The sequence below is a fragment of the Arvicola amphibius genome, chromosome 5 (assembly GCF_903992535.2).
Source record: "Arvicola amphibius chromosome 5, mArvAmp1.2, whole genome shotgun sequence".
In the NCBI taxonomy this organism is placed as follows: Eukaryota; Metazoa; Chordata; class Mammalia; order Rodentia; family Cricetidae; genus Arvicola; species Arvicola amphibius.
This window is the reverse complement of record NC_052051.1, coordinates 951,050-1,091,059: the sequence shown is the minus strand read 5'-3', so window position 1 is coordinate 1,091,059 and position 140,010 is coordinate 951,050. Positions and strand designations below refer to the sequence as shown.

Genomic DNA, 140,010 nt, shown 5'->3' with positions numbered 1-140,010 from the left:
CGCAACATAGTTACCAGAACCACAGAAAAGCCAGGCTGGGCATTATGCCCCAGAACTCTACCTTTAAGGGCTTTGAGTAGACCTTCGTGACATGGCCCAGGCTCAGGGTGCCTGTGTCTGTGCAGTGGCCCTGGATGATGTGGCAGTCTCCCAGGTCTTGGTTGTTTAGGTGATGACCTCCAGGATGGACATCATTTGAACCACGTGGTTCACATTGCTTGAATATGGTCTATTTTACATAATTGTATCTCAATAGAGTCAATAAGAAAAAGAAATTTCAGGGGCTGGAGAGATGGCTTGGAGGTTGAGAGCACTGGCTGCTCTTCCAGAGGTCCTGAGTTCAATTCCCAGCAACCACATGGTGGCTCACAGCCATCTATAATGAGATCTGGTGCCCTCTTCTGGCCTGTGGACACACATGCACGCGGAACACTGTATACATAAAAAAAAAAAAATAAATAAACCTTAAAAAAAATAAAGAAAAAGGAGCCGGGCGGTGGTGGCACACGCCTTTAATCCCAGCACTTGGGAGGCAGAGGCAGGCGGATCTCTGTGAGTTCGAGGCCAGCCTGGTCTACAAGAGCTAGTTCCAGGACAGGCACCAAAGCCACAGAGAAACCCTGTCTCGAAAAACCAAAAAATAAATAAATAAATAAATAAATAAATAAATAAATAAATAGGAAAAGAAATTTCTCTGAAGTAAGGCCCTTATTGTCACCAGTCTCTGTCATTAATGTCCTCTTTGTCAGTCTTTGGGGGAGTAAAATACAGCCACGGGCTCCAGAGAAGACACAGGACTCACCTGCCCCTGATTCCCGCCATGACACCACTGTGTTAGTTTCTCCTATGACAAAATGTTTCACCAAGCAACCTGAGGGAGGAAAGATTTGCTTTAGCTCCCGGTTTCAGAGGATTCAGTCCATGTCACTTGGTTCCATTGCATGGCAGCAGGAACATGTGGCAGAGGCTGCTCATTTCATGACACACAGGGAAGTAGACTCCTCTCCCATGGTCTACTTCCTCCAGTCCCCCACCTCCTACAGTCTTCAGCTCCTCCCAACAAAACACCACTAAGTGGGGGCTAAGTCCCTAACATGTGAGATACTGTATATTGAAGCTATAGCACACAATGTATACCATACACGTGTACACGTATGTACACGAGTCAGAACTCTCATGGCTCCCAGGCTGAGCATGGGACCTATGTGTGGGCAGTGAGCCCAAGGGCAGCCCTGACACCATTGCCACCGTCTCCTGTGCTCTTTGGTTGGGATTGTCCTGCCAGTGCTGTCTATTCATACTCCCAAAGGAAGACTTGGGGTACACTACATGTCTGCTTCCTTTCCCACAGGATTTGGCGCTCACACCAAGCACCCCACTGTTCAAACTACAACCTCAAGAGAGGACTCAGCTCCCCAAATCCCTGGGCAGCAAACTTAGCCCAGGCCCATTTTGGGGTGCTTTCCTATCCCAGGTAGGCTTAGAGGGACTTAGCTACCTCCCATAGCCTGCCCAGGAGCGGTGTGAACTTACCTATTCCCATCACTGGGAATTTTCCGCAATCTAGTGGAAAGTCCTACCACCTTCCTGAAGGGATCCGTATCTGCTCAGGACGCTTCAAGACCAAGTTCTCAGCCCAAAGGAGATTTATTTGTCCTAGTGAGACGAAGGGCAGGAAATAAGAGGCAAAGGCAGGAGACAGAAGACCAGGGGAAGGGAATAAGGGAGAGGGAAAAGGGATACCTGTCTCCCGCTGGAGGTGACATGACAAAGGACTGCCTCGTGATAGAAAGGAGACGGATATGGCCCGCAGGAAAATGGTGGTTAATAAAGGTAAAGGAGAAACCCTGTTTTAGGATGAGGGGTTTAACTTTTATTGGGTATGTTAACTAGTTGAGTCAAAGGGGACTTTTGATTGCTGGATTTCCATAGCTGGACCTTGGTAGTCAGCCTCAGGAAGAGGAAGTAGCCAAATAAGGGAACAGACCTTGGTGGTTACTTTTAGGAAAGTAACGGTTTTTAGCAAGGCAGAGGGGATGGGGGAGAAGGGCAAGGCCTGCCAGAGCCATGCTTGCCATGCTCAGGCTGGCTAGAGTCCCTTCTGACACGATGCCTTATGCTTAGGTACCTGGATAGAGTCTACAGGAGTCCTGGGAGTAGACTCGTGAGTGTCTAGGCTCCCCAGAGGACAGAGCTCCCTGTCTCCTGTATCAGTGCCAGGTCAAGCACTCTGGCAGCAGCTGCCTTCATGGCTCTGTTACTGCCTTTGTTTCTTTGGGGATACGCCACCACCACAAGTCCTCATACACTCTAAATCCCGTCGACCGTGGACTCCACGCAAGAATTACCAGCTCTTCCCTGGTTCAGACACACCAGAAGCCACATAGGTGGACGCCAGTCCCTGAGATTCTGAGGTTAGGAGACTATCATTCTTACTCCTTCCTCAAAGGCTGGCCACCCGTTTCTCTAGGACTAGCTGGCCCTTACCTACTGCCCAAATGGAGCAGAGACCCTGACCACCAGTGGGGAGGGAGATTCTGGAATGAACGGATTCAAGGCCTATGCTGCACCCAAAGGACCTCCACATTAATCAAACCTTGACTCGGTTTTCAATTAGCATGGAGGAAGCAGGGTTTATCAATTCCCTCTCTATCTCCATTTATATTTAATGCCTCTATCGCCCACATTCCATATCAAGAACAACTGCCTATCAGGCAGCATGGGCCCTAGGGAGCAGGGTTTTATTTTCCTTTCTTTGCAATCAATTGAAGATTAAGTTGCTGTGTAGCTTTTTATTGGAGACGCACGTTTGGTGTGTTTAACAGGGAAACCAGAGCCGGCTCAGCAGGGAGCCCAAGTAGTGTTGCTTCTACCGGTCAAGAATAAAGTGTCTTTATCGGTTGTTGTCTCTCAGCACACGTAAACATAATCTGTGCACACTTATGCAGATTCATGCACACAAGCACATCCATGTATAGGCACGCTTTCACACATAAATATGCATGCACAAGCATGCACACACATTTGTGCATGTATGTGTACATATTCAACATGAAAATATATGCACATGCACCTGTGTACACACACACACATCCATACATATGCAAATGTTCATACATTGGCGTGTATGCATAGGCATACGCACATCCATATATGTTTGCATATCCACACTGGAAAAGGCATGCAATGTCATGCACCCATATTTGCATGCGCATTCACATAGGCACACATATTATCTGAGGCAAAGCCTAAGCATGCACACCCCTCATAGTGGCATCTGCTGCTGTGCATGTATATGCGGTTCTCTCTAACTTGGGGTGTAAAGGGGAGCAATTGGCTTATTGGCTTGGCCTCAATCCACTGCTTTCTTTTTTTTTTTTTTTTTTTTTTTTGGTTTTTCGAGACAGGGTTTCTCTGTGGCTTTGGAGCCTGTCCTGGAACTAGCTCTTGTAGACCAGGCTGGTCTCGAACTCACAGAGATCCGCCTGCCTCTGCCTCCCGAGTGCTGGGATTAAAGGCGCGCGCCACCACCGCCCGGCTTCCACTGCTTTCTTGATCGTGACACGCTGCTGATATCAAACAGGACTTGGTGCTTTGATATCTTGTGATCACAGGATAAAGCATTGTCCCTTGGGCATTTATTGTCATTTCTCACCTATCTTCCTTCATAATGACACTTATTTTTCTCCTACATCTTTCTGGGAATTATACCAGGCCTCTCTGCAGCATCTCCAGTGGTCAGAATGCCTTGCTGTAGGACCAGAGTTGTGCTTCTCAGGCCTTACTGTCTACCCTGCCTCAGATGGGCCTAACAGAACTCTGCACCTTGGAAGCCCCCACATCCTCCCCGCAGGCATCCTATCCACAGACACTAAAAGCCAAGCCTGGATCCACCAGCACCACTGCTTGTCAACACAGAGCAAGTAACGGGGGCCCTGTATCTCAGTCTAGGCAACCTCCCTGCCTCCCTAGTGTGATACCTCCATAAATCTTCCATCTTGGCAAAAAACAAAACCAATGCCAGTCAGGAATGTCCTCTACTTTCCTCCCGAGGTCCTTGATGCCCGTGGGAAGGGCCTCCTGAAGGTAGGTCCAGGACTGAGCACAGCATATCTTCCAGGACCTATGCAGAGGATGCTAAAGACCCAGGTAAGAGTGTTCATGATGCTCCTGGCTAATACTCAGTCCACACAGTCTCCCGGCAGCTACTCTAATGCATGTACACCAAGAACATTCACCCGAAAACCCACATGGCCTGCAAGGGGGCATTTACCATCTCAGACAGCAAATCCCTAAAATGGGTCACTTAGACATCTGTACCCAGACTATGTGTAGAGCAACAGAAGCTCAGCCTCACCTTTCATGCTGGGCAGTAACTTCAGCTGAGGGCACCTTTGCCTCTCCACTAAAAGAGTCCAAGTACTGAAGATAAGCCCAGTTCTCCATGATATCTGGGCAGTGGTAGATAGATTCCCTGCGGACCCGGGTCAGAGGATCTGGCTTTGGGTGCTGGGGTGAGCATCCCAAGATGACCTGCCTAGCCGGGAGTCTATGCTTCATATCTCTCATCTGTGGCAGCAGAGCCAGCACAGTGATGGGAAGGGAAGACCCCCTCAGCCCCTTCATCTTGCACACCTACACACCCCCACATACACATGCATATATGTGTGTGCACACGTTCACCAAGACATGAAGATACTTCCACCCTAAGCCTATGGATTACTGGTTTGAGTTTTAGGAAGGAAAAAAAGGAAAGAGAAGGAAGGATTGCTAGGCAACCAGCCAGGGGTTGCTATGGCATTTTCAAGAGTGCAGCTGAGCCAATCAGGGACAACTGTGGGCTGGAAGAGGCTGGCGCAGGATGTCATGTCCGCTCTGAGGAAGAGGAGCAGCAGCGACAACAGCCCCTGAGGAGGACCAGCCACCTCATGAATATTCATCGAGCTGATTGAGGAAAAGTCAATTAACTACTTGACAGCTTGGTTTCCCTGATTCTTTTCTTTTAACCATTTAGCCACCGCAGGGCAGGGCAAGGCAAGGCAGGATAGGATAGGGCAGGGCTCCCCGACTGTCCTGTTTTCCAGAGAAGCTCTCCAACCTACCCAGTTGCATTTGGCCAGTCCTGGCATTGCCGTGGGTTCTGGCACTGCTTGGTCCTGTTTCAGTAGAAACTGTCCCTGGCTTGTACTTGGAACAGACCAGTGGTCCCTCACTGTCCCTTTGGATCCCATGCAATCCAACTCCCATTTGGCTTAGTACAGGGGAAGGCCCCTGCAGATGGTGTAGCCATCTTCCCTCTCTCAATGACCTGGACAAACACCCAAGCAATGACTTCAGACCTTGAAAGGTGAGGCAGCTCTGGAGACGATGTTCCAGAAACAGCCCAGGGCCACTCTCCACCACTGAGACCACAGTCCTACTTCCTTCTAACTAGGTTATGTCTTGGTCAGGTTGGCAAGGGAATAGGTCCAAGAAGCAACTGGTTCTACACGAGATACTGGCTATGAAATCTGGGTCCTGGCGCACAAACAGAATCCACAACACGGGACAAGTAGGGGAAGGGTTGGCTTGGTCTGCATTGTTCTTTTGTTTCATCCTTTTCTGGTGATCTCTGATGGTCTTATTTGCCCTGAACCCTGTACAGCTTCAAAAATGAATCTGCCACTGACCCCAGTATCTGAAGCAGCAGAGAAAAGAGTCTTAGAGACCTCAAGCCCGGGATTCTCCAGGACTTCCCCAGGGAGTGAGTGAAGGCCTTTTCCACTCACAGAAGTGTGCACAGGCCTGACAGGAGGTCCCTTCAAGAAGGGAGACCAGACTGAGCCCTGATAGCTTCTTAGGAACTTGCTTGGCCACAGCCCAGATCCTAAGTGGATGTACAAAAGAGGCCACAGGGCTGAGCTGGTATCACAATACAGATTTGAGGCAGAGATGTGGCATTAGGGAGGCTGGAGGGGTGGAAGGGAACAGGTGACCCTCTGGGAAGAATGCAGATGTGGCCAGCTCACTTCTCAGGTTGATGCGGAGATGAGTGAGTTAAGGTCCCACCAAGACAGTCAGCCTGGGACCTTTCTTTCCCACTGCTCCCCGTAGTCCATGCCCTGCTCAATGGGAGCAGTGAGGCCTGAGTGTCCACTGGCCAGAGATGAGCTCAGGTAAGCTGCCTGAGAACACAGGGAAGAGAAGCACACCCATGGCTGTCTCCGAACACCGGGGCCACCTATAACAATCATCAGGCGACTCACATTGTCCCCATTCTGGCCAGTACCTCTTGTCTATGTCTCATGAGGAAGAAGCCCCCTCACCTGCACTCTGGATCATAGGGCCAACCTGAGTCATCCCCAGGGTCCCCCACCTGCCCAGGCTGTACATAGAGATACTCAGAAGATGCTGGCTAGGGACCCATTTCAAGGGCCAGAGCCTTCCCATTCCTGGGGATGTGTAAAGAAGGTCATTTGGCCTTTGTCATATGCCTCCAAGGATACTTTCAGGGCCCTTTGGGAGCAAGTCTCTGACAACCACCAGCAGGTATGTTTCATGAATTTCCAGCCAGTCCTCCTGGAGACTTCTGGGTTGTCCATGACGAGGACATCTGTGAAGTTGCTGCAGCCTGGAGTGGTCCAGAAAATATAATAACTGTTGTGGGAAACTGAGGAAGCCTGAGATGATTTGGGGTTAATAATAATTTTTCCATATTGCTCATCAAAGGTGACAACTGAAAGATGAAGCAGGGGTCCCCTCCCCTCCGTGTGCTGTGATTACCATTAATGAATAAAGAAACTGCCTTGACCTGTTGATAGGGCAGAACTTAGGTAGGTGGGAAAGACAGAACTGAATGCTGGGAGAAAGAAAGGTGGAGTCAGACACCATGGAGCCGCCACCACCGGAGATAGATATGCTGAAGCTTTGCTGGTAAGCCACAACCTCGTGGTGATGCACAGTTTAATAGAAATGGGTTAAACTGAGATGTAAGAGTTAATACAGCTTCTGTGTGGTTATTTCAGTTCTGGGCGGCCGGGATGAACAAGCGGCTCCTCCAACAGAAAGGTTGTGCTAAATGACCACAACAATTTCAAACAGTAGTAATGAGGAAGCCCACTGACATCTGACCTGCAGGGGGGAGAGGGACAGAAGTAGTCCTGACCACACGGCGTGAGAAGCTGTTATGGCAGCCACAAGAAGGCAGCGTGGTACGGCACTGTGACCTAGGTGAGGAGGCTACCCATGGATCCTGCCATGGAGACTAGACCAGGAAGTGAGAGCAGCAGAGTCATCGCAGGTCAGAGTTCAGAAGGATCAGGGGTCCTCACTTCCAGCTGCCATTCACAGATGACACAACCTAGGTCTGGGTGGACTCCTAGACCCAGGAAACTGCCCATGTACAGCGTGGTTGTGGACCTGAAGCCAGGTGTCCAGCTGACAATGGGGACCTCCTAAAGTTAGTATCGAAAGGAGAAGGGACATGGAACAAGTCTGGTGACAAGGCCTGAATGGACATCAAGAAGAGATGGCAGAAAACAGCCTGGTGTTTTCTCAAAAGGCTGAACCAATTCTGTTTCTGGGGTAGACCCATGAGAACTAAAGCTGTTTTCAGACACATTCCTGTCCAAACATGTGCTCAGCAGCACTGTCCCACAAATAAAATGCTGAAGCAACCCAGGGGCAAAATGTGACCCATTAACGTGGCCATCAGTGGGCAGTGGAGGGGACAGGAAACTCGCTACAGCAGGGATGACAGCACACTAGTCCTACACACCCACTCTCGTGAGATCCCTGGAGTTTTCCAATTCAGAGGCAGTGAATGACAGAGGTCTGGATGTTAAGGGTGGATGCTGATTACTTATTAGGGTCCTTTTCTGGGGCGACAAAAACTTTTTAAACCAGTCAGCTAGTGCTGGTGGTTACAGGATATTGAGACTACAGCAAATATCACTGAATCATACCATTTGTCAGGTTAATTACATGTTATGTGGTTTTCATATCAATAAAACAAGGGGGATAAGTAATAATACCGTTTTTGCCCCGCCCAAGAGCACAGCTTCCCACCATAAAATGTGCTAGCCAGGCACAGCAGAGTCCACAGGCTTTTCCTAGTGGAAAGTGTATTTAACACCAGGCCTGTGGGCCACAGCCCCTTTAACCTATCATGGTGACCTCTGCTCAGAGCTGGCCTGGCAGAGTGTCAGGACTGATGGCCAGGGACAGTGACAGCTCACTCACAGGGGGCAGGAAGGTCAGGAAAGAAAATTCCTCCTAGTGTGCTGTGGCTTTGCTGGGTTGCAGGGAGCACCCTTCCCTGGATGAGTGCCTGTTGATGAACCGGAGGGAGGGGTCCAGGCGTGTAGCACCTTGCAGAAAGTGTGTGACTGGGAGACTCGGACAAACTGAAACAGAACAGGGAAGAAAAGAAGGGGTCTTATCTCCTCCAAGGAGCGCCTCCCTGGGTGTCGTCTCTGAACAGACAAAACCTAGCTAGTCTCTGCACAGGCCACAAGGGGGCCTCAACCACACCCCTCGCCAGGCAGGCGGGCAGTCAGTTGGCTGATCCTGCAGCATCAGTTTCCCCATCTGTGAAATGGAGACAAAGGGACCGGCTTGTAGCCAGAGCTCAGTCTTGATTCAGTCATAGCCTTGCTGCTGAGATAGGCACCCAGGGATCCAGTCGTCATGTCTGATGTATTGGGTTTGCTGGCTAGGCTCAGGCCACAGGAGGTCAGGGCTCACACTCAGGATACTTTCTGGATTCTGAATCCTGTTTTTCTTCTCAGTTCACTGTCCAGTGAGTAAAGCACTATGTGTCAAAGCCTGCCCTGGCCCCATGGAAACCAGAGGAGGCAATGGTCATTCCTAAGATGCCAGAGCAATATCTCGTTGCCCAAGCTGCCCCTCCTCACCAGCCATCCAAGTCCCACCCACAGCCTGGCAGGGTGGCGAATAGGTTCCCAGCAGTAGAGGTTGTGTGCAGCCAGCATGCTCCTCCTGATTCTTTCCAACTCAGCCCCTTGCAGTGAGCCACACGAGGGGTGGGTACACTGGATGTAGGCAGGAGCATGACCTACATGGTGAAGGAAAGCAAAGGGCAAAAGAAAAACTCAAGTACTGGTCACTCAGCCTCGGTCCTGATACCCTGGAGAGACACAGCCTTTGAAGTTGACTGCCGTCTCTGGGCCTCAGTTTCTACAGTCAGGGTTTCCTCGTGGTGCAGTAAGGCAGGAATCCTGCCTTGTACTAGCAAAGAACAGCAAAAGGTGGGGGGAAATGCAGCATGCTTAGTAGCACGGGCCTCTCATCTCAACGACTTCAGAATTTGAGATGGGATGATTGCAAGTTCAAGACCAGCCTGAGCAGATTAGTGAGATTCTACCTCAGAATAAAAGGCAAAAAGAAGACAGGGGGATGTTCCACAGTGGTAAAGCAGCTGCTTCATGTTTTCAAGACCCTGAATTCGACTCCTGTTACTGGAGGGAAGAAGGGGGAAAGCAAGGTAGAGAAGGAGAGAGAAAGAGAGAGAGACAATGGTTGTCACAAATGTCTGAGCCTCTCCTGACTTTCTAGAGTCTTTACTGTATCCTCAGAAGCCTCACCTGAGACCCAGAAGCCCAACTTGAGATACTAGAGACTCAGAAGACCCACCTGAGTCCCAACCTTGGAGGATTCCTCTCTCTACTCCTGTTGTAACCCCTGATCTTTGATAAAGATTTGATCTGTGCCTCCCTGCCCTGATTCCTGCCCTGCCTTCCATCTCTGGCAAGGGTAGCTCCAAGGGAAATGGGAATTACTACAAGACCAACAAGTATGGGCCAGGAGGAGGCCTGGGCCCCAACCAGGCCTTAGGGTGGAAGGGTTGACACCAGTGAGAAGAGCCCTGGAGATCTTGTCCTTCCCTTGTCCTATAGTTTCTCTGCCACCCAGAGAAGAGCCAAGGATTATGAAAACACCATGACTGAGTCAGGGATTGGAGAGGGACTTCCAGTCACTGCCCCACACCAAGGCCCCTCTCTGTCCATTATAGGCCCTGGTTATAGGGCTGGTGTAAGAACAATCCAAGGAGGTGCCTCTCAGGAGTTCAGAGCTGGGTCAGGAGACCTTGTAAATGTTATATCTACGCTTTGTGACTGGTCCTTGGTGTGCTGGGGCTCCTTTCAAATTATCTGCCTTGCCTGAGAACTACCTACCATCCCCAGACAGGTACAGGAGCCTCTGGCTCAGATAGTACCTTGGACAGCGCCCTGGGCACCACCCATCCAGCCAACTGGCGGGGGAGGAGTCAGAGTCAGTTAGCATCCTCAGGAGTGGCTGAGACGCTGCCCGTTACTGTTACTCAACTTTCACTGCCTTGGCCCCTTCTCCTGGAACTGTGGGGCCTCTGGCATTTAGATTCGATGATCAGCCACCAGCCCACTTTAAAGTCTCCTCTTCCAAGTCTGGTGGAAGCCAGTGTTCTCAGGGAGGCCTAGCCCCTCAATATGGGAGAGATGGTTTCTCAGAAAGCCAAGCTCCTTGGTACCGACATTGTCATAAGCATGTGCTCCTGTTAAGATCTCCTTTTCCTCATCCTCATCCTCATCCTCCCTTATGCAGGCTCTGTCTTTGTGCCTCCTAAATTCACTAGAAAGCCCAGGAGGCAGGCTTCACTGTCTCCACTTCTCAGAGGAGCACACTGTGGGTCAGAACAGCCAATGATAAGGTGGAAACATTCCCAGCCTGCCTGACATTATGGCAGGGGACAATCAGCAGGATGCTGACCTACCTGGGGGAACAAACATATCCCTCCAAGAGGCCGAGGAGGATACTGGAGACCAATGTCCAGTTCCTGTGGCTTGGACCTTTGAGTAGTAATGGGTGTTGGTAAGAGTAGAGTCCCTGGGGCAGAAGGGGCAGAGAGGAACAGGGGAGACAAAGGGGTCAGGGAACACATGTAGGGGTAGAGAGGGGGCTAGAGGAAGGTTTAAGAGTCTGGAAAGAGTCCTTGCAGGCCAGGTTTACATGAGTCTCCTGAAATAAGAAGGAGGGTGTCCTTTCACTCACAAAGCTATGTGCAGAAAACCGACCTCTATAAGACAAGACTTCCAGGGGAAGCCCAAGATACTGTGAGACCACATAGTGGCAGGAAGGGGCTACATCAACTCCGAGGTAACACTTCCTGTTCCAGCCTCATGAGACTCACAGTCCCCAGAGAGAGCCTCCCATCTGTGAATGTCTGGAGCCCATAGCCATTTGCCCATGGAGATGGCTGGGGTCTGACAGGGAGAGCGGGAAGCCATCAGGGAAAACAGGAGGCTGCTGCCCTCCCCACCACAGATCTAAGCAGACTCTAGCAGGGGACTCAGGGACAATGTGCACCAAATGTGTGGCAGAGGTCTGGCACACTCATGGCATGTGGCACCTCCTTCCCCTGCTCTAAGTTCTGCACCCTGCAGTAACCATGGACACTCCTCTTTAGAGCCAGTGACATGCACTCCTGAGAAGGGTGACCAGTACCTGCCACCCGCAGAAGGCAAAGTCCTACTGTTTCCACCTTCAGAGCCTCCAGATTCTGGCTGCAGTGCCCAGCACTAAAGCTGCCCCGGTACAAGGTGATTCTCCAGAGCTCAAGAGTGGTGGCCTGGAGGCAGAGATGGGACTAAGAATCCCCGTATTCCAAGCTGAACAGCGCAAAACCCTTTTGTAAATAGGCCTGCTCACCATGTGGAGTCACATTATGTTCCCGTGGTTAGAGAGAGCCGATCCCAAGCACAGAAAGGACAGGTGGATTTGTTCCTTTCTAGGCCTCAGAGGACCTAAGCAGATACTCAAAAAGAGCAAAGGGAAGAAGGACCCCTGGGCTTCCGGCAAGGACCTGGCCAGGCCTCATCCACTCTCTTGAAGTATCCCTCTTTCAGGGATTGCAGAGCTCACCCTTCTCTGGCTAGTCCCTATAAGCTCCTACGTGTTATAAGGCACACTAAATTATATCTCTCAGTCTATAGAGATCTGCCCAACTCACCTGCCTCCCTGTATCAGAATAGGTCCCATAAAGCTCCAGGGTTGCCAGACAATGGTGGTGCATGTCTTTAATCCCAGCACTCAGGAGGCAGAGGCAGGCGGATCTCTGTGAGTTTGAGACCAGCCTGGTCTACAGAGCGAGTTCCAGGACAGGCTCCAAAGCTACAGAGAAACGCTGTCTCGAACCATCCCTCCAAAAGCTCCAGGGTCAGGGTCTGCTTTCAGTATACCCTATGAATTGAGCGGCTGCACAATTGTCAAACGTCCACCTACCTAGTCTTCTCAGGACAATCCCTCCACCTCCCGGAACAGCATCCTCTGTGCACCCTCCCCTGTCCAGCCTGAGGAGCCTCCAATAACAAGGCCAGTACCCTGAGGAACTCCAGGCTCAGTCCCCACTCCTCTACCCCTATTTCAGAAGTACCAAAGCCAACTCCAGTAGAGCCTTCGGGGGTGGAGTGGGGAGGGCGCGGTAGATTTTCAAAAGCCACCAATCAGAATATGAGATACTCCAGCTGCCGGGAGACTTTGTGTAGAGAGACCCTGGCTCCAGGGACACAGATGCAAGCTGTTCCCCAACCACTGGGTCCCTGACCCGCAGACACCCACCTCCTCCTGCTCTTCCACTCACTTTTTATTTAAGTACCTGTGTTTAAAGAGAGTTTTCTTCTGCCGTTAGTGAACTACCACTACTATTTTGCCCTAAATGAACAATACCTTAAAATGAACACAATTATGAACAAAAAGGCCAATTTGTTCTACCTCTACCCACATTCCAGCCTGATCATAGGATTTCAAAGTGTGTCCGTGAGTGTCAGACATGATGAAAGCCTTTCTCTGCACACATCTGCCCAGGGTATAGTCTTTATGCAACCCTGCCTATACTAGGCAAGACTGTCCTTTCCAGACTCCCTCCGTAAGAGGACTAATCCCAGACTAGTTCCACCACCTTCTTTGCAGTCAAGGATTATAACAGGCGGCCCATACCTCTGTATTGCCGGCCAAGGCCCTTGAACCCCCTCCTCATAATCGGAGTAAGCAGGACCAAGGCATTTTTTTCTCTTCACAGCCAATCCTGCTACCCAGGGTTTTCCTTTCCATTCCTTTCTCTCTCATTCCAAAGGCCTAGCCCAGAGTAACACAGAGAGCTGTGGCAACCCAGCATGGGCAACCTGAGGTAGGTGATTCACAGGGTTGGCATACCCAAAGAGAGGGACCAGAGGACTACTGCCCTCCTGGCGGACAGCTATCCCTGGACCTCTGCAGAGAGGACAGCAGCACAGCACAGCTAGCTGAGCCTGTGCAGGTACACGGGGACCCACGGGGACAGGCCTCTTTTGGGAGGCGAGCAGGCTGTCTGGGAGGGAGAATGTGGCTGCATGTGTCACAGAGGCACGAGCTGGAGGAAGCCCTTTCACGGCACACCTTGACAAGACAGCCCTGTAGCCCACGCAAGGGCTTCTTACTGCTGTCTCCCCACTACCCCTGAGCCAGACACTGCTCAGAAACCTCAGTCTGAGACTCCAGGTCAAGCCAGATCAGTATAGCAGGGAAGGGGAGGAGAACCAAGGGCCCAGCACCGTGCAGAACAGGAGCTCTACCTCCGGGGAGGGTGTTTTTCTGGGGAGGCTGCACAGGGTCCAGGGGGAGCCCCTGAAAGTCAGACACTCCCTACTCTCTATCCACAGGTCAGGCTATAAACTGTGTGGGCAGGAGGGACAGCGTGGAGCACCCTGCCCTGTGCATATTCAGCAAGGGGGAAGGTGATAGAGGACCCTGGGCCTAGGATGTCTTCATTCCTTCTTTCCTCTGCCTGATTTTAGGATGAGCAGTCAGATGGGGGTAGGGCCCATCCCATTGGAGAAGACTCCTTGGGCCCCAGGAATCTTTGCCTTTGCTCTTCGGGGACCTGTTCTGGCTGTTCTGAGGTCTAAGTTCTAAAAGAAGGAGCCTTTAATGGCGTAACCCTGCCAGGAATTTTCCATGCCCTGAAGTGGGCCTATGAAGCCCATGTAGCTTATGAGAACTCTGTAGACCTTGGAGGAACTCCAAGGAGACCAGAAAGCTTCCCCCCAAGTTCCTGCTCTGATATTTAACCCACTCTTCTGGTTCATAATGGAGAAGTGCTGGATCCTAGCTTCCAGGTGATTTTCTCTCTCAACATCAGGGTTCGTAGGTGGGAATGAGATGGCTCACTAGATAAGGACTTGCTACCAAGCCTGAGTCTGATGCTACATAATAGAAGAGAATGGACCCCACAAGTTCCACTGTGATCTCTACTCCCCCAATACATGCACACAATAAATAATAAATAAATGCAACTTTTACTAAGCAATCAAGAGACCCCTAGAGTACAGCCAGCCTCCCATAGCATTCTGCCTGGGGTCTCAGACTTGCCCTAGAGATAAAAATAAATTTCTTCATAAGAGCCAAGACCCAGAAAGGGACAGAGTTGAATGGGGCAGATTTTGCCATCTCTGTCTTGATGGGTGTCTAGGGAGTCACCTGGAAACACAGGATTCACAGGAGCATCAGAGCATAGCCAAGGATATTCCACTAACCCAAAGACTGGACCCTGAGGAACAAAAGGCCTGTTCCCGCCACCACCACAGGCCAGAAGATCAGCCTGGATCCCTCATCCTTTGTCCTGCCCTGGTCAGCCCTGTTCGTGCTCCTCCCCCACTCCATCCCAGCCTGCTGTTACCTGTCTTTTCCAAGTCTAAGGAGTATTGAAGGCCTTGGTGGAGTTTCTGAGGGACCCTGGACCAAGCAGAAGTTCACTTCCAGGGGTTTCCTTTGAGCTCTGTCCACGGTGCTCTCTAAGGCCAAGGAGGAGGAGGAGGAAGCCGGGCTGAGGAGGCAGAAAAAGAGGCTTTGGCCTCATTTCCATGTGGAGGGCCCAGCCCCATTGTGCACCAGGCCTCACTCACAATTGAAGTCTTTGTGGTGGCTGGCTCCGCCCTCAGTACTCAGTCATGGTGGGGGTCCCGCCCCCCACCTTTACAAAGGGCCAGGAGAAGCAAGGCCAGAAGACCTTTCCTTCCCCCATTGACCCCACCCAGTCCATAGCCTAGGGGCAGCCAGGGTTAGGAATCTCCAGGTGGTAAGCAGAACCTCTGAGTGTTGTATGGGGACCACTCACATTTATCCATGGGATAAAGCAAGCACCTGGGAGGTAGGGGGTGCCTTCAGGCCGTCTCCCCTTGGGCATCAAGTATACGTCCTGCCTTGAGAGCTTCAGTCTCAACCCCAGATGCATCAGGAGACCAGCTACCCTCAGAGAGAGAAGTTTAAGCCCTCCCCTTACTGGATATGAAGGGGCTGAGGTCTGTGACAATCCTGGGTGAAGGCTTTCAAGCTACCTTGACCATCCAGCTATATGTGAGAAGCTATGAACCATTTAAAGACTGCAAAAGGGCTTATAAAGCTGATCCCTTCTTCCCTCTGCTGGCCACATCTGTACTGAGGGCCCTACATCCGTCCTACCACTCCCTCCCCAGGCCATGCCTGCCAAGCTGCCTATGGGTGCTGAGGCAGTCTGAACGCCTTCTTCCCCCACTTGTCCTCCCCCTCGAAGCCAGGGTGGGATCAAGGGTCAAGAGACTGTGGGCCAGCTGTTCCCAGATGTGGATCAAGGCCCCTCCCCTTTCTGGAGGAATGACAAGCTTTCTGCGGAGGAGGGGGGCGGTGGTGTGACGAAGAAGAAAGGGCGGAAAGGGAGGGGGTTCTCCCCGGGTTTCTGTTGATCTGTTTAATCCCACGCTATTGCAGGCTTTCGCAGATGGAGGGCAGAGGGAAAAGGAGGGGGGTCTAGCCTGCATCCTTCCCTTCCTTCTACCGCCCCCACCCCGCCTTAGCCACCTGACCCGTCTCAAAGTTGCCGGGCTGCGGTGCGCATGGCCTTTGTGCGCGTGGAGCAGCGGCCTGGAACCTGGAGCCTGAGCCAACTGGACTATGTCGCCCCACCTTCGTGCCCCATCCTCTTCCCCAAGTACCCAGGAGCTAGCCAATAAACAAATCTACAAACACAAATTCGCAGTGTGCTGGGGAGAGGCGGCTGCGCCGGAAAGAAGGAGCATGGAGAGGTGAGGCTGGGCCACACGGAGTCCAGGGGAGAACAGACCTGAGCCAAGGCCCAGTATCAGTAAGTTGACTCTTACGGAACCTCTGAAGGTTCCAGGATCACCAAAAAGGTCCCTACCGGGAGGACTCAAAAAAACAGAGAGCGGAATGCTTGGGGTGGGCTCCCTTCTCTCAGCGCACAGGCAGCTCCACCCCCACGCCCAGGACAGCCCTTCCCCCAGCCCACCAGGCCCGGCGGCAGGACGCAGGAAATTGGAAAAATGGAACCAGGGATCCTAACCGGTGCTCCGGACTGAACGCGTGCATGCAAGCAAATGTGCAGGCCTGTTTCGGCGGAGATGCGAAAAAAATAAACTTGATCTGACCCCTGGAAGGGGTAAAGCCCCAGACTCTCCAAGAACCACGCTCTGGTCTGGTGTAAATATCTCCCACAAATAGTAAGGGGAGGCCAAAGGGAGGTCTTTGGCCTGGGAAGGGAACTGGTCTTTTAGGAGTCACGGTGCGGAGTCGGCCCGGTAGCAAGCGCGCTCCTAAACCTGAGGCTCTTGGGAGTGCCACCTCCATTCTCCGCGCGCCCTCCAAATAGAAACAAGCTCTGGGCAGGTTATAAGCAGAGATGTCTTAGACCATTGCAAAAAAAAAGAAAGAAAGAAAGAAAGAAAAGAAAACGGAGGGTGGGGCTGAGGAAAGGTAAGGGGTCTGCTGTCCTGGGATTGCCAGAGTGGGAGAGGACCGAGGTTCCGCGGATGGGATGCGGTTCCTGCAGGCTATGCCTTCAACACCATGGACAGCAGATCCTGTAGCTTTGGAGTACTGGACTGCGTTGTGGAGTCTTGAACCGTCCTGGGGACCTGCCCCCTACTCTCTAGGGTTAGAGACCGCTGGCCAGGCAGAGAGAAGCTGGCGCTAAGGAAAAGAAGCAGCCTCTGCTCGGAGTCTAGATCCTTCACTATCGAGTCCCCAGTCAGTGTCCCTGGGGCTGTCTGTGCTGGCAGGTCGTGGGTAGTTTCCTTGATTTGGGGTTGGGCATAAGCAAAGGTGGGCTCACGCAGGCTGTGTAAGTGGGGATTCTCCAGCGTCAGTTGCGATGGACACCTGCAAGGGAAAGGATTGTGAAGAGGAAAAGGAGAGGTGTCCTGGCCCTCTGAGGATTTTCCAGGAGTGGCATAAGATCTCTGGAGATCGCCTCCTTCCCAGCAGAATGTCTTCAGGACTCTCATAGGGCTGGATAAGGTTGGAAAGGAAGGAGGCATAATTTGTACTCTGGGTCATCTAGCTTCTGCTAGAGGGCAAATTGGCCCAGGGAGGAAAAAATAGGGGGCCAGAGGCCTGCCTGCTTCTGTGCGGTTCCTCCAGTCTGCACCAGGAACAAAGGCCCGCTGGGGAGGCCTGGAGTGGCGTTTTGGGAAAGCCGCCGATTCCTAGCCCTAAAGGACCTGATCTAAAGGACCTGATCAGGATAGCCACCCTTCAGTAGGCTGCAAGGAGTAGATCCAATTGCAGTCAGCTGTGAAGTGTGGGCTGTGCTCCCATCCCTGTAGGCAAGGACTAGCTACCCATCTAGGAAAGAGTGAAAAGGGGGAGCAGTCTCTGGTGGGGGTTGAGACATCTAACTCTCTCCTCCATATAAAGCCGGTCAGCAGGAGGCTGGGACCCCTTTCTTTCCCCCCAGGAGAGAGGGTCGCAGGAGCCACTGTATTGAGTGGTTGGTTGTTCTGGAAGGACCCGCTGCTGGTGTGAGGCAGGCATAGTGTGTTCGCTGCACAGCGGGGTGTGGCTGGTGGGTGTCGAGGAGCTGCGGTGGGCTGCGGGAGAAGCTTTTGCGTGGGAGGTGCCACAGGACAGTACGAGCGGTTCGAGAGTATCAGAGAGGCTATTTCTCCGCATACGAGTGACCGCGGGGCGCCGGGCACAATCGAAGGCGTTCGAGGGCTGCGTCCGTGTGAGTCGAGGAGTGCGCGGAGCAGGACGCCGAGCGTGTGCGCGGGAGGCACCAGTCGCGCGGTGCGTGAGTGCGCGTGTACGCGGTGCGCGTGCCCCTCAGTTCTCAAGGACACCTCCGGGAGGAGGCGGCGGAGCCGGTGTCCGGGTGACGTCACCGCGCGCCCCAGTGATAATCGCCCGGTGCCGGAGCAGAGCGCGGATACGAGCGGAGGCAGCGGCGGCGGCGAGCGCGGGGACGGTGGCACACGGGTTGGGCAAGGAGAGTGGGAGTCGGACTCCCGCAGTGCCGACCTCGTGGACGCTGGGCTCTCAGCCGGTCCTCGGGAATTTGCCTGGCTTCCTTGGCGATGTCCCTGCGCTTTTCTCCACCCGGGACCGTGGCGTGCGGGTCCTGCGGGCGCCAAGGAGGAGGCGGAGGCGGAGGCGGGAGCGGGAGACAGCGCGGGTGGTGCTGCGGAGCGGAGGCGACAGCAGCCGAGGAGCAGCAGGCGGCGGCGGCTCGCGCCCGGACGGGTAACTGCACTGGCGGCCCCGGCCCGAGCGAGCCGGCAAGCGGCCTCTCAGGTCACCCCGTCTTTCTCTCCTCGAGCAGCTTCTCGCCGGTCTGAGGCGCAAAGGGAAGAGAGCTCAGCGGGTTGTAAAAAAGAGACTGCTTTTCATCTCCGAACATCGAGGTTCTTTATTTTCACCGCATTCACGCGCTCCTGGTGGGGCCGGGAAGATGAGCCGGGGAAGGGCAACTGCAGAGAGGCTTGTGCCGCCGGGGTGGAGCGGGCTCTGCACCCCTCAGAAGATCGCGGCAAGCCGGAGCACGCGTGCGCTCACCCGGGCCGGCTCCTGCGTCTCTCTCGCCACGGTTCCGAGGGGTCCCTGCTGCAGGGACGCCCCGAGGGGTTTGCCTAGGCCCTTCTCTACCTCGGGGAGGGGTAGGAGAGCGGGCTCCTCGGAGTTGGGGGCGGACCAGGGCTGCATTGCCAGCTTAGCGCAGAGCCCCGCCCCGCCCGCCCCGCCGCGAAGAAGCTGGAGCATTCGCGCCCCTCAGGCTAGGACCCCACGCAAGCCGCAGCCCCGGCCCCGACCCGGCCCAGCCGCTTGCCGCCCGCCGCAGCCCTGAGGGCCCCTCTGCGTGTTCACAGCGGACCTTGATTTAATGTCTATACAATTAAGGCACGCGGTGAATGCCAAGAGAGGCGCCTCCGCCGCTCCTTTCTCATGGAAATGGCCCGCGAGCCCGGCCGGCGCGGCGCCCCTCCCGCGGGAAAAAAGGCGAGCCCCGGCCCCCGGCGGCCCCTCGCTCCGCGGACAAATCCGGCGAACAATGCGCCCGCCCAGAGGGCGGCCCAGCTGCCGGGCCGGGGATCTGGCCGCGGGACACAAAGGGGCCCGCATGCCTAGGACGTCACGGGGAGGGTGGGGGCGACCGCGGGGGAGACTGTGGCCACCCGGCCCCTGACCACGTGTGTCCGCAGCTCTGAGTGCTCGAGATCCCGAAGAGGGGGACGAGGGCCAGGAGACAAAGGGAGGGGCCGGGGAAGCGGCGGGCTAAGGGGCTCGGGAGGGAAGCGTGCAGTCTCTCGGGTTGAGTTGGCGCGCCCGGCTACCCACGGGCAGTCCTGGGCGCTGTCCGCGGTGCTGGCGGTGGAGCCACCCAAAGAAGTAGGGCGCTGAAGCGCGTGGGGTGAAGGGATGTCCTGAGAGCCTCTGTTCCCACCCAGGGGCCCTGGACAGTTGCCGCGGTAACCCGGGAAAAGTGGGGTAGGGTCTGAGGTCACTGCAGTCTGTCCCTTAGCCACTCCGGTTGGGGGGCGCAGGGTGGAGGCTATGCCCCCTGAGATTCTAAAGCAACCTCCGCACCTTGGGCTGAGGTTCGCGCTGTAGAAGTGGGGGATCTGCATTTGCACCAAGGTCTAAATCTGGGTGGATACACTGGACTGCAGCCCGCCCCCAAACCTCTCTCCAGCTATGCGGGACGCGAGGCACGTGAGGCTCTGCAGCCTAGGGAGAAAATGACAAATCCTCCTCCTCCCTCCCCCACCACCATCTGCAGCCGCAGTGACACCCACTCAGGTCTGCTGCAGGCATTTTTTTTCCGTCCTCGGAAGCCAGCGCCACCTGCTGGCGTCCTAGTATGAGACTGCTCCAGCACGTCTCGTCTCCTCCCAGCACGGTTCCCATTCCCAAGGTTACAGACCCTATTACCTAGGGCAGTGGCTCTCAACCTTCTTAATGCTGTGACCCCTTAATACAGTTCCTCATGTTGTGGATACCCCAGTCACAAAATTATTTTTGTTGCTACTTCATAACTTTAATTTTATCAGTGTTATGAATTGTAAATATTTTTGGAGATAGAGGTTTGCTGAAGGGGTCGCAATGCTCAGGTTGAGAACTGCTGACCTAGGGTGACATTCAGGTCACAACCTCTGCATCCACATCCCCTCAGGCAATCTCCAGACCTGCTTTTAATCTTTGCAGGGTGAGTATGAGCCCCTGACCCTGAGCCAGCGTTGGTCACCACAAATTCTCCTAGCCCCAAGTCCTATATAGGTGGCAGGAGAGCACCACAAAGGGATGCCACAGAGAACCTGCCTCCATGCTCTCTGGAGAGTTGCGTACCGCCACACAGTCACAGACCACTAGCGCTTTTGCATCCCACCCCAAAGCAGAGCCTCTGCAGATCCTCTGCGCTTCGGAGGGTGGGGAAAGGCTTCATCAAGCTTTGGTCTGGCCACAGCACTGACCTTGGACTTGGTATCTCTTTTCCCTCTCTCCCTCAAAAGTGGGTGGAGACTGGTCACCTATGGCCCCAGAGGAGTAGGGTCCCAAGGTGAATGAACCCAAGGCAGTACTGACAGAATCGGTAGAAGCAGCAGTTCCCTGGCGTAGGGTTCCTGGTGGGCACACACACACACACACACACACACAAAATGTGTCCCTTGTCCAGTTTGAGCGCTGTTGATCTAAATCCTGACATATGACTATTTTCTCAGAGAGAAGATTTCCCATGCCTCCCCTCTAAGCTGGAGCTTCATTCTTGTTCACTGCCCTTCCTGGAGACTGGGCTCCTGAACACAGTGACCTTCTGGGCTGTGAGCAGAGATTGGGGTGGGGAGGGGTGACAGAGGAAGGCTGGAAAACAAATGGATGGCAAAGCCGGTGGCAAGCTGCTCTGGGCACGGACTGAAGCTTGAGGAGTATCCCTCCTTTGCATCCCATTCCGTGGAGGCCAGGGGTTCCAGTTCAGGGGCGCAGAACTGAGCTGGGCCTGGAGAGCAGATATAGGACATTCAGTAGGAAGGTCACCTTTCAGTCTTCACTGTGCCTAGGATGCAGCGCTGTCCCCACACAAGTGAGTTAGGAACCAGCTCGGTTCTATCCGTGGGGGCTGAGTGCCAGCATCACTCTGAGACTCACAGGGCCAGTAGCTTATTCCCACTGTGTTTTGCACCCCTTCTTTTGTGGCCAAGCTTGGATGTCCAACCCCCTGCTCATCCCAGAACACATTCATCCCTACACACAGACTGACTGGTCCACTCAGAAGCTAGGATTCAGCATATATCTTGGGTGCCAACCTGGTCAACGGCAAGCTTGGACAGAGAGCTAACATTCTCCCATCATTCCCCATGAGTCCCGAGCCCTCTTCAGTATAGGGACTAGATAAAGGGGATACATGGCTGAAGCATCCAGTGTGAGCACATCTCCAAGGGGACCCCAGCAGAGCTGCTGTGCTGAGGCAGCCACCCCATAGCTTCTTTGAAAAACCCTAATTCTCCCCAGAGGTCACCATGTCACTTCTAGACGTTTTGGCCGATCGAGATTTGAGATGCTTCGGAATACAGCTTCCTCTCGCCATACCTCCATCCTCCGGGCTCTTCCTGATCTCCTCTCCTAGGCATGGCACCTCGTGGAGCAGTCTCCAGGAGCCCAACGCGTCTCTTCCTGTCTGTATGCAATGCTGAGAGAAAGCCAGGCTCCAGCCTCTCTGTCCGTTAGCATCCCAACCTTCACTCCCGGTGCGGGGCATGGGGGGTGGGGTGCAGGGTGGGCAGAGGTGCCTCAGAAGGAAAACTGAGATAGCAAAGCGCTATTGCCGTAGCTTGTTAGGGAGATGAAAGATGGTAAGAACTTCAGTTGGCATGAAGGAGAAAAAAGGGTTGATTTAGCATGGTGACCCCATCCAAGAGGAAGCAAGACTGCGGTAGGATCTTCTCAAGTGCACACACACGCATGTACCCTCCCAGTCTCGGGATGCTTCCCAGCCCCAGGCTATGCCCAGTTCACATGGCACACAAAGCCAACTTCCATAATGGAGCTTCATCTGCAGGAGCTCCCATGGGTGCAATCAAAGAGTCATGGGAGCCCAGGATGCAAGAGCCTCTACCCAGCCCAGGCCTGCCTACTCCTACGACCTCAACCTCATTTGGATTCTGTCTCCACCTGACAGAGGTTCCTGTACCTGTCACCAGCAGAGGCTTAGGCTCCTCATTAGCATCAGACCACTTGACAGCTGTTCTTCCCTCAGCTTCACCAGAAGGATAAACCAGTGTCCCCACGGCTACCTGAGACTTCCTGGTGGGTCAAATGAGTGGACTCAGACTTCCCTGGAAGCTGAGCCGTGGTAGTGCTGCCCAGGCAGGGCTTGTCTCAAAGGGAGGATGAAAAAAATCTATTTGCACAGCCAGGCACCTCTCTTCCCACCTACCCCCTTACAGCTGGCCCCACTCCTTCAGAGCTTAGGCACATACCTTCCTAGCTCTTTTTAGGGACACAGCATCAGCCAAAAATGTGATAGCAACATAAGTTACTATTATTATTATTATTATTATTATTACTAATAATAGCAACACACCTGCCCTTCCAAGCTCTACACTCCCAACATGTCTGCCACAGCCTGATCTCAAGTTAGTCCCCACCACCCAGAATATATCAACCAGAGATATCAGAGTTATCATCCATGCTGGAAACAGGAGTAAGACATGGCTTAGATGTGACCCTTCCATACACATACTTACCCTTTCCACTGAGGCCCTGGTGGAAGGGATAGGCCTTTCCAGCACAGAACAGCAGGACAGGAGTACTCTGCACACTGACAGACAGTGCTCTCCCAGGACCTAGGGAGAACTCATCTTTGGTTCTAAGCCACTTTACGTGGGTCTTGTCAGGCTGTCCCAGAGATGTCCGTGGGCCCTATGTAGTCCTTCCTTTCTTTGATTTGCCACCCAAATTACCACTGATTATGGGCAGAGGTTGTATGCATCCTAGAATCTGGTGCAATGGGCATCCCAGCCTGTTTGTTCCCTGGGTCATGCCACCATGAGTTTATACCAGGAGCTCCAGATACGCAGTAAGAGACCCGGGCGATTTTCAGTGCATGGCCTCTCCAGATAGGCAGAACCAAAATCCTTGAACTGCCCCTAATAAAACCAGCTCTGCAATCACAGTGTGAGCCCACATGGATGGATGGACAATTAGAGCAGGTTTGGGAAGCTTCTCAGTCCCAGGCTGTACCTGGTCCACATGGCACTGAGAGCCAATACTCCCCAGTGGGCACCATCTCTGCTGGCACAGAATGGGACGAGGTACAAAGCACACAGACCGGCTCAGGCCGTCTGAAGTACAATGAGGCAGTGCAAAGCCTTGTTTGAGGCACACAGAATACCCCAGCACACCCCTCTGGCCGTGAGTGTATGTGTATGTGGGGGGGGGCAGGGGCCACGTGTGTGTGTATGTGTGTGTGTGTGTGACAGGGGCCACATGTGTGTGTGTCAGGGGCCCACATGTGTGTGTGTGTATGTGTGTGACAGGGGCCACATGTGTGTGTGTGGCAGGGGCCACGTGTGTGTGTGTGTGTGTGGCAGGGGCCACATGTGTGTGTGTGTGTGTGTCAGGGTCCTCTGCAGGTGCCTATGCTCACCACAGGTGGAACCCAGAGATGCTTCAGGATTCTGCACCTGGACAGGGATGGTGAATGAGGCCATGGAGAACCAGGCCCCAGAATGACCTTGAGCATTGTCCAGACAGCAGAGGTTACAATCAATCACCATGAACAATGACAGTGGGGACCGAGGCATCTTCATCCAGAGACTGGTCCTACCTCAGCACATACCATGGGAGGAGCCCATAGGATGAGGTCCTTGCCCTTCTGCTTGCCCACTGTCCTTCCACTGATTGAAGAATTCCTGAGTCTCTTCTAGGGACCAGGCCATAAGTGCCGCCAAGGTCTAGACAGGTCTGCAGGGGACAGGACCCTAATGAGCAAGCACCATATATTCCACCTGGCACCTGCTCGAACCAAGACAAGAAAAGCAGGGTGACAGTAGGCAGGAAGGGGGTTCACTTGGCCACAAAACCCAGGGACTTGTAGAGCCAGTTTCTTCACCCCACTGGGCTTCAGTTTCCCGTCTGTGGCTGGGTGGTAAGTTCAGGCATCTCCAGTGGGTAAACATGTAAATTTATCATGACTGTAATCAACACCATCATTACCATCCTCATCACCTCCATTATTACTAGTCTCAACCATCATCACTATCACTGCTACCCAACCACCATGACTTCCATCATCATCATCGTCACCACCATCATTATCATCACCACCATCATCACCACCATCACCACCATCATCACCATCACCACCATCATCATCATCATCACCACCACCACCATCACCACCATCATCACCATCGTCACCACCATCACCACCATCATCACCACCATCATCATCATCATCATCACCATCATCATGATGTCATAATCAACATCACCTCTACCACCACCATCTCCATCACCATCTTTATCAGTCACGGCCATCATCATCTCTAAACTTTAGGTTGAGGCCTTTTAATACTCTGTCTGGTCCTGTTTTCAGTTCTCCAGAGCAGCAGAATAAAGACGTGGCACTGGAACCGTGGCCACCAAAGGTTACTCTGGAGGCCTCTAAACCTCCTGGAAAGGTGCCATGTTTCAGATAACTATCTCATAGAAGCTAAAATCTTTGTCTGCAGGGCGGTATCGCTGGGAGGTGGGGAACCTTTAGGAGGTAGACCCAGGCATTGGAGATGTATTCATGAAGGGGGTGGTGGCTCCTTGGACCCTTCCTGCTTCTACTTTTTGCTTCCTGGTCATGATGGGAGTAGTTTTGCTCCATCAAGCACTGTCTGCCATGGCTGTTCACACCCCTATAAGAACCCTAAAATTCTGGAGTCCACCCGATCATGAACTGTAACTCCTCAAACTGTGAGCCAAATAAATGTTTGTTCTTTGAAATTATCTCAGGCGTTTTGTTACGGTAACTGAAAGCTGATTAACCTAGACCAGACAACATAGTAAGGACAAAAGGCACGGTGACAGTACAGCTAACGACATGGAATTGAGCAGTGAGGAGGGCTCATGGTACAGGCCTAAGCCCACATCAGCAGAGATCTCTTCACACCAGGAGACCCTGGGCCAGTACCCAGGTAACTTTTGCCTTCCTTCCATATCCTTCCCTTCAGTCTTTCAAAAGGTCAGGTGAGACCTTCAAGGGCATTTCCCAATAACTCCACCCCAGAGAATTAAGAGTACCTGGGGCAGTTTTCTTCCTAACTTAGAATGGACAATGGTACTGCCACTCATGGCCCTCCTGCCTAAGTATGGGAGCTAAGAGCTCAAGGAACTGACAGCCCATGGAAAGGCCCACTTCCAGGTTTTTCCTAGACGGGTGTGCATCTGTATGTGGTGCACAGGGAGGTTAAGACCTTCCATCCCCTAGTGTAGTAGACTGGGATACTCGGCAACATTCCCATCTGGCAGCCTTTGCCCACATTGACATTCTTGTTTGTTTGGTTTGGTTTTAGAAACAGGGTTTTACTGTGTAACCTTGGCTGTCTTGGAACTCACATATCTGCGTGCATCTGCTTCCCAAGTGCTGGGATTAAAGGCACATGCCACCACCCCGGGGCTCCAAATTGACATTCTAACCAAAGGTTCTCCTTTGAGCTTCTTCACTCCCAAGTTCTCACTCCTCAAACATGTCCATCAAGAGTGGTGACCAGGGGGCTGGAGCACAGCTGCTCTTCTAGAGGTCCTGAGTTCAATTCCCAGCACCCACATGGTGGCTCGCAATCTGTAGTGAGATCTGGTGCCCTCTTCTGGTGGGCAGGCATACATGGAGACGGAACATTGTATGTATAATAAGGAAATAAATTTTAAAAAAAAAAGGAGTGGTGACCAGGAGGAAGAAGCTTCTCTAGGATCCTTATCTAGAGGCTCTGGTGATCTAACCTTCCTCCAGCTATTTTACACTTCCAGGGTACTTAGGATCTCTTCTTGCCATCCCTCGCTAGGGGACAGAGAAACATGGAGAGAAACCAAAGCAAGCTGACTCCACACAACTCACCCAGAGTTCCCATCCATTAATGGGCAAACTGCTGCTCTGGATAACCGAGAAGCTCAGAGTAGCCAGCAGCTAAGGCCGTTCCCCATGCTACCCTGGAGCAAGTCCCCAACAGACTAATCCAGGAAGGCTGGTGGGGCAGTTTGTTTTGTAGGCAACTCTCTCAGGTCTGTGCAGTGTCAGGAACTCCCCCCAGACAGCTGGATTGTCCACCTCTAGCTCCCAGAGAGGTGAGGAAGAGACAGTTTGGGATAGGGATGAGGCCAACAGAGGAACTAGCCCAAGGATGTCCCCACTGAGCAGGGATGAGGGCTTCATGCACCTCAGGGCTATGTTTAAGGCCCACTATGTTCTAGCCTCCTTGCAGACTGTAGAGTCCCATCCAGATCTCATGCCCTTACTCTTCCTTAAATCTAGACACAAATGGCCAGCCTTGCACTGTCCCCAACCTTTTGCACCTCAAGACCTCCAGACAACCTGCCACACAGCAGAGTTCACAAGGCTCAACCTCCCCTAGGCCTTGGAGCTGTAAAGGATGGGGTGTGACCAAAACATAGCTCATCCACAGCACACCTGGCATCAGAGTCCCACTCCAGTGTTGGTAGTTGTTGATCATTTTTTGATCAGGGTGGCCTGGACACTTGGGAAGGGAGAATGCTAACCATAAACAAATATTGAGGTTACACCATAGGAAGCAAGCAGGTCCAGTGAGCTCACTTCAAGCTGCTCTTTAGTGTGGCCACTGGAAGCCTGGATTCAATACTTCTTCCGTGAAGATGGGAAGACAGGTGAGTTGGCAATCCTGCTCCTTCAGGTTCTAGATACAACATAGAAAATAAGCTTATCAGTGTTCCCAACTCAGGCACCTAGTCCCAAGCCCCACAGCTAGGGAGAGAATGGAGACTGCTATACCCCCTCTGAGAGAAAAGCTGCAGGCCTGTGCACCTCTTCCATGCCCCCTCCTGGTTCTTCTTGGTAATACTCTTCAGCAGGTGACTGCGCTGAAGACCCATAGCGAAAGGAAGCCTAGTTAGTGGCTTTGAAGAAACTTTGAATTGGGTATTCATTTAGCTTAATTACTTACTGTTCAAATTCCTTTTCTAAAAGCTATAGAAACAAACAGTCATGGGGCCACACAGTGAGAGAGTAAATCCCACTATTTATTTGCATATATTGCTGCAGAGGCTTTCACACTCATATCCTTTCTTTAGTCACAAGGCAAGGTCTAGTGACCTATGAAGTCACGGCAGTGTGACAACTAATTCCTTTCTTGTGTGTTTTGGGCCAGAGAGATTTTTGTCCTAAGTGAAGGAAGAGTTCACCGATTCTGGATGAATCCAAGGGGGACAAGAGATGGACAACTAAGAGTCTGGGGTCCAAAAATGCGCTCACGTCAAGCATGTCCATCATGTGCCCTCTAGTACCCAGTGAAGGGCAGCAGACGCGTGGCAGGGAGAGCTGCAGCACCGCTCTGGGTGGCACTGAACAATCACTGTGAGTTCGAGGTCAGCCTGGTCTACAAGAGCTAGTTCCAGGACAGGGTCCAAAGCTACAAAGAAGCGCTACCTCAAAAAAAAAAAAAAAAAAAAAAAAAAAAAAAAAAAAAAAAAAAAAAAAAAAGCTTCTAGGTGGTGGTGACACATGCTGTTAATCCCAGCATTGGGGAGGCATAGGCAGGCAGATCTCTGTGAGTTTGAAGCCAGCCTGGTCTACAGAGTGAGCTCCAGGACAATCAGGACTACATAGAAAAACTGATGTGAAATACGAAACAAAAAAGAAAAGTGTAAGAATGAAGATGGTACAGTAGAGATCAGGGTGTTGAATCACCCTGGGGACAGCTATGCACGCTAGGGAGTATGGCCAGTAGGCAGTTTCTTCACCTTTGCTAGCATCTGCTGTTGCAGGAGCTCCTTCCTCTCCTTCAGCCAATAGCCGCTGAGATACCAGCCGGCGACTAGGCTCCCTTCCTGAGAGGTACAGCAGTCTGACTAACTTCCCAGCATTCTGTTCTGTCTACTCCACCCACCTAAGGGCCAGCCTATCAAATGAACCAGGCAGTTTCATTAACCAATGAAATCAACTCAAACAGAAGACCCTCCCACATCAATCTGCAAATTCTCAGGTTGGGCAACTGAATTTTCCATAGATCTGCAGCTCTAACAGAAACAAGCACAGGCAGCAGGGAAGACAAGAACACACACAAACTTGCTCAACAGGTGTTTATTAAGGCTTGTATTCTCCTAGAGGACAGGTATCCGATGTTGTCCACGACTCCGTACAGGCAGTAACAGCTCGAGGAAGTGACACGTTCTAAATACAAGTCTAAATAATACAGCTTAAATGGTAACTGAGAGGGTCTTTTGGAGTAAATAGTTTCAGAAGGTATCTGCTCTCTAAGACAGTAAGGATCCTCTACATTGGGCGCGTGCAGATTCAGTATGCGAGGGCGTCGGGCATTGAGCACCACTTTCATGCTAACTCCAACTCCAGGTGGCAGTGAGCTCCTCCACGGCTCCTCATTCCACAAAACATGATAGCAAATTTGTTTTCTAAAGAAATTTTTGTTTTTTGCTTTTTTCACCCATTCAACAGGAAAAAAAAAGAGACACACAGTGAAATTTACAATTGGCAGCAGCATCCATCACACTGCCTGTACTATCAGATCCTACATTTAAAGCTTAGCGTTACTGGTATAAAACTTAAGACAGCATCAGGATTCTCAAGTGAAGAAAGAGGACGACTAAAAATGATCTGCGAACAACTAAGAATGTCGCAATGCTGAACCAGGCTTAAAACACCTTCTAGCTCCTGGCCACACAGCCCCAACCTCATGCAGCAGCAGACGGTGGCAGGGAGAGCTGCAGCACCGCTCTGGGTGGCACTGAATTGCGGACAGCCTCTCCAGACAGCTGCGGGCACACTTGGAAAGTACGTTATCTGTCTAGTAGGGAACTCAAAAGGGTGGTTAGCATTCTGATGGACACCACAGGTAGTAAATGGCAAGCTGCTTCAGTACTGTGAGGAGACGCCAACAGCACATGCTGAATGGGCTCTTGGTTCACTGTAAAGCAGTAGAGGGCAAGAAACATGAAGTGTCCTATAGGGTATTAAATGGCGGGATATAAGAGTAAGAACATAATTTCTGCCAAAATAAAAGTATCTTTGGGATGTATTAGGTGTTTTGTTTTGAAGAATATTTATATTTTGCATTAGGTCAATCTGACTGATAAGCTGACAAACAAAATACTCCTTTATTAGTGAGTTCTACAATATTATAATACATAGAAAAATACAAATGAATGCAGATCCATCTGGCAAAAATGAACTACAAAGATAAAGATGCAACAATCAACCCCGCACGAGGACGACACTGGAGCTGACTCGGAGACAGCACCAAGCATACAGCTTAAAACTCTGTTTTCAAAGTCAACCATTAACCAAAAACAAACGGTTTGTCCTTATTGTTTGTTTCGATTCTGCCTTTCCTGTAAAAAGAAGAGGAGAAGAGGTTAGCTCATGATTTGCGGGTGAAGGCACACAAAGGTAAGGCCTGAGGCCACGTCATGGGCTGCAGCCAAAGATGGGGATGTGTGCTTGTCTGGGAATCCCTGAGGACCTGGTTCTGAACTACCAAGGAGCCCAGTCCCACTGACCAGGGTAGGGGCCACCATCTATGGTCAAGCACCATTGTCCTAACCTTACTCAAGAAGGCCCTCTGCACGGAGGGCATGAGGTTGCATCCAATCCTGTGTCCCATACCCATGAAACGCAAGCTTCCCCTCCCCCAACCTAGCCAGCTCTCCCCCGTGTCAGTCACATTACTAAAGAAACACACTAGAACGATGAAAGCACCAGCATGCCTGGTGCACAAGAACAATTTTCCTCAATTTTCACTCATTTTAACAAACCAGTGACTCAGAAAACACCAAAATCTATCCAATAGGCTAAAAAGTAAGCTCCAAGTTAGGGCTAAGTAGAAGGACAGGAAGACAAGCTAGATCCATCTAGTTAAAGCCCTTTCCAACCGGATCAAGTTTTCTGTGGCCTTCAGCAGTACTGACCAAATCAGGATAGAATTTCTCAACTGGGCTAACCCCTACTTCTACAGACAGCACCCCACCCCCAGCATGCATGACACACCAATCTGAGACTTATATCCAACTCTTTCCTGCTGTTTGCCTGCCTGGTTTCTGATCAGTGGGTCAAGAAGCCATCTGTCTTTTCTAACAATGCAGCATCTAATAAATTCAGACCATGACAGATAGTGGCGCATGCACTACCACCCACATACCAAGCACCACGTTCTGTCCTAATCCGTAGTACCCCCTCTACAGCACTCCCATGTCTGCTTGCCTGTCTTCCTGCCTCCCCACCTCATTCCCATTCTCTTATGTGTCACTGTTAAGATATTGGAGAAAAAGCATAAATACTAATCTAGAGGTTAAAGGTTGGGTCCCTAACATGGTCATCCTAGGTGTGAACTAAGAAAAAACTGCTAGCAAAGCACCTACAGTTTGCTCAGTCTGGATTTTGTTTGAGACAAGGGGTCAAGGTTGGCCCTGAGCTACTCCTGATCCTCCAAGCCACACCTCCTAAGCATTGAAATCACAAGTAGTGTCACCCTACCTAACTACATTCAGTGTATCTGGGCAACACCTGTGCTTTTCTTCAGGGCTACGCTGGACTAAATATATGCCAGACACAGAGATGACTACCTAAGCGAGGTCTCACATCTTTGTGTGGCTCCAATCGCAAGAAAGTGGCAAGGAAGCACCTAGACCAATGAGTGGGTTGATTACTACTAAGAATCCATAAGCCTCTACCCTGAAGTGTAAAGAGGACAATTCCCTTTAAGCAGAAGTCGGCCTCCCGAGTGCAACAGCTACTAGTAAAGCACCTGGAGGAGGGAGACATGTCTGGCTCCTTGAGCCTTCCCAATAGCTACAAAGTCTACCACCTGCTCTTTACAGAAGAACATTTTTGGGGGTGGGTGGAGGGAGAGCACTGCTGAAAGAGGAAGGACAGGTCATCCTAGAGGCCCAGCAAACACGCCTGCATGTATCCCGTAAGTTCTCTACCCTCCCAGTCTCCAAAGTCATAGGCTGCTCTGCTAACTGTATGTGGCACATCCCTGAGGCCTGTCAGACTAGGGTCAGAATAGTTTAGGTATCTCCAGCCAGCAGGCACTGTGCACAGCACTCAACTGTCTCTATTTTAAACACCCTAAGAGGCCAGGCGGTGGTGGCGCACGCCTTTAATCCTAGCACTAGGGAGGCAGAGTCAGGTGGATCTCTGTGAGTTTGAGGCCAGTTTGGTCTCCAAGAGCTAGTTCCAGGACAGGCACCAAAGCTACAGAGAAACCCTGCCTCGAAACAAACAAATAAACAAAAAACCCAAAACTAAAAACCCCAAGAAAGGCCTGTTCATAGATTAAACAAAATAAAACAGGACTGTATAGGGATAGCAAGGTGGCTCAGCAGGCTAGGACATATACTGCCAAGTCTGACAACATGGGTTTTAGCCCCAAAACCTATATGACCAAAGAGTGAACTGACCCCCCCATTCTTTTACACATACCGTCACACAAATAAATATGTAAAATGTAGTAATTAAAAATAAATTTAAATGAAAAAAAAAGATATCTGAGACTCTATCTCAAAAACAAAACAACAACATAAACCAGTGTGCCAGGACAGGCACTAAAGCTACAGAGAAACCTTGTTTTGAAAAAAACAAAAAAAAATACAAAAAACCCCAAACAAACAAACAAACAAAAAACAGTGTGCCCAGCATCCAGTACTTAGGAGACAGAGGCAGGTAGAGATCTCTGGAATTCAAGACTAGCCAGAGCTATATAGTGAGAACCTTTCTGGGGAAGAAAAAGAACAAGTTATTACAACCAAGGCCAGCCTGATCTATAAAGTGAGTTCCAGTATACCAGGGCTACACAGAGAAACCATGTCTCAAAAATACCAAAAAAAAAAAAAAAAAAAAAAAAAAAAAATAGCATATTTTCACATTTATAGCTGGACAGGAAAACTCTGAAAGGGAAGCTGTGAAACTTAGCTGTTTTGCTTTCTAAACACACCAGATGCTACTTTAAAGTGGTGAGGTCTAACTGTTAACAATGAACATAAGACAGGTCTGTCTTCAGGTCAGGAGAACCTTGGCGGGTTGGGGTAGGGTGGGGGTGGGGGGCCTCAAGTATTTCGTAGACACGAAATTTTAGCCCAAAGGAAGTAGCTCTGTACTCTTTATACTACTTCATTCTTTTTTTGAGACAGGGAATTCAGAGATCCATCTACCTCTGCCTCCTGAGTGCTGGGATTACAGGTGTGTGCCACCATGCCCAGTTTCCCACTTCACTCTTAAGATGAAATGGCATTCTGCAGCAGCCCAGACTCCAAGACACCAGGATCCCAACTCCTAGATAAACCAATAGCCCACGGGAGGTGGTGGTGCATGCCTTTAATCCCAGCACTTGGGAGGCAGAGGTAGGTGGATCTCTGTGAGTTCGAGGCCAGCCTAGTCTATAAGAGCTAGTTCCAGAACAGCCTCTAAAGCTACAGAGAAACCCTGTCTCAAAAAAAAAAAAAAAAAAAAAAAAAAAAAACACAACAAACAAATCAATAGCCCAGCCTCCTGGGAGGGGGAAATTGAGTACTGACAGGCAGCTGGCACAGGGCTCAGTGAAGGTATGCATCATCTAAGGACTGCCCCACAACTGGGTGAGAAACCTGAAGTTCCACTAGTGCTCATTTGTCTTCTTCAACACAACTTAACATTCAACTCCATGACAGAAAGCTTTGTGGCTGGGCTGTCACAGTCTGGGTAAGAGTCACCAGTCCTCCCGAGGATGCTCTTCATGATGTCCTCCAGTACAAGGACCACCAGGGATCCTGACCATATGCCTACAGCTTGTAACCCCTGCAGGTCACTCAAAAGGTTTACAAGACCAGAGGGTTAACCAGAGATCTGACAGGCACTGCTGTCTAAGAATCAAGTTCATAATTTAAGCTTTCAGATGGTAGAATTAGGGGCTAACACTGCTTTTACAAAAGGCCTGGGTTTGGTTCCCAGCACCCACCCCAGGAAGTTCACAACCATCTCTAATTCCAGTTCCAGGGGATCTGACATCCTTGCCTCACTTCTGCAAGCATCTGTATACACGTGATGCGTGTAAACCCATGAAGAAGGCATACATACATAAAAACTTAACGATACAAAATTCAGGCATACAGTTAAACAAACAAAGACGGGGCTGGAGAGATGGCTCAGAGGTTAAGAGCACTGACTGCTCTTCCAGAGGTCCTGAGTTCAATTCCCAGCAATCACATGGTGGCTCACAACCATCTATAATGAGATCTGGTGCCCTCTTCTGGCATGCAAGCATACAGGGAAGGAACGTTGTATACATAATAAATAAATAATCTTTTTTTTTTTTTTTTTTTTTTTTTTTTTTTTTTTTTTTTTTTTTTTTTTTTTTTTTTTTTTTTTTTTTTGGTTTTTCGAGACAGGGTTTCTCTGCAGCTTTTTCAGAGCCTGTCCTGGAACTAGCTCTTGTAGACCAGGCTGGCCTCGAACTCACAGAGATCCGCCTGCCTCTGCCTCCCGAGTGCTGGGATTAAAGGCGTGCGCCACCACCGCCCGGCAATAAATAATCTTAAAAAAAAAAAGACATTAGAATTTTTAAGGCACAACCAGATAATGGGCAGAATTTTATTCCTAACCCTATTACCAATCTCTGAGAACTAGTTTTTTTTTTTTTTTTTTTTTAAAAAGAACTGAATGCTTTCTTTTGGATTTTATTTTTATGTGCACTAATGTTGTTTTGCCTGTATGTATGTCTGTATGAGTGTCAGGTACCCTGGAACTGGAGTTACAGTTGTTAGCTGCCATGTGGGTGTTGAGAATTGAACCCAGGTCCTCTTAACGGGTGAGACATCTCTCCAATCTGATTTTATTTATTTTTATGCATGTAAGTATTTTGTTTGAATGTACAGGCTACGAACCACACGAGTACAGTGCCCTAGGAGGCCAGAAGAGGGTGTCAGAATCCGTGAGACGGAGTTAACAGTTGTTAGCTGTCATATGGGTGCTGGGAACTGAGCCCAGGCAGTCTGGAATAGCAGCCTACACTCTTAATTGCTGAACCATCTCTCCAGCCCTACCCAGTGCATTCTGATAAAGTTTCAGCACTTAAAGGAAAATTGAGTATAAACACATGTGCACACAAATAGCTAGCCACCAGATAAAAGGAGGACCTAAGTTTCATTTACTATTGCTATTTTAATACAGACAGATGCTGCATTAACAATACTGTGCTAAGGAAGTGGTCCCAGATGGTCTTATCTATAGATGTCTAGGCATCTTTGGTTTGTACAGGTACACACACACACACACACACACACACACACACACACACACACACACGATGATGCTAGCAAGACACAGTCACTAACGACCCATTTCTAAGAACCTATGTCACTGTTAAAAGAATTCCTGTTGTTTTATACCTAAAAGGTCAACCTACATAATAGTGTCATCCCTTTCCTAATACTTTCTCACTACTTGAGACAAGAGTAACTTAATGGCACCAGCAGCAGCACTACTACCTGGCCTTCTCCACACTTTGTTCAAAGCTTATTTATTCACACCAGCAAGTCATCTAACTCAGAGGACATCACGACTGGAAGCCAATACAACCATCACCAGCCCATGATGACTGGTATTTCATGAAAGAAAGGAGAATCTTAGGACTAATGCTCTTGGGTAATAAAAGCTTCATAAAACACATTGAGACTGTTTCTCTCATTTCTGAAAACCGTTTCTGTTCTGAAGAGCAAATGGCCTCACATCAGTTAGGACCATCTCCAGCCAAATGGACCTAGTCATATAATCATAACCATTAATTATAAAACATCTGGCTCCCAAGCCTGCTCCCTATTCCCACCACCTCCCTCCTCCCCAATTCTTCTTAGTACTTAAATGATGTGAGCTTAAGTTTCCCCAAACTGCAGGTCTTTTGAGTTCCTACAAGGAAAACAGAAAATGACCTATGTGGCAGTGTTCACACAAGAATGCTTGGGGAGGCAGGACATTAAGGTACAGCCAATCCCTACAACATGGGCAGTCTCCTTGGCTTCTCTGGTGCCACATGAACACCAATTTCTAAGAGTGCTTAACTGGACAGGAGCTAGAAAGAACTAAGATCATGATTAAGAAAGTAGCTTCCCTGCATTCTTATGTGTGCACAGTGGTCCAGATTACCAGGTCTCCTAACACTCATCCCAGGGATGTGCTAGCTAAGAGATAACACCTGTACCCTCTCAGACTGCTCTGACAGCTAGCTGGGAACACGTCACTGGCCCGTTATATTCCAGCTTGTTGTGAGGGTACCCGGCATGCAGAAACAGACATCTGTTTAACAGGTGCCTACGGACAACTCACCTTGCGCACCACCTCCTCTTCCTCTTGGCGCTTCTCATAGTGAGAAAAGTCATCAAAGATGGAGGTTGTGTGCTTATAGGAAGCAATAATTTTCAGCACTTGCTTTGCTTTTTCTAAAGGAACCTCCTGTGTATCACGGGAGTTTGTGACAGGTTTGTTGTCGTTATTCTCGAGTCTGATGTGCCGCAGTTGGTTATTGGGCACATCCTTGACAAAAATCCACTTCACGTCAAACTTCCCCTTCCATTTGTCCTGGGACCAGACCCCAGCACTGGTGCCGTAGTCCACAGGGGACTTCATCTCTGCTACCCCACAGAAATGTCCACTCCCATTGACACTGAAGAGCAGGTAAACAGGCCCCTTGCTGCTCATGGAGCGGAAGGCGCCGTCCAGGCGCTTGTTGCCATGTTCAGTACTACACCAGATGGAGTACTTGATGGAGCGGTGGATGTCGTCCTCAGAATAGCTCTTGATGATGAACACCCGCCCACTCTTAAGATTCCAGTCGAACTCTTTAGGGTTATAGCTGTGGGCAGCTTTCAGTTTCTCCAGGACAGGGTGTGATTCTACACTTGGGGCAGAAGTAGGCTGGGCATTTCCAACAGAGTTACTGTCACTGTTGGCCACTCCACTCTGCCCAAATGCTGCATTTCTGTTTCGGGGAGCCACCCAGCGGGGCTGAAGAGGCTGCTGAGGGCTCTGATACTGTGGCTGGACCAAGGGTGGGGGCTGAACAGGGAGAGGCTGAGCTACCTGCTGGGACTGTGGGGCAGCCTGGGGGGATGGTGTCTGCTGGGGGGCTGAAGCCTTTGGAACAGGGCCCTTGTTATCCCAAGTACCAATGTCCATGTTATGTTTTATAGGTGGAGGAGGCAATGCACCCCCCACTATCGGCCCACTCTTTGTTTTCATCTTAGGCTGCGGTTTTGCAGGCTTGCTGGCAATGGCTGCCCATGAAGTTGGTTTTGAAACTGGCATGCTTACATTTGTACCACCATTGCCAGAAAGGACACCAGTCAGTGCCACACTGTTGACAACTGAACCCACCGTCTTAACTGCAGAGGTGGTAACATCCCCAATCTTCAGGCCAACCATGCCCTGCTCCAGACTGTTCATCCCAGGGGCCTTGTTGAGGGTGTCACTGTGAAAACCTGTCTGCCCATCAACAACTGTGCCACCAAGGGAGCTTGGTGGGTAAGTGTAACTGCTCCCATAGGCTGAACTCTGAGTCTGCTGCCCCTGAGAACCACTTGTCCCCCAGGCTGAGAAGGCAGGGTTTTCAGGGAAAAAATTAAACCTGTGCTGGTAAATATTGTTCCCCAGACCCCCAGGCTGTCCAAAAACAGCATCATGCATGAAGTGATGGTCTCCATTACTAAGTTGTCCATAGGTAGTGAGATATGGGATGGGAGGGTCCCCTGCAGTGGACCATGGTGCCTCACTGAGGGAGTAAGGAAATCCAATGGACGGTGGATAGTAGCTGGACAGGTAAGGATCACTCATCGAGGGGTAACTGTTACTCTGCAAAAACAAAACAAGTGATAAGTTAGATTCCTATCATATAGCCCATCATGCCAACCACCTCATACATAGGCAGAGCAGAAACAAGTCTAAAATAGCACGGAATTATTTTTTTCCTAAATGAAAGCTATGGGTACCAATGTCAAAACAAAAGTCAAGATCCAGAGAAATTTGTAACAAATAGAACCCAAGCTGTTGCCTCAAAATACAAAACCTCGCTGGGTGGTGCAGTGCACACCTCTAACTCCAGCACTTGGGAGGCAGAGGCAGGTGGATCTCTGAGTTTGAGGCCAAACTGGCCTAGAGAGTGAGTTCTAGGACAGACAGGGCTATACCCTGTCTCAAAAGAACAAAATACAAACAACAACAACAACAACAAAACCCAAAAACTACAAAGCCTCCTTTATATTTGAACTTAGGTAAAATGACCTGAACTGAGGTGACATGATCCAGCCAAACCATCTTTTTGCCTTCACATTAGAGGAGTCCAACCCAGGCTGCAGCAGTAATGTTTATAAACAAACACTGGCAACAGAACAAAGCATGAGGACAGCTCTAACAGTGCCCTGAGATGGCTCTGATAGCCAATTAGGACCAAGACCTGGGCATTGGTGTTCACTGTCACCCTTTAAAACCCTCTTCTAAACACACTCCTGAGAGCTACCCCAGCTGGGTTTTTCTGAGGGTCTGTCCTTCACATTTCATGGGTTCCTGGGTACACTCATGGGTGCTCAGAGGGGAGCACGGGCTCCTTGGCTGGTTCCAACGCTTTTGCTAATATCAAGTTCCTGGAGTTTAAGAACCCTGCTATGAGTCTCCCAAGCCCAACTCTACCTGCAGAAGGGGCTGACGTCAGGCTACAGGCAGAGTGGAAAGAGGAGGGTGGAAGGCCGCACATCTGGACCTGGGCCCTGCTGCTCCGCTAAGGAGCTGCCTAGGCTACAGGAGTAGACTTGGGAGCTGAGGTTTGGCCAGAATCAGGCCCTACCCACAGGCACCGTAACAGAGGTGCTTTGAGCTCAGTTTCAGTCTTTACTTCAACCCCACCGACAGACCAGTTTCTATCACCTCCACTGTCTCTCAGAGTGAGGCCAACAGTGAGGTAAATGAAGATGCCTTCCTAGAAAGGCTGTCTGTGCTCAGGCCGCACATATTTAGTGAGGTAAGAAAGCGCCATTCAGCACCACACATTTCAGAACTAGTATTTAACATGAAGTAATTGTTTCTCTGTTAATGAAAACTTAGCATCTACAAACATGTCCTCATAAATAGTCTATAAACATAAAAAACCTTGAGTTTATCTTCTCTTGAAAGGATTTCAATGATTCTGGTTCCTCCAATGCAACCTCCTCCCAGCATCCTTCAGAGGAGCCTGAGCAGCAAGGCCAGGAGGAAATCAGTGCGGTCTGGGTAGAAGAAACCTTCCTCTGCGATTCCTTCATGGATACAAAACTGAGGGCACAATCCTTCCACAGGAAGACTGGCCCACCTCAGCAACCACTTTAATGCATGAATTATGGCTGTATATCATTCTAACCCACTGGGCCACAAACCAACAGAAAAACAGCAATAAAGACTCAGAAAAAAACGCTCAGCCACTCTGACTTACGCAACTGAGGATCATATCCATCACATTCAGCAAATCTGAGGATCATACCCATCACATTCAGCAAATCTCCCAAAGCCCACCCGAAGTATTGCCATGCCAAGAACAGACATAGCACACAGGTCACAAACAGCCCACTACGCACTCAACACCATCCAATAGGTGGTCCCCACTATTCTCTAGGCTGTAGTGTCTAAAGGCTACCTGAATACAGTAGATTCAAGCACAATACCTCCCTAAAACCCCACTGCAAATCCTAAAATTGTGCTTCTTTCAGATTTTTACACAAAGATCCTAGGTAACGTTCTTGCAAAAAATCATCACACCTCAAGACAAGGGTGTGATGATTCAACTAAAAATGTACATGTAGAAACACACATGTAGGACAGAAGCAGCAACGCAGCAGAGAAGAGGAGTCAGCAGCCTGGAAGGCACCGCCTTGGGGAGACCTCAGTGCTTCCTTGAGTTCTCAAATGGAGAAGACAGTATAAGCAATGCTACAATTAAACCCTAAGGAAAAGGTAAAATCACAGATAAAAAGGCCATTGTGTACTAAGGTCTCCTGAAAAGTACTACAGGCATCCAGGAGGTTGCCCAAACACCTATCCACACTCTTTCTGCCTCTGAACCAGCAGCCTCACTTCTCCTAATTCTCTCCAGCCTAAAATGCCACAGGCACTGTGAAATTGTATATTAGCCCAATCCCAGTCTTGACCTCAACCCTACTGAGACCAGTTTCTATTACCTCCACCATATTTCCTTTCAATTTCTGAAAGTGAAGCATCAGGCTACTTTGTTAAGCTATCTCAACCAGGTTGTTTCACGCAGAGGAAACCTGTGAGCCAGGCTGAAGCCCAGTCCATGATACACATCTTTCCTGGGAAGCAAGTGGTTCCCATCAGTCTGTAGTAAATGCTCTGGTCTAGACATACAGCGACTTAATTCAAACACACCCTGGAAATACATTACGGCTGCTGGTAAAGCCCTTCCTCTCCCTCTGTGTGACCAGGCACAAGCTTGGGTTTACATTCACTTGTAAATGCCCCAGGCAAGACAGTCTTCTGGCTTAGGTCTAAGCTACCAGTAAGAAGTGGTTTATCAAAGACACAGCTGAATAAAACTTAAATCACACAAGCAAACTCAAAAGTCACTCTTCATACAAAAACACCTCTGAGCGAGAACACTTTGGTCCCCACAGCTCCTACCAGACTACTGGGTAGCACCATATCTAAGATTTCTAATCAAAGCCTGGGTACAAGAGGACCACACAAGGGAAGCACACACATCCCCCAACGCCAGAGCTCACTGACAGATGAAAATACAACTTGGAACTCTTTGGTCTCTTCCTCCTGATAACTGGAAAATTAGATAAATAAAATAGAGACTCCAAAGAATTAAAGAGGATTTAAATGACCATGGCTGTTATCCTTAGGTTATTTAGAAACAGTTAAATATAATAAAGCCACAAATCTGTTCAAGAATTAAGAACTTTAAAAAAAAAATCAAACCAAGCTGATTACCTTAAGTGACAGGGATGGGAATGGACACACACACACCCCGACAATTCTGAATGATCAACACTTCCTCTAGCCTTTTTTCACGAAGGAAAGAATTCTGAGACCATTTGAAAAACAAGGTGACTGGGTGTCAAAGGGACTGACACCGGCAGGAGATTTCCCAGCCCCACAGGTCATCTCTGGAGCACGCCGAGACACGTGCACCTCACTGGATCAAATCAACTACGTGAAGGAAAAGCACTGAGGAAGGCTGAAAAGTGACCAAGGGACTAGGACTCCTGGGAACTGCTGTCAATCAGCACAGCCACATTTACTTCAGGAGATAACCATAGACAGAAGAAATGTTCGAGAAAAATCTGAACACTACATACTGGCTCAGCTAGCACTTCTTGGTCTTTCTTCAAGGCTGGTCCTTCTGAGACTGTAACGCCAGTCCCTTATCTGGCTGATCAATATGAAAAGACAAGAGTTTCTGACAAGGAATTTCTTTATCTGTTTAAACAATTCACTAAGGGACAAGTAAAGATCCGCGGTACCCTTTCACTACCCCTCTGGGACGCTGCACTGGGAGCAAATCCCTCCTCACTGGGTACCGCCACGGGACCTTTTAGGAATTTTATGTACACATAACCACAAGACTCCAAGCCAGATACAGGCTTGATAGCCAGGCACATATGTGCTAATCCTGAGCCTACCAGAACTGCCTAGACATGGCAGTAACACAAGTATCAAGTTTCTCCCAGATCTTCACAAACAGAGGCTGCATACGCCCTAACAAGGCACAGCATTATTTAACTTAACGCTGGACTGCAGGTGAAAAAAAACACACAAAGCCTGATCAAAAAAAAAAAAAAAAAAAAAAAACAAAAACAAACAAACCTTGGATGACTAGGTAGGCTCAATTTTCAAGATAAGCCAAGAGTTCCCAGGCCAGCAGTTCCTCACAAATGAGTGAGTATAGAGGTATGAACTTCAATCCGGCCACAGGAGACAGCACAAGCGACAGTGTCCGTCAATCATTCTGAACTATCTTTGGGCACTGAGATGGACTACAGAAAAGCAAGGAGGCAGATGGTCACTTGGCCCCATATAGAGAAACAAGCAAAGCAAAGACAAAAGCACCTGAAGAATGAAGGCCCCAGCTTCTCAAACAGGTAAACGGCTGTCACGCTGGTACTCAGCTGCTTCTTCTAAAAACACCTGAAAGCTTCCTGTGTTACTACCTTCTACCTAACAAAGTTGGGCATTTCTAGAAAATCTGCCATCAGGAGCACACATTTACTCTTAAGTAAAATGTGCCGTAAGTACTCTGCTAAAAGTGCACATCTGAACACAGAGACACGAAAGGGAATGCCACCTTGAAGAACGTTCCTCCTTTCCATGGCTTCCACAAGAGAAGACTGCAGTGGCATGCAATTGACAACGGAACTGGGGGTGGGTGGGATTAAATAAATCCTCTCAAATGTTCCATGTGCCCCTACTTTATAAAAACACATTTCAAATGTAGTAAAGCAACCCTAGTTCCTTGTTTTGGTTAATATTTAGTATATACTCATTACTAAGAAAACCAGGAAATATAGTATTCAAAAGAATAGCTTTGTTTAACTTCTTGTCCTTGCCATGGCCAACAGCCCACGACTAAAGCCAAGTCAGTTCTGCAACTCCATACTGTCCAGACATTCAGGGGCAACCATGCAGCCCTACAGTTAAGGTTCCTTCAGACTCTTAGGCTTCTGATGGGAAGCTTCTGTGGTGGGAAGGAAGCTGGATACAAGCTGCAAAGTGTCTAACATGATCTAGAAGGAGAAAAGTAAAAAAGAAAAACAAAACACAAAGACAAAACAAAAACAGTCAGGTAACCCGTTTTCCTTCCAGCACAAGGACCAGGCAAAACCTTGCTTTACTTACTCTAAAAATGCAGCATGCATTTAAAAGTAGCAGTCACTTTGGTTAAACCTAAATTTCAAATTGCCTATGTCTCTTTGCTTGTTTTGAGACAGGTCTCACTACATAGTCCTGTCTGTCCTTGAACTCACAGAGATCCAAGTGCCTCCATCTTTGAGTACTGGGATTAGTGGTATGAACCACCATACTCAGCTTGCCTATGGCTTTTAACCAGAGCGATTCTGTTGCCAGAAGACTTCTTGCAGACAAGTTTTGTAGGAAGCTAATCAGGAAATGTAGTGGGTGTGGGGGGGGGGGGCACGCCTGTATGTAACTAGTGATCCTACTGTGCAGGGAACAGTAAAAACAATACTTTGGCATAAAACGCCCAGTAGATTAGAGGAAAGAGAGGACATGAAGGTGGGAGGGGCACACTGGGGAAGTGTGAGGCTGCTATGATCCATACATACTGTATGAAATTTTCAAAGAATAAATTTAAAAAATGTTTTAATTGTCTGGGGCTAGAGAGATGGCTCGGAGGTTGAGACGTGCTGCTCTTACAGAGGACCACAGTTCAGCTGCCAGCACCCGCGTAGGCTGTTCACAACCACCCACACCTACGCTCTAGACTCCAAGGTTACCTGTGCACATGCACACACCTACGCCTGAGCCCACACCCACACTTAAAATACAGACATCGTGGCTGGGGAGATGACTCAGTTTAAAACGACTGCTACCCAAGCTCTAGGACTAGAGTTTGAGCCCCCCAAATCCACATAAATGCCAAGTGAGTTTGGGGCTTACTTGTAAAGTCAGGAGATTCCCAAAGCAACCGAGACTTAGCCACATTGGCAAGTTCTGGGTTTAAGAGACCCTGCATCAGTGAATAAGGTGGAAAGGTGACAGGAGATGATCCCGACATCAGCATCAGGCCTGTACATGCATTCAATCCCCCACCCACCCCAACCTCAGCAGACACACACCTGTACCTGTACACATATACATGTGTTTCAAGGTGCCAAGGGTTAAGAATACTGAATCGCCTGCTGGACCACACAGGCACTCTCTGTGCTTTATACGCCCTCTCTAACGCCAACCTCCCAACAGTCCTAAGAGCTGTTCTATTTTTTATATACAAAAGGAAACTAAGGTTCAGGGAAGGTGAGTCACCTGATGCAAAGTAAGGGCCTGCTGCACTGTCCAGGGCTTAGCTGCTCTCCTAGATCCTAACTCTAACCCTCCAGAGACAAAATGAACCACCACTCCTTTACACCATAAAAGCGCTCCAGCCCCAGTGCACAAATGCTGAGCGTCAATCAGAAGTCTGTCTGTACCCATCCTCAGTGGGCGCTGCTCTGCATCACTCAGGCCCCAGGCCTAGCGGGAAGACCTGATCAAATCAACTCTTCAAGACTGGTCACGTTTACTACTCTCTAGCCTGCCTCTTTCCTGCTTAGGATAAGAAATTAGAAATATGATAGTCAAGATGCTACAAACAAAATTACCTTAAAAAAACAAAAAATCACTAATAAAATAAACTCACCGGATTGGACTGTCCAGAAAGGTAGGGCTCAAAGTCATTGTCATGAACTGTATCCTTCTGATGCAAAGAACCATTTTGTACTACAACAAAAAAGTAGCAAAATATTATCTTTAGCATGGGAATTACTTTTAAGCATGGGAACCTTAGCAAAGTCCATTTTCATCAAATTTCAGTAGAGACCATCTTATGTTAAAATGGGCACACTCTCTAGAGCTGATGTTTACATGCCTAGTAAGACTGGCAGTGTACAGCTTTCTACAAATTACATTTTTATAAAGATATAATCATAATTTGGTCATTTTTTTCTTTTTGCAAGTAAAATAAATGGCAAGAAACTTACAGCCAGACTTTCGAGGGTCTTGTGATACCCTGCCCCCACCCCAGAGATGGGAACTGACCCCCAGCTGATGAAATCTACAGGGCCTCAGAAATTCTCTGCCAGGCTCTAAGAGCCCCGTTGGGCATGGAGAGCTGGAATGGGCCGTAACCCAAGCTCACTACCATCTGATTCTCCACTCACTTTCTGCTGTTACAGTGCACAGCCAGGAAAGGAAAGGAAAGGAATGGTAAATAGAGTGCTGGGCCTTTTCCAACCTAAAAACACGATGAACCATATTTGGTTACACCCAAGTAACAACAACATGCACTGGTTAAAGAGTCTTCCAAGTAAACGTCTAGGGTCACTTTCCAAGACTGAGTTTTGGCAGTTTATTACGGGTCAGACTATCACAGATGACGACAAACTTGCAGTGACAGTAACGTAGGGTGGAGGGCCGAGCCTCCGAGGCCTGCAGGCTAGCTGACTCTCCCTAAGAGCCACCCACTACCTAGCAACAGAGGACCATCATTCGGCCCCCTTAGACTCTGCGAAGAGGTCATTTCGCCATTTCCTTCCCCACCAGGTAACTGTTCTTGCAGAGTGAAGAGGGAAAGGCTGAACTATTCCGGGTACGCCTTCATTTTCTAGTTACCCCCCACCCGCCCCCCATCTGTCAAATATCCCGGAAATGGAAAGTTTCATCTCCTCCGAGCTGACGGAGGAAACTAACTTTCGGATTCCAGGCAAGGTAGACTTTCTCTCGTCCACACGGACCGATGCTGCCCCGTCCTCCTCCAAAGTCGACTTCCCGGAACTCTGCTCACCTTTATTATCTTGTCCTTTTGTTCTCTGCGTCGCCGCAGGTCAGGATGTGCGGGTGGACACCACCCAGCCCGGGAAAGGAAACACAAAAGTTACTATCCGGAGAATGCTCCGCGGAGGGCGACACAACCCCGGCCCGGCCTCCGGAGCGGACCCCGCCTTCGGACCCCGTAACTCCGGCCCGGCCTGGTATCCAGGTCCTCGGCCCGGAGACCCGAGCCCTGACCCGGCCTCCCGGATTCCCGGCCCGGACCCTGCACCCCCAGCCCAGCCTCCAGTTCCCCGGCGCGGCCCAGACCGCAACCTCGGCCCACGGCCCGGCCTCGTGACCGTGGTCTCGAGACGCCCCTACCTGGGGGTCCACGCTGGTGGCCGACATGCTTCATGAACAGCGCGGCGCGGGACCGGGGCGCCGCCGGCTCGGGCCTCCCGCGAGGCCGGGCCTGTCACGCCGCGCGCGGTCCCGGGCCCCGCCGCCAATCCCGCGGGCGCAGCCGGACGCGGCGGCAGCTGTGGGCACGCGGGCCGGAACAGCGGGCGGTAGCGGGGAGGTAGCGGACAGGCTGAGGGGTAGCCAACTCCAATGGCGGCCGCGGCGGCGGGGACGAGGCTGCGCGACGTCAGCGCGCGGGGCAGGCCGGGAGCGCCGTCGGGTCGCCACCATTGCGCCTGCGCGTCGTCTCTCCTCGCCCTGAATTTCGCGCTTGGGACTCAGTCTCGCGCTGGAGGGGCGGGGCCGGACGGGGCGGGGCGGGGCGAGTCGGAGGAGGAGGAGGAGGAGGAGGAGGAGGAGGAGGAGGAGGTGGGTGTCTGTGGCTGAGCTACACCTGTCCCGCGGGCGCAAGAATTTTGCCGCTGTTGCGCAGGCCTCCTCGGTTGCCCTGGAACAAGCTGGCCTTGAGAAGGGAGTACCAGAGTGTGACCAGTTTAATCGTCTTAGATTCTAAACCCGATTCCATCACCCAGGAGTAAAAGACAAGAGGCCTGAAGACTAGACAGCCTCCTTTGGGCTCCAAATTCGTGGGGAAAGCCCCGTTCATTTTTCACCCACCAAAGAGTCTCCAACAAAGAACTCACTCACCCCACCAGACATTTACTTTCAAGCAGGCTCCTTGCTCAGTGAACTTGTTAACACACACACACACACACACACACACACACACACACACAGAGAGAGAGAGAGAGAGAGAGAGAGAGAGAGAGAGAGAGAGAGAGAGAGAGAGAGAGAACTGAGGCAATGGCTCAGTGGTTAAGACTACTTGTTGTTCTTACAGAGGATCCGGGATTGTTCCCAACAGCCACATTGAGGTTCACAATTGCCTGTAACCCCAGTCCCAGGGGTTCCAAAACTCTCTTCTGACATCGGATGTGCCATGGTGCACGCGGTGCACAGACAGACAGGCACACACACATATAAAATAAAGCTTTCAAATATAATTTTTAAAAGATATATATTAACTTTTATTTTCCGTGTTTTGACTGCTTGTATGTAAATGCACCACATGTGTACCTGGTGCTCAGGGAGGTACCAGAAGAGGGTGCCAGATGCCCTGGAACTGGAGTTACAGATGGTTCTGACCCCCAAATGTGTGCTGAGTCGAATCCTCTGAAAGAGCAGCAAGTGCTCAAGCCCTGAGCCATCTCTCTAGCCCCTTTAAAATATTTTTAAATTTAATGTTTATGAGAGTGTTTTGCTTGCATGTATGTATATATGTGTGTGCGTGTATGTACGTATACATACACTATGTGTGTGCCTGTGCGGGTCAGAAAAGCCGTCTGATTATCTGGAACTAGAGTAACAGGCATTTGTGAGCTATCATGTGAGTCTTGGGAATCAAACACTGGTCCTCTGCAAGAACATTGCTAGGCACCAGCACCCAAATGCACCTCCCCATCCTTCCAGGAAGTGTTTGGTCCCTGGCTTTGCTGTAGTAAATGTTTGAGCCTCTGTTACATGTCATCACTAGAAGGATACAAGAGGAAAAATGACTGGGTTGAAGGGCACATCTGTTAGCCATTTTGTAGATGTTAAATGTCCCCCAAGGAGGATGTGTTGAGTCTCCAGCTAGGAGAGCTGAAGGATGGGGCCCAGAGGGTATAAGCCCTGTATTCAAATGACACCTGCCTGGAACAAGCCTTTGCTGTGGGTTTAGCTCACTCGAGAATTGGCTCTAGCTGGGCCAGCAGTGAAGACACCTGTCCAGGTAGATAGCCCACAGGTGCTCAAATGCAGCCCCCCACCACTTCTCTATGAATGTCCTCTTGGGAATGAACAACCCTCCTGTAGCAGACCTCCCTCTGAACACCCTGTCCTTCCATACTTTCCGGGGTGTCTAGTTCATCTTCCAGGAAAACCAGCTTGTGATCTTAGGACTCCTTCTGTCCTCGCCCCTCAGCGGCAACTTTGAGAGGCTCCTGTGAATCACAGCTCCTCTCTCTAAATGTCCATCAGTCACTTATCCAAAAGCACTCATTGACCACCTATTTTATGCCTGGGATATACAGAGTACTGGAGTACCAGTGGTCCCTGCCCTTGTAGCTCCCTGTGGAGGGATGCTTTCACAGTCCAGCTCAGCCTCCCTCTACACTGACTGACCACCAGTTCACAGGCATGGGATCAGAAAATGAGCCCGGTGCTTCAACCCAGACACAAAAAGGATGGCTTAACCAAGTCACCACAAATCAGACCTGTGATTTGGCAGGCAGCCAGGACAGGGAAGAATGAGAGGAAAGAATGTCCTTGGATTGGGCTCTAGGATGTCCCTTAACGAGAATCCAGGTGATAGCCAGGCTCACCCCTTTAATCCCAGAATTTGGGAGGCAGAGGCAAGTGGATCTCTGTGAGTTCGAAGCCAGTCTGGTCGACAGAGCGAGTTCCAGGACAGGTTCCAAAGCTACAAAGAAAAAAAATAGCAAAACAAAACTAGAATCTTGCATCCATGACTGAGTGCAGGTGCTTGGGCCAGCATGTGGCAGATACATCATGCAACCCACCTCTCAAAAGCCAAGCAGCTCTGTGGTCTTGAACCAGAAAGCAAACCTCCAAGAAATCAGAGCAAATGCCAGGGCACAGCCAGCCAATCTGAACCTCAACTTATTCATGAACCTTAGGTCCTGTCCAACCCTTGTTTCCCCCCCACACACATGGCACCCAAGGACCAGCAGACTAACTTGGACCAGAAACTTAGCATCCACTTAGGGTCATGGCCTATTGACTGTCTCTGTGTTTCCAGGAATTGCAGTTAGCTTCTGCTACCACAGTTGTGCTTGTCTGTCTCCCAGGTCAGTACCAGATGGCTTAGGATGCAGACATCTCCAGGATAACAGCTTCAAGGCTGAGGAAGAACAAGCAGGGTATTGATACTCTAGGATCATGTAAGCCTCAGGTCTTGACCTTAAGTCATGAAATAACACAGGCTTCTGTGAGAGGCATCTTCATTCAACTCATGTGACAATCAAGTCTGGCTCTCATCCAAGGCAACATGAAAACCAGGAACTCTGGTTCAAAAAGCAAGAAAGGTTTTCTCTTGACCCTCACCACCTCCCTCTGGACCTGCCATAGTGACTGTTTGTTTATTTGATTTTTTGTTTGCTTATTTTTCAACCAACTTGGTATTTAATGTCACGCTTCCTCAGGTAGAATGGTGCTGATCTTCAGTCACCCAAGCCCCACCCTGCAACATCCATACATGGACCTCTAGTATACTGTGCCCACATCCAGGCTCCCGTTGGGACAATGCTGCTTTAAAAACTGATTCTAGGGGAGATGGAGGCTGGGCTGAGCTGAGTCCCCAAGTCCTGCCACTATCTGGACAGTCTCAGCAGGCGGCACTTATAAAACAATTTCAAAGACTGTCCAGAAAGTGGCCACAGCAGTATTCTAGGTAAGAATTGTTTGTTACAAGAGGTGCCTGGGAACCACAAGGATTCCAAGGCCCTGCTGGAGATGCACAGAGCTGGCATCACAGGAGACAAGTAATGACTGTGCCAAGTGGGGCTGGCGAGGATCAACATCAGCAGCAGGAACAGAGTGAGCAGGGCTCACCCTGGAGGAGGGGCTTGGGGCCCAGTTGGGACAAGGAATATGTGAAGATGCTTGTGCAGCTGGTGAGCACTGCTGAAGCTGTTAACCTGGACTGAGGGCCTGGCCAGACGTGCAACCAACGCCCGGCCCCAAGGAATAAGAGCAACCTGGCCAGACGATGGGAAGACTGTAGGAGACTCTCCTTCATGTCTCCTCCATGCCCCCCATGATGACCAGCAACCCTTCAGTCTGGTAACTGCATGTTGATATCAATTCAGTCCTTCTCAGCCCTAAGCTTGTGCCTTTGGGGAAACGTGGTGCATTTTTCCCTCACTTTGCTGAGTCCTGAGCAAAGGGGCCGTTCAAGGCCATCATTACTGAGACCTGTTGTCGTCCCTGAGAGGGAGACATATGCAAATGATGGCACTGTCTGGGCATATGGATCAAGCTAAACCTGAGGCCGTCCACACATTGATCTTGTGAGCTATTGCCCTTCACTTTCTCTGAAGCTTTGCATTTAGGTCGCAATGATGACAGTGTGTGATAGCAATCCTAACCCAACCAGGGTTCCACCCCCATTCCTCCAGCACCGTGTCCACACTCCTTCATATTCTTACAGTTCCCAGACACTGACTACACGTGCTTCCTGTCCCTACAGCCTCCCTCCTCCAAAGTTCCTCAGCTATCTTCCAGACATTTGGACCCTTGTTCTTGTTGTCACCTTAGAATCAGGCGACGCTGGGGACTCATCCCTCTCACAGCATTTCTGAAGAGTTTGGTCCACCTATGTATGTAGGTGGCTAGTTCCACACCTCTCGAGGACCCATGTTGTCATTCCCTTCATGTCCAGTAGGGTGTGCTCTGAATCAGGCGTTATGACCTCAGGCTCCCCCATCTTCCCGATCCGGGAGATTGATGTTCATCCCGTGGGCAGTGGGTGAATACCGCCACCTTCTGGGCTGCTCCATCCCACAGCATAGCCACTGACCTTGTGCGGCGACTGAGTACTTGGAATTTAAGGACTGTATTTTCCCATTTTATTTCTTTTTAGGAAGACTCAAATGGCCACACTTAACTAGGGTTCAGGCCATGTCCCTGGGAGAAGTAGCAGACTCACAGATGAGCCTTACACTCAATTCCATTGAGCCTGCTTATCTACAACCCGCCCGCCCCCCAGCAACTCTGATAAAAATGAATTGGAGGAAGTAATGTCTAGCTTGTCTCTTGCAGGCTATAGTTCCCCCTTCCTTCCCTGCAGCCCTTCCTGAGGCCCGGGAGCTCCCTGATCTGCCCTTCTTGAAGTCAAACCCAACTTTACCCTGGATTCCTCTTTGGCTGGGGGCCCAGAAGTACACAGTCTGGAAGGTTGACCTGTGGGACATTTGGGACCCCTGGACTTTGGGAACAGAAGACTGCCGCCATCTCCGCTGGCCCATGATACCTACGTGTTCTTTGGATGGACACCTCAGGGTCTCTGGGCTCTGAAAAATATAGAGTGTCCGGGGGAGTGACCTTTACAAGTCCAATGTCAACAGCAGGATACTCGACACTGACATTCATGCTTCAGCTTGTTTGGGATCTGCTCTGTAGAGCTCAGAGAAGGACAGAGGAGCTATAGAACTATGCAGAAAGAATCCTCTTGGTCTACAGAGGGGGCTAGTGGCATTGGCCTTCCTCTGTCTTCCTTCTCTTTCTCTCATCCCTTCCCCCACCACATCCAGGAACCCTGAGGCCTCCCCCTAGGCTTTGATCACACAGAGGATGGCACAGACAGGCCCCACACTCTCACACTGGGTCTTAGTGACCCAGAGTCACATCATTGCTATGCCATAAGCTTCAGGGCCACGTCAACTACAGTCTGTCATCACCTAGGTGCTCCCTGCATTAACAAGGGGCTCAGCCTGCAGTGTGAGCTCATCAGGTAAGGCACTGTAGAGACTAGTGCTGTTTCTATGAGGTCCCAGCATGAATGCATCTGGCTCAGACGCCCGGGTGCTTTGTTTCCAGCTCCTTCAGCACACATCCATGCTGTTGCTTGCCTCTTTCATGGGCCTCATGCGTTGCTGAGAGCCCTAAGATCCCCATTCTGTGGTCCCAGGTAGAGGATGTTCCTGTCTGCCAGGGGGACTCTCAAACAGGAAAGAGGGGCTGGCTCAGCTGCTTTCATCAGGGACAACAGGAATGCTTGCGATCCTGACTGGGAGAGACTGTCCTTTGTCACAGATCCCCAGGCCCAGCCAGCAGATCCCCAGGGACCCAGACCTGGACCTGCACAGAGAAAGAGCTTGGTGACACTGCCCATTCTCCTTTATCAGCCCCTTTGGCCTCAATCCCTGGGAACCCAGTACAGCAAGCCTGGAACGGCAGAGCTCCGGGTTCAAATGCCAAAGCTGTGATTCTGCCCTTTTGCTTGCAAGTAGAGAGAAGGGTAGAAGTTGTGAGGGCCTTGGGGTGCCCTAGAAGGTTCTATGGCCACAGATGAAAGCTATAGGCAGTACATGGGCCTAGCATGGAATGAGACAGGGTCCTAAATCCTGCAGCGTCGTATGTGGGTACATCCGCTGAGCTGGTGATGACAGACTCTCCAGGGACTCCAGCCCTGTGGATCTTGATCTGGTATGGAAGGGAGTAGTCTGCCATTTCCTACACTGATCTCCCAAACCTCCCAGGGAACTTGCTTCAGTTTTCACATCTCTGAAACAGTGACAGCCTGGTTTCTTTCTCAAAGGGCCATGGGGATTCTGTGAAGCTTGTTTCTCCCAGGGCATTCTAAAGTCATATAATATGGGAAAAGCTGCCCATGGGCTCTGCATGCCACCGGAGCTCTGCTGTAGCAAGTGAGCAGGCTGAGATCATAGACAGGGTTGGCACCCAGATCTTTCCAAGTCAGGTGCCTCCTTGGGATCCTGCTGGCAGACCAGGCCCTATGAAGTGGAATCCAGGATGGTGTCCTCCTACACCTGAGAAGGTAGGCCTCCTGCCCAATCTGTTCTGCTCTCTCCATTCCTTACAATAATTGTAATTTTTTATATATTTTTGAAACAGGGTCTTGCTCTAGCTCAGGCTGAAATAGAACTTGCTGTGTAGCCCAGGTTGGCCTTAAATCACAACGATCTTCCTGCCTTAGCCCATGAGCGCTAGGATTGCATGCATGAGCCACCATGCCCACGTCACAGTGTCTCACAAGCCCCAACCCCTCACCACCTCTCTCAATATCTACCCCTGATTGAGGGACTGTTGGCAGTTGACAGCTTCTGGGAGAGGGAGACGGTTCTCTTTAGGGCTAGTGACCCCTGGTAGGTTGACCATGTTCCAGTGGATGTTGCCACACCCACAGATATATGGACAGCACAGACTGGACATTTAAAAAAAATAAAAATAGGAGTTGAAGTGGGAGTGGAGAGATGGGGATGGATCTGGGAGGAGGTAGGGGAAGAAATAGGGGTGAGTATGACCAAAACAGACTTCAACCTGTCTGAAGTTATCCTTCCTTCCTTTCTCCCTTCCTTCCTTTCTTCCTTCCTTCCTTCCTTCCTTCCTTCCTTCTTTCCTTCCTTCCTTCCTTCCTTCCTTCCTTCCTTCCTTCCCTCCTCCCTCCTTCTCTTTTTTCCTCCCTCCCTCCCCTCTCTCCCTACTTTCCTTCCTTTCTTTCCTTTTCTTCCTCTCCCACTTTTTAAAAACAGGGTTTCTCTGTGAAGCAACAGGATTTCTCTGTGTATCCCTGGCAGTCCTGGAACTCACTCTGTAGATGAGGCTAGCTTCAAACTTAGAGCTCTGTATACCTCTGCCTCCTGAATGCTGGGATATAAACATTCACCATGTTAAAAGCTTCACTGGCAGTGAAGAGCTACTTGCAGGTGAAGGGTTTGTGCAATTATCTCTACACAGTGTCAGCTGGGGCAGAGCTGGCCCCTTGATCTTCTTAGCTGCCCCTTCCAGTAATCCTGAGGACTTCTGTTTTACAAACTGTAGCTATGGCCTCTCTAGAGTCATGACCCTCCTCTCTGTTCTGTTAGGTCTGTGGCAATGGTGTCCCTCACTTGGAGCTGTTTAGAGGAGACCAGGTCCCTGGGACCAGTCCTGAGGCAGAGCTCATTTAGGGAGGCAGTAATCCCTATCCCGGTGCAGATGTCTGGCCTGGAGCAAACAATCCAAACCTCTAGCTCCTCCCAGGGCATGCCCCACCCATGATCTGACTCTAGACTGTCCAGACAGAAAGAGGTCAACCTGAGGTCAGATAGGATAGGTGGACTGGCTCTGACTCTCTCCTAAGTACTAGGGAACAGGATAAGCAGGTGATGTCATCCTCTAACATCAGGACAGGCTTGGTATAGAAGAATGTGGTTGGGGCTGCATACTGTCCTGGACAATCTAGCTTTCTAGCCATCGTCTGGATCTACTTCTACCCAGAACTGGACCCTGAATGGCTGGAGTCCCCCTCCTCTATAATTTTGTCAAAGTCTAGGACTTGTTTCCAGAGGCTTGGGGTATATTGTTGGAAAGGTCCCCAAGCTCTGCCCCTCCCCCTATTTAGAGATGCTTTCTGTACTGTGGAGTACTGCCTTTGTTATGCGCCTGTCAGGAGGCCCCATGACACACTCGCTGCAGAGAGCTGCAGAGAGCACGTGGCTACCACTCTGGCCTCTTCCAGAAAGTGGCACATCCCATTACAGCATCTGAGCATCTAGTGGCATCTGCCTACAGTTAGAAGCAGGAGTCACCAGAGCTTCTAGAAAGGACTAGAGTCAGGAGCTGGAGGTAAGTCACCAGGCACACTTCAGGGTCAGTGATGTTCTCTCCTGCAGACTGGCTCCAAGCTGCTGTTCTCTCCATGGGGCCTGAGGTGAGGGCCAGGGACTTGTCCTGTGGCCCAGAGCTAAGTCACAGGGAAGACAGCAATGGCTCCACCCAGGAGCAGAGCGGACCACACAGTACATGTAGCCATGTCCTGGGCCAGGACTGCATAGATGGGCAGATCTTGGGCCAGTTGCGCCCCCTGTCAGAAGAGCAAGAACCCTCTGGGGCTACCTTCCTTGGGGAGCCTGCCTTCCCTGAGATGGACTCAGAGGATCTCCGGCTGGCTTCCTTCTACAACTGGCCATCCACTGCTGGAATTCAGCCCGAGCCATTGGCTGCTGCTGGCTTCTTCCACACAGGTAAGTCTTGAGGTCTTTCTGCTGTGGTCTGGATGCTATTTATTACTCTTCCAGTTCCAAGAGTTCTGTCCATCCCTCCCCTGGGGAAGGAGCTGATGAAAGGTCATCATGTCATCACTGCTTGGCCAGGGTGTGGGGTCCGCCCCAGTTAAAGTCACTAAGAGATCCTGGGCTTGTGCTGGCCTTGTCCTGAGGGCCTCTCAGCGGGTGGGAGTTTCACCTAGATTTGATGGTTCTGCGGGTCCCCCACACTACTCAGGGATCCCCACTGCCATGTGAGACCCTTGTAGACTTGGTTACAGAGGTGATTGGTTCCTTTCATTCCAGGACTCAACGAGACAAAATCAGAATAGCTTAAGCATCCTGATTTGTGCCCATCTTGTAGGTAATCCTCCAGGTTTGTAACGTACCAGGCTAGTTCAGGGACCAACTCCAGACAAATCCTCTGAGTAACTGTTCTAGTTACAAACAGCCCACCCCTTTAGCTTGGACTGCTCCTTGCTGAGGAAAAGTAGGCAGCGAGACCCACTGAGGGGCTTTATAAGTATGAACATAGCCAGAGAAACTGTCACCAGTGGGGCCAGCAGGGGAGGAATCAGTCATTTTCCTTACACTGGTCAATCAAGAGTCCAAACGGATTTAGGGTGACTGGACACTGGTTATGAATGGTTAATGGCTGGGACAGCTAGAGCATCCTTGCAAAGAAGTGTCCCTGAGGCTGGCAGGTGTTAGGAGGATTTTGTGGACTGTGGCTGTCTGCTGTGGGATATGCCTGTAAGCAGTCTTGTTTATAACATCTTCCCATGGCTGGGGGAGGGGCAGAGAGCAGAGATGAGGAAGGGCCTGAGCCATAAAACCAAGCCTGGCTATAGACTGGTATGGGAGGAGTCACCTCTTTATCCCATCACTAGCAATCCTTGGATGGATGCCTTGAATCTCCAGGCTACCATGCTCCAAGCCTTTGGCCCTACCCTACCCACATGCTTTGAGAACAACACAAATGCTAGCTCAGCCTTTCCAGAATATTCTTGGGTCCTCCTGACACATACCCCAGGCATTGTCTTTATTTACCTTTGAGACAAGAGAGATGCCCATGGTACCTTGCCCCCTTCTTGTTAACCTGCTGGCAGACCCCAGTCCTGACTGCCAGAGCTCTGAAGGTCATGGAGGAACACCCTGGGGTTGCCAGCTCAGTGGGGTTACAACCATGAATCTCTGCCATACCCAGGCCAGCAGGACAAGGTGAGATGTTTTTTCTGCTATGGCGGTCTGCAGAGCTGGGAGCACGGAGATGACCCCTGGATAGAGCATGCCCGATGGTTCCCCAGGTAAAGGCCAAGTGGATTGACGCAGGTCTGATTAATGGAAAGGGCCCTAAAGAGCTCTGCCCTGTCTTCCCATCTTCCACAGTCCCGGGATATCGGGATCTCCCTAGGGTAGCAGACAACCCTGCTCTTCATGGAGCTCTCTCCGGAAGGGCCACTATGGTGGGCATTATCCTGCCGCAATCCTTTTCTAGGTGCTCAGAGTCCATCTCCTGAGTCCCAGCAAGTCCCCCACCCCTGGAGATACAGCCCTGCCCGCCTGCCTTAGGGTGTAATGGGTTCCATGGGAACAGAAAGCATGGCTCAAGGGGCTTGAGTGTGGCAGTGGGGCTCTCAGAGTCCAGTCTTGCTTCTGAGATCTCTTCCCCAGGTGTCGGTTCCTGCTGCAGTCAAAAGGAAGGCACTTTGTGGAAAGAATCCAGGCCTGCACCCCCTTGCTTGGCTCCTGGGTAAGTCCATCTGAGTCCATCTGTCCTCATGACTCGGGGTTAGCAGTCCCTTGCTTTGTTTACTTACGGCATCGACGGCTTCCCCGCAGGACCAATGGGAAGAACCAGAAGATACGGTCCCTGCCACCCCCTCAGGTGAGATACCCTGATAGAGAGCCCTTGCCGTTTCATTAGTAGTTGCAGCCTGTACATGGGTAAGACTGTTGAGTGCACCCACCTGCCAGTCAGCAGGGAGGGATTGTGCACACGTGCTGTGTGTCCAAGGCATAGGTCAGGTCACTGCATTCCCTCGGTCCCACCGAGTAGGCTGCTAAAGGCACCTGCCAAAGCTGGGGATGTAGCTACATGCTGGGCTGGCTCTGCCGGGCACAGCTTCTGAAAGCCAACTAAACTGTAAGGAGAAGCCTGTTGAACAGAGCCATGGAGGACTCAGCTTTCCAAATCCCTTCCCTGGGCCCTATGGGAAGGGGCCTAAGGTAATTCAGGGACCCCCAAGGGACTTCTGACTTCAGAGACCACCTTATCTGTTTGCTACCTTTGTGGACACAGGCAAGTGGCTCTTCTCCCTGAGCCTCACTGCTGTGAGACATGACATGACAACACAAACCCATTTCAGAAGCACACGCGTCTGTGGGACACTCTAGTGCTCAGCAGGGCTTTGTCTGCCGTCCTCCCCAGTGATGGTAGCAGCACCTCTTGAGAGAGGCTCTGAAAATGCAATATCCTTGTTGTAAGAGGGCCAGACCTTTTCCAATGCCTTCTGGGAATGTGCAGATCCATGTTTATATAGACAGAGCATGCCACAGACCACCAGCCTTTCTCTGCACCCCATAGATCTTGGGATCTCTCTCTGTCTCTCTCTCTGCCTTAAAGATACCAGGGGCATCCGGGAATGGAGCCAGAGCCCAGGTGTGCCCAGCACAGCCCCTTCACAACTGATGGCTAACTTGTTCCAGGAGGATGAGGGCCAGACGGCCAGGGCCAGAGGTACAGCCACCCCTTCTAGGCACTACTTGCCTTTCCTTGTCTCATTCCTCTGGGAATCCATCACCCTTTTTTTCCTGTCCCTCCCAAAGTGCCAAGTACATACAATCTGTGACTCCCTAGTCTGAGGGGCTTGGCAGGCAGAGTACCCTGGTGGAAGGCAGGCTCCTTGGTGGCCTCCAGGAAGCTCATGAATGGCAGCGGAGTGCCATAAAAACCTTTCTGTCTCTAGGACAGTACTGGAACTTAGTGGCTGCTAGACCCTCTTTGGGCGAGGCCTCCCTTCCCCACAGAAGCTAGGCCTTGATTAAACCCAATCCTGCTAACTGTGTACAGCTCCTGCCCATGGAGGCCCTGAATTGTTCACATCCAGAGGAGTGACACAGCCTGAAGATGTCAGTGAGCCAGGTATAGTAGGGATCCACCTGAGGTGGACGGGTCACCTTCTTTCTTGGAGGAACTGCAGGGGGAATATGGGGCATAAGAGGGTGGGTCTGTGTAACAAGTGCATTCCCCTTGAGGAGTCTGCCTCTTGGGCCCTGAGAGTACTGGTGACTTCTTGAGTCCCCAGGAGCTGGGTCTGTGCAGGAACAGCTGCAACAGCTGCAGGAGGAGAGAACATGCAAGGTGTGCCTGGATCGAGCTGTCTCTGTAGTCTTCGTGCCCTGTGGCCACTTAGTCTGTCCTGAGTGTGCCCCCAACCTGCAGATGTGCCCCATCTGCAGGGTGCCTATCTGCAGCTGTGTACGCACCTTCCTGTCCTAAACCAGGTAAGGTGCAGGGTCTTCCCAGCATCCTTCCTACAGCCTGGGTGTGACCTGAGTGTCTTGCTTCCTAAGGCGAGCAGTGGCATTCTACAGATGGCCAGGCCACACTTCTCACCCCCTCCGCCAGTCAATCCCACTGTTTGGAATCCTTCATAGGTGGGGTCAGAGGGAAAGAGGGCTGGGGGCACCCCTTGTCTAGCTGGTCATCAAGGGCCTCAACTAGGCTTGGAGAGGCCAGCTTCAGGGGCACATGGGCTAGATTGGGGCTTGGTGGTCATGCCTGGGAGGGGGCACATGACCTCAATTGTTACATAAATGTATCGCACCCCTGTCCTTGCTGAGAGATGGGAGCCATGGCCTTCTTATGCTCTCAGAGGTCAATGTGTCCCCAAGATGTGTCTGATAATTCTCTGGTAGATCAAAGCGGTAGGTCAAGGAAGCCCCTGGAGCCAGGGACCTCTGAATCAGGCAAGCCTGATGAGAACAAAACTCACACTGATTCCTTTCCTCCCTCCAAGTACTGCAAGATGGGCACCCTGCCTGTCCCAGGCTGTCCCAGACCACTCGGTATCGACCACAAACATAGGACAACATGGAAGAAGAGTTTCTGCTTGGTGTGAGGAGTGCTCCTGTTGTAGCTTTGGGAACCTACTTAAAGATAATAAAGTAGAAGGTTTGACTTCAGTGCTCAGCTAGGCTCTATACCAGATACCCGCCCTCACCTCCTAGTCCACGCTGAGCCGGTCTGTGCTGCTTCTCACCAGCACAGCAGCGCCTGTCCGGTGTCCAGCCACCTCTAATCGCTTCGTAACGCTTCCCCGCTTGGGGGGAAAAACAAAACACTCTTTCTGATCTCAGAGATCTAGTACTGTATTCTACCCTTTCAGAATAGACCGGCTTCAGGTGCCTCGAGACCCCACTTCTAATTACCCACAAACTTTGTATATTTCCTAAAATGGCAGGTGTTCTCAGGATACTTGCCCAAGGTCCTTTTTTTCTAAACAGAGCCATCCACTTTCTAGAAAGAAGAGTCTGTGTGGTGTTCCCAGGCTCCGTGTTTCACCCAAGGTTCTCTCCTAGCTAGGGAGTGGCAGGGCCCCTGGTCCAGCTCCAGGGAATGCACTGGCCTCAATGGGGCAAGGGCCTTTGCGTGAATAAGATCCGGAGCTAGGGTACTGCAGTATTTATTCAAGGCCTTTGCCACTCTTGGATCTTGGTGGCTCATCGGGACTTCCTGATGGGACTGAACCTTCTCATTGTCGTCTGATGAGCCCTTCCGTAAGTGGCATGTGGTCTGCAGGTCCTGTAACCTCAGGTCAGACACCTGGGAACTCAAGGGACACCTGGGAAAACTGCCTAGGTTCACTGCCAGTTGCCCAAGAAGACTAGGGATCCAGTTTGTTTCTGTATTCTCTCACGTCTTTTCTTACTATTTTTTTTTTTTTAGAAAAAAGAAAGGAAGAGAGAAAGAAAGAGATTACAAACTCACAGTTGCAGCCACCCTGGCCTGCAGTGTGCCCCGCCCCTCACTGGTATCCAAGGGGAATTTGGAAAGAATGCTAGGCGGGCAGGGAAGCAGGGCTGTGACTCCAGGCCTGGAGTCTCCTCTTCGTTCTGGAGGCTGAAACTGAGTTGCAGGAGCAAGGTCAACTGTTCTCTCACTTACGCAGGCCTGCGGAGAAGGCAGAGATCAGAGGAGACTGAGAGAAGGAGGACAGTGTCCCTTCTCTTGGGGACTTCAGATGTAAAACACACAAAACCAAGGCAGGGATAGTAGCTCAGGCTATAGAAAAAATATGCCCGGGACTAGGCTTCTCAACTAGGCAGGTACTGATCTTATCCTCTGACGACCCTGGCCCATTCCTATGGGACTGGAAGTGGAGTGAGGGTTTCACCCTGGTCCTTTTGTCCACTCAGACTCTCCACTGAAGAGAAACCTACCACAGACTGCCCTATTCGTGGAGATCTATTGAGCCCAGGCTTGTCTTAGGAGTTATAGCAGACAGCCTGAAGAGGCTCCTCCCCTTCCTAGGTCTGTGTCTCCTTCTTCATTCCTCCTGGGAGCTGAAGTCCTGCTACTTGTGATACCCATTATCCACAACAGTCTAGGACACCCTGAGGTCAAGCACTAGGAATCTCTGGGACCAAAGACAGTTTCACCAAGAGAACCCCTCAATGTCCCTTCTGACCTCAATTCCTAGACTTCCAGGAAGCCCAGGCATGGCCATGGCATCTGTAGGGCCGTGGTACTGCTTTAGAGAAGGAAATGTGATCTGCCAAATATAAGAAACAGACACCCTCTACACTTACTGAAGCACTGACGCCCCTGACGGAGTGGCCTGTTGGCATCCCTCCCATTCCTGAGACTCCAGACTTCAGTTCTGACTAGGGTTCTGATTAACACAGAATCTACCCCTGCTGAGCCTTGAGCTCGACCTGACCTGCGGGGCTGAGTTCTACAGTCACTGCACCCTGACACCTAGCCAGAGCATGGTCTTAGGGGAATGGATTGACATACAGACGCCTGATAAAGTCTCCAAGGAGAAGAGCCTTGAGTTGCGAGCACCCTGATGCAGGCTGAGTGGACCATACTTACAAATATGCCTGCTTGAACAAGAGGCTGGACGGCTTTTCATTGACATGGTACAGGGGGAATGGGTCAAATCCACCAATGAAATCAACTGAAAGAAATCAAGCCCAAATAAAATAAAACCCAAATGATGGAAAAAGATGGCAGAATGGAAACATTCCCAGTGGCAGATTTCCAGCAAAAGGGGCATTGCCAGGACTTGTGAAGAGGGACAGGCACATCTGCAAATCAGTCCCCTGCTGTATCTCAAACCTTGCTGGGATCTCTTTGGGGCACTGTGCACAGTTTCCTGCCGGGCTCTGTGGTCTGAATGAACCTTCCAAGAAGGAATCAGGTGAGGAGGCCAACAAGGGCCCTCAGGCCTGGATGGGGCTGCATCCCACCCTGCTAGACTCTCCAATAATCCTTGTGGCCTTTATATTAACATCAAGCATCTGCTCCATGAAACCACCCCCACACCAGTGGTCGCTAGGCTCAGGGCTTGCTGCAGTTCTGAATTCAAAGAGCAGGTGGAGCTCCTGCTTCATCCCTGGCAGCTAGCTGAGGGCTCAATGATCAGGCAGCACGGGGGCGGGGGGCTTGATCCCACGCTCAGGGACCTCACCAGCCCTCCAGAATCAAGCCCAAGTCTCTTGAACATAGGGAGAGCTGACTCCACTGCCCGACTCTCAGGGGACAGCTGGCTTTGAATTTTAATTCTGACTCTGGAGAAAGTTTCATCCACAGAAGCCCTGACTGCCCACCCACCCTGTCAATCCTTTCTCTGCAGGTTCTTCCCATCAGACTATTTCAGGACTGGGAGTCCCCAAAGGGATAGCTTGAAGCATTACTGTGTCACATTGCAAATCAAAGTTAAGTTGAAAGGTTTACATGCAGAGAGAAAAGGATAATCCGCCCAAATGGGTCCTGCCTAGTACTAAATGCCAACCAACATGTGTACCAGGCAGGGCAGAGTGGCCCATGCTATTGAGGACTCAGACCCTCCTGGGGCCACTGTGGGGTCATGAGGATAAGTGTCCTTGGGCCCCAGGGCTGCTGGGCCCCTCTTCACAGACTCCCCCTCTTCTCAGATCTTTAGGCTGCGGCAGGAAGGGCATGGGGCATAACTGAGTGTCACCCTCAGGTCCTACCCCAGACGGCACAGCACTCAGAGTTGTCACTCGCGTTAGCTACACACTTACAGCTGTCTTCTTCTTCTGTGAGCACGCTGACCACATAGCAGCCATAGACGAAACCCAGGAGCTGGAAGACACCAAGAGGCCAGACATGCCAAGCCATCTCTCACTGCAACAGCAGCCTGGGGATGGTGTGGATGACCCCATGTGGACCGGATGGAAGCCCTGCATCTCCTGGGCCTTGATTTCCTCCCCCGAGAAATGGAACTGGGATACTACCTACATGGCTTCCCACACTCCCACATTCTCAGTTCTCCCTTAACACACCCAGTGGGAAACATCTGGGTGAGGAATCCACAGAACATGAAACCTGAGAGGTAGCTTGGAGGGGGCAAGGTCACGTCCTGCAAATGGATGGAGCTAGAAAACATCATACATACAGACTCAGGAAGAAAAATATCATATGTACTCACTCATGAGTGGCCTTTAGACATAAAACAAAGAAAAATCAGCCTACAATTCACAATCCCAGAGAACCTAGACAACTAATAAGACCCTAAGAGAGACATACATGGATCTAATCTATATGGGAAGTAGAAAAAAACAAGATCTCCTGAGTAAATTGGGAGCATGGGGACCATGAGAGAGCATAGAAGGGGAAGGGAGAGGAAGAAAGGGGACCAGAGAAAAATATATAGCTCAATGAAAACAATAAAAATGAAATAAAACCAGATCATGCCCTGTGTGTCCTCTGAACCCAGAGAGTCAGGCCTGTCTTCTTCATACCAGCATACAATGTCCCGACCTGCATACCCGTCCGTGCCTTCTGTTCCCACCACTTCCACTCCCTGCTCTGTTTGTCCAGATCGTTCCTGAACATTCATCCACTCTGCCTCATCTGGAAGTTTTCTTTCTCATTGGCTTTTTCCTCACTAGTGGTCTAAGAGCTAAGCCTGACACTTTCTCCCTTACACTATCCAAAGAGGACAGCAGAGAGTGCACTTTTTTTTTTTTTTTTTTTTTTTTTTACAGGTTAAAAACAAGCATGAGCGGACCAGGTCTGTGAGCTGGCTTTCCATTTGAGAAAGTATGGCGGAAGACTATCTTCCCACGGGCATGCCAAGTTTCCTTCCTCCAGCGTCAGTCCCACCAAAATCATTCTGTACCCTATAAAAGACCCTAATTTGTCTTTTCTACTGTCCAGCTATTGTCTTTCCAGAGTCTGCAATTTTAGAATTCCCGGCAGGGACCCTTGACGAATCAGTTATTTCTCTTCTGAGGGCCGTGCCTGGTTTCCTTCATGTTGGACTGCTTTGGCTGCTGTCTCCCACCCTCCTTCCCACCCCATCCATCCAAACGACCTTCATTTTAAGAAGTGATAACTAAGACACAAAGATATCAAGCGGTTCGCTAAGACAGACAAGTAGAAAGGCAGCACCAGCTGGGCCGGGAGCTCCCCGTTGCTCCCCATTGATTTGAGCAGCGCTGGAGAGGTCAGCAGAATCAATTCCGTGTTCACTAGCTATGGTTGTTCTTTAGTTCTATGTAACACCAGCAAACCCATGGTTAGGTGGTACATGATTGAGAGATGACATCCTCACCAGGGTCATGCTGAGGTTTTGGAAAAAAAAAAAACACCTATTGGTTTCTGTGATTGTCACAGGCTTGGGGACAGTGAAGGAATCCAGTAAGACAAGAGTAGATGAGAACCACTGAACCACCTGTCAGGAGGACATATGCTCCTATTTCTTGGTGAACCCCAAAGGTGGGTCCCTGGGCCAAGACTTTCCTCTTCTCTGCAAGCAGGACACAGCTCTGGAAAGGGATCCAGGGTAGTCCTCTCAGGTAGTGGCTTGCCACATCAGTCATTGGGGCCAGAGCCCAGGCAAAGGTCTAGAGAAGCTGTTTAGTTGTGTGTTGAACCATGTGCTAAACACATGCCTCAAAGTCCAACTCTGGTGCCTTGGAATTTGTTTGTATTTAAAAATAGGGTCTATAAACCGTCAGCATTGGGGTAGATAGGGTGAAGTGGCTCTAAACCAAAATCTGGTATTCTTACAGGAGGAAGGAGGGGGTTAAGACAGTCCTGTGGGGAAAAGGCTGTAGGACAGATGGGGATGCTGGTGTTTCCCCAGGCCAGAGAATACTGTGGCCCTATGGCTAGAGGACTCCTGGGCCACTCTTCTCAGAGCCCCAGAGAGAACAAGTCCCACTAACTCCTTGGCTTTACACTCTGATCTTGGAGCTTTGAGGGAGCAATTTTCTGTTCTAAGCTCCCTTGGCTGAATTATTTTACATTAGCATATGTGCATGTTAGTGTGTGTGTGTGTATGTGCAGGTGTGTGTGCATACATATGGGTACATATATGTATGAGGGTGCATGTACATTTGAAAGCCAAAGAGCAACCTTTGAAATCATTCTTTAGGTATCATCCACCTTTTTATTTATTTATTTTTTATTTTTTTGTTTTTCAAGACAGGGTTTCTCTGTGTAGCTTTGGTGCCTGTCCTGGAACTTGCTATGTTGACCAGGCTGGCTTCGGACTGAGAGATTCACTTGCCTCTGCCTCCTAAGTGCTGGGATTAAAGGTGTGCACCACCACTGCCCGGTCCCACCTTTTTATTTTTTTAAAGACATCTCCAACTGTCCTGATACTCACCAAACAAGCAAGACTGGCTGGCCAGTGAGCCTCGTGGATCCGCTTGTCTTCAGCTCCCAAGCACTGGGATTACAAGTGTACACCACTATTCCTATCTTTTAAAACACTTTATTATATTTAATGAACCAGGTGAAGTGATTCCCAGCACTTGGGAAGCAGAGGCAGGCAGATCTCTGTGAGTTTGAGGTGACCCTGACTTACACAGAGTCCCAGGACTGCCAGAGCTATATTGTAAGATTTCATCTCAAAAAATTGTTATATTTATTTATTTTATGTGTGTATGCATGATTGTGTACACAAGTCTGTTCGAGTGTGTGCACCTGTGAGTGCACATGGAGGCCAGAAGAGAACTTCAAGGGTCTCACTGTGGTATTCTCCACCTTGTTGCCTTGAGACAGGGTGTTGGGATCTGAACTCAGCGTCTTAGGCTAGTGCAGCAAGTGCTGTTACCCACTGAGCCATGTCTCCAGGTGGATTCCGGGGGACTGAACTCAGGTCCCATGCTTGCAAAGGAACCATCTTACTAACTGGTCTACCATCCCAGCTCAGCTGTTTTATTTTATTTTTCAGAAAAGGTCTCACTGTGTATCCAAGTTGGCTTTGAATTGGTGATCCTCTTCCCTCAGTTTCTAATGCTGGGAATGCAGGCTTGCATCACTAGGCCTGCTTTCTCCTGTCTGGTCAGGTGGGTTTTTTTTTTTAGACTTTATACAGATATAAAGCCAAAACTTGGCCTCTGTGAGGGCCCACATGTGGGGCACTACCCTAATCCATAGTGAGGTAGCAGACACTCCTGCATGGAGGAACCTAGTGTAGGGATCCAGGTTCAGTGGGCTTCAAGGCATTTATAGCAGATTTTCCTGCTCTTATTTTTCTATGCAGGATGAAGTGTGACTGGATGAGGCCCTGACTGGCCTTTGGAAAGGGTCCTGGTGACATCATCTTTCTCCAAGACCATCCAGGCAGAATTCATGGGTATCCAGACACACAGATAAAGTATCCACATCTAGACTGGCCCTGAGGGTACCAGGACAAGATGCTCTTCTGTACCAGGCTCTGTCCTGGAAGGACAGAAGCTGGGACATGGTAAGAAGCCCAGTGAGTGGCAGTGAGGGACCCCAGACTTGACACTGGATCCAGAGTGGTCCTTGAAGCTGAGTGCTCTGGAAAGACACTTTACCTGAACCACCTGACCAGAGTGTGAAGGGCCTTGAGAGCAAGGAGAGGGCAGGAGACTGGGATGGGAGTTTGTATGCCCCCGATGCCCACTCTGGATGCAAAGTATTCTTCGGAGAGGCTCACGTGCCTTTAGCTTGGTCTTCAGCACGTGAGACTGTTAATAGGTCATCTGAGGACCTCGAAGTATCCTTGCCATCTGCCGTTCCTGAGTGGAGTTTGTCTCAATACTTCCTTTCTAACGATAGCTAAGGAAGAGTCCAGCCTGGATTTAGTCCTTGTATTAGCTGTAAGGACTCAGAAAAAACATGTGGGCCATATATCCCCATTTTCCAAAATGTTACAACTTCCTGTGCTTGGTAGGCCATGCCAAGTCCAGACCTTGGGCCCTGCAGGGAGGCTGAGACCTGAGCTACCTGTGTTGCCATAGCACTGAGTCCAGCCTCAGCACCAGCCCTCGGGCCTCTCCCCTTACTGCTTTTTCTACACTCTCCATGGCTCCCTGGCCAGCTGAATGGGTTGGGGTCCTGGGGAAAGGCTTTTGGGGTTCAGAATCTCCGATCCCCTGGTGCCTCATGGCTCTGCACCCCTGAATCCTGCCTCCCACCCTCCCTCATCAGCTGTAGAGTGCCGTTAGGCCTTCTCTCATATTTTCTCTTGGATCAAGTTCCTGGAATACATGGAAAATAACGGAGTCTCCGTGTCTTTGAATTCATGAGACTTGTATTTCTCTAGGCTCTCCCCGGACAACCCGAGTCCAGGGAGACATGACCATTGACAGGATGGCGGCACCTGACGCTTGCTAATGACGTACCGCCTGATAGGGTGGTGACCACGACCAACACAGGAGCTGCCTGGGCACGGAACTGTTCAGCCGCTCACAGAGCGGGGCTCCTGCAGAGCAATGCCATCTCACAGCGCTAGGAAATTAGCCAGATCTCCACAGACTGTTCCCTGTCTCACAGGATCTGCTCTGTGGCAGACTTCTCAGGGCTGTGGGCTCACCGCCAGCCCAGTCAGCCCACCGTGTGCCAGGAAGTATGCACCTTCTTCTGCTTTCTCTCCTGGGAGGTGAGAACTTGTGAAATATCCCCAAAGGCCCTGAGACTCAGAGAAAGCACTGAAATGCTCCCTTAATGCACCAGATCTGCCGAGATTAAACAGTCACCAGTGGGGCCCACTTGCAGCCTTATTGGCTGGTCTGGGGCTTCTCTCTCCCTTTCATTGTCTGTCTGAGGTCAGCCTTGGGGGTCTCTACATTCCTCCTTTGCTGTACTATTCCTGTGCTAGGCGGATATGGGAGCATCCATCTTGGCTACTCCAACCTGCATCTGCGCCATTGCTGTTCCTATGTGCCTGGTACTTCACAGTGTCACCTGGTAGAAGCTGAAGTTCCATTCTGACTCCGAGCCTGTCTTACAAGAAAAACAGCGAGGCTCTATGGTGGTTTGAATAAGAATGGCCTCCCATAGGACCAATGCTTAGTCCTAGGGAGTGGCACTGTTTGAAAGGATTGTAAGAATTAGGAGGTGTGACCTTGTTGGAGGAAGCCTGCCATTGGGAGCAGGCTTTGAGGTTCCAAAAGCCTATGCCAAGCCCAGTCTCTTTCTCGTTGCCTATGGATCAGAACGTAGCTCTCTGGTACTTCTCCAGCACCGTGCCTTCCTGCCTGCTGCCATGCTCCCCACCACGATGATTAATGGACGAAACCTCCGAAACTGTAAGCAAATTCCCAATTAAATGCTTTCCTTCATAAGAGTTGCATTGGTCATGGTGTCTCTTCACAGCGATAGGACTAAGACAGGCTCGAGGGTGGAGCTCACCTGTGACTCCTCTACTTTTTGCAGGATATGGAGGCTGATACCTTTGTGTAAAGAAAAGGCCCTGACTCTGCCCCCAGGTAGAACAAGCACACAGTCCGGGTACCTGACCCCACACTCACCGCCAGCAGGATCTGCAGACCACTGTGCAGGGCTTCTATATAGCTGTACACAGTGGCACAGCCAGCATCTACCACCAAGGACTGGCCATGCATTGCTTCCAGGCCAGCTGCGGCTGCCTCTTCATGAAGACAGCCTGGCCCATGCTCTTTCCACCAGGAGCGGTGCCGGGAGAGATTGAAGGTCAAGAGCTCACTGTCCTGGGAACAAAGGAGTAGGTCAAGTTAGTATCAGGAGGCAGCCGGCCTCTACCAACCACAGCCTGGAGCAGGCAAGGATGAAGGTGGCCAGTCTCCCTCTACCCTTTCCTCTTAGGCTCCAGCTGTGTAGGACAGGAACAAGTGTCCCAAACTGTTTCTCCATGGGAAAGCCTGATTTTCATGGTCCTCAGGCCTCATACCCCTTCCTCCAGGAACACCCCTTGCCTTGGGCAGACCTTAGGACGCACTATTATGGTATCTAGGTTCCTCAAAGCTCTCATTCATGTCCCTGGCCAAACTGCCACAGAGGGCCTTGGGTCTCAGGTCAGTGACTGGCATAACCTCGGCTAGTGCTAGCTCAGTCCACTACACCACTACATATTACTCTAGGCTAGGAGAACAAAGCTGTACCAATCCAGAGCTTCCTCAGGAAACACATGACATGGGTAGGGAAGAAGACTCCATGTGACTACAAGAAGAAGGTCTCTTCCTGTGCCTCCATCCCACCATCCCTGAGAAGGACACACCTGCACACCTTGGCCAGATGTCTACTTAGTCTTACTCCTCCCTGGTACTGCCTGGTTCCAAGGACCTCTTCCAGAAGACCCACCCTTTGTGCTACCCAGCCTGGGGCCATGGTCTACTGATACCCACAGTGCCTTACCAACAACCCTCACCACCCACAAACCAGTCTTGTTGAACTTTACTGAGGCACTGATAACAACCCAGATAATCGGGAGCTGGGGTCAGCACTACACTTCAAGCTCCCGCTTCATCAAGCATCACATGGTGATCCATCCAAGACCCAGTGGATGAACCCCTTCCCATCTTTACTCACCTTTGAGAGGCCCCCCACTTCCAGGTAGAAGCAGATAATGAAGACATTCCAGGTAACCCAGACAGCTGCCCACACAGCATACTACGGAGGCCAGAAAGAACAGGGCAGAAGTTGAACCCAGCAGCTTCAGAGATGAGATCTGATTCTCTCCAATGCCTTGGAAGAAAGCCCTTGAACGCATGGCAAAGCCAGGACTCCCTGAGTCTGACCTTCCCGATGCTGAGCTTGGAAAGGGTTACCTAAGCCCACCCTGGATAGGTACCAACCTAAGGCATTCTGCCCAAGCTGCCACCAAGGATGGCAGGGCTCCTCCTCCTTGAATCGAGGCAGCCAAGCACAGTGGACTCACCACCACAATGTAGCGTGGCCGATACTGGAGGGTGCCGAAGAGCCCCAAGATGACCACGATGATGTGGATGAAGTTGGCCAGGATGGGTGCCCACTGGTAGCCCAGGAAGTCAAACACCTGCCGTTCCAGAGCAGTGACCTAAGAGCAGATGGCCCATGAGGAGCACTGGACCCTAAGAGGCCACCCCTAGGTCTTGCTTCCCTCCTAGGTACAGTTCACACCTATTTTAACATCTGTACCAGCTGGGCCACAGATTCCTTCTTGGTTAAAATCCTGAGTAGGTATTGTGTGCTATGATGTGGCCTTTACAGCAAAAATCATCAAGTCTGACAATCCCAACCATCACCTTTGGAGGGTTCCTCTCTTGGGTCAGGCTGCCCCCTTGTCTCTAATTCCTCATCTGGAGACCAAAACACCTGGGATTTTTTTGTTTTTTTGGTTGTTTTGTTTTGAGACAGGGTCTCTTCTACATAGTCCTGGCTATCCTGGAACTTGTTAGGTTTTAAACCTGGGACAAAATGCTAAGGTACCTATTTAACATATCAAAACAAACCTGGACACCTGATTCTCTCTTCATCCCTCAGTTCCTACCTATTACAGAGCCTTCCTGGCTGGCATATCCCCGCCCACATAAACTTCTCCAGTCCAGAGACTTCCCTGTATAATCCAGTCATTTGGTTACCCGGCCCTTCCATCTACCCTTTACCCTACCGGCCTCTTGGTTTGGATGTCCCTTCTCCCCTCTCCCATCTCCTCACACGGCTCAGGATTATGTCCATTCTGGACTCTCCCAGGTGCCCCTGCTTCTGTCTCTGCTTTTCCTATTAATCTACAACAAACCTTCTCCTCCAAAACACCTAGGACCAGTCACATCATTTCCTTTTTATTTCTTTTTTTTTCATCCAGAACTCATTATGTAGCAGGCCAGCCTTGCACTCACAGAGATCCACTTGCCTCCACCTCCCAAGCGCTATGATTAAAGATGCACACCATCACGCCTGGCCCATACCCAAGGCTGTCCTAACTAGAGGTTAGGAGGGGCCCTAAACAAGAAGCACAGACTGTAAAATGCTGTCCATCTGCTCTGGTGGCAGATGAGATCTGAGCCTGCACAAGGTGCTGGGCACGGAAGCCTAGAGCACCCACTGTCTCCTGGTATCTGAGCCTGCACAAGGTGCTGGACACGGAAGCCTAGAGAATCCACTGTCTCCCAGTAAGTGATCTTTCTATGGTTGTTCTGAGGACTGTTGTGGATAAGAGAGCTCTTACCCTGATAGACTGGTCACACTTCTATTCTAGGGACTCTAGTGAGACGCGGTAGCTCTGAAGACACTCCCCTCCATGCAAGAGGACAGGGAGATTAATGGGAAAGGATGTATGATATACAATGAATATATTTTATACTTGGAGAAACAGACTTATGCCAAGGAGAGTCAAGACTCTAAAGAATCCATCCACCTAATTGTCTGTCCACCCACCATTTATCATCAGTCCATTCACATATCAGTCATCCATTTATCTGCCGATCGCTTCATCTATGTACACATTCCTTCCCACGTCCATCCCTTTCTCTGTCTGTTCCTCCTTCATTCACCACCAACCAACCCATCCTCTAATGGGCTCCATCCCATGTGCAGGTGTAGGTGAGGGAAGAGAAAGTATGGGTAAATCCACCAGGTTCCAGCAATCTCTCTGGAGCCTCTGTGTTTAGAATCCGTGTTAAAGGAACAGTACAGTGGATCGGAGCCCATGACATTCACAGGAAACCACTGAGCCCCTGTGTACCAGCAACCGGGTCAGCCCTGGAATTGCTGAGGCAGTCTCTGACCTAGAGTGGCTTCTGTGTGTGAGAGAGAAACCAGTCTTGTTCTGGCTATTTTTCTGCCGACTAAACTCAAGCCAGAGTCTATAGAGAAAGGGGAACTTCATGTGGGAAAATATCCCCACCAGTCCGACCTGTGAGCAAGCCTATGGTGCGTCTTCTCAATTGATGTTTGGTGTGGGAGGGCCTAGTTCACTGTAGGTGGCCACCCTGGGCTGGTGATCCTGGGAGCTGTTAAAAAAGCAGGGTGGCAAGCCACGGGGAGCAAGTCAGTAAGCCACGATCCTTCACGGCCTCTGCCTCTGTTCTGGCCTCCAGGTTCCTGCCGTTTGAATTATTGCTCTGATGTCCCTCAGTGTGGGAGTATGACCCGAGAGCTGTAAACTGAGATGATCACGCTGTTTCCTCACAGCAACAGAAATCGTAAGACAGGTCTGCACACAATGGTGAAGGCCCTCCCCAAGGCTGGATGCGCTGAGATCAAGAGAAAAGGCAACATTGACTGAGACTGCGACTGGGGACACACGCTGCTTCCAAACCCACAAGACCTCCTGCCATCGTATCAAGTTTGAGTTGAGTAGTTTGGCCACCGGATTGCTTGCCCACAGACACTGACTTCAGTGAAAGTACTCATCTTCCTCCCTGCTGTGCTGGAGCTCTGTATGATGGGACTGATCCCCAAAGTCTTCTGATAACACCCAGGAAACACCTGCAGTTGGGCATGCTCTGGCATTACCCTGGCAGCTATGAATGACTCAGGAGTGGTGGTGATGTCCAAAGAAGTCTCAAAAGAGGATCGTTAGCAAGCATGCTCTGCAGAAGTCTGGGGTTCTCTGGGGTTCTGATGGCTGGCTTGGGCTACTAAATGGAGAGGCAAGGGCAGACTTTGTATCAACACCAAGAACGGCCCAGCATAATTCATTAGTAAGGACCCTGCAGAAAGCCACAAGCCGCTCACACTCACTGCCCCCTGCCCATTCACAGAGTTCCCAAAGCCCATCCCCTCCACATGTCCTGAGAGTTCGTAGCCTCTGCCCCATCTCATCAGCGTGCTCACACCAGTGGTCCCTACTTCTGTCACTCATCCACTGTTGCGCCTTCCTGTCACAGAATACTGACAGTCAATGCATGTCCCTCTTCTGTCAAAGTGTTAGCACACACCCTCTTCTCTTCCTGTCACAAAGCATTCACACCTGCTGGCCCCTAGTGGGTCTCCACCATGTCTCATGATTGCAACTGTTGGTGGAAGAAGCCTCTGCTAGCCAGGTTCCCACCTCCAAAGACCCTTCCTAATGCTAGTTCCTCCATGATGCTAGCCTCCTGGAGAAGGTGCCTCCCTATATAGGAGTAAACCCCTTAATGATGCATATGGAGGTTGGAGCAGCTCCTTGTGGGCTGTCAGTTCTCAAAGATCAGCTCTTTTCTCTAGCCTTTCACAGTGTAGACAGAGAGCTGCTTGGCCAAACTTTTGGCTCCTAGTCAGGCCTGACGGGCTGTTTACATGGGGGAAGAGAATGGGTCATCACTAACTCTCCATGAGCAGACACAGTTGATCTACCTGGTGGCTCCTGCCTCTTCATTCACATGCCTTTCACATGGAAGGCATGCATGGAGGGCTCTCTGGAGAGCTCTGCAGGAGCTTTGCTTATTTTTTTTTTTTTTTTTACAAGGAATCATTTGTCTGTCTTGGAACTACATCATCTCTAAGGAATTGGGAGTTGGTGTTTCAACCAGGATACTCTTCTCATTGGAATATGCCAAGAGTCCTTCCAGGGTTGGTTAGGAGTCTACTCTGCCTGCAGGAGACAAGCGGGGATCTGGTATTGGGGTGATGTAAATGTGGCTAGTCCTGGGGTCTCCCTGAGCCTCTGTGGGCTTTACCGAGGTGAGACCTGCTCACCCTGGCTAGTCTTTTCCTGATCACGTATGTAAGCAGTGGTACCAGAGCGTGCTTGGCCTGCATAGTATGGACAGCTGCAGCTCATGCTTGTTGGCCCCACACAGGCATGTCAGATGCTGTAGCCACCCACTGTCCACAGCAGACACTGCAGCCAGTCTTAGAGGCCCAAAACAAGAAAGACATCTTGGGAGTGGCCACCTTCTCATTACAGCCCAGTGGTAAGCATTTGGCAGTCTTAATGTTGAGACAGCAGTGGGACTACACAAGACCCACGCACACCGAAGAGTAAAAGAAACAACTGTGTGACCTTTAAGCAATCCAGGTAAACAGCACAGGGAGAGACAGCCAGTGGCCACGGTGTTAGGGATGAACCTGAAAGTCCCCCACAGGTTTCTGTCAGGATGTCCGCCCCCCAACTGTTGACACTGTTTTAGGAGGCAGTGGAACAAACCTTCAGGGGGTCAGACCTCACTGTTGACGGTTGTGCTCAGTCCTGGTCCCCAGGTTCCCATCTGTGTTTTGTTTCCTGACCAGAGCCATGTAAACAGCTATTGTGACATTCTCTGCCACCAAAGGGAGCCGGTCATATGCCATAATTTACCAGCTATGAACTGAACTCTGATGCCATGAACCAAAATAAAACCATTATTCCCTGAAGTTGTTCATGTCAACTATTCTATCACAGCCAAGAGAAAAACAACTAATGCCTCAAGTAAGTCGCCCGACCTGCCGCTTCACGGTCTGGCCTCATAACCAAGACACTGTATCCTTCCTTAAAACCTCACTAATAAGAGGGAATGAAGTCGTAAACAGAAGCAGCAAGAGGGGCCTGTTCCCTCCAGAGACTGGGTGAGTACCACCCTAAAACCCCTCTTTCAAACATAAACTAATTCCACTTGAGTGGAAGGTAAAAAGACCCGAGGAAGTCACACTGCCTGGGACATTTGTACCTTCCCAAGATACCTTGGGCCTCAGCCCAGAAGCCTTTGTCTATGAAATCAGCTACGAGGAGGTTCTCCAGGTAATTAAGACTTAAAGTGGAAAAAAAAAGACTTAGAGTGGAAAGGACAGTAACTCACAACCCAGTGAGAAGACAGTCTCAGGACAGCCACGCTGTCTTCCCTAGAAGGCCTTAGAACTCCTTAGGGAGTCAACAAATGCCAACACTCACTAGGAACCACATGTGAAGTGGGACTTATGATTGAGGTGACAGCCACCCTGGCCAGGCCTTGACCACTTCATTGTGGTTGGCTGTGCAGTCACAAATGCTTTTAGTGGGGATTTGCCTTTTACACCCCTTCTAGAGATGGTCCAGGCCTCTTCTGTTCTCAGTTTGAGTCTAGAAGAATTTCTGTGGCTGCCCAAAGGGTTTCTGGGCCTCTCTTCTCCCACAGAAAGTATGTCCTGTAGGACTAATGAATGCTCAGGCCCAGGACTGCACACAGCAGATAGGAGGGATGAGGTCCCATCTCCTCAGCCTCCCTGGATTTCCAATACATGGCAGAAACAGTCCCTCAGGATCCATTCCAATGGCTCTCTGGATCCTGAGTTTCCAGTCCAGATGCTTTGTCCCCAGAAGTAACCAGGAAATGCCAGGGATGCAGGCAAGTTGGGCCACATGTGGGACCCATATCTGTACAAAATACAGAGTTAAGTGTACGTATGTTCACTTGCAGGTGTGTGTGTGTGTGTGATGCAGCTGCAGGCAGGAAGAAGCCAAAAGGCAGATCCGGTCAGCACGGAAAGCCCACAAGGCTTCTTGCCCTGCTATTTCCAGACTTGCTGTCCTGCGGGGGTGATTTTATAACTTTCTTTCGAGGGAGATTCTTTCTGTAATCTGCCAAATTCCTTCAGAACCTGCTCCTCCTCCAGTTCAGACGCACCCTGGTGGCTCTGGGCCTGGAATGTGGGGTCACAGGGTAGGGGTTGGGGTGCTTAGCAACCCTGGGACTGTGAGCCACAGCCTCTTCCCTGAGCAGGGAGTGAGGAGGGTGTTCCAGAAGGGAGTTACCCAGCATGCCATTCTCTTGCAAACAGGAGGAGAGCAGGCACTGGAGGCCCTTCCCAAGGAGTAGTTCAAGTCTCTAAAACAGTCTCAGCCCTGCATCGCCTCTACCTAGAGTCCCTGAAAGATGAGTTTCAATGGTCGGGTTGAGTATAAGACCTCAGATTCCATGGTTGGGAGCATACCTGTACCTCATGACACTGCAACACTTATGCCCAGAATCCTCAGTATTATTTACCTGATGTCTTAGCCATGGTGGACCCCTTATCAGCTTCTCCCTCTGTTCTCTAAAATGAGCGATTACACTCCGGGCTGTCACAAGCTGTCCTGGTTCAGTGGGCCTAGGGTGACCATAGCCCTGACCATAGCTGTCTGTTTCCCCAAGTCTTCCAACCACAGTTTGCCTGTCAGGAAGGGCCCCCTTTTCCCCTTTGATCTGAGAACTCATTCTTATCCTCCTCTCTGTCCCTGCCCATCTAGATCCCAGCCAACTCCTTTCCGTTGCATGCCCCACCCTTGCTGGCCCTCCCTACGATGCTCCTGATGTGGAGCACAAGCCAAGCACAGCAGTCAAGTGCAGCACATTGAGGTCTCAATAAACTTTTAGGATGACTGATGCCCACTAGTGCAACCTTCTGAAGAAGGCCACAATGCTACCCCGCCTATATGATTTTTGCCCACTGCGTAACCAGTACCTTGCATCACAGGGAAGAAGTCTACAGAGCTGCTGTGACCCCGGGAAAGTGTCAACTCCAGCAATCCTAACAGTTAGCATGGTGTCTAACTGTCTAACACCATGGAAATTTCTGTCCCTCCCCACTTCACCTGTCAGAGATCCCAGGAACGTTTAGGCTCTGGATCTGTGACCAGGGACATGTCTAGATTCCAAACTTCAGTTCGAGGTTGTGTTAGAGGCCACCTTGGGGCACCCCGATGGGTAAGAAACGGCCTGGGGATCGCAGCTCCTCACCTTGCATCCCTTTCTACCTTCAGCTTCCTGGAAGGCCACAGAAAGAAAGCAGCACACGTCTATGACGTCTCTGAGCGTCAGTGGGGACAGGAAACAGAAGGAGTGGAGAGCTTCCAACGCTTCCAAGCTGTGCGTGGTGTGGTGTGGTGTGTGTGTGTGTGTGTGTGTGTGTGTGTGTGTGTGTGTGTGTTCCCAGCTTTGGAATCAGACCCAGGACCTCACCCATGCTAGGCAAGCACTCAGCCGCTAAGCTGTACCTCTAGCTCACTGCTGAGGTCCTAGTGTGAGACTGTTGGGAAGGCACTTAGGGCTCTCATCATTGAAAGATTTGCCATGGCAAGCCCTGGCTACGTAGTTCCTCCACTGCTCTCATTTCTCCAGAAGAGTCAGGCTCCTACAGAACGGCTGACAACGAAAATCCCCCTGAAGGAGGCACCAAATGGCTGTCCTTCCCGACTCCATAAAACAGATGACAGCAGAGGCCTGTCTGAACGTTCAACACGGAAAGTGTTGATGGAGCCCCAGCCACAGACTGCTCTTGACCCACAGGATGAGGCTCTAACCGCACCCAGCCTTATAGACCAAGCCTCTCACTCAGGTGACCATCCACCTTCACCCCTCCTTCCTCCATCTATCAGGTCAGACCCTGGTGCATTCTCTCATCTTCTAGGGCAGGAATATTCTTCCTTTATGCAGGACTCCACACCTGTATGACACAGGCAACCTGAAGCTCCTGCCCACCCAGGCAGGCAGTGGTAGCGTTTCCCCTCCCCCACAATGCACTTGTCCTAAGGAGTCACATGGTGGTCTGCTCGCGTACGTGTTCCAATCAATCGTGAGAGGCGCTAACCAAAGTCTTCCTACAAACAACATGAAAATGCATGATCCAGAATGGATCTCAAACCTCAGAGCCCAGATGTCCCCATCCCAGCTGGCCCCTAGTTCCTGGAGAGCCTGAACATAAAATTACAAATCTGGGGGGGATAAAAAAGAAGAAAAAAACAGCAATAGGGGACAGAGGTCAGCCTCTTAATGAATGACTAGGTCTGACTAGTTATCATCCCGCCCAGTGAGAAAAAGAAGGTAGAGGAGAAGATGGCCCTCTTGGTCCACTAAGAAACTCAAGGCCCTGCCCTGTGAGGCCCCAGCTGGAGGCTGGGTCAGCTGCTACTCTGAAGAGTAGCCTGATGTGGGAGTGTTTCCTATCTATCTGTTGCTTTCGTTGGTTAATTAATAAAGAAACTGCCTTGGCCCTTTAATAGGACAGAAAATTAGGTAGGCGGAGTAGACAGAACAGAATTGTGGGAGAAAGAAAGCTGAGTCAGGCAGACGCCTCTCCTCTCTGAGTTGGATGCAGGTTAAGATCTCTCCTGGTAAGCGACCACCTCATGGTGCTACACAGATTACTAAATATGGGTTAGTCACGATGTGAGAGTTAGCCAGTAAGAGGCTAGAGCTAATGGGCCAGGCAGTGTTTAAAAGAATACAGTTTCCACTTGGGAGGCAGAGGCAGGCGGATCTCTGAGTTCGAGACCAGCCTGGTCTACAAGAGCTAGTTCCAGGACAGGCTCTAGAAACTACAGGGAAACCCTGTCTCAAAAAACCAAAAAAAAAAAAAAAAAAGAATACAGTTTCCGTGTAATTATTTCGGGGCATAAGTTAGCCAGGCGGCTGGGATCTGGGCGGCAGGAATGCAGCCCGCAGCTCTCACTACAGTAGCCCCTGATTGTCTCAGGAACAGAAACCTTGTAAGAGGTGGGAGTACTTTGCATCTTCTAGTTTCTGAGCTAACATGTCCGGAAGCACTGTAGCTACAGATGAGTCTCCCACTGCATGGAGTTTGGTGATTAAGAGCCGGTGGCCCTGCAGAATCTAGCTGCAGACCCTTTCGTGGGGGCTGAATCCTGTCTTGTGGTTGCAAGGAGGTCTGGGAACAGTCTCAGCACAGTGCTGGCTCAGAGCCGACAGAGTTCCTGCTGCTCTTCAGGGAGAGTTGTTTAGGTCCTTTGTCCAGTAGCTTGGTAACAAGAAAACTCTCACGCTTGTCAAAAAAAGGGAAAGCCTCAGGACCCCTCGGCTGCTCCCAGCTTCCTCTGCTCTCAACTCCACGCAGAGACCAGAGCAGTGGGTGGCATTGGGCCTGTTCCTCCCAGAGGCCCAAGAGGGTAGCCCGCCCCCAACTGCCAGCCAGAGCAGGACAAAAGACCCTTGACAGCTCCCTGGGGCATTTCAGCTGTGGCCCTGCTGGACAAAGCAAGGGTACACAGGGCTCAGTGCAGCGCCACAAAGTCCTTGGGGCTTGTCTTGGCTGAGTCTGAGTCTTGGAGAAGTCCTGCCCAGGGTAACCCTGAAACCCAAGCACCAAAATGATGCCCCTTACTTGCAGCTAAGTTCCCAAAGTCCGTCCTAGACCTACACCTGTATCCAGGAGACGTCTAACAAGCAGGAGCAGGCCCTGACCATATGCTCTTGCATCAGAGGACCACATCCCTGAACTGGAGGTGGGAGGAGCACCTGCTTCTCGCACCATACGTCAGAGAACACTATCCTGCCAAATCCAGAACAGGGAAACCAAAGTCACCCCTGTCCCCCAAAGCTGCTGTGTTTTTTGACTCCCATATCGGGCAGGCTCTAAACTTCAGAGTCAGCCAGCTCATCCTATCCTTTAGCTGGTCATTCTACAGGACTGACCAGGTAAAGGACTCTGTCTTCCCAGGAGCCCCCCCCCGAGGGAGCGCCTCACAGAAACACAGCGGCTTAACACTGTTCTAAGACAAGCAGCTCTCTCAAGTTTGACCTGCCCAGTCGAAACCTGCAGGTCAGTAAATACCTGGACCATGAACTTCCCTGCAATCCCACATTATACCTGGTGGCCCCTGGAAGTACAAAACACTGTGCTACTGAGAGGACAAGACACCAAACAGCCTTAAAGCATCTTTGAAAAAACCCTCTTCTTCCTCGGGGACCTCCAGCTTCAGCCAGTGGAGGAGGCACCCAGTCCAGCTGGGTCCAGGTCCACACCCAACCCAGAGAGAACAAAGCTGTGTTTCCTTCTTAAGACCAGACACCCAGGGCTAATTAGCATGTACGCAAAGGAGTTTCCCCAGCGACCTTTGTCTTAGACCTTTCCTCCAGCAGCTCCAGAGCTCACACCCCAGGCTCCAAGCTCAGCGAGAGCTGCAAAGTTGCTTGGTGTCATCCAAGTTCTCTGACGAGACTCTTCACCTAGGGAGTCAGGGGGCTCAACCCTAGGCACCCGGGCCTGACAGCCTCTTCCCTCTACAGGTCAGGGAGATTGGGAGACCCCAAATAGACAGTGCCCATGCACTAGCTGGGAGTGCCAGGCGATCACATTCTCCCGCACACCCAACTCTAATGTCCACACTCAGGCACTGACTGAACTTCGCTGTGGGTTCCGCCACTGGTGCCACTGCGGTAACACGCGAACTTTTGACCACAGGCGCCCTCGGAACGTGTGGGCATCAATGGGACCACGGACTACGGACCACGCTCCCCGGACCACGGACTCTGGACCTAAGTGCAGCTCCGGGGTCAGCCCCGCCCGAAGGCTTTTGTTCCTAGCAGCCAGGGCCCCCAGAAGCTCCCTAGCACCTGTCCCACCAACCGGGACACCGCTTCCCGAGCAAACATAGCAGGGCACAGCGGAGATCCAGCACGGTGGCTGCTCCCCTCGCGTGCCTGTCAGCCGGAAAAATCGGCCAGGTCCAAGATTATACCAGGAGCCTCCCGAGATTGGTGCGGGTCCGGAGAGCCAAGCAGGACACCAGGACTCACCAGCTGAAGAGCGCAGAGCGCAAGAAGCGTGCAGCGGCCGGAGCAAGAGCCCATGGTATTCACGCCTCCCGCGGGCGCCTTTGCTGCTAGAGTGGGCCGGAGCCCGCCGTGTGCGAAAGCTTCAGTCCACGGTGCCCCCGCCCCTCTTTGCCTGGCGGACGCCGCCTCCTAGGGATTCCGTCCCAGCTTGCCTCGGGTAAGCCTAGCCGACCCCAGCCCAGTCTGCCCTCTTCCTTTTAGATCCCGCCCCTGCCCGCCCGCTCTTCAGACCCCACCCTCTCCCCCTCCCCACGCTCTGGGTAACAGCTGCGCGGCGTCAGTCTTCACTCACACACCCCTAGTACTTGTAGCCCTTAGGGGCTGCAAGCTGTCCAGAGAAGAGGCGCCAGACCCCTTCTTAAAGGGGCCATGACACTGCTTTCTGGTAGCAGAGAGCAGGTAGGGGCTGCGAGGTGGCTACTGAACAAACCTGCCAAGGAGTCTGCCCCGGGCCGCTGTTAAAAGAAGAATTAGCAACCGTAGTCCACCTCCAAGTTTTCAGCCTGGCCCCTGTCCCTGCTCGTAATCATCTGGTGGGACAGACACCTCTGCACTGTTGCCCCAGACTCCTTTCTTGTGTGTGTGTGTGTGTGTGTGTGTGTTGGGGCGGAGAGGGGGGCCCGCGATGGTGCAGGCTCACCCCAGCCACGAGTTGTTTTCAATGTGAAAGTGTTCAAGACTCCTCCTGGTCTGGTCCAAAGCTCTGTGTCTGTTCTGAGAGTGAGGTCTCAGGAGCAGGAGGAATAATGGACTCACCCATCAGTACTTCATTTGCCTGGAAAGTTTAGTTCGGGTCTGCTCAGGAGCAGCACTGGGAACACTAACGGGTGTCCTGTTCACAACAGCCACGAAGAAACCCTGCTGCGCAGAGGTCTGAAAATGGGATTCAGCTAGGTTATGGAGGAGCCTCACATTCAGGCTGAAACGGATGTCATGGTCAGATGAGGCACTGGGCTGTAGGGCAGGTCCTAGTATGATATAAAAACCTGTTGCCGGGTGGTGGTGGCACACACCTTTAATCCCAGCACTTGAGAGGTAGAGGCAGGAATCTTGTGCTAGCAGTAAAAGAAGTACCAGGCAACTGGTAGCTCACTGTGGGAAGATAGAGGAGGAGAATAGGAAGTTCCCACCAGGTGGTTTGGCCACAGGTCTGTGGAAACTGAGTCTAGGTAGCTTTGGCCCTGACTTGAGAAGCCCAGAGATAGTTTCACCCAGCCTCATGGGAACGCTCAGAACATGGAGACAGGCCTCCTCCGTGTGCCAGACACAGATCACAGAGCACCCTCTCACCACTGGCTTCTCATGGAGAAATGATCTGTGACTTCCTGCGGCCGCTTAACTCCTGCACCATTCGTACCATTTTATGAATTACCAAATTCCCCTGATCTCATTTTTGTGGACAGTCACATATGGCACTGCCAGGGTTGTATCTCGCCAGCCCATTTCATGGAAAAGCAGGTCAAGGGCTATGGCTTGGGGGAGGAAGCCCATCAAGATCCTCAATACAGGTTGTTGGAAGTACAAGTTTCAGACCCAACAAACAGAAAAACTCAGAGGAGAGGGTTGTGTTTATGTGTGTGTGTTTCAGGGGTCAGGACAACAGATTTCAGGCTGAGGAGAGGGAAAATGTCAAGGAAACAAGAGGGTGAGACATCCAGTAGCCCCTCCCCGCCTGCTCAGAGCAGCCTTGGGGGGACTAAACTGGGGCCCAGGAAGGAGATCCTAAAGTCGCCCCCCCCATAAGAGACTCAACAGCTGTTTGCTGAATGGAGTAACCTAGGCCTGAGGTAAAGCTAGAGCCACATAGAAGTCCTGATCATCAGAGCAAGCAGTATGAAGATGGTAAGATGTCTGGGGCAGGTGTTCATGGAAAGTTACTCAGTGAAAAGAGCAATGTGCTGAGAGGGTTTGACATGTGGAGCTGGATAATTTCCTGAGGTGGGGCTTTCCTAAGCTGAGTAGGATGAGCATTATAGGCACCTTAACTCCTACCAAGACACGGCACTCTTCTCTAGTTGTGACAGCCACGTGTGTCTTCAGTGTGGACAAACGTCCACTCAGCCCCTTCCGGTGTGGGTCTGATGTCATCAGAAGAGAAACACTGTGTATATAGCTAGATGGCACAGGACACCACATGACACTGTGCGCATCTCTGGGTACATTCTCACCATGGCCATGTGTGTGGATTACAGGCCCCACTGCATGGCTTGAATACAGGCACACATGCTTTCTGCAGCCTGCTGGCTGTCTCCAGCCGCCATGGTACCCAACTGTACCAGACATCAGAGTGTGGCACTGAGCCTAGCACATCCTACCTGAGTACTTTATGGTCCAAGCCTGTACCCTCCAGACTTCCAACCAGATGGGCGCCCAGCCTGTCTTCTTCCCAGTTCTCTTGGCAGACAGCAGAATTTTGTTTCTGGTGCCTGCAGGTCCTTGAGTCTTGGCTATAGCCTCTCTGATGTTTTTTAGGGCTCACTGAGAAAAGAGGGGTGTTCCTATTCACAGGAGAGCAGACATGAGCAGTGGACTCTTCCTGACGCACACTGTGGCTCGGGGGTGGCTGGGACTCCAGGGCTTCCCTCAGCTATTTGGTCTGCCTGTGGGAACTTGTCCTTCTGCATCCGGAGCAGGAGCATGCCATATAAAGTCTCTGGGTCACCCCAACTTCCTGACCTGTAGCTGACCTTGTCTGGGTACATGGAAGGGCAGGCAGAGTTTAGACACCAAATATCCATGCATCTCATCCACCTCATAGTGTGACTTTATGACAAACCCAGGCACATGCTCGGTATCATCTCCCTCCAGGCCCCCCTCTACTCCCTGTGTCTAACTCTGTCTTTATAGACCAGCTTGTCTTGTTGCATTGTGACTGCCTTTCTTATGAATGGCAAAGAACGTCTCTCAAGGGACATCGCCACCTGTTCTAAAATTGATAACGCATTTGCGGTTATACGCAGGATAGTTTTATCATGTTAGACATAATTATGACCCGGTTAAATATATAATGTGTTTGCAATTGTATGTAGGATAGTTTTATCATGTTAGGTCTACTTATGAACTGGTTATTGTCTTCATTTGGAAATTAAGCATGACAAAGAGATATGATTGTTGACATGGAGGGAACTTCTGGTGGTTATTTATTTATTTATTTATTTTTGGTTTTTCGAGACAGGGTTTCTCTGTGGCTTTGGAGCCTGTCCTGGAACTAGCTCTGTAGACCAGGCTGGTCTCGAACTCACAGAGATCCGCCGGGCTCTGCCTCACGAGTGCTGGGATTAAAGGCGTGCGCCACCATCACCCAGCTCTGGTGGTTATTCTTGGTTGACAATTTGACTGCGCCTAGAATTAACTCAAATTCAAGCAGCTGGCATACCTAAGAAATATTTTTTTTCTTAATTAAATACTTTGAAATGGGAAGACACCATTTTTTTCCCAAGACAGGGTTTCTCTCTAGCTTTGGGGCCTGTCCTGGAACTAGCTCTTGTAGACCAGGTTGACCTCAAACTTACAAAAGATCCGCCTGCCTCTGCCTCCTGAGTGCTGGGATTAAAGGCGTGCGCCACCAACACCCAGCAGAAAACACCATTTTTAACTTGGATCTTTTGTGGTGTGAAGATCCACCTTTAGTCTGGGCCATGCTTTTTGCTGGCAGCCTATATAAAGGACCCAGAAGAAGGAATCTCTCTCTCTCTCTCTCTCTCTCTCTCTCTCTCTCTCTCTCTCTCTCTCTCTCTCTTTCTCCCCTCTCTACATGATAGTCCTCACTCTCATTTTTTGAAAGCCTATCCCTTCACTGGCGTTAGAGCCTACTTCTGTGGAATTCCATGCATACTGAAGACCAGTTGAGACAGCCTTGTGGACTGAACAATTACTGGATTCTTAGACTTTCTCTTGGTAAAGCATCCTTTGTTGGACTAGCAGGACCACATCCTGTAAATTACTCTAATAAATCTAAGTAAAATCATATATCTATATCTATTTACATACACATACATATATAATATATAATAGGAAAAGAACTGACAGAATGTATATGTATGATATATATATATATATATGAGACTCCAGAGCTCTGGTTCTCAACCTATGGGTTGCAACTCCTTTGGGGTCATATATCAGATATCCTACATATCAGATATTTACATTACAATTCATAACAGTAGAAAAATTACAGTTATGAAGTAGCAATGAAATAACTTTATGGTTGAGAGGGTCACCATAACATAAGGACCTGTATTAAAGGGAATTAAAGGGTCGCAGCATCAGGAAGATTGAGAACCATTGCCCTAGAGTCTAGAGTATCTTGACTAATACAGCTTGGGTAAGTTGGGCTGGCTTTCCAGGAACCAACAGAGAGTTGTCTTCTTATCTGGTTTGCTTGATCCTTGGAGCGGGTAGTCTGATCCTCATTTCAGCAGAGGAAGCTGTTTGAGGGGGGATCACAGCTGAAAGGAGGAGGAGAAAGTGGCAATAACGAAACCTGATAGGCTGAGTCTTACCATACACATTTGCTCTCACAGAGTCTTGTTGAGGCTGAGTGGTGAGCAGCAGGCTTGGGCCTCCCTGCGTACCAAGGCGGAGAGAGACCTTCAAGCACGAGTGTTGAGACCACTGTGTAGAGTGGAGCCCATGCCCTGACTGACTGTGGTCACCATACCGGAGTAAGATAAGTCACCATACCAGTCCCTCTGAGAGCTCACTCATCAGGCAGCATGATCAGCTACAGAGGAAGCCGTAAGCCTGGGACCCACTTCCTCTGGACTGAAACATTGTCTCCTGGAGTGAAGAGAGAAGCACATGCCACTTTTCACGCCCAAGAAGCTCAGAATGCTTTCAGGTCCCAAGGCAACACAAGCAACAGCTGCTGGGTTGAGGAGACTCTCCCATGAAGCCGTCTGCAACCGGTGCAGTGAACTCTCTGGGTGCAGCACTCATGCGTGAGTTGCCATGTTGAAGAGGGCTTTTTTTTTGTATGTGTGTGATGTAGCTGCATTTGCATCACCCTGGTCCTGCAAGCAGCCCTTTCACTTACACTTCTGTAAGTAATCACTTGCTAATTAAGCTAGACTTGGATGGAATAGTTCCTTTGGTCTGTAGTTGGTGCTTTAACTGGAGTTAATTGGCGCTTGCCCATGTATCCTTAGGAAAAGTCAAGCAGTTTCTAGGAGGCTGAGACTCTCTGCAGCAGAAGAAGGGCCCATGCTTGAAGTATAATAGCATGAGGGAGGAGACTTTTCCTGTAGCCGTGTACCTGGGTTTCTGAAGCCCTCTCCATAGGAGCCCAAGGCCAGAGATCTACCAGGATGTCTTGGGAACTCATCTTTGGTCTCAGAAACTCATGGGTCAAAAAGTAGAGCAGAGCAGAGGCAGGCGAGGCTGATGCTTTTCTCCCAAGCTTTCAAACATGAGCTTCATTAAACAAACCCGGAGATCAAAAGCCAGCTGCAGGCCTCATTGGATCCCTCTGCCCTCTCCCGGGGTAGCAGCTGTTCCCCTTCAATGCATCCTATATGTATTCCCTCCCTTCTGTTCCTCTCCATTGCTCTGTCTCTCATGGTGGAGACCACAACGTGATCCCCAAATGTTGACAAAAACCAATGTTTGAGCAAAAGACCCGAGCTAGTTTATAAAGAACAGAAACTTATTCTTTACAGTTCAGCAAGCCTGAAGTTCAATATCTAGCTTCATTAGAGTTGGTGTCTGGTATGGCCACTGTGCTTCCAGCAGGACCCTTGTGGAAGTCTTGCCTGGGTGCAGACGGCAGGACAAGCAAACCTTTCAACTTGGAGCCCTTTTACAGAAATGCTATCCCATTTCTCAGGTCAGTCTTCTAATTCACTCATCTCTCTGTGACCACACCTTAAAAGCTTTTGCACTGTGGTTTCAGGCCCAGCATGAATTCTAGAGGGGACTTTATCATTAAATCATAGCAGAGAGCACCCAGGAGGATATAGAAATGTCCAGCCAGCAACTCAGCTTCAAAATCACAGCATGGTCATTTTTCACTATGGACCATACATAAATTTTGCCACACAAAACACAGGGTACTCTTCCCAGGCCCTTTGTTTTGCCTCCTTCTGCAGGGTACCCCACTTTGGGAAGTCCCCACTCCTACAACAACAATAGTAGTGGTCCCCGCAGTCCCTGCCATCCTGACAACTTCTTTAATGTCATAAAAGCCCTTGTGGGTTAGTGTTGTATCTTCTTCCACTTGTCAGTGAGGAAACTGCAGCTTCATCCTAAGTGACTTGCCTGGAGCCTGCAGATGACAGAGGGAAGATTTGATGCCAGGTCTCTTGAATTCCAGAGTTGGACACAGGCTGCACTCTGTGCTAAGGAGAACATCCCAAGGCCCTGGAAGGTGGGACTAGGAGAGTAGCAAGGAGGTGCGGAGGCCATCCTAGCCATACCCCAAAGGGAGGTGCATAGCCCATACCTTGCCTTAGGGACAGAACTCACTTGTCTGGGCCTGTCAGCTTACAGGCCTGGAGTGGATCAGCACCACTGTGGGTGTCATGCTGGCATTGGTTGGATGTTCTTGTGTGGACCTCTTATAGCCTGACCTCTACCCACGGTCCTGTTGGTCTTGGGGTAGGTTTAGTCTACCGCTGACTATCGCAAGTCCCCACTGACTCCTTTCTCAGCTTCCCTGTGGGCACCAACTCCTCTACCCTCTAACTCCACAGAGTCCCTGGGGTCTCTTCCAGGGTCCCCTCCTGTGGGGCCTCTACCCCTTCACAGATCTCACACCAGTCCTGTATTCCCTCTGCAAGCCAGCTCCAGGCTCCTGGGTTTGGTATTGCGTAACTAGGTATGGATATAATCAAGTCTGAAGTCATGGCTCCAATGATACCATCCACTAGTCTTCCTGGGCCTTCTGGCCTCCAGCAAGCTTCCCCTGCCTTCAACAGAGATCCAAAACCCTGTTTCTCTCTCATCTCCTTGACAGGGCAAGGTGCAGTTACCATACCTCAGCCATCCCTCCTCCCAGGCAGTAGACTCAGGGACAGAGGGATTCAGAGGCCTTTAATAGCATCCCTGGGCTCTCACACTGAGACTCCCGTACACATTCGGGATAGTCCATATGTGTATACACTGTCACCATATCTAGATCTACAAACCTCTAGCTGCTAGAATCTAGCAATGCTCTTCCATGGTTGGATCTGAAGGGGGACAGCCCGGTCTAAGACCCTGTAGAGAACAGAAAAACCCAACAAAGTCCCACTAGTCTGTCATCAGTGTTTTCCTCTAGAAGGCTGTAGCCTTACTGGATCTGGGGACACAAAGAATTAAAAACACCCCCACCATTCAGGGAAAGTGTACCTGATTAACCAGGAACACGGAGGCAGCTCTTCACTGAGGTCGTGGATGGTCTGCTCTCCAGGGATTAGCTTTCATCTGAATTAGTACATTTTCTTTGTTGTGTCCACCATTTAAGGTTGGGTTTCTGTTTCTAGCAACTAGATCAAGAAAGACTCTCAGCTGGGTGGTGGTGGTGCACGCTTTTAATCCCAGCATAGGCAGGCGGATCTCTGTGAATTTGAGGCCATCCTGGTCTACAGGACAAGCACCAAAGCTACACAGAGAAACCTTGTCTCAAAACACCAAAAGAAAGAAAGAAAGAAAGAAAGAAAGAAAGAAAGAAAGAAAGAAAGAAAGAAAGAAAGAAGAAGGAAGGAAGGAAGGAAGGAAGGAAGGAAGGAAGGAAGGACTCTCATTTAAGATAGGAATTGGAGGCTAAGGCTCAGGAAGCATTTAGGTCCTGACCTGAGATCCTGAGATCTTAACCAACAAGCCTGCAATCTGAGGAGCTGGCCAGTCCTGGCATATTCTTAGCTACGGTGACCAGGTGACCAAATGTGATTCAACACAGCTGCAAGTTCCTTAAGGGTTAGGATGGAAGGGTGGCCAAAGACTACAGTCTAAGGACAGTTGCACTTCCGAAAGTCACATGGCTTCTTGACCTTGCAGTGTTGACAAGTGTTGCCTGCTCTGACATTCCTCTAGTTTCCTCTGTCTCAACCCTGGGACCTCCTGAACACTGAAGCGTGTGGTAAGGAGCTGGCAGACTGGATACCACCAGGCCCTTCTCCATCATGGCCGCTCAACACTGCAGCAACCTTATCTGGGTGGACATGAACCAGCTCACATTCTTCTCTCCTGATTCAGGAAGAATATGGAGGGAGCACACAATCAACAGAAGCACGTGCACCCATGCACACACACACGCACACACCAAAAACAGCAACAACCACCCCCCCCCCCGAAAAACAAAGGCTTCAGTGGGTGTACAACTGCTAATACCGGCTGCCTAGCCTCAAGTCTCACTTAAAAAAAAAGTAAAATCTTCACTGGGAGGTGGCACAGCTCAGCTCAGCACATACAAAGAGAGGAGCTTTGCGACACCCAGAAGAGGGAAGCTATGACAAATAAGTACAACGACACGGGGCACTGGGAACAAGCTGAATTTCAAGGGGGTATAGGAGGCTCCCAGAAGGAGGGTATGATGCAGAGGCATGTTGTCAGCTGGAGAGAAGCCTCAGTTGACAGCCCTGCTTGTCGTTGGAGGAGGGGGTGCTTCTGCTCTCACTTCTTGGTTGGTTGGCCAAGGTCTGGTGTCTGTTCTCTGGAGAAAGGTGCCATATGCCTTGGGCCTTCTGAGTGCACTACAGAGGATGTAAGTGTGGTTCGACGCTGGGTTCCCAATGCTGAACAGGAGCGGGCAGTGGCCTACAGCCTATAGTATGTTAGCTGTACGGTACACTTGCAGTTGGGGATAAATAACAGGTCCAGGACTCAGGATTTTGCCCACTATTTTAATTTTGTGAACTCTGAATTCCTCAGTAGGTCTGCCTTGGAGGGATTAGCTCTGCTCTCTGGCTGAAATGGCCCCAGCTCAGGCCAAGCAGACTCCTGACTATGGCATCTGTTCACCAGGAGTGTATTTGTCAGTTTACTTCAGTTATTCCGCAAGGCAAGAGCCTTCCCAGTCCTCCTTGAATTCACTCTTTGCATCCCAACCCTGTTTGGCCTGCCAGAACCATCTAGACCTTCCATGGCAACATTTTCTTCCATAGACTCTCAGGAGACTATGGAAGAGGAGCCCAAATGGGCTGACCTGCCCCCTGGAGGCCAGTCAGGGCTACATGCTTACTGACTGCTGGTGGGGAAACACCCCAGGTCAGAGATGAGGAGCCCACTATGGGAATGTTTTCAGGGTGACCTTCACACCGGAGGGCTCTCACATCTGAGCTGTTTGATACAAGCCCTGGCACTTCCTGGAGCAGTATTTTAGTCAGGGTTACTGTTGCTGTGGAGGAAAGGGTTCACTTGGCTCAGCTTCCACATCACTGAAGAAAATCGGGGCAGGAATGTGGGACCAGGAGCCGATGCGGAGCCCATGAAGGAAGCCTATTCACTGGCTTGCTCCTCATAGCTTGCTCAGCCTGCTTCTTATAGGATCCAGGACCACAGCCCAGGTTAGTACCACTCGCAACGGCCTGGGCCCTTCCACATCAATCACTAATTAAGAAAACGATCTACAGGCTTGCCTGATTACAGACTGATCCTCTAGAGCATAGGTTCTCAAGCTGCAGGTTGTGACCCCTTTAGGGCTGCAGATCAGATATTTACATTACAGTTCCTAACAGAAGCAAAATTACAGTTATGAAATAGCAACAAGACAATTTTATGGTTGGAAGTCACCATAGCATGAGGAACTGTATTAAAGGGTCGCGGCATCAGAAAGGCTGAGAATCACTGCCCTAGAGGCGTTTTTACCATTGAGGCTATCTCCTCTCAAATGACTAATTTATGTCAATCTGACACAAAACTAGCAAACACAAGCAGGAATAGATGACTTGATCAGGATGGGTATAGCCTGAGAATCACAACCTACACTGGCCAGGGTACTCTGGCCCACCTATAGGTCAGGTCTGCTTGCTCTTGCCTGCCAAGCAGCATTTCAGCCTCTTCCCGGGAGCAGCCCAGGCCTGCACCTACAGAACCCCGGCATGCTAGGGGTTAACCACGGCATGTTAGGTTCTGGGTTGCAATACAACCTATATATATATGCAATACATATATAGCATAGTCTGATTTAGAGTGACCCTGAGTAGGCCTCTGCCCCCAACGTAACACGTAACTGTAACTGTTGTCTCTGTGCAGATCAGGTGTGGTAAACCAGAGGCCTATAGCCTGGAGGTGAGAACCCAGACATGTAGTACTCACACATTACACATGAGTAAAAAAACCAGTGATCCACACACCAGGTACACACACGCATACACGTATATATGTATGAACAAGGACATACACGCACAAGCTTACATGTGCAAACTGTACTTCAACACACTTCACCGGCCCTGTGTAACTCTAGATGTTTCCTCGGCTGACCCTGCTACCCTTGCTGGGGGCCACCGGACCCCCTGGACTGTGCTGGCCCACATCCGTGAGGGTCTGCGCTCAAGGCCCTACCTACTTCCCTATTAATTATGTGGCAGTGGCATCTGGGCATGACAATGATCATCACAGTTATGAAGGAGAACCACCATGGTGGCCTACAGAAGACTGTGGCCCTCAACCAGATCAATAACATAAGCAGAGCAGCCCAATGATTGCTGGGTCTGTGGTAAATGGTGATGGTGGTGAAGCCATTAACATACGCTCATAGGAAGAGAGGAGTCCCAAGACCCTTACCCAAGATTCCAACCACCAATATTTTATGCTCTGGGCTGCACATGGTAATGGTGGGTGTGTGTCTAGGAGGTGGAAGGTTGAGTCATATCTGGCTTAATTTTGGTCTTAATGAGCTTCCTGTCCTCTGTATTTGGCCATTGGATGAGCCTGCAGAGGGCAGATTATCTTTGAGCTCAGGATCATCCTGGTCTACATAGTGAGAGGCTGTCTCAAGAAAACAAAAACATCATGCCCGTAATTTCAGAACTCAGGAGGCAGAGGCTTACCTCGAGTTCCAGGCTAAACTGGGCTACAGTGTGAGAGCCTGTCTTAAGCCACAAAATCAGGCTGTGGGTAAGTCATCTAAGACTACATTTTTTGTTATTCTATTTATACAAACTTCTGAACCTGTGAAGGAAACTCCAACGGTGGACGGAAGAAGGGATGCATTATCACTGATGGTGGTATCAACCGAATGTATTTGACAAAACGCCTCACGGTACATTTCGGCGCAGGTAGGTTTGGTTTGACCTCAATAAAAACATTAACTTTTGGTCATTCTGAATGTCAAACGAGCCGGGAGGTGGTGGCGCACGCCTTTAAATCCCAGCCCTCGGGAGGCAAAGGCAGTCGGATCTGAGTTCGAAGCCACGCTGATAACCAAGGTTATAGAAAAACCCTATCCCGAAAAACTAAACAAAAACAGAAAGTCAAGCAGCCGGTGAGGAAGGAGTACGTGGCACAGAGAGGCCCAAAGTAAACACAAAACAAAAAACCATCAGCAATTAACTCCAGTGATTTGACCAGGGCAGTTGGTCGAGCAGTGACCGTGGGAGTTTCTTGCTCCGGTGCAGCCTTGGTCGCACGGCACCATGGATTCCCCAGAATCCCGGCTGCAATGACTGCTTCCCGGACCCATCAGCTCTGCGTTGCCATGCGGCACCGCCCACGCCCGGTCGCCCCTGCAAACTCGGCGCGCAGCCCTAGGTCTGCACAGACAGGAAGAGAGCCGCGCTGCTGGGCTCGCGCACTGAGGCGGAAGTCGCCCCTCGCAGGCCTCCCAGGAGTCCTTTCGAAGCGCGACGTAGCCGGAAGCTGCTGGCGGCTGGTGGGGGAACTCTGAGCGCCCAGTCCAGCTTGGCATCTGGGCCGGACCCGACCCCCTGAGAGCAGCAGGTGAGCTCGCGGCCGGGACTCCCGCGACTCGCGGACCCTCAGTTCCTTGACCTTCCGGTTCTCAGGTTACCCGGTTCCTGGTCCTCTAACCCTCGATACTGCGGCCCTAGGCCCTGATCTCCTAATGCCCGGGCTGTCCGACACCCCCAGCCTCCAGCCCCGACTCCACGGCTCTCGGTTCCTCCCGCGCCCCCTGCCTCCCATTCCCCAGTTTCCCGGCCCCGGACTCTCCAGTGCCCCGACCCGTGACGTTTCTGTTCCTCGAACCCCAAACTGCAGGGTCCCTGTGTGTGGCTGCCCTCTTCGATCCCCAGCGGCCGCCCCATTGCGCGGTTGGACCTCCTCGCTGCGGCCGTCCAGACCCCTCGGCCTCTGAGCTTGCCACTCTCCAGCCTAGGACCACTCTTCTCCGTGGTCCCTCATCGCTCTCGGGCGTAGACCGGTTCTGCACAGCCCGGTTGCCCGGGAAAGGGCCGCTGCTCGTCACTTCGATTCTGTCCAGGGGTGCCGGGAAGCCAGACTCCCTAGCCACAGCTCGTTGATCGTTTTCCTGCTTGGCCTTTGAAGTGAGTACTCTGCCGAAGGAGGAGAAAACAAAACAAAAACAAAAAAACCAAACCAATAACATCAAACCCCCCACCCCAAAGGACCAGGCTTCTAAGCCTTTCCTCAGTTTTACCTGGTTTTGGAAGGATGTGCTGATGTTTGCCCTCAGAAGGCACCACAAGTCATACATAATCCACTCTGTTTCAGGCTTCTTACTTCTGCTGTGCCGTGTTTGCAGCAATGGAGCTTTATGGTCCCTGGCAAGGTGATGTTCTGAAATCACCTGTTCTTCAGAGCGAGGAGCATAGCTTAGACATGGGTTCTCTGTGTGCTTCGAGCAGTTCTGGGAAAGACGATTAGTGTTTCTCCTTGTCACCCATTCTGTAACCTTAGGGCCTGGCTATGTTCCCAAATGTCTCTGTGACCCCAAAGGTTCATCACGTCCCAGTTTAAGACCCAGACACTCTGTAGTGTGACATGTAGCTTAGTAATGTCCGGAAATAACCTTGTTTGCTTCAGTATTCACTGGGTATGTCTGCTTGAAGGAAGAGCATTTTGTCTTTTTTTTTTTTTTTTTGATTTCTGCTATTAAGAATTCCTAGGGGTGTGTGAGGTGGATTATCAGGTAAGGGTACTTGCCACCAGGACTTACTACCCGAGTTTGGTTCCTGGAACTCACATGGTGGAAGGGTACAGCTAACTCCTCCCACCTTCTAGGCTTCTGGGTATGTTCTGTGGACACATTATACACACACCCAAGAAAAAAATGTTTTTTAAAAAAAGGATTCTTGAACCTTTTTTGAGCCATATTTCGATTGGCGAAAGCGAGGAGATACTTGTTTTCATGTTATTAAGCAGTATTTAAGATAAGTAATTACTTACCAGTATCCAAAGTTTACCACACAGGAGAGTTTCTTAAATCCAGACCAAGCCAGGCATGGGAAGCAGAGGCAGGCAGATCTCTGTGAGTTTGAGGCCAGCCTGGTCTGCATAGTGAGTTCCAGGACAGCCAGGGCTACGAAGGAAGACCCTGTCTCGAAAACAAAGTCCAAGCCACGTCATCCACTCTCCCCCATTTTCTCCTAGAGCTGTGAATGTCCTGCTCTATGTTACACAGTCAGAAATTCAGAGCAGTCTCACGAGATGCTGACTTCGTGCCTTTGTGTGCCTCCATTGCGTGGTTGTCAGCCCCTGAGGGCCGGCACAGCGCTTTGAGTACTGAGATTGACTACTGAAACCTCCGCTGGTCTTGGTGGCAGCTATTCACGTAGCAACCCAGAAGAATGCAGAGGGCTTTGTAAACTCTGGCCTACCAATGTCTCCCCAAAGGCGCTGAACTGTCTGGGGGTGTACATGAGTAGAAGCCCGGGGTGTAAATGATGTGCCTGATGAAGGAGTCCCGCCAGGGCCTGAGCCCTGTGTGCAGGAATCTGCGTTTGTGTGTGTGTGGTTTCCGGATGCCATCCTAACAGGTAGTTAACACAGTGGAAGGAAGCTGGAGTGAACTAGGCTTTGGTTTCAAAGTTACAGAAAACAAGTATTTCCCAACATCCGACAGAAGGGGATCCTAGTCATGTGACCAGATGAAAATTTCAAGATGCAGGAGAATTGAGTCAAGATTCCCTTTACTGAATACCATTTTTCTTCAGACTTAAATTGAAAATAAAATATAGGATCAGAGACAGAGGCTTTTTTTTTTTTTTTTTTTTTTTATGTGAACAACATTTCCAATCTAACAGCAAGGTGAAACACTGAAAACCTGTAACTTCTGTCAGAAGGAGTGCTTAGCTTTTTTTTTTTTTTTTTTTTTTTTTTGGAGGTGTGATGCCCTGTGAATTAGAGGAAACAGCATAGGTCCGTTGGGACAGATGAGTTCTGGAGAGACCACACCTGACTGGACTGGCAAGGGGGATAGCTAGAGACCTAGGTCCTGCCTCCAGTTCCCTCAGTGCAAATGTGTGCAGTAACACTGGCATTAGCTTATCCCCAGCCTTGTTGCTGGCACAGTCTGTTCCTTATGCTTTATTTCCTAGTCCTGAATTAAATGGACCACCATATAAAGTTAAGCATTGCTGAAACTTGCGGCTATGAAGGAAAGAATAGGGGCTAGGGAGACAGTTGAGGGGGTAAGAGCTCTTTCTGTGTATGCATGAGGATCTGAGTTCAGATCTCCAGTACCTACATAAAAGCCAAGCACAGTTGCACATGTCTATGACCCCAGCATTGGAGGCTGGAGTTAGGAAGATTGTGGGAGCTTGTTTCCAGCTGAGCTCCACGCTCAGTATCCCAAAGGAATAGGACAGACATCTGTAGAAGACCACCTGTGTTCTCCTCTGGTCTCCATGTGTGTGCACACAGTCATACATGTGGATGGACAGTTACAAAGAAAGAAAGAAGGGTAAGCCTTATTGCTCTTCCCTCCAAAGGCCCTGTGCGGGTGGCCTGTGGTCGTTATTGTCCTATGGCTGTCTTATCTCACGTTTCTCATCAGGATGCCCTCATACAGGACCTATTTACACACCGTCTAATACCATTACCAGGAATTCTTCCTTGCCCCTTGTTACAACCTGTGGGCTTTCTACACAGACTTGGAGAGCTGGCAGGGAGGCAGGAAGTGTAGGATACTCTCTTCTATCAGTGAGCTGCCCTTTTTAGGGGGAGCAGACTAAGCAGCCAATCTTCATGTGTTTTGTAAGGTTACTCCTTGTGAGTTTTGTCACCAAATGACAGGTCTTTTTTTTTTTTTTTTTTTTTTTTTTTTTTTAATCATTTATGCTGCCTGGTGGCACACAGTGGCTGAACTTAAGCTTGCAGACGTTCCTGACTATAGTTGGTTGTGGCCTGAGATTCCCTCTCCCAATGTGAAGTGGCTCCTGTACTAGGCAGGACCACCACTGTCAAATCAGAGCCGCTTTGTGGCAGATCCTATGGAGTCATCACTATGTAAGGGTCCTGCACCGCCAACTCATTTTCTTTCTTGCATAGTAAGGGTTTGCTTTTCTCCTTGCAGCACCATGGCCAGCCCAAGAACCAGAAAAGTACTTAAAGAAGTCAGGGCACAAGATGAGAACAACGTGAGTGTGAACCTTCGGGCTGGGCTTGGGTGGCTGGTGAAAGTCTTGGTGTCAGATGCAGCTATGGTTGTGTGTCCCTCCTCGGAGAGACTGCTCATGTCTCGGTGCTCACTTGTGTAGCTGAAGGGAGTGGGACTTTGTCACACTGCTCAGGTTGTGCTAGGATGCTTGGTCTCCTTTCTGAACAGTTTTTCTCATGAGAGGTTCTTTATCTTTATGCCAGTTTCTAGGCAGCTTCTGCAACCTCCATCTTTGTCCTGTACCAACCTGAGCAGCCTGTCGGGCTTATTGGTGCTAGCTCTTTAGTTCTGTCTTTGCACATATGGCCTGCTCTTCCACCTTTTTGGGGGCATCTTTGGGGTCCTAACACTGCCCTGAGCTGCCTGGTGAGTTGCGTGTGGCCCCTCTTTGCAGGTTTGCTTTGAGTGTGGTGCATTTAATCCTCAGTGGGTCAGCGTGACTTACGGCATCTGGATCTGCCTGGAATGCTCTGGGAGACACCGTGGGCTTGGGGTGCACCTCAGGTCAGTGTCCTGCACAGCCTGCGTCTGTCCTACTCGCCATGTTGTGGGGCCTGCTGCCCAAACTGCTGTTGGACAAGGGTGCTAGGGTGCTGTTCCCCACTTGTTAGGTGGTCCTCACTCCACTAACCCGGCCAGGATAACCACTCCTGTCCAGCTTGCCTCCATGAAGCTTCTTCTGGCTTCTGCCCCAGATAGGAAGCGCCTGTGTCTAGCTCAGGACATGATCCTGGGTTGGGAGGCTACTGGGGGCCCCTCATACTTGGTAATCAGACCAGATGTCTGGTTTCTAGCTTCGTGCGCTCTGTTACAATGGACAAATGGAAGGACATCGAACTGGAGAAGATGAAGGCTGGTGGGAACGCTAAGTTCCGAGAGTTCCTGGAGGCCCAGGAGGACTATGAGCCCAGCTGGTCCCTGCAGGACAAGTACAGCAGCAGGGCTGCAGCGCTCTTCCGGGATAAGGTGGGGCCTTTCACAGCGGCCAGATGTGGCTTTAGTGGCTTTGGGAGGCCATGTACTGTCCAAGAACAGACAAGGACAAGTGACCTCTACTAGAGCTAGGGCAGGCTCTTGCCCACAGGTAATGCCAGTGGCCTGTAATTAAAGGGAGTAAAGGAACAGTGATCAGAGTGCCTTAGACTAACTCATTTGCAGACCCTCTGAGAATCTGGCCTTCCTCAGATTGAGGGTCAAACTAATGAGTTCTTGTAGAGGCCATTAGCCCACTAATCCTCTCATCGTCACGTGAGCCCTGGCTCATGGCTGAGATACTGACTTGTGTGGTTGGATGTGCTTGAGTGGATAGTAACTGCTTATGTCTTGTGTCATCTTGTTAGGTGGCTACTTTGGCGGAAGGTAGAGAGTGGTCTCTGGAGTCTTCGCCTGCACAGAACTGGACCCCACCTCAGCCTAAGATTCTGCAGTCCGCTGCCCACCGGTAGTTCCTCTGACCTGCTAGTCAGATCCCAGCTTCACCCTCACGTTAGTGGTAGCTCAGGATTCCTGTAGAAGCCTCATTTCCTCCGCTGTGGAAACAGCTTCAATTGAGAGCTATTCCTAGAAGTCGGTGAAAAGTTGCCTTTTCACATTTCTGAGACAGGGCAAACTTCTAACAAATAAGAAGTAGCATCTTGCCCTGTTCTGCAGGAGGGTTGGTTCCTCTCCTTGCAGGTGTATCATACAACCCTGTGCATAGTGCCTGTGAGGATGTGGGTGTGGGTTGTGTTTTTTTGGCATGTGGTCCCTCCTCTGTGAGCTGTTATTCATTTCATAGTTTAGGCCCCCAAATGGTACAGATTCCTGTGTTACACCCCAAGTTCCACTGTGAAGAGTCTCCCTTCTCTGGTGCAAGGTGGATGAGGGACAGGAGAGGACTGTGTGTACAAATGACAGCACATCCTCCGCCCCCAGGTCCTGCGGAACTTATCGGAAGGTCCTAGCACTGCGGATGGTTTCAGTCTTCTTCCAGCTCTGTACCCTTATAGCCATCCCTGGCGGGTGCAGAATTCACAGCAGCTGCCGTTAGACTGGACCATTAGCTGTGCCTGAGCGTCCTGTGGATCATAACCGCATACATGATATGGAAGTCCTTGTCACAAAGACTGTGGTTCCATTTGGTGTTGTCAAGGCCTTACTGGCCTTTACCTTTGTACTTCAGATCCTCTGGCCAGCCGCAGAATGTGACTCCCTCTGGGGACAAGGCTTTTGAGGACTGGCTGAACGATGACCTGGGCTCCTGTCAGGGGTAAGGCCTCTTAAGCCAGGGGTAGAAGCAGGCAGCTGAGGGCATCCGTGACAGGCCACTCTACATGGGTTTACTCCATTGGGTTGGGGCTCTTTCCTTTAGGCTAGGCTGGGCCCACTCCTGTGTGTCCACAGTGTGTGTAATCCAGAGGTCTATTTATATCAAGCCCCAAGATGGTCCAGGTTTGAATGGAGGCCTTGAATGTGGAGAAAACCCAGTATTAAAGATGATGCATTCTCTTCCTGGAATCTGCTCGACCCGTAAATGATGCTTTCCGGTAACCCCCACTTATCGGAATTGGGTCTTGCTGGGGAACCTCAGGTCATATGGAAGGAAGTATCTGTATAACTTCGGTGCCCATTGCCCAGAATGCAGTGTGTCCTGAGAGGGAGGAGGCACCTCTCCTGGTGACCAGTGTCTCACTGTTGAGGAGGGGCAAAGCTCATGGCTGTGGCTAGTGATGTCTGTGTTTATTCTCAGGGCTCAGGAGAATCGCTATGTGGGGTTTGGGAACACAGTGCCACCTCAGAAGAGAGAGGACGACTTCCTCAACAATGCGATGTCATCCTTGTACTCGGTAAGGAGACCTAGGTCCTTCAGTGTGCCTCCTGTGACAGGCACAGCCAAAGGGGTTGTCCAGTGCCAAGACAAGGAGGACCCTTTGTGGAAGAGTGGGTAGTCCTGGGGCACACACCCTTCGATCTGATTAAAGGCCCCTTCTTGTTTACCTTCAGTGAATGGTTCTTTTAAAAAATGGCATTTTATTCATACCCCAAATGTGTTCAGCCACTTACTTTCACTGATCATAAAACATGTATTTCAAATTTACCAAGGTAGATTTCCCCAAAGCCCTACAAGTTTTCTGTGGAGCCTGTGAGTACACTTCTTATCTCTAGTTCATGTCCTAAGTTCAGGGGAAGGCTGACCCAGCCTCCTGGCCTGTGCTGGGCAGGCTGACTCAGGAAGTCAGAGGCCCTGAGCAGAGGCTGCCCAAGGTTCCGGCACTACTGAGGTGTGGTGCTTGGGTTTGGGGCCATTTGTCGGCTTTCCAGGCAGTTTGGAAGCGCCAGGTCAGAAGTTCAGGGTGTGGCATTTGAGGCTTGCTTTTCCAGGGAAACCAAGTTTTAGAGCTCCTTTTGTTCCGTGCAGTGTTGTTCTGTAGTAAGCATAAATGCAAGCACTGTGAAGGGCTGGTCAGGGCTGCAGTTGAGTAGCAGATGATACATCCATTCCTGGATGCTGCAAGTGAAAAGGGGAGGAAATAGGCCAGATGTGGTAAGGCACACCTTTAATCCCAGCACGTGGGAGGCAGAGGCAGGCAGACCTCTAGATCAAAGTTAGTCTGGTCTACAGAGCACCTCCTGTGTTACAGGACACAGGACGCAGTGTGGAGTTCCAGGATAACCAGGGCTACACAGAGAATCCCTGTTTGAAAAACAAAAACAACAGCAAACTACTAAAAAATAAAAAAAGGAAAGGCTTTTTATATTGATGATAATAAATAGGCACAGTACATAAGAGGAATAAATACTGTGAGAAGGGCGGAATGTGAAAATCTGTGCTGCTGTTGCACGCGTCACTGGGGTCTGGACTGACAGCACAGACAGAAGACTGGCATCTGCCAACACCCTCTTTTGTTTCATGAATCATGAATGTGTGGATTTTTTTACCTTTTTTTTTTTTTTTTTTTTGAGACAGAGTCTTGCTCGCAGCTCTGTGTAGCGGTCTTGGTTGAAATCATACGTAGACCAGGCCAGTCTCAAGTTTGCAATCGTCTCCTGCATACTGGGATTACAAGCATGAGCCACCATGCCTGGCTCAAAAATTATTTTAAAACAAGTTGAATTGTAGTGCACACCTGTTGCTCTAGCACTGGGGAAGCTGAAGCAAGAAGATTGCCTTGAGCCTGAAGCCACCCTGGCCTATGTAGTTTTGTCCCCAAAACCAAAAACTTGTTTAAAACGTTTCTCTTTGCCCCCAGACTGTGGCAGTGGCAGTGGCGGTCACCGTCCTGCTGTCACCCTGGGTCTTTAGGACAGAGAAGGGGCTTCTATCGGAAAGCCTGTTGTTACTGAGAGGACTTTTTCTCTTTTAATTTTTTTTGAGAACTCATTTTGTAGACCAGACTGGCCTTGAACTCAGAGTTCAACCTGTCTCTACCTCCCAAGTGCTGGGATTAAAAGTGTGCGCCAAATGTCAGGCCCTTCCTCACCATTTGGAAACTGAGTCCCTATCTTCTGCTGGTGACCTTTTCTAAGGAACATAATGCATATAGATGTCTCCTAAAGTCCATGGTTCCTCTGCACTAACTTGGGGGAAGAACAAAAGTCAGTTGTGGTTTAAGTGAGATGTTTTTATTTGGAAGTAACTTTAATTTAATTTATGTTGGAAGATATTTGTGAGGAAATAACTTTGAATTTAGAGGAAGGCCTTTGCCCACTGCTTCCTGCCCCTCTGGGAGGCAGGAAGGACAGAAGTGAGGACAGCTCTGCCAACATCCTTTTATGTGCTGCAGCTGGTGTTTGAGTCCTTCCTCTCGGGGAGGACAGTACTGATGTGTGCTGTGTGCTGCAGCTGGCAAGCGCAGTGTGGGTGCTGCAGTGCTGGCTGCCTTTGCTGGCCACAGAGCTATAGAAGCGTTTAGGTGCCTTCTGTGGATCACAAGTGTGGCACGCATTGGTGCCTTCTGTGGATCACAAGTGTGGCACGTATTGGTGCCTTCTGTGGATCACAAGTGTGGCATGCATTGGTACCTTCTGTGGATCACAAGTGTGGCACGCTTTGGGTCCAGAAAAGCCGTACTTCATCATTCTCTGTTGCCTTCTCAGGGATGGAGCAGTTTCACCACCGGGGCGAGCAAGTTTGCTTCTGCAGCGAAGGAAGGTGTAAGTGACTGGGGTGCATGCTGCCCACCGCTGGCCCGGGGTCCTTCTGCATACTGTTCTTCAGCCTTCTAGCAGACAAGCGTGGGGCCTTGTCCACTTCAGGATGGCCCAAGGAACCTTATTGTAGCAGATGTTTGTTTCTGTGTCAGGGACAGACGGCTTGCAGAGGTTGGCTTGACGTCATGTGGGTGGTGACAGACACAGTCCCTAGTGAACAACTGATGAGTGCCTGTGCCTGAACTGTAGGTCTTGAGAGTAAGTAGTGTTGAGGTAGTCCGGCTCCTCTCCCGGAGAGGAACATGTCTGACTCTGGCAGTGAGCTGGCAGTCACTGATAGGAAAAGCCAGAAGGTGTAGACTTTGAGCCTGGGGTTAGGCTGTGTGACCATGGTACAGGAGGAACAGGGATAGGGGTAAATTGGCTCACTGGTCCATAGGAACCTGACCAGTAGTGCCCATAGCCATCCAAACAAGCCCATTTGCCATGGAGAAGCTGCTGGCTGCTGACAAGGTGTTTCTCATCTCTAGAAAGACTGATGCCGGGACTGGGCATCTAGACAGGCCTGCTTTTCTCAAGTGTCAGCAGCTCTTTATGTTAGATAAAATAGATACTGTGCTGCCCGCATGTGGAACAAGTAGGATCAGGGGTGACTGCTGGGCCCAAACATGTCCTGTCCCCAGCAGTTTGTGGACTTGTTACAGCATCTGCTAAGCCAGGCCTCCCTACAGCAACCTGGTCCCCGAGAGCTGTTGCCGTGGTCGTACTGACTGCCTGGGTACTTGCCGGGAGGGAGTTCTGGAACTAACTCCACCTGGGCTCCATATAGATAAAGCCTTATGGGTAGGGTCAAGACATTTGAATTTGACTACAAAACGCTGGCTTTTGTTTTTCTTTTTAGGCTACAAAATTTGGATCCCAAGCTAGTCAGAAGGTGAGAAGGGGAAGCATTTATTCTCTGTTTTAGAACTCTTCAGTCTTCCGTTGTATGCAGTGTCTGGATGCTGCAGGTCTGAGGTCCTCGGGAAGAAGGTCCTCCTGTCCTCATGTGTCCCTGTGTACCTCAGTGCCTCCAGTTGCTGTGGGCAGGAGGCTTCCTCTTCTACCGCAGCCACCGATGAAGCCACTGTGCCTTAGCTGCCTCGTATGGAAAGGGCTGTCTAGGCCACGGCGCACAGCCTTGGGCTTTTAGCTGCAAAGGTGTCACTGCTTCCTCACGTGGCAGCGGTGACAGTTCCGGGTTGGAGGTTTACTTTTCTTCCAAGCTGAATGTAAGAATAGTTGTCATGCTTAGAGCTCTGGTCAGGTGTCCTCCATGGTGAGGTGGGAAGGGTTTTAGGTCCTTGTGGCCTGCACTTCTGCTGCTCAGACTCCTCAGGCATATCATGGGGTCTGGATTGTGATAAATTTGGAGCAGAGAAATATTGATGCCAGGGTCCAAAGCAGATTTTTGTGGTTCTGATGCAGGAAATAAGAGAGGGTGGTGGTCCACAGCTGTCAAACTCCAGCAGTCAGGCAGTCAGGCAGCCAGGGTGGCTAAAGGGCTGCAGTGTGAGACCCTGCTTAAAGTTTAAGAGGCGTGTTTTCTGGCACTTCTGGGCATTGCTAATGTGACTCCTGCCACCTGCTCTTTCTCTGTAACTGCCTTCCTGCCAACTGGGGCAAGTTTTGGGGTTACAAGCAGCAGTCAGAGCCGGTAAAACCCTGTTTCTACTGGTGCATGCTGCCCCACGTCTGCTAAACATGTGCTTTGCTCCTGGCTGCGTCTCCCTTTGTGTTTGGTCACCAGTGTCACCTTCCTGGCCTGCTGGTGCTGGAAGCTCATCTTCCTCAAGATCCACAGCCCAATTGTTCCCTGGGCCCAGTGGGCTCTGAGAGAAGGAATGCTTACTTCAGTGTTCATTTCCTGGTTTAATTATCCCAAACCAGATCACTCCTGGGATCACACCCTGCTGGAAAGGAACCTTCCTATGTTAATGAGTTATCCCCCTTCCAGCCTTTTGTCTGGCCTTGCTTTGAGGTTAAGGTCCAGGCAAGGCAAAGCTTCCTGAGCGGTGCCGTGGCAGCTCCAGGAGAGGCTGTACCCATCTGCTACTTCTCTGCCCAACCTTTTCTCCATCCCTCCACTGAGCCTCACACATAGGCTTGGCTCCCATGGAGGGTTCAGTGCCAGCTTCAGGAAATGGATGAAGATTAGCAGTTAGCAGATCTACTGTGTCTGTCCTCCCGACTTGTGGACTAGAGCCAGAGCTGCTTCCAGCATTGCGAGGGAGCTTTCTTCATGTCTTGGTTCTTCATTCTGGTGTCACTTGTGTGAGCCTACTTCCCCGTGTGTATTCACATCCCACTGCCCTCCCTTCTGTTGGCAAAGTGTGTGCCGTCCTGTGCTTGCTTTTCAGCAGCTAATGTTGCTGCATGTGAAGCTTACTTAGCATCTCTTCCCACAGGCTTCAGAGCTGGGCCACAGCCTGAATGAGAATGTCCTCAAGCCTGCACAGGAGAAGGTACGGAGGGAAATGGGTATACTGGCAAAATCTTGCCTATAGTTTCCTCTGGTCTAGGTGGCCTTGGGCTCCTTAGTTGTCGTCCCCCCCTCCCCTCCCCTCCCCCTGAGTTAGCTTCCAAGGGTGTCTTTGAACTTGCTCTTCTTTCTGTTTTACCCCAGTGGCCTGGCCACGGGCAGTGAGTGGTGCTTATCTTCAGAAGGATGTTAGCCCTGGGGAGGAGTCAGTAGCCCCATCCTTCCTTACAACAGGAGTCTGGACGACAGTTGGCTTCTCTTGGTAGTGATAGGTTCCTTATGTAGCTGAAGCTAGATGGCTTCTGGCAGAACTTGGGGAACTTACTGTGACAGGCCTCTCTGCACTCTGAAGCTTTGGTCCTCCTAACAATGCCCTTTAAATTGCACAGGTGAAGGAGGGAAGGATTTTTGATGATGTGTCCAGTGGGGTCTCTCAGTTGGCATCCAAGGTAGGGTCACCCTGCTGACTTGCACGGCCAAAGCCAGTTTCCATATTCCAGACACTGGAGCCCCACAGGTCCCTGGGCTGAGACAGTGGCCATTGCTCTCTTATTTCTGAGGGCTTGAGGAATATGGAAACAGCTTGGTTATCAGGGACTTGCCAGCCACTAACCTGTGTTTCTTTTCTGTCTTGCTGCTGTTGGCCTGTCCCTTGGTAAGTGCCAATGCCATTGTTAGCTGCTGCTGGTCCTGTGACCTCGTCAGAGCCTGGTGGAATGAGGGTGGGGGCGGTCATCAGATTTCCCAACATGATGGCAATGAAGGGCACCTCCTGAAGACCTTCATTGCACTGTGGTAAAGACGAGGCCTGTAGTGGCTTGAAACTTTTGAACACCTCCAAAGTGTTGAGTGTGACATTGGGAAGACCATGTGGAGAGTGTGTGTGTGTGTGTGTGTGTGTGTGTGTGTGTGTTTTCCAGACAGGGTTTCTCTGTGTTGCTCTGGCTGTTCTGGAACTCGCTCTGTAGATCTGGCTGACCTCAAATTCACGAAGATCCATCTGCTTCTGCCTCCTGAATGCTGGAATTAAAGGTGTGCGCCACCACCGCCTGTCATAAGGCCATGCTTTTTACTGTCTGTGTGGCATTGTCCCACCCACCACAGGAACTGCTTCTGAGAGAGATGCTCTAAATATCTAACTAAGCAGCCAACAGCTAATGTTGCTTTAGCACTGCTGCTGTGTTCCTGTGTGCATACGTGTGCATGTCTCCTCCAGGTTGCTGCTGTGTTACTGTGTGCATATGTGTACGTGTCTCCTCCAGGTTACTTCTGTGTTTCTGTGTGCATATGTGTACGTGTCTCCTCCAGGTTACTTCTGTGTTTCTGTGTGCATATGTGTGCGTGTCTCCTCCAGGCTGCCACTGTGTTCCTGTGTGCATATGTGTGCGTGTGTCCTCCAGGCTGCTGCTGTGTTCCTGTGTGCATATGTGTGCGTGTATCATCGAGGTTTTGTCCAGGCCTTCTCAGAACAGCATCCATTTTTGTTCATGTTTCGCGGCCAGAGGTGCTATGTGGAGTGTGGCCTCAGCTTCTTTTCGTGTCCCCTTCTAGGTCCAGGGAGTTGGCAGTAAGGGATGGCATGATGTCACTACTTTCTTTTCTGGGAAAGCTGAAGACACTTCAGACAGGTAGGCCATGTCCCCACCCAGGCCCTGAGTCCTTTGGGCTCCCTGCGAGGTCGCTGGTGGCCTGGCCTCGCACCCTCAGCACCGGGGCCCCTGTGTGCTCTTTCCCGGTGCCCTAGTAAATACCCTGCAGTGTAGGTGATGATAATGCAGGTTGAGGTAGCAGGAGGAACTCGGTCCCTTCTAAAAGTTCCACGCCCTTAGCATCAGGGTGAACCCTTACCAAGGCCAAGTTCGCTCTCAAAGAAAAGGGTCCCTCACTTAGTAGGGTATCCTGACCCTACAGGGGTAGCTAGGAGGTACTTTAAAAGGCAGCACCCTGTCTAGCCCGGGAGAAAGCATGGAGCTGTTGTAGGCATTTGCCACACCCTGGTCAAATGTAGGTTGGCTTGTGAGGTGGTAAATCTTGTTCCAAAGAGCCCCTGAGACCTGAGCAGATCGGGCAGCTCGGTGGGTGCAGGTAGTGTGAGTGTCTTTCTGTGACACTTTTTCTTGAGATTTTGTTCTTCTCTGTAATAGACCCTTAGAGGGCCACAGCTACCAAAACAGCAGTGGAGACAACTCCCAGAACAGCACCATAGACCAGAGCTTCTGGGAGACCTTCGGGAGTGCTGAGCCCCCCAAGGCCAAGTCCCCGAGCAGTGACAGCTGGACCTATGCAGATGTCTCAACAGGGAGGAGGAGCTCGGACAGCTGGGATGTTTGGGGCTCAGGTTCCGCATCCAACAACAAGAACAGCAACAGCGATGGCTGGGAGAGCTGGGAGGGCGCCAGTGGGGAGGGCAGGGCCAGGGCCACCAAGAAAACGGCCCCGGCCCCAGCGACGACCACTGATGAGGGCTGGGACAACCAGAACTGGTAGGCGCCTTGCTGCACCTGGGCCCCAGCTCTGCTGGGACTGCTGTGTTTGCACTTTACCCTTTCTGATCCTCCTCATTTGACCTCAGTGTAAAGACAGTAGCTCAGGCAGGACTTGAGTGGGTGCTGCCTGCCTGGTGTGGGGTGGCTTCCTCTTAGGCCTCAGGGCACCTGTCGTCATCTGCCTCCTGGGTCCCCTGAGCAGCCTTCCTGGACTCTAGGTTCTTGGGACCCAGGCACTGTGTCTGCAGCCTTGGCCCCGCCTGGAACTGCAGTCCTGTGCAATGTCAGCCAAGCCAGACATCTGCTTTTGTTGAAATGTCTTTTAAAACTTGAAAGGTCTGCTCCTGTCCTTTTTTTTTCCTTGAAGAAAACGCCTGGAATCCTAAGCTGGAAATGAAATGACAAAGGAGGTGTTGGAGCTCGCACTGCCACCGTCGCCCTCACCCGATTCCATGGGCTGCGGACCTCACTTTGTGACCTTTGCCTTTCCTGCATCAGCCTGTCCAGCCCTTAGTTCCACGGGACAAACTCCACAGCTGGCCACACACGGCAGCTTGGGCTCTGGCCCTCTCTGGACACCTGACTTGAACTTGGCCAGTCCCGGACAGCTCAGAAATGAGGAAAGTCATTAAAGTAAAGGAACTGGGGGCATTGTCAGTGCATCTGCCACTCCCGCCTGGCACAAGGGAGCCTGAACATGGAGGGCGGGCTGAGGGCCAGCTGCCACTGCCAGGATTTGGAACATGTTGATGGGGACCCTTGTGTCTACAACAGCCAGGCCTCCTCCCAGCCTGCTCAGGGTGCTCAGGGTCAGAGCACACTCGGTCATGTCTCCTCAGCATGCAGCTGTCCCTCCAGATGGCCCCATTTTCCACCCTGTGGACTTTGTGGAACATTGCAGTTGAGACCCATGTGCTACCAGTGGTTGGTGTGACAGCCTATTCCTCCCAGGATTCCATGACTGCTGTGTGCTGTGGCAGAGAGCCCCGCTGGGTCTCTGTCTCCTCAAACCCACGCCTGTCTTGACCCTCAGTTTGACCAGCAGTGCATGACCTGAAGCTCTGTGTGGTTTGTGTGTGTCAAATTTACTTCTGCTTCCCGGGGTTGAGCTGTCTGAGCTCTAAGGTTCCAGCCCTGGCTTACCTTGGGGATTCCAGTTCTTCACAGAACTGATAGGTTTTAGGTTTGGGGACCCCTCCTAGGTGCTTTATCCTCCAGTCACAGAACATCCCTGAGCTGGGAAAACAAAGGGAGATACAGGGCTCGTGATTGACAGAGCAACCACAGGTAGATGAGATCAGAGGTCAGAGACTTGGGGTGAGAAGCCAATGGGATTTGTGGGAGCACATAGACATTTGGTCAAAAGCCAAGGAAGTCTGACCATGGAGGGAGGATCTACACCGAGTGCTGGTACATTCCAGAGCAGAGACCGTGATTTCGTGGATACACAGTGGTATAAAGGGGATGGAATGGGTTGGTTCTGGGCTGAGAAACTGCCTGCTCCAGGTCATTTTGGGGTGGGAAATGGCCCTAGGTACCTACAGCTTCCTCTGGTATTTTGTTCAGTGAAGAGAGGGATTGCGAATGTCAGTCCTTGTTCTAACATAACCCAGAGTTCCCCAGACTTACAGCTCTCAAAGGAAAAGATGAGTAAGACCCAGGTCAAGGTACTAGAGCAAATTCTAGAGGACCCCTTCCCTTGAGTATAAAGGACAAACACGTGCCAGGTGCTCCTGGGCTTCAGTGAGGCAACAGTTCCAGGACAGGCCTGGTTACACTCAGGCCAGATAGTCTGGGCCTAGGTGACTTGACAAGGGGCTGAAGAACCCTGGCTGCCTCTCTGCTCGGTCAGGTAGCTTGGAAGGTGGGAGAGACAGTGGTAATGGACTGGCTCTGAGCTTGTGGCTTGGGTAGATAACCATTCCTGGGCCATGTTGATGGGCTCTTATCCAGACTCCACATCCTTCTTGAGGAGGTAGTAGCTTGACCTCTGCCTTCCATCCTCCTGGCCTTGATCAGGAGATGTCCGGTGGGTGAGTGTGGAGTTTATGAGTAGTGGCCTGCAGAGGGGCTTCTCCGTGGGTAGCTCTTAAGGGCCAGGGGTTATGCTGATGCATGGCCTCCCACCAAGTGTCCTTGGTGGAGTTGGTGCCTGAGTGTCTGCTAGCCACTTGGGGTCTTCACACTTGATCGCTTGTGTTATGTCTCCCGTCCTGGTATCCCCACTGTCGGGCTGTTGTCCAGGAGAAAGGTGAGCAGACTCTAGGGTACCCTGTTCTAGTTTATAGCACGGATCCCAGAGCATGGGGATGAGGTGTACACATGCCATTGTACATGGGGAAGAGGACCATTGGACTGGTTTAAGGGCATCACCAGGCAGCCTGAGGTGGGTACAGGGCAGCCCACCTGAGGGTCATAGTGCAGGGGAGTGCTGAGGTGTTTGTGGATGCATATCGGTGCTTCAAGGTATCTGAGCTGTGGCCACACGTGTAAACCCGGAGATTACCAGGATGAGTTCCTTCATCTTGACTGACCATGGTGAAGGTCTGCAAAGACTGTGAGCCTAGGTTCCAGGTTGTGGGGTTAGGAGCTTTCAGCATGGCATCAAGAAAGAAGACTGCCCCCTACTTGCATGGATTACACATTACATATTGGTCATTGGCCAGATTTGTCCAAGGCCATGTGTAAGTTGGGTTGTCTCCTGGCCAAGGTGGTATTGTGTCAGGGGCTACTATGAACAATTGATTCAGAAGAGCACCTAGGAAGGAGGTACCTGCCATTGCTCTTCCCATAGACGTGGATAACCTCTGACCAAGTGGAATATAAGTCATCCAGCTTCAAGGAGCTTATCCCAGGATATATGTTCCTATGCATCCTCTGGGCAACTCAGTAGGGAAACACGGTGTCCTAGAAGACAGGAAAAGCTGGCAGTTCTGCAGCCTCCCATCTTGCTGGGCTGGGGCTAAGCTAGGTGGTAAGGGACTTTGATCAGCCTAGGATATGGTGGGCTGGAGCCAATGTGTAGTTGAAAACCAAGCTGAGGCTGCACTGGACCCACAGGAACCTAGAGTGACTGCTTCACAAGCCATGCCTCCAGGTGGGAGCAGGAACCCTTTATCCTAGGCCTAGTCTTCTGAGCCAGCTTGCGAAGAGTTCCAGGAGCTAGGCCACGGGGAGTTCAGGATGAATCAGGAGAGCTTTGCTTAGGGCAGAACAAATTCGGGCTGGAGTAGAGACAGTGCAAGGGCATACCAGGTGCAAGTAGTGTAGGAATAGGCCTGCTCCTAGGAAACACTTGAGTTCTAGGGCAGACAGGAAGAAAGGGAGCAGAGATCATGAACCCTAGTGGCTGGTAGAGTCTAAGTGGCCCTTCCTCCCAGTAGGCTGGCAGAGACTCCTAATGTCCAGCACCTACCAGCTCAGCACCCAGGACCACACAACTGGCCTTTATTCTCAAGAAGCCTGTTCCCTACTTCCCCTACTGGGATTCCCGTTGTGGCATGCAACAGGGTCCTTTGTGCTGGGACCATCATCTCATTCTGCGAAACATGCCTCAGGCAGCGGCAGACGGGGGAGGAGAAAGGACTTACGGGCGGGACAAGTGGTGATGTCAGGGAAAGGGGCCTTTTATAAGCCCCAGCTTTCCAGTGGGCACAGCTGGACCAGGAGGATCAAGAGGCTTCCTTGGAGCAGAAGGTTAGTGATTCATCTTTGGCCCCTGGGCTGGGTAGGTGAAGGAGCCACCAAGAGTCCACTCAGGGCTATACTGGAGGGTGACTTTGAACTTCCAGAAATACTGGAATAGGTGCTGAGGTCTCACAAGCAGAGAGACCAAGTGCACCAAACACCTGAGCAGATTCTTGGAATCCTGTGAGGGTCTCAGAAGATGCTCAGAACTGAGTATACAAAAGGGTTGTGTCCAGCAGAGGGAGGCATATGTTCTTCAACTGTGACATGAGATAGGAGTGGTTTCAGACCAGGTCAGGGTCATCTAAATGTGGCACCTGTAGACAGACAGGACAGTGATCTGTACTGAAGCCTTAGTTTGGATTCCTTGGTTAGATGCATATATTCACTCTAGGGTGGTGGTTCTCAATCCTCCTGATGCTGACCCTTTAATACAGTTTCTCGTGTTGTGATAACCCCCAACCTTAAAATTATTTTCATTGCTACTTTGTAACTAATTTTGTTACTGTTCAGAATCACAATGTAACTATGTTTTCTGATGATCTTTGGCCATCCCTGTGAAAAGGCTATTCGAACCCTCAGGGGTCACAACCCACAGTTGAGAACCACAGCTCTAAATTGTGTCAGCCTGCAGCCTTCCTGCAGGTCTGGGCGCCTGCTCAGGGAGAGCTGGATTCCTTGCAGAGGGTACTCTTGAATGTGCAGGGAAGTTTTTCAGGTGCTTCATTCAGTGAGGTGGAGAATCTGGATTCTCCAGGACTCCCAAAACTCAGGCTCACAAAATCCAGACTGGGTCATGTTTGTATCCCCTCCTCCAAAGTGCCACCCCTGGGCAGTGGACTCTTGGTCTCTCAAACATTGTCTCCCAACTTCTGAGAGCTCTCAAGTTTCCCAATACTTTTCATCCATACCCCTGACTTGCCTGCCTGCTTCTGCTCTGATCAGAATTTGGTCTTGAGTGTGTCCTTTGCTTGAGGGCAAGCCACCCAATGTGAGGACCGTGATGGTAGGGTTCTATCCAAACCAAATCCCAGACTCTGCGGGGCTGCTGGGGCCTCAAGGTCCTGCCACTCTTGGTGACCCCTGCTGTGTGCATCTGTTGTGGATGTGGACACCAAGGGGCATGGGCAGGCGTGCGGCTGGACCGGGTGGATCCTACTCGGGGAGGGTGCTTTGGAGTACACAGGAAATTGTGCAGCTAAGGGTGCTTTGTTCAGTGGGACGCCTCCGTGCTAGTCTTAGGTCCTCAGTGTCTGTCACCATCCCCATTATAACAAGTCATAGGCCTCTGGGTACCACACATGTCTGTGGAGACATCCTGCTGGTCCATGGGAATGGATGGAGAAACTGGCTTCCTGGTCGGGGGTGAAGGCAGATGGCTGAATTAGTGGTGAAGGGCTGTGGCCTCTCCTCCCACAGGCTGCTCGTCATGAGCCTCCTAGGCTCCCACCTCCACTCCTGCCTCTGGATGTTGTTGGGTGCCACCTTGGCATTGGGGCAGGGACAAGGTAAGGAGACAATGCCCCCACTGCCTGCAGGAGGAACCCTGCTGCAAACCTTTGACCTTCCATAACAGGCATTTCCTCACAGATTGAATGCCTGTGTAAGAGCTGCTGCAGCAACAGGCAAGCTGTTGGGACAGAGGGAGCGAGTCCTCATCCTCAGCTTTTGTCCTGACCTTTGGCCCTGTGGTCTTCCAGCTTCAGCCTTGCTTGGGGAGTCTGTTTGTTTGTTTGTTTGTTTGTTTTGTTTTGTTTTTTCTCATTTTTTTCAGGATTACTAGCATACTCCAAATTTAATCCTTTGGCAATGCTTTGCTTAGTTATTCTGTAAACCTTTCAGTGTGGTATCAGACAGCACACATACAGCTTAATCGAGAGAAAGATTTCTGCCTCCTTCTTGAGATGAAAAGACCTTCCTGCACTGTCTTAGACAGGTGGTGCATCTCTCCTCTCTGCACAAGTCTTAGGACAAGAGTTTCTATCTGATCCCCTCCTATTCGGCCACTCCAGCCGCTCTTCTTGGGAAAGGCTCCCCTGGTGTCTTTCATGACCTCCAAGGGATGTGTACAGGACTTGGGGAGGCTCCATGTTGCAGACTCCTTCCAGTGGAGCTGCTGCTGGCTCAGGTGGGTCCCAGAAGGACAAGTTGCTGTGTCTCTTTAGCCTCCACGCTCATGACTACACCTAGGTCCCAGGAGCACCTGACTGGTTTGAATCAGTTTCTAGGATTACACAAATATCTAACCTCATCCATGTCCCTAATCCCCACTGCACTGTAGGCAGGTCCAGCTCAGGTTGGTCTGGAGTCCAGCAGACTTCATTTCCCAGCATATCCACCATCTAGAGAAGTGACTGCCACACAGGAGTGTCCCTCAGCTCCCTTTGTTCTGACAGAGGAACCCCAAGGTGGGCTTGTGGACTGGGGACTTCAATCAGAAGGAAGCCTTGCTATGAGTATGACCAATTGAGAGAGATTCTACAAGACCCACAATGCACCGTTCTCCCACCTCAGATCTCAGCGTGACAGGCTGCCCCTCATCAGCCCTTTGCATGGCTATGGTGGACTGGGGTCTCAGAGAACAACCAAAAAGGCAGGGCCCACATGTTCACCAACTGGCTGGGAGGTGCAGCTGAGGTTAGGGAGGGGAGCATGTGCCTCTACAGTCTCTGAGAGGGAAGTTCTAAAAGTCTCTAACACATTGCAGGGGGAGGAGAGAAACAGAAGACTCTTCATGGCAAGGATTGGGGCCCCTGCTCACAGCTGGCCTGTCAGAGCCCCCACCTTCTCCTGACACATTTCTGCCTTCAGTAGATCACTGTCAGAGCAGCCAAGCCCATCAGGAAACAGCTCGCTCTGAATGGGTCATTGTGTCTTCCCCAGACACCCCCAGTCTTTGCCTATCTCTCTGTGCCCCCGCACATGGCAAAGGGACTAGAAGAGGCCTCTGTCCCCATTTTCCAAAAATAACTGCCTGCACCACAGAGCCCGGAAGCTTTCTGGGAGGTCAGCACAGACCCCACTGCCCTCTCCTCCCCATTGACTATGGGTATCTCCCCCTCTTCCATGGGTAGCAGGAGCTTGAAGCAGCTGGTCACATTGCATCCACCATCCGAAAGCAGAGAGGACTGAACGTGTATGCTAGAGCTCAACTTACTAGCTCAGTGTCATATGGTCTGGGATCTCCTGCCAAAGGAATAGTTCCATCTGCAATTAAAATGTGTCTCCCCACATTGTTAACAAATCAAGATAATCCCCCCACAGGCATACTCCCAGTCCGCTATCCCAGGCGATTTTAGATTCTGTCAAGCTGGCAGTACCATCATACTGCCAACTCTAGTGTGAGGGCTGAAGCTAGGTGTGCATCCTACACATGCCCACATTAAGGCACAGGTGCACACAGACACACTGTGTGCGTATAAGCAGACAGCCACCACCACACTTCCAGCTGAGGTCCTTTACCCCGTCTGCCCACAAGGGATGCATCAACCTAGCATGACTTTGGCAGTGAGGGGGGGGGGCATCTTCAGCAGCACGGCTGCTCTTGAGAGCAGGAGACCCAAAGCAGCTTCTAAGGCCCTGGGCAGTGGGTCTGTTTTACCTCTGCATCTCTAATCATCACAGGGTGGACACTGCCCCTGATGCTGATCTGAGCCTCCTTTGCAGCAGGGGTTTCCCCTTGGGTGGAATTAGACTCGCTCCTGCTGAAGCTAACAGTGTGGCCAAGTCATCGAGAATCTCAAGGGTGAAGGATTTTTCCTCCACAGAAAAATCTTGAGCCACAGACTCTTCAGACACCTAGATGAAGAAGATATGTCCCTTCCAAGATCTTAGGGGAGGTCTCCCTCTAGTTGTAGGAGGCAGTCAATTAGTCACTGGTAAGTCTGTCTTGCACCCCAACCTCCGATCCTGTTTTTACAGTAAGCGGCCGTCTAAGGCTGGCAGTACTGCCTGAGGACCAGCTGCAGATGAAGTGGAGGGAAGCCGAGGGAAGTGGCCTTGGCTACTTGGTGCAGGTGACACCTATGGCAGGTATGGCTTCTGCTCCTTTTCCATTAGGATTTTTAGAAACAGGTCTAGGCTCTCAAGAAAATGACCCCAGTCCCAAGTGTTTTGGCAAAGCATGAAGCTTTCCTTCTGCAGAATGGTATGTAGCCAAGTTTAATCAAGTAAGTGAGCACACCCAGTCAGGGGCCCCACTGTGGGTTTGTTCCTAACCAAAGGAGTCTTATACTACACTCTAAGTGATCAGAGCTGGGACTCACATTTTACAGATTGGCTAACTTAAGGCAATATAGTTGGTTAACAGAGTACAGCTTCTAAGAATACTGTGGAACCCTGAGCACAAACATGGATCTTAGAAAAATGCTGAAAGGTGGACAGAGACTTTTTCTCCCAGATGCCTTTTTTTTTTAATTTAAATTTAAATTTTTTTTACAAATTTCTTTAGAGATGGAACTTCCTTTGCCTCATTAAATGCTTCAGTAGGAAAGGCAGTGCATTTTATTTACACCTACAGGACTGAGGCTCTCCACTGAGAAAAGCAAGGAGAATGACTCCTTAGCTAGCAAGTGGTCACTGGGCCTGCTTCAGCCGGCGTCTCCACACACCACCCAGTGGCTCCCACTCTCTGGCCGGGCCATTTCTACATTTCCTCTGTCAGCCTCCATGACATGGAGCAGCTGCAGTTGGGGAGGCCTCTGTATTCCCCTGTACCCAGCACGAGCACACACAGAAGGTGCTCAGGACATATGTTTGGAAGAAGTGGTGACTCCCACGTCAGAATGGGTCTGAGGGCTTTAAAAACAGCTTGGATCCTGCACGCAGTGAGCGTGTGAGAGAGCATTTAGCCCTCCAGTTACAGGGACAGGGTTGTGATGACACAGGCTTAAGTTGGGTGTGGTAAGGTTATACCTGTTTCCTAATACTGAGGCAAGAGGGTCCCCTGTTCAAGGCCAACCTGAGCTACATAGACTCCTGTGGCTTAGAGGAAGATTAATAGATTTAGCTCCATAAGATATAAAAGAATAATTGTAGGAATGGGGATGTAGATCAGTGGTAGGCTTGCCCAGCATGTGCAAGGCCCTGGTGTGATTGAGCTCCAGTATTGAAAAAGGAAAAAAGAAAAACTAAGAATTTCTTTTTTTTTTTTTTTTGTTTTTTTTTGTTTGTTTGTTTTTTGTTTTTTGTTTTTTGTTTTTCGAGACAGGGTTTCCCTGTAGTTTCTAGAGCCTGTCCTGGAACTAGCTTTTGTAGACCAGGCTGGCCTCGAACTCAGAGACCCGCCTGCCTCTGCCTCCCGAGTGCTGGGATTAAAGGCATGCGCCACCACTGCCCAGCAAAAACTAAGAATTTAAACATCCATATTAAGTTATATGGAACAGAAAAGTAAGTTTGGGTAGACTGGAAAGAAATTATAGAAAAGAGAATAAATTATAGAAATAAAAACATGAGGTGAATCAACAAAGCCAAAAGATATCTTATAAAATACTAATAAAATGGATAACACAATACTAATAAAATCAATAACAAAGTAATTGATTTGAGTTTAAATCTACAGTCTTCCAATTTGTTTGCTTTTTAGAAAGATTCTAAATGGATAGTGACCCAGAATATTCTTTTTAGCCAGTATGACAGTCTGTCTTCTTAAATTGTGTGTGTGTGTGCGCACACATGCACATGTGTATGCATGTGCATCGGTGCAGGTGCCCTAAAAGGCCAGAGGAGATGGGTGTTTCTGGGTCTGGAGTTACTGGCAGCTGCGAGCTATCCAGCATTGGCTGGGAACTGAACTTCATCTGCTACAAAAGTAGCAGATGCTCTTAACTGTTTGCCATCTTTCCAACCCAAATCTTTGTCTTTTAGTTGAAACATTTTATCTATTTTTATTTAACAAAGTATTTGATTTTTTGAACTTTAAAGCTACATTCTTCCAATTTGTTTTCTTTTTGATATACTTTTGTTACACTTTTATTCTCTTCTTCTTTGGGGCTATTTTTATGGGAGTTTTAAACACTTGGAAAGCAGCAGGGTGTGATGGAGCCTAGGGTTCTGCACTAAGCGCCACAGGTGACAGGTGGCCAGCCCAGCTTTGTTTCCCTTCTTGTCACCCTCCTGGCTGCATGATTTTAAAGCAAATCTGAGACATTGTATAAGTCTGTCTGTATTTGTTCTCCTTGAAGAAGGAACGACTCAAACACAGCTCACGGGCCATTGGCATGCCTCCAAATTAAAACCATAACTTTGCAGTTCATCCAAAAATATCTTCTACAATTGAGAAACCTTAATTGGGACCCCAAATGAGGGTACACATCTTTTCCCCCCTGAAATAGGGTCTTTCTTTGTGGCCCAGCTTGGCCTTGAGCTCCTAATTCCCTCGCCTCAGCCTCCTGAGAATTGAGATTGCCAAATGTGAGCCACATGCCAGGTTGAAGTATATATCTTACTAGTCCTGTGCCTCTTGTAATTTTTCCTCACTCCTTTTCCTTTGGTATTTGCTTGTAGGAGAAGCCAGATCCCCGTGTCCTTGTCTAGCAATGACATCTTTGAGATGCTGTGTGACTTGCACCTCTCTCCCCTGTGTCTCCTGTTAATTGGTAGTTGGATCCTGGAGTTTAGTAAGGTTCAGGTTGTCCTGTGTTTGCTAGTGAAGATTGTTGTTAGTGGTATGGGTGGGGTTTTTTGTTGTTTGTTTGTTTGTTTGTTTTTTGGGTTTTTTGTATTTTTTTGTATCACAGATGGCTGTCCATAATGTTTACTTTTACTGTAGCATTAAGATTGGCTGGCAGGTATTGGATGAAGAGTTCATGTCTTCATGAGCTTGGTAGTCACTCATTTATCTCCTCATGCCCTGGTGACCACCTTAGGCACAGCGGCACACATCCTCATAAACATCTGGCAAGCCTGGTATCTATGTCACCTTTCATAGGTCGTGCTGCAACCACTAAACACGCATCTCTATCCTGCTTCATGAATCCTATTCTGTAGATATATTAAATCTCATAACATTTTCAGTATGACAGTTGGTCATTAGTCTACATCTATAAATATAGATATATAGGCTCATGTCCTAGTCTCTCTCTCTCTCTTTTTTTTAAGTTGAGATAGGGTTACACTTTATAGTCTAGGCTAGTCTTTTTTCTTTTTGCAAGGCAAAAATTTATTAATGGCTGGCTCTTATTTTCAGTCTCCCATAGTAGGAGGATGGGAACAGTCCATATTAAAGGCAAGAGCAGTTTCTTTACATTAAGCAAGAAAGTGATTTAAGAGTGGAATTTTGCAGTTATTTTTATGATCATGGGAATGGTACATGTTTATGGTCAGAGAGTTAACAAACCACAAAACATCTTATGGTCAATCAAGTCTCAGAACAACAAAAACAATTTATGATGTGTAATCCACAATGTTGTTGAGGAAAAACCACCCAAAATGTTAACCTCTAGCTGAGGAAATGATAAAAATCTAACATTGTTTAATTAAAAAGAAAAATAAAGTCAGCTGTCTTTAATCTGTAACAAACCAAAGGCAACGGGAGGTAAACTATCTCAATGAGCATGACTTACACGTGACAAGTCAAAGCCTGTATCTAGTGACCCCTACCTCCGACAAGGCCACAGCCACCCCAACAAAGCCACACCTCCTTAAAACCCCCCACACTCTGGGGGACATTTTCTTTCAAACCACCAAATTTCACTCCTTAGCCCCTAAAGGCATACAATTATATCATAATGCAAAAATGTATTCAGTCCAAATGCAAAAGATTCCAGTCTATCACAATCTAAACAACATTTAAAAGTCCAAAGTCCAGAGTCTCTTCTGAGTCACGTAGAAACTTTCATTGTAATTAAAATAAAAAAAACAGACCACATACTTCCAACATATAATGGCACAGGATACTCATTACCATTCCCAAACACAGGGAAGAAAGTATGGAAATACTGGGCCAAAACAAGACTGAAAACCAGCAGGGCAAACTCCAAACGGTGTTTCCATGTCTGATGTCAAAACGTTCTGCAGAGATACAATTCCCTTCAGTTGTGTTGACTGCAACACACTTCTTTCTCATGGGATGGCTCCACTCCTTGTGAGCAGCTTTCTTCACCAGATAGCTCATGACTCTGGCATCTCCAATATCTTGGGGACTCCAAGGAAATACAGGTTTCTCCCTCACAGTTTCACACAGTAACCCCTCTGGGCTTCCATTCAGCACACCCCGACACATGTATGGCCTTGGTCGCTTTCCTTAAATGAGGAGGAAGGGTCCACATACCTTTCTTCTGTCCTTGAAGTCAGAATTATGAGGTCAAAGCTGCCGAGTTCTCAAAATAGCCCCTTCACCAGCTTTGTTTTCAATAATTTCCTTCACCGCCTAAGGCTGGTTGTTCTGGAACTTGCTTTGTAGAAAAAGCTGGCCTCAAACAAGAGATCTGCCTGGCTCTGCCTTCCCAGTGCTGGAATTAAAGGCATGTATCACCACACCTGGCTGTAAGCATTTTTTTTTTTTTTAATTCCTTTCACAAGTTGGAAACTTATCTGGGTGGGATGGTGCCCTGAGGACACCACTACAATTTTCTATTTTTTAATCTGTTTTTCTCCTGGAACACAGAATTCAACTCCATTACGCTTAACTCCATTCCTGGTGCACACACATCGACCCACACGTATGTACACATATGTAAGGTAAATTTGGCAGTCTCAACAACTCTCCACCTCCACCTAGGAGACTTGGAGCAGGAGCTGATATTAACCACCAAGATGCCCAAGGCCACCGTGGGTGGCCTGAGCCCTTCCAAAGGCTACATCTTGCAGATCTTCGAGCTCACTGACTCTGGGCCTGTCCTGCTGGTGCGAAGGGAGTTTGTGAGTAAGTCCTCCTGCACGCAGATGGGGTGGATGTGGGTGGAAGGCCTCTGGGTTCAGAGCTCGTGGTCTGGCCTTGTGACCTGGGTATTTTGCCTGTGAGGTGCTAGGGTTTTGTTTCCTGTTCCTGACATTGCTGCTCACCTCCCATGAGGTGGGCAGGTTCAGAAAGTACATAAATCCCCAAACCCCAAGCCCCTGCTCCCACCCTGGGCTGATATCCTAACAGTCAGTGCCTCCTCTCTCTGCAGTTGAGGATCTGAAGAGCCACTCTTTGAGCAGAGGCAGCCGGAGGCTGGTAGGACCCACCCTGGATCCTACCTCCTTCCCTCTGGAGGCCTCAGACCCTGAGAAAACACCTGAGCCCAGTATTGCCTTCACCTCGAGCAGAGACTGGCCCATTCTTGGTGGGTCAAAGTGGAGTGGGAGTAAATCCTGGGGGTTGTGTGTGTGGTGGGAGGAAGCCCTCTGAAGCTTCTGTGTCTCTTATATGGACAGAAATTCTTGTTTGTATTTGACCACAGGCTCTAGCTTTAATTTAGGCTAGTCATATTCCTGGACTCACGATCTCAGGTGCAGGGGTCAGGTAGTCTTTGCCCCAGAGCCCTAGCTTAGGTCTGGGAGGTGCATGGTAGCAGATGTAACCCAGATGTAACGCTCCCCTTTGCCTCCAGCAGTGGCCAATAAGGATCAGAGGAAGCTCAAGCAGGGCTTTGGTGTGCAGGACCCGGCTCAGCCAACCACAGACCTGGAGAGGCAGAGCCACATTGCAGACTCTGTGGGAAAGGGAGAGCAGCTAGGTAAGGTGACGACTGTGTTCTGTGGGATCAGATTAAGTGAGGCCATCTCCTCGCCTGTCTGCCTTGCATCAGGAGGACACTACCTTCTTCACCAGAAACAGAACTGTGGGAAGACTTCTGTGCTCAGATTTGGGCATTACTCCCTCATGTCAGGCCCTGTGCCCCATATGTTGTTATGGATTGGGTCTTCTGCTACAATGTTGCCCCACTATTGAGGGTCTTACAGACATGCCTTGCCCCCCCACTTTAGACTGAGCATCAGAAACCACAGAGGAATTGTCTACCTGGCTGTGTTTAGAAATCTCATGAGACCTGCCAGGAGCAATCTGTGTCAAATTATCAGGGGCCCCAGGGAGCATGTTATACACAAAGAACTCTAGGGTGATGGAAGATTCTGAGGTCACAGAAGTAGTTCCTGATTGCTACTGCCTTCCCTGGTCTTCCTGCCAATTTACCCAGTTCGGACTGTCTGTGGTGCTAACAGCCCTACCCATGACTGGTGGCCACCTACAGGCAGCCAGGCCTGGAAATGTGGGTGCTGGAGCCTGCTCAGCCCAGGGACCAAATTGTCAGGTTCAGACATAATGCTGCCAGGGGCTTGGAAGGCAGAGGTGACCCCTAGACCTGAGACTGTGATCAGCCCTCTTTGAGGGTACTTAGAGGAGTTGAAACCCCAAACTAGGATACAAGAGGGCTTTTCTAAATCTAGGGGAATACAAAGTCCTTGGAAACTCTGACCCCCAAGATCTCAGGGAAGGGTATTTTGAGGCTTTCAGTCAGGTCTACAATACCTCAGGTGTCCTGGGGAGGCCATAAGCCTCACCCAATACCTCACTCATTCTTACCTGCCCCAGCTGAACCCCAGTTCCATTGTACACCACCAACTCCTACCGATATAATCTTCCTGGTGGATGGGTCCTGGAGCATCGGCCACAGCCACTTCCAGCAGGTCAAAGACTTCCTGGCCAGCATCATCACACCTTTTGAAATAGGACCAGATAAAGTCCAAGTAGGTGGGTACCACCTCCTTTATCTTGCCCTTGGGGGAGATTGGACCTCTTAAGCCAGCAGAAGGCTGGCAGCTGCCCTCATAACAGGATAGGGAATGCTATAGCCTCCCAAAGTCCAGCAGCCTATGAAGAGAGTTGAGAAACCAGGCCGATGGAAGCCTACTTGATCTGGATTGGGTCATGCGACTGATTCACTTTCCCGGTGAACCAGGGCTGCTGTTATAGTCTGCAGGAATGACTGACTCCCAGTCAGCCCCTCTGATGATACCCCCTAGGAGAGCCTTGGACCCTGAAAATGTGTCTTTTCCTAGAAGTGGAGCCACCAATGGCTGTGCTCAGAGCAGGCAACTCTGTAGACATGGTCTTCAAAATAGTCCTGGCATTGAGGGTGCAGTAGTACAATATTGCCTAGCATGCTTTCCCTGGGGCTGCAGAAAAAGAGAGAAAGAAACCAAAATAAACAAACCAAACAAAACACCCTGAGCAGTCAAAGTCCACCCCCAGGTCTGACTCAGTACAGTGGAGACCCCCAGACCGAGTGGGACCTGAACTCCTTCCACACCAAGGAGCAGGTGCTGGCAGCAGTGCACAGCCTCCGGTACAGGGGAGGAAACACATTCACAGGTAAGTCCTGGGCCTTGAGGCTTGGCTATTATGAAGCCCCTTGGCCAACCTCCTTTTGATCCCCTTCCACCCCTGAACATTTGTGTGATGGGCAGGTGCTGAGCCCCACTTCACACTTTAGAGAGCAAACTCCACCTGCACCACCCACCTCAACCTTCAGCAAAAGTGTAGAACTTTGGGCACCTTGTTGAGATCAAGTGTCAACGCTGATCATAGGCAGCTTCTGTCTGGGTCCCGCTCAGCTGGACTGTCAGTCTCACAGGTGGCTTCTTAGGAGACATAGGCATGGCCTTGCTGGGCCTTGGGTACCCTCCACAGCAGGCGCTGTCCCTGATCGGTGTCTTTAGTCTGGCAAGGCAGGATGGACAAGACGTGTGAACAGAGAGCCCTGGGATCAAATGTGGGAGCAGCTGTGGTGGAGAAGGCACCCGAGGAGGGAGTGGTTGCCTGTCACTTTGTCCCTCATGTTCCTAAGGCCTCGCCCTAACCCATGTACTGGGGCAGAACCTGAAGCCAGCAGCAGGTGCCCGTCCAGAGGCAGCCAAGGTGTTGATTCTGGTGACGGATGGCAAGTCCCAGGATGATGTGCGCACAGCTGCCCGGATTCTTAAGGATCAGGACATTGATGTCTTTGTTGTGGGTGAGCCTGCACAGTGCCCGTGCCCTAGTTGGAATGCTCATGGCTGGGTGGGCTCTGGGTCACAGACACATCTGTATTTGGGCTTCACCACCTCTGCTGAAAAAACTAGGTGACCGGCAGCTTCCACACCCATAGAGGCCAGAGGGCACCTTGCAGCAGCATCTGCCCACTTTGTTGTGACACTCCCCTAACTCCTTGCAGCCCTTCAGCTCACACTGCAGGTAGCCTTCAAGCGGGTTCCCTGCCTGGTAGCTGTCCTTGTGTCTGACAGCTCTTCTACCTTCTCCATCTGCTCCCCACGCAAGGATTGTTCCTGGTGCTCTCTGGGACATCAACCACACTCACTGCCCTATGTTTGATGGGGAAGGGAACTTCAAGTGTAGGGGTTGCTCTCGGAGCCCTTCTCTACCCAGGAGTCCCCTCTTTTATGGACACCTGTCGCCAGCACCCACATAGTCTGGCCCACTTCCCAGAGCTCCCAGAATTAAGCAAACCGGCCTCCCCTGGCTCATTCCTAGGTCCCATTGAGATCCCATGGGATCTAGGACATTTGGCTTCCGTGTGTGTCCTCTGGTATGTTGGGAACTCTGGCAGGTCTCTCCCCTATGGCACTGCGTGTAAACATGATGAGAACCTCTGAGTGGCACACTCTGTTGGCCACCTGTTGGCACGCACTTCCCCAAAGCAGGTGTGAAGAACGCCGATGAGGCGGAACTGAAACTCCTGGCCTCCCAGCCACTGGACATCACCGTCCACAACGTGCTGGACTTCCCCCAGCTGGCCACCCTAGCTGCTCTGCTCAGCCGCCTCGTTTGCCAAAAGATCCAGGGCAGGGGCCCAGGTAAGGATCCAGCCCCACAGTGACCGAGGCTACACCTGGCCAGTTTTCATGGCTTGTACTAAACCAGGGGGAATGTCTGTCCTTGGGCTATGTTGGGAGAATTTTCCTAGCCATCCTGCACATGGCCACCAGGGGGAGCAAATAGATGCGCTTGCTTGCTCCCTAACTACCTTTCCCCACAGTCAAACCAGCAGCGGCTACTCTGGCCCTGGATCCCCTCCCCGTGCCCACCAGACTTGTCCTCACCCACGTCACCTCATCCAGTGTCCACCTGTCTTGGACTCCGGCCTCATACCCACCCCTTAAGTATCTAATTGTGTGGCAGCCTTCTAGGGGTGGTGCCCCCAAGGAGGTAAGAGGGGGTCCCCTGGTTCAACCTCTTCTTGGGAACTTGGGCCGCTGGCAGGACTCTGCCAGCCTGGCTCAGGTGGTCTCTGCTGAGCTGTGGATGGGCACTAGAATAAAGGTCTCCAGCTGACTAAGTCCATATGAGGCAGGAAAGCCAAGGGGGTGGACTTGTACCCAACCAGACCAAGTCAGAGTGGGGAGCGCTAAGCAGTGACTGAAGACACCCAGATGTGGTTTTGATGGCATATTGATAGACATGGATTGTTCCACTGTCTCTCCTGTCTCCATGGTACCTGGTGCTGCTCTGCTCTGTTTTGGGACCGAATGTTTCAAGATGATGGGACCATGCCCCCCAAGTACACCCTGTTGACGGGATTTTTCTGCCCAGGTGGTGGTGGAGGGGCCTGTCTCATCCATGGAGCTTCGAAACCTGACCTCCAACACAGAATACATGGTCTCCGTGTTTCCTGTCTATGAGAGTGGTTTTGGCAAGAGCCTGCAAGGCTGGGCAACCACAGGTAGAGGGGTGACCTTTGTCTAGTCCTGCCCCTTTGGACTACTCTATCAGGGCATAACTATAGGCAGCTCTGGGTCTAGAGTGTTCCCACGAGCCACCATTCCAAGCCTCTCTGACCCTGGTATCCTCTTTCAAACACAGTGGTGTCACACATCGTGCCTTACTACTGCTGCTTAAGGTGTCCTAGGGCTCCCATCCTGTCTAGCAACCATAGCCCATGGCTGAGGCCACTAGCTCTCAGCTGTTGGTGGACCCACCATGATTCCTGGCTGACAACTACACTGAGAGAGAACTCATATGCCCACACTTACCCACTTACAGGGTGCAATTGATGGCTGTTAGTATATTCAGGACTTTGCCAGGTGTGGTAGCACACACCTGTAATCCCAGAACTAGAGCGGTAGAGACAGGTGGATGGATCTCTAAGTTCAATGCCAGCTTGGTCTACATAATGAGTTCCAGGACACCTAGGGTTACAAACAGAAACTGTGTCTTAAAAGACAGAAATATGAATAAACAAAAAAGCACAGTATATTCAAGGCTATCATAGATCATTTCATTGGTACCCCTGGTCCTTCTTCACCCAGCCCTGGCAACCTCAACTCTGCTGTCTGCCTCTGGATCTGCATCTTCTGGTCATTCACAGAGATGGCTTTGTGTGTGTGTGTGTGTGTGTGTGTGTGTGTGTGAGAGAGAGAGGGGGGGGGGGTTCTTTCAACCTGGAGATTACATCACTCACTACCTTTGTAGCAAATTGCTCTAGGCCAGCAGGATTATCTGGCTCCCCCAGAACTGTGAGCTGAAAACCAAAGCCCGCTGACATTTGAGACAAGTGCTCTGATTGGTGGTTGTCTACCTGACTGTGCCCATCTGTACATCCCTACCTATTGAAAGTCTTATGGGGGGAAGGGTTTCTTTGTTCATGTTTATGAGTTCTGCATGTGTCACACCCCTAAGATTACCCTAATGGGATGGCCATCCCCCCTAGCACCCCTGCCTCCACCTGGGGCACTGACCCTGGCTTCAGCGACACCCAGAACCCTCCACCTCACCTGGCAGCCCTCTGCTGGGGCCACTCAGTACTTGGTGCAGTACTTGCTGACTGCCTCCCCTGGGGAGGAGCAAAGGAGAGAGGTGAGAGGTGGGAAAAGGGAGACAGGCGGGACAGATGGTGGGGCTTGGTGGCTGAGACATGTGTTGCCGTGTCCCTGCCAGGTACATGTGGGACAGCCTGAGGTACTGCTGGAAGGCCTGGAGCCGGGCCGTGACTATGAGGTTTCAGTGCAGAGCCTTCGGGGACCAGAGGCCAGTGAGGTCCGGAGCATCAGTGCCAGGACCAGTGAGTATTCTTCCCAGGTTATGCGTCCACATAACAGATACCCTGCTCTGTTTTGCTTGTTTGTTTGTTTTGTTGTTTTTGTTTTGTTTTTGCTTTTGTTTTTTTGAGACAAGGTTTCTCTATGGCTTTGCAGCCTGTCCTGGAACTAGCTCTTGTATACCAGGCTGGCCTCAAACTCACAGAGCTCCACCTGCCTCTGCTTCCCGAGCACTGGGGTTAAAGGTGTGCACCACCACCACATGGCTCCCTGCTCTGTTTTTTTTTTTTTTTTTTTAGCTCCCTCCAGGGTAGGAGACCACAGCTAACTCCAGATGCCCCATATGCTCCTCAGTCCCAGCACTTCTTACCTTTTCCAAGTCCCAAGTGTAGGGATGCCAGCTCCTGAGGCCTTGCTATGCTCTGCAGCTGCCCTGGGGCCCCCAAGACACCTGAGCTTCTCAGATGTGAGCTACAACTCAGCCTGTGTGTCCTGGGAAGCCCAGAGACCCGTGCGCCTGGTCAAGGTCAGCTATGTCTCTAGTGATGGCAGCCACTCTGGACAGGTAAGAGCAGGGGCCCAAAAGTCCCAAGGGCATCCTGGGGGACCCAGAATCTTAGATTCGGCATTCCCACAGGCACTGGTGGCCTCACCCCTCATCCTTCTTCTTCCCTGTGGACACCTTCAGTCCATATCTGTTTAGCTTCCTTTTAGATAACCTTTGAGATGGTGCAAGGGACACAGTATTGATTATGCCCCAATCCTCAAGGGGCTGTGTCTGGCAGGAATTGGGGAAGACCTGAAGCAAGGACACATACACATACACACATGCATAGTGATGTCAATGCTGAGACTGTGTCCACACCAGACTGAAAGGCAGAATGGCTTGTGGGGTTGAAAGGTGAGACAGGGAAAGGAGTCTCCACTAAGGGAACATTCTGAGGATCCTATTTTGAGAGTTGCAGGCTAGCCTTGGCTGTAGATCCTGAGCCTAGGTCCCTATCCTGTCAGGGGCTCATGTGCCTGATTGGTCTGCCTGTCTACCTCCCACAGACTCAGGTTCCTGGGAATGCTACCTCAGCCACCCTGGGCCCCCTTTCTTCCTCTACCAAGTACACCATCCGAGTCACCTGTTTTTACTTCGGGGGTGGCTCCTCTGTGCTGACCGGCCATGTGACCACAAGTGAGTCAATAACATCAAGGCTAGGAGGAGCTGGACTGTGTCCTTATGTCCTGCTGAAGGGCCTATGTTGGGTGTCTGGCTGGCTGTGCTAGGCCAGGTGGGTACAAGTGTCTGTACAGTGATGTAAGGTCTGCCAAGAGACGAGGGGCCAGGGACACTCCTCAGTACGATGGACTCTTAGGTCAGCACCCTATACTCCATTTCTATCCCTGTCTTCCAGAGAAGGCTCCCAGCCCTAGCCAGCTGTCTGTGGTGGAGCTCCCAGGAGATGCGGTCAAGCTGTCATGGGTGGCTGCTGCCTTGTCTGGTGTACTTGTTTATCAGATCAAGTGGACGCCCTTGGGAGAGGGGAAGGCCCATGAGGTAAGGAAACAGGGGGCAGAAGACCTTTCAGAGAAATTCCTATGGCCCTAGATCCCCAAACCATGCAAGACTTAGACTCTGTGTCCATCCAAGTCCTGTATCTTGGGAATACCTGTCTGCCATAGCCTGTGATCCTGCCTCTGGACTCTCCTTTCTTTAGATCTCTGTCCCAGGGACCCTTGACACAGCCATCTTACCTGGCCTGATGAGTCATGTGGAGTATGAGATCACCATCCTTGCCTACTACAGGGACGGCACTCGCAGCGACCCTGTGTCCCTCCGCTACATCCCCAGTAGGTGGCCTCTCCTGCACTCAGATGGGCTTGGTACAGGAGCAGCACAGAGGGGACCCAGACCCTCCTGGATCCACGTGCCCAGGACCTCATACTCCCACTGGCAAGCAGACTCCCTGAGTTCCTAAGACCCTGGGCTGGACCGTTGGATCTGAGCCCACAAAGGGTACAGGCTCTTGAAGTGGCTGAGGTCCAAATTCCCCAGCATGGGTAGACAGCCTCTGTGTAAGACCTTCTAGGGATATCAGGGGACTCATCAGCAGGCATTGTTAGGGTTGGGCAGGGCAGAGTATAAGGTAATGATGAAGGACTGGCTGGCTGGCTGGCCTTCTAGCTGTGGGTACTTCCATTCTGAGAGCCTTGAATTCCACATTGTCTGTACTACTGGATAGCCTCAGCAAGCAGGAACCCCCCATCCAGCCTGGTCTTGTCCTCGGAGACCCCCAACAGCCTGCAGGTCAGCTGGACACCACCTAGTGGCCATGTCCTGCATTACCGGCTCAACTATGCACCGGCCTCAGGCTCTGGACCAGAGAAATCGGTGAGCCACCCGGGGATTTAGGTGCTGGTTTTACCTTATCGATTGAGGGTAGCAGCTTCTTTATAGAGGGAAAGAGGGACAGAGAAGGAGAAGGCAGCTTAAGAGGGAAGGCTCAGAGGCCTCCTCCCCCGCAGATCTCTGTGCCAGGCACCAGGAGCCACATTGTACTTCCTGACCTGCTGTCTGCCACCAAGTACAGGGTCCTGGTCTCAGCCGTCTATGGAGCAGGAGAGAGTATGGCAGTGTCCGCCACCTGCCGCACAGGTTGGTAGGCACCAAGACTGAGACTCCCTCTAAACCCCAAACCCACGCCAGACTCAAGGTCCAGCTAGATTCTGTCAGGCCTCAGATTTGGTCAGATCTCAGACTGGCCAGATCTCACTCAGTGAGACCTCATAGCTAGTAAGACCTCAGAAGCCAGTGCACCCTAGAGCTAGTGAGGTCCCAGGCCCAACACAGACTGGAGAGGCCATGGGGAGTGGGGTGCCCAAAATAAGTAGAGCGGGCTGATCAGAGTGACCGGGGAATGGATGGAGAGTTCTAACCAGGAGAGACCTACCTTTGAGGCCACAGGATATAGTCAGGTCTCTGGTGGCCTGGTATCCTCCAATCCACAAGGCCAGGCTCAGCTGTGAGTAGTCACCTGAGAGCATCCATGAAGCTCACTGCCCCAGCTATAATATCCCATCTTGGATTATCCAGTCATAGCCCAAACACCTACGATGATTGGCTCCTCAATGCTCAGTGGATGGCCACTGTGACTGGAACACTGGCTGTGGCTTCATCTGCCTTGTATCTGGCTTAGGGGCAGCCTGTATCTCCTCCCCCAGGCCTGTGCTAATTGCTGTACCCAGTCATCTCCCTGGCCCTACCATCTGGTGCCTGGGGCTTAGTTTGGGCTCATAACTTTTTGTGTACGGTCCCCAGTGGAACCTTGGCTTTGGCCCTGGGTGCACAGGGTAGGCAGGGATACCGGCTCACTCGGTGAGATCCCCGCATGGCTGGGAGGGATGGAGCGGCAGGGTGGGCATTGCAAAGGGAGGGAAGTGGGGCGTGTGCAGGTCCAGCTGTGCTCACAGAAGGCCTGAAATGGCCCACGAAGCAGTCCTTTTGGTAGCTGGACTAGCTTAGGTGTGACTCACTGGACCCTCCATGTCCTCCCAGCAGCCTGCCCAGCCCTGAACTCGGACAGTTCCCTCTCAGGTATGTCCTGTATGTCTCTGTCAGCTGTGCTCTGTTGTTTGCCTCCTCTGCTTTGCTTGACTCTTCCAAGGTTGGGGCAGAGCATTCACGATCCAGGATCAACCACAAGGTGCTGGTCGAGGCCTCTACCTTTTCAGGTAGCCCACAAGGCTGTCAGGGAAGTTTTACTTTTGCTTCATCCAAAGTTAGTATGGGCATGTGCAGGGCAGAGGCAGAGCTGGCTAGCGCCACTTGGGCCCTAGGTGGCTCCCTGCAGTCAGGCATCTGGGGTAAGTCATGCCAAGCCTGGAATCCTCATAAACACTATGCAAGAGGGTGGAGAACAGATGTTTAACATGAGGCATGCCAGGGGATTCTATCCAGCAAGGGCCTTAAAAGTACTGAGTGGACAAAGAGGCTTTGTGATGTGAAGGCTGTATCTCACCTGAATCCCAGCAAGAGAGTCTGCCTAGGGCTTCCACTTCCCTGAAGCTGGCAGGGATGGTGAGTGGTGAGATCCGTGGGTGGTAGGACCCATGGAATGCAGGGCCAGTGGACAGATGAGCAGGCACAGCTGCTTCCTTAAAATGGGCCTCGGAAAGGTTGAGCCTCTGCACCCTTGAGTCTGGTGGTGTACAGTTAAACACCAAATTCCTATGTGATTTCACTCTCTGATTTGTGCCAATTAATGCTATAAAAGGAGCTGGTACTTGAAGGATCCACCATGAGACTAATCATCCCAGTGACTCGTATGCCAGCTCAGCTTATAGCTGGGGTCTGGACCCTAAAGAGTCCTCAGGCTACAAGAAACAAAAGGGGCTGCTTGAAACGTCTACGTTGGTTAGAGGGGAATTCACCCAGGTCTTCCTTAAAGGGAACAAACTTGGAGCTGGTTTGGAGCAGAGTGTGGGTACTCTTTGGTAGGTGTATGAGGCAGGTGACTGGCTCTGAGTGTCAGGGGTTCCACTGTGTCCTGTATACGGCTTTCCAAGCTGGAGCATTTGGGTGAGCGATTTCCCCACTGTCAGAACTGGAATAGAGGAAGGGAAGCAGGGATAGATGTCAGCCTGGATAGAAAGGGGCTAGATTCTCCTCTGGAGGGTGGAGCAGTGCTGGGCCCATGGCCACTCTAAGACCCTGCTCCAGCCTCTCATTCTGGTGACCCCATCCCAGGCCATCTTCTGAGGCCCTCTCTTCGACATCCTGCCACCCCCCCCTCCAAGTCGAATCTTTGCCCTGTCCCTCCCTCTTTCCTGATTGTTCCATTCCCTGTTCCACCAGGGTTTGACCTGATGGTGGCCTTTGGTCTCGTGGCAAAGGAGTATGCCTCTATTCGAGGTGTGGCCATGGAACCCTCGGCCCTGGGTGAGGCCCCCACCTTCACGCTCTTCAAGGATGCGCAGCTGATGCGGCGAGCCAGGTGCGAGGGGCAGAGGGAACCGCAATGCAAGAAGAGGTTGTGCGCTAGGCGATGTTGGCGCACACCTTTAATCCCAAGCACTCGGGAGGCAGAAGCAATCAGGTCTCTGTGAGTTCGAGGCCAGCCTGGACTACAGAGTGAATGCCAGGACAGGCTCCAAAGCTACACAGAGAAACCCTGTCTCACAAAACAGAGAGAGAGAGAGAGAGAGAGAGAGAGAGAGAGAGAGAGAGAGAGAGAGAACAAAATGGGGTAGGGAGAGTTAACACGGGGCCTGCCACATACTTTGTGGCTCTGCCATGACCCTGGCCCATAACTGACTAGCCTCTGACATCATGTCAGCAAACCATAGACTGGCTGGCCTCAGCCCTATATACTCCAGAAATTCTCATTTGACAGATTAATGAAGCCTTGTGTGTGGGAGTAGGCTCTGTGCCCAGCATGACTTGAAACCATGCCTGGGTCTTTTCCATATGTAGCTCAGGGATCATTCACATTCAGAAAATTCTGCATATAAGCCATGGCACCGTTCCCTCCGCTTTGTAGCCTGACGGGCAAATCTACTACCATCCTTGGTTTGTGAGAAGTGGGTGCTTTCCAAGAAGTCATGAGAAGGCACATGAGGTCCCTGTTATCTAGGAGACACCGATTTCTGTTTACCCTATGCACAAGTCATTAACCTGAACTTTGATGCACACAGTGTGACAGAGCAGCAGGCTCTCTTCCCACATCCTGAAAGAACTGAGACCCGGGCATGTAACAGAAGTATAAATAAGGCCTCAGAGAAGTATGCAAGGAGCGCTGGAAAGCTCGGATCGTCACATGCTCCCATGAACAAGAAAGGAGGCCCTGGGTAGACAGAGCATGGCCCCAGGGGCTCCCACAGCAGTTTGGGGTCCAGGTGCAGGCAGCAAGCTGGGGGTCTTCTCCTTGTTCAAGTTCCTCTATAAGAACCACTAGAAACTTTGGGCAGGTAGATGCAGAAGCCGTCTGGTCAAGCAGAAGAGGGGTTAGAGATGTCCTTCCTGTCCACTCAGCTGAGACCCACCAAGATCACCATCTTTTTCTATAGCTGCATGGATTAGTTAATGGTTAGATAAGGGTAAATAGCGATCTCTTCCAACATTTATTATTGCGTTACTGTAAAACCATTGCTGGTGATGGTCCTCTGTATACCACACTCCAGTTCCTCACGATCTTCTTTCTCTGGGCATCTCAATAGTCTTCCCATCCATTATTCCTACTGTTCCTACACTGAGGGTATACATACCACTCTGTCCTCAGAGCCTGGATCCATCTCTCACTCAAAATTTGACGGGCATGCTGGCCGATTCCATTTCTTGGCTACAGTGACCACTAAGTCTGACCTCATTTCCTTTGTAGCCAGGAATGGACTTGCCACATTTGGTAGTTCTTATTTCATTTCTCGAGGACCCTCCCTTCTGCTTCCCATAGCGGCTGCACTAATTTACAGTCCCAACACTGTTCAAGGCTCCCCTCGCTCCACCAACACTCAGTAGGTTTTATTTTCCTGACAGCGAGGTGGTTTCTCACTATTTTTACATTTCCTCAGTGACGGCGATGTCGAGAGCTTTTCTATCTGCATGATCTATTTTTACATTTTCTCCTGAGACGTGTCCTTTGAGGCAGGCGTGGCCATTGCCACAGGTACTTTGTGCTTGACCTTGTCATCAAGTGTCCCTGGTCTTCGTGTAGGTTTGGCATAGTTGGCTGCCCCTCATCTCAATGACTGTCTCTTGGTTCCCTTCACCAGCCTCTTCCCTCCCCCTTGTCTTTGATACTTGCTGTTCCTGTCTCTACTCTTACCACAGCCTAAACCAAAGCTGCCCACATTCCCAGTAGTGATTTCCCTTAATTGTTCCTTCCTGGAGCTCTCTCTCTCTCTATTTGCCTTCCTGAGACTCCAAAAGAGGGCGGGATAATTAACTAGCTTCCTCAGAGTGCTCACTTAGCTGCTGAGAGTAGAGGAATCCTTTCTTGTGGTGGAGGGGAGAGGCTGCCTGAGGGAGGCACTTGTGAGGCCCTGTGATTTATTTAGAGAATTGTAGTGTCGTTCTATGTGTGGCGGCACCTGGAATCCCAGAACTCAGGAGGCCAAGAAAGGATCAGTGTGAGTCGAATGCCAGCCCTGGCTATGTTGTGAGTTCCTGTCTCTAAGAAGAATGAACTATAGGATCATGACTGAGGTGGTATTTCTCTAGCTCTTGGCTTTTGTCCTAAGAGCAGACGAAGGTTAAATAGAAAGATTGCAGACTGGTAAGAATAGTCTTACTGAGTGACTCAAGACCCCATTCTTTGCCCTTCTTCTGCCCTTAGAGAGCCTAGATCAGCATGGGCATGGATTTCTCCACTGCCCAGTCTGATAATTCAGCATATATACTCAGTGGGAGCAGCTCTTGAGTCCCAGGACTGTTCCAGGAACCTTCCTTCCAGAGTCTCCTTGATCAGGCCCCTTTTAACCTACAGTGCCACTGAGCGTAAGGGGCTCAGCAGCCCTTGCACAGTGACTTCCACTGTAGCCTTGGCCTGGTTTTGGGGAGTAGAGGGTCTGTTGGACCAGAGGCCTGGGGACTTCTTCTTGAACACTAACAGTTTTGGGTAGGGGGATGCTCTGCTACACTCCCGTGTTCCTTATGGAGAAACCGAGACAGGAAGACCTGAGCTCAGTCCTCTAAAACCTGCTCCCATCCCGTCTCTCCAGTGATATCTACCTGTTCCCATCCCCTGTCTCTCCAGTGATATCTACCTGCTCCCATCCCCTGTATCTCCAGTGATATCTACCTGCTCCCATCCCCTGTATCTCCAGTGATATCTACCTGCTCCCATCCCCTGTATCTCCAGTGATATCTACCTGTTCCCATCCCCTGTATCTCCAGTGATATCTACCTGTTCCCATCCCCTGTCTCTCCAGTGATATCTACCCAGCAACTCTGCCACCAGAGCACACCATTGTCTTCCTTGTGCGCCTACTCCCTGAGACACCCCGAGAAGCCTTTGCGCTGTGGCAGATGATGGCCGAGGACTTCCAGCCCATCGTTGGGGTTCTGCTGGATGGTGACTCTGGGCCCCGTATCACCCTTGGTGGTTGGGAGGGATGGGGCCCCTGCTTATCTTCTTCATCTCAAGGCAATAAGGATGCCAGCCCCCGGCCAAACTGTGGGTTCCCCCAGGCAACTAGGCATGAAAGCCCATCTTCAGCCAGAGCATATATCCTGAATATCACCGTGTCTTTGTATTACGGGGGCCCTACTTGGACCTTGGGTCAGCCCTTTGTTCTGTCATTGCCAGTGTCTTCCCGCTTACCATTCTCTTCTGCTCCCTATCCTCCCTGGCAGCTGGCAGAAAGTCTCTGACTTACTTCAACCATGATCCCAGGGCAGCCTTGCAGGAGGTCACCTTTGACCTGCAGGATGCAAAGAAGGTTTTCTTCGGAAGCTTCCACAAGGTCCTGGGAACTGTCTGCCCGAGCCCTGCAGACCCTGACCCTCTGGCCTGGCCTTCCCTGCATGTGGTTGTCTCCCTTGAGAGTCAAACATTGATCCATCTAGGGCCTTTGACCCTGATGATTCTCTATTATGATTTTCCCTTCTTAATTTGGGTCAGAGAGCAAATTCTTCTCTTTGGGAGGCTCCTGCAGTAACTTCCCCTGGGGAAGCTGAGGCCCCAGTAGGTCCCAGAGTGGAATTGGGACCTGACCCCAGGCCCTATGTGCTGGACCCCTTTAATCTGGTTTTGACCTGGTGTGGGGTTGGAAACTCACTATGGTTTCTACAGGTCCACGTGGCTGTGGGCCACTCCAAAGTCAGACTTTACGTGGACTGTCGGAAGGTGGCTGAGCGGCCTATTGGGGATCCTGGCAGCCCTCCCACAGCTGGTTTCATCACGCTAGGGAGGCTAGCCAAGGCCAGAGGGCCACGGAGCAGCTCGGCCACGGTGAGTCTGGGCCTTGTCTCATGGGGCGGGTGGGCTCTGCCTATGAGGCTGATTTTCCCTCTGCTACACAGTTCCAGCTCCAGATGTTGCAAATCGTGTGCAGTGACACCTGGGCAGACAAGGACAAGTGCTGTGAGCTTCCTGCGTTGGTAGGTGGCAGCAAGGTCCTGGACACTGTCCCTTGGCCCTGTGAGAGAACCACTAAGGGCCAGAGTCTGTGAAGATGGCCTGTCTGGACCCTTGCTGAGAGAGATAAAAGCAGACTTTCTGGACGAGGTGGTCAGGGGCCCGAAGAGAACATGTGCAGGACATCCCATTTCCACCCATAACAGCTACGTGTCAATTAGAAGTCCCTGGTCAGCTCTAAGGAGAAGTTGTTCCCCCTTCGCTACAGGTCCAGGCGGAAGCTCATTCAGGGAGGCTGTGGAGCCATCCTAGGTCTGCTGGGGACTTAGCTATCCTCATTAGTCCCTTAAGGGCTCATGCTGAACTTGGCCATGCCAGGAGCCTGGGAGTAGAGCAGAAAAAAGGAGATATAGCACTCATGTGGGTATCCAGGAGGGGCACACTGAGCCTGCTGCACACACAGGATTTTGCAGCCTTCATTCTGACCTGCCCCACCTCTGGTGATGACTCTAGACGCTCCCTAGAGTCAGGTGTCCTTTGGACATGCTGAGTCTTACGATCAGATGAGATCCAGAGGGGAGGGGGGGTCCATTGAGAAAATGATTTCTTTTCTTCCAGAGGGATGGAGAGACATGCCCAGCCTTCCCTTCTTCCTGTGCCTGCTCATCTGAGACCCCTGGACCACCAGGGCCCCAAGGCCCTCCGGTGAGTCCAGTGTCTCCTTCCCTGGGTGTGACCAGGGACTTCTGCTGTCATTGGAGGAGGCAGAGTGGTTGATGGACCTCCCACACCACCTCACACAAGCTTTCAGGAAGCCAAGCCCACCAGCAGCCCTCCCCAGCCATGTTACACAGAGGACAGACTTCCTTATGTTTCTTCTATGGCCATCAGGCCCAGAAGCCCAGTCTGGCTAACCCCTCTGCACACTGGTTGAGCTTTTCTCTCTTGTATATGTCCTCCATCTGTGAGCAGATACTGGCCTTTCTCTGCCAGGAAATCAAGAGTTTCTTCAATATTCCTGACAGATTGAGCCCAGATCCCCCTGGTCTCCAGGACTGTGCTGGTGGTGGCTGGTGGGCTATGATATGGCAAACTGCGAACCATCGCCTTGCAGGCAGCTCTGCCCTGGGTACTGGTCCTCAGAGGATGGTCATACCTCTCTGGTCCTTTCTCTGCAAGCCCAAGGCTTCTGGCCAGTGGCAATGCTTCCCGAGTCAGAGGTCACAGTACACCTATCAAGGGCACTTACTTTGCACTTGGCTGTCCCCAGGCCTCATTGTATAAAGGCCCAGGGTGTGACCTCAGATCTGCCTGAATCTGGGTGCCCAGCAGTGAAGGGGAGGGCAGTAAGGACACCTTTGATGTTGGAGGATCCTGTTCCTCTCAGCAACACGGACAGGAGTCCAGAACTGAAGAAAGCTGGGTGTCGGCGGGGGACCTGAGTGGAACTGAGGATTATGATAGGGTTCTATTCAGTCCTGTCTGTATCTTTACAGGGCCTCCCTGGAAGGAACGGCACTCCAGGACAGCAGGGACACCCGGGGCCTAAGGTAGGTCTTGTGAAGTACAGGAGCTGTGTGCCTGATCTGACATGCAGCAGGAGGACCCTGCCTTTACCCACTGAGCCATCTTGCCAGCCCAGTCTGGTCCCTCTCCAGAATGTTGCTGGTTCTCTTTGCTGATTCACTGTGGACTGTAGAAATCGCTTGTCCCTAGACTGGGAAATACAGTTGGTGTTTTCATTGGAACCAAGTTCAGGTTAGAGCTGTATTTAGGAAGAAGTGGTATTGCAGAATTTGCATTTTCTCATCCAGGAGCATGGCGTCCTGTTTGTTGACAGGCTTGGGTTCATGCCTAAATATTGTTTCTTTTTGTTGCTAGCGAAAGTGGCCATCTTTGTTCTCATTACAGCTTCTCTTGTGGTTTATACACAGGCTCTTTCCCTGTTGGTTACTTTTGTATCCAAGCTTCTTACATGTCTTATTTGTGGTATATTTTATAATCCATGTTTTTTAGATTCACATAAGATCACCTACATAGTTACTTTTTCTTCTCCTGCCCAATGTTTACAACTCTGGTTTCTTTTTCTTACTTGGCAAGTAATTCAGAACTCTGTCAAATGGTATCATGTGATAGTACAGATGTCTTGGCTTAATAGTAATTAATTAAATGCAGCGCCAATTCAGATACTAAAACAGATATTCATTTTCATGTGATAACAAGATTCCTTTAATCCTAATTTATTTGAACTTAGAAAAAACAAATCAAACAGACAGTAAATAAAATGTGTATTATTTGTTCAGTGGTTATGGACATGATCAAGCAATTTTCTTCTTGAAGCAACTTACTATTAATTTTGTTGTTTCCCCACATGCTAAGTACTCTTGCATCATTACGAAGCCAGCATGGTGATAGCCCTCACCACTGTTTAGTATGTGGCACTGCTCTGTATGCCAGAGTTTTATTTATAGTTGTGCATTAATAAGACTGAGCAGTTTGCTGTATCCTATTTGGAACACTGATTTGCTTAATAAAAAAAAAACAATTTGGAAGTATTTCCCCTTAAGCTCAGTTTAAATATGTCTGGTGTCACCATCCCTTAGAGCTTGGATATCTAGTGAGAACTGAGTTTGGTGTTTGGGCGTCAGAGCTTAAGAAGATGCCCCTTTTGGCCCCATGTGGCAGCCCACTAAGTTCCTTCTCTCCTCTCGGTGATTTCTGGGCACATTTCCTCTCCAAGTCCCATTGAAACCAGAGCAGATAGGAGAACTGAATAGGGGTGTGGCAGAGGAACTGGCTTCAAATCCTGACTCAATTTTGGCTTGTTTGTGGCTCTGGATAAGTGGCCAGGGGGCTGACTGTGCCCTACAGACAGGGTCCCAGCAGGATCCATTCAGGGTAGGCACAAGGGGACTTTTCTTCTCCGGTGACGGTACCTGTGGCCTACTATGAAAACCACAGGGTGGTGGACAGTGCTGAGGGCAGGTAGTGAGTACGAAGGGACAGGGACATGCCTTCTCGGTCCTTCCATTGCTTCCTGTGTCTCCAGGGAGAGCCAGGACCACCTGGACAGACAGGACCCGAAGGCCCTGGAGGTCAGCAGGGGTCACCGGGGACCCAGGGTCGCACAGTCCAGGGACCCATGGTAGGTACTACTCTGTACCCATCCTCTTCTGCTTCGTCTCTTCTCCCTGTCTCTCAGCTCATCTTCTCCTCCAGGGTCCCCCAGGAGTCAAAGGGGAGAAGGGAGATCATGGACTCCCGGGCTTGCAGGTAACGGGTCAGGGTGACGGCGGGGATATGGGTAGGACTCTCTTCTACATATGATGTTGGTCCCTGCCTGGTGGACTATCTTTGTTCCCTTCCAGGGCCTCTCTGGCCAGCAAGGCATTCCTGGGAAAACTGGCCTACAGGGACCAAAGGTACTGGCTCCAGGTCCGGGATGATGTGTGGGAGAGAGTGGGCCCAGGCAGAGTCTTAGAGAAAAAGGCTATGGGGATCGAGGAGGTGGAAAGCCTTCTTCCTCCACCTGGGGTTGCGTTTTCCCTGCTCCCTAAGGTCTGGCTAGGAAGAAAGCTATTTCAGCCCACACTAAGGATAAATGGTGTCGCCCTGGGGTGGGGTGAAGGGAGGCAGCTCCTCTAATCAGAGCTGGGGCAACTGTACATCCCAGCTTTTCAGGGTGGGTCACCTTCTAGGGACAGTACTGGCTTGGACCCAAGGGGCATCACATTTGTAGGAGAGAACTACCAGTGAGAAGAGTGTATCAGCGGCTTCTGGGGTGGGCACCATAAAAGACAAGGACGGATATAAGCCCCCATCTCAGTTTTTCCCTCCTCTGCCCACCAGGGGATGAGGGGACTGGAGGGACCTGCTGGCCTGCCTGGACCACCTGGCCCCAGGGTAGGCTCTGCCCGGACTCCTCGAGGCTCCCTGGAGCTGGACAGCTGGTTTGGGAAAAAGGCACTGAACGCTGAACGTCACCTGCTACTGTACACTTTAGAGGAGGGATTTGTTCCTGCTGTGGCCTTCCATGGGGCTCTGCTGCCGTCTGAGTGTCTGTACCTAAGAGCACCACAACTCTACCCTAGAAAAGACCTTTGCCCCTGGAGCAGGTTCTTAGGGGAATAGACCCTGTAAAGGCCCAATCGTATCTAACTTTCCAGGGCAGGAGTGTCAGGACTCCTGACTGGGCCTGGTCCGGGTAGGCGGCTAGCCCGTAGACCAGCTAGACAGTGATGATGTTCCTACAGCTGTTCCAGCATCAGGGACATCAAAGGCAGCCCTGTGACTCTGCAGAAAAGCTGGAGCTTTCTCACCTTGAGAAGACTCCTTCCTCAATCCCAGGGGTTCTTCACCCTGAGCTTTGTACCCAGTGAACCTCTGAGAGGGTACCTCAGGCTGGCAGCTGAGACTTACGGGGATATACTGCAAGGACTACTCTCCGGGGTTGGGGGGAGCCCACTGTGTTTCCACCAGAGCCTGTTGGAGGCATCTCAGTGCACCATAAACACTAGTGGACAGCTGGGTGAGGGGTGGGTGGTCTACCCTGGATGCTGAGTGAGGGTCGGAATGTCTGTACTAAGTACCGAACAGAGGTAGGGTTTGTTCTGGGTGCTGGAGACGGGGCTGGAGGGATCTGCCCTTAGCTCTGAATAAAGATTAATGTTTTGTCAGAGACACTGGTTTGGGGACAGGACCTGGAACATGATGGAGAGAAGGGGGCAAGGTCTGAGAGTAGCTAGGGTTAACTTTGCGGGACAATGGGACCCTGGATATCAAACCAGGTCTGGGGAAGGGAACAGACTCCTTGGGACCTAAACTCTGATAGCTGCATTTTTTGCAGGGGTTCCAGGGTTCGGCAGGGACCAGAGGCACCAATGGGGAGCGAGGACCCCCAGGGGCAGTGGGGCCCACAGTAAGTACCCCCTACCTTCCAGCAAGGCAGCCAAGTGACGGGGATGGTGCAAGCGCAGGTTCAGGGGCTCCATGATTGAAGATCTGCGGGTCCAGAGCTTCTCCTAGCTTCCGTGGGGGTACAGAATTGGAAGGAGGCAGCAGCTGACTTTGGGGGATCTAGCTCCCTGGGAGGCCACCACCTTAGCCTTCAATCAGGAGGAATAAGGTTCCAGCAGCTCAGGGCCCCTTACTTAAGAGGGCTCCGTAGTGTGGGCATGATGTAAAGGAAGAAGCAGGATGCGTAGGAGTTCTTGGCCCAGGCCTGCCTCCGGGCCAAGGGAGAGTCTGTTCTCAAGGCAGCGTTCCAGCTGTTTGGAGCCTCTGCTCGCATCCCCGCCCCGCCCCAGCACAAAATGTACAGCTGGAGATAGGTTCTCTGCAGATCACTCTAGATCCCCCTTGGAGCCGTTCCTGATGTGGATGCCCAGCTTCACTTGCTCACTCTGGGCTGGAGCTGAGGACATACATTCCTAGACCTTGGTAGCTGGGTTGGGACCTTGGCACCGCATCAGGGTGGAGTCAAGATTGCCACATGTTGCCATGCCTGCAGCGTGGTCTTGTCTCCACGCTGATAGCTCTTTTCCTTTACCCCCCTGCCACAGGGCCTACCGGGGTCCAAAGGTGAACGAGGAGAGAAGGTGGGTGATGGCCGTATTCCAGACACTGGGACTCCCTATTGGCACCAGCCATGGGCACCAAAGCCATGTCCTCCTTTCAGGGAGAACCACAGTCCCTTGCCACCATCTTCCAGCTGGTGAGCCAGGCCTGCGAGTCAGCCATACAGAGTGAGTGACGCCCACCCTGCCCTGCCTCATCCTCACTGGCCAGGCTGGTTCCCAGCGAATGTCTTCTTCTTCTCCAGCACATGTGATGAAGCTGAATTCCTTCCTCCATGAGAATGCCCGGCCCCCAATGCCCTTCATGGTGGAGACAGCAAAGCCAGGCAGACCTGGGTCTATAGAGTCTCCCGGATCACATAACGAGGATCTACTTCGTGGAGACGGGGGACATGTCCACCATCCCGAGGACCAAAGTAACAGGCTTTCTGCTCTTGGGAGGGATTCTAGAAGTAGACAGTGGCTGGTTCCCTGCTCACGCAAGTGTGTGTGTGCATGTGTGTGTGTGCACGCGAGTGTGTGTGCGCGTGTGCATGTGTGTGTTTCCTCCTTGTCAATCCCTTTACCCCAAAGTTGTCTTAATGAACCAGGAACAGCCTGGGATACCCTCAGGTGACCCCACCTCCAGGTGACCCCACCTCATTTAGAAGTAAAAATCGCTTCTCTGGCCTCTGAACCCACACTAAGGTACTTGCTTGGGGCTCAAAGACCTAATGTACTTCTGTCCTGGGTACTCAGCCTTTGGCCAAGGGCTGAGCCTCACGCTTATCCTGAGAGGACCCAGCTTCCCTCTGGACAGACAGGGCAGAGAGCAGGAAGCTGAAGCTGCTACATTCCCTGATCCTGCAACATCTCCCTTTCCTCTCAGGTGAGCCTGCAGCCATCAGCCACACAGGCAGCCCTGGACTGCAGGAAGGAAAGATCCCAGGATCCTTGGAGTGAGCAGGTGAATTTCTGTCATCATGCCAGCCATGGAGCAAGAAGGAGGAACAGCCCGAGTAGAGGATACCTGGTGGGGCTGCACAGTGAGAGGGCGGGAGATGGTGCTGGCTCCGTCTCAGAAGCACTGGCCTTGAGAGTGGGGTGGAGCGGGCATCTGTGAAACTGGTTGCCCTGCAGACTCTCACTGGGCCAGCGAGTGTGGAGGAGCAATAGGGTAGAGCAGAGGTTTGAGCTGCAGGAGTGTGGGTGCTCATGGACCTGGGAGGAGGGATTACAGAGACTAGAACTCAGAAAGGCACTCCGGTGAGCACCTGGCCAGGTGAGTGCTCCTGAGGTCTGAGACAGTGCTGTTGGGGTTCTGACTGTGGGTGATACCGTTGAGACTAGGGGGCAGGGGGCAGCACCAGATGGCCCCTTCCTTTCCTCCGGATGTCCGCAGCAAGCTTTCTGTGTGCAACCCTGCCTGAGGAGGTGTTTCCGGGCACACATGTGGAAGATAGGGTACAGTGAACACAGGTGGGCATGAATACAGATAAACACAGGTGAGTTCTGTGAACACAAGCACAGGTGAAGGCAATGAGCGCAGGTGGCACAGATGGATCCACATGGGTTCCGATGAGTGCAGCAGCATTGTCCTCAAGAAGGTGATGGTGCTGGAGGCATCTGGGAGCAGACTCAGCAGGCACAAGGACTCGGGGTGCTGGGGTACATGTCTGATGGAAAGTGGGTGGCAGAGGGGAGTGGGGAGCCATCAAATGGACAAACTAGAGGATTAGGTGAGTACAACAGCCTTGTCCCTGCTCAGGAGACTGCAGAACAACTCACAGCTCTGCTCTGTTCCTACGTCACAACACAAGCCTGTGTGTAGGGACCTCAAGTTCTGTCTCTCTGGGGTAGCCTGCACTCACTGTACCAGGAGGGTGGGTCGCAGTCTCCTAGGCTACAGTCCAGCTGTGTCTGCTCTTCTCTCCTGCCAGGACCTCCCCTCTGCCACTTCAAATCAACACTA

At 50.8% G+C, this 140,010-nt stretch overlaps 5 protein-coding genes across 7 annotated transcripts; 3 read left to right on the top strand and 2 right to left on the bottom strand.

The window, feature by feature from the left end:
- Nucleotides 1-28,585: 28,585 nt before the first annotated feature.
- Nucleotides 28,586-45,528, bottom strand: Ythdf1 (YTH N6-methyladenosine RNA binding protein 1). Its single transcript, XM_038331508.2, has 5 exons — nt 45,395-45,528; nt 45,045-45,069; nt 43,902-43,981; nt 35,831-37,351; nt 28,586-29,865 (listed from the first exon to the last, which is right to left on the bottom strand). Exons 1-5 carry the CDS (start codon nt 45,419-45,421, stop codon nt 29,839-29,841), a joined length of 1,680 nt encoding a protein of 559 aa, XP_038187436.1. The 5' UTR covers nt 45,422-45,528; the 3' UTR covers nt 28,586-29,838.
- An 8,327-nt stretch (nt 45,529-53,855) lies between these two features.
- Nucleotides 53,856-57,745, top strand: Birc7 (baculoviral IAP repeat containing 7). The gene is made up of 6 exons (XM_038329248.1): nt 53,856-54,222; nt 55,451-55,550; nt 55,918-55,996; nt 56,086-56,131; nt 57,317-57,388; nt 57,552-57,745. The coding sequence occupies exons 1-6, from the start codon at nt 53,856-53,858 to the stop codon at nt 57,743-57,745; spliced, it is 858 nt and encodes a 285-aa protein (XP_038185176.1).
- Nucleotides 57,746-59,315: 1,570 nt separating this feature from the next.
- Nkain4 (sodium/potassium transporting ATPase interacting 4) lies at nt 59,316-79,184 on the bottom strand. Of its 2 annotated transcripts, none has more exons than XM_038331190.1 (7): nt 79,108-79,184; nt 68,616-68,753; nt 68,267-68,347; nt 67,231-67,428; nt 61,519-61,579; nt 60,344-60,428; nt 59,316-59,419 (listed from the first exon to the last, which is right to left on the bottom strand). In XM_038331190.1, the coding sequence occupies exons 1-7, from the start codon at nt 79,159-79,161 to the stop codon at nt 59,410-59,412; spliced, it is 627 nt and encodes a 208-aa protein (XP_038187118.1). In that variant the 5' UTR covers nt 79,162-79,184; the 3' UTR covers nt 59,316-59,409. The 2 variants fall into 2 exon arrangements, with proteins under 2 accessions (XP_038187118.1, XP_038187120.1); XM_038331192.1 differs by lacking the exon at nt 60,344-60,428 and adding an exon at nt 59,937-60,020 and having other exon boundaries at nt 59,324-59,419.
- An 11,685-nt stretch (nt 79,185-90,869) lies between these two features.
- Nucleotides 90,870-105,837, top strand: Arfgap1 (ADP ribosylation factor GTPase activating protein 1). Of its 2 annotated transcripts, XM_038331208.2 has the most exons (14): nt 90,870-91,002; nt 91,282-91,568; nt 94,559-94,622; nt 95,037-95,146; nt 95,437-95,608; nt 95,983-96,083; nt 96,804-96,890; nt 97,371-97,467; nt 99,719-99,775; nt 100,674-100,706; nt 102,220-102,276; nt 102,683-102,742; nt 103,845-103,921; nt 104,438-105,837. In XM_038331208.2, exons 3-14 carry the CDS (start codon nt 94,563-94,565, stop codon nt 104,778-104,780), a joined length of 1,254 nt encoding a protein of 417 aa, XP_038187136.1. In that variant the 5' UTR covers nt 90,870-91,002; nt 91,282-91,568; nt 94,559-94,562; the 3' UTR covers nt 104,781-105,837. The 2 variants fall into 2 exon arrangements, with proteins under 2 accessions (XP_038187136.1, XP_038187137.1); XM_038331209.2 differs by lacking the exon at nt 95,037-95,146.
- A 4,058-nt stretch (nt 105,838-109,895) lies between these two features.
- On the top strand, nt 109,896-139,001 carry Col20a1 (collagen type XX alpha 1 chain). The gene is made up of 35 exons (XM_038331935.1): nt 109,896-109,974; nt 112,388-112,498; nt 117,186-117,329; nt 117,577-117,732; nt 118,980-119,138; nt 119,640-119,759; nt 120,235-120,399; nt 121,088-121,240; nt 121,423-121,592; nt 121,977-122,106; nt 123,094-123,239; nt 123,321-123,444; nt 123,850-123,986; nt 124,475-124,604; nt 124,825-124,967; nt 125,128-125,260; nt 125,653-125,801; nt 125,936-126,065; nt 126,966-127,004; nt 128,265-128,403; nt 131,336-131,478; nt 131,760-131,869; nt 132,199-132,357; nt 132,429-132,506; nt 133,102-133,188; nt 133,980-134,033; nt 135,533-135,628; nt 135,703-135,756; nt 135,852-135,905; nt 136,333-136,386; nt 137,330-137,401; nt 138,045-138,080; nt 138,161-138,227; nt 138,305-138,475; nt 138,928-139,001. The coding sequence occupies exons 1-35, from the start codon at nt 109,896-109,898 to the stop codon at nt 138,999-139,001; spliced, it is 3,966 nt and encodes a 1,321-aa protein (XP_038187863.1).
- The last annotated feature ends 1,009 nt before the right edge of the window (nt 139,002-140,010 follow it).

What these genes read in the sequence shown, in the direction of transcription:
- Ythdf1 (XM_038331508.2), bottom strand. Translation starts at nt 45,421, where the DNA reads ATGTCGGCCACCAGCGTGGACCCCCAG. An exon ending in AAAAGGACAAGATAATAAAG is followed by an intron (nt 43,982 to 45,044) that starts GTGAGCAGAGTT and finishes TTTTTGTTGTAG; the next exon opens with TACAAAATGGTTCTTTGCAT. An exon ending in TTTCTGGACAGTCCAATCCG is followed by an intron (nt 37,352 to 43,901) that starts GTGAGTTTATTT and finishes TTGTTTTTGCAG; the next exon opens with AGTAACAGTTACCCCTCGAT.
- Arfgap1 (XM_038331208.2), top strand. Translation starts at nt 94,563, where the DNA reads ATGGCCAGCCCAAGAACCAGAAAAGTACTTAAAGAAGTCAGGGCACAA. An exon ending in CAGCGCTCTTCCGGGATAAG is followed by an intron (nt 95,609 to 95,982) that starts GTGGGGCCTTTC and finishes TCATCTTGTTAG; the next exon opens with GTGGCTACTTTGGCGGAAGG. An exon ending in GCTGAAGACACTTCAGACAG is followed by an intron (nt 103,922 to 104,437) that starts GTAGGCCATGTC and finishes TCTCTGTAATAG; the next exon opens with ACCCTTAGAGGGCCACAGCT.
- Col20a1 (XM_038331935.1), top strand. Translation starts at nt 109,896, where the DNA reads ATGAGCCTCCTAGGCTCCCACCTCCACTCCTGCCTCTGGATGTTGTTG. An exon ending in ATGGCAGCCACTCTGGACAG is followed by an intron (nt 123,987 to 124,474) that starts GTAAGAGCAGGG and finishes TACCTCCCACAG; the next exon opens with ACTCAGGTTCCTGGGAATGC. An exon ending in GTCCCTCCGCTACATCCCCA is followed by an intron (nt 125,261 to 125,652) that starts GTAGGTGGCCTC and finishes ACTACTGGATAG; the next exon opens with CCTCAGCAAGCAGGAACCCC.
- Birc7 (XM_038329248.1), top strand. Translation starts at nt 53,856, where the DNA reads ATGTTCTCTCCTGCAGACTGGCTCCAAGCTGCTGTTCTCTCCATGGGG. An exon ending in CATGCCCGATGGTTCCCCAG is followed by an intron (nt 55,551 to 55,917) that starts GTAAAGGCCAAG and finishes TCTCTTCCCCAG; the next exon opens with GTGTCGGTTCCTGCTGCAGT. An exon ending in GGTCCCTGCCACCCCCTCAG is followed by an intron (nt 56,132 to 57,316) that starts GTGAGATACCCT and finishes AACTGTGTACAG; the next exon opens with CTCCTGCCCATGGAGGCCCT.
- Nkain4 (XM_038331190.1), bottom strand. Translation starts at nt 79,161, where the DNA reads ATGGGCTCTTGCTCCGGCCGCTGCACGCTTCTTGCGCTCTGCGCTCTT. An exon ending in GGCCACGCTACATTGTGGTG is followed by an intron (nt 68,348 to 68,615) that starts GTGAGTCCACTG and finishes TGGCCTCCGTAG; the next exon opens with TATGCTGTGTGGGCAGCTGT. An exon ending in CACAGAAGAAGAAGACAGCT is followed by an intron (nt 60,429 to 61,518) that starts GTAAGTGTGTAG and finishes GATTTCTTTCAG; the next exon opens with TTGATTTCATTGGTGGATTT.